This window comes from Ipomoea triloba, chromosome 3 (assembly GCF_003576645.1).
Source record: "Ipomoea triloba cultivar NCNSP0323 chromosome 3, ASM357664v1".
Classification (NCBI taxonomy): domain Eukaryota; kingdom Viridiplantae; phylum Streptophyta; class Magnoliopsida; order Solanales; family Convolvulaceae; genus Ipomoea; species Ipomoea triloba.
This window is the reverse complement of record NC_044918.1, coordinates 5371134-5478470: the sequence shown is the minus strand read 5'-3', so window position 1 is coordinate 5478470 and position 107337 is coordinate 5371134. Positions and strand designations below refer to the sequence as shown.

The 107337-nt window shown below is 35.8% G+C and overlaps 15 protein-coding genes across 21 annotated transcripts; 10 read left to right on the top strand and 5 right to left on the bottom strand.

The window, feature by feature from the left end:
- The first annotated feature begins 13495 nt into the window (after positions 1-13495).
- Positions 13496-14239, top strand: LOC116012414. The gene has a single exon (XM_031251946.1). The coding sequence runs from the start codon at positions 13496-13498 to the stop codon at positions 14237-14239; it is 744 nt and encodes a 247-aa protein (XP_031107806.1).
- A 10314-nt stretch (positions 14240-24553) lies between these two features.
- LOC116014486 (jasmonate O-methyltransferase) lies at positions 24554-26802 on the bottom strand. Its single transcript, XM_031254550.1, has 4 exons — positions 26568-26802; positions 26042-26446; positions 25422-25694; positions 24554-25086 (listed from the first exon to the last, which is right to left on the bottom strand). The coding sequence occupies exons 1-4, from the start codon at positions 26703-26705 to the stop codon at positions 24736-24738; spliced, it is 1167 nt and encodes a 388-aa protein (XP_031110410.1). The 5' UTR covers positions 26706-26802; the 3' UTR covers positions 24554-24735.
- A 10083-nt stretch (positions 26803-36885) lies between these two features.
- On the top strand, positions 36886-38918 carry LOC116013971 (proteasome subunit beta type-1-like). The gene is given in 5 exon segments (XM_031253942.1): positions 36886-36932; positions 37013-37120; positions 37252-37333; positions 38433-38744; positions 38844-38918. Coding segments are annotated over 5 exon segments (624 nt in total).
- On the bottom strand, positions 38397-41548 carry LOC116013969 (transcription factor bHLH110-like). Its single transcript, XM_031253941.1, has 7 exons — positions 41243-41548; positions 40348-40828; positions 39976-40077; positions 39777-39842; positions 39554-39619; positions 39314-39379; positions 38397-39186 (listed from the first exon to the last, which is right to left on the bottom strand). Exons 1-7 carry the CDS (start codon positions 41344-41346, stop codon positions 39049-39051), a joined length of 1023 nt encoding a protein of 340 aa, XP_031109801.1. The 5' UTR covers positions 41347-41548; the 3' UTR covers positions 38397-39048.
- Positions 41549-48730: 7182 nt separating this feature from the next.
- LOC116014474 (mitogen-activated protein kinase 7-like) lies at positions 48731-51236 on the top strand. Of its 2 annotated transcripts, none has more exons than XM_031254535.1 (3): positions 48731-49368; positions 49589-50015; positions 50233-50922. In XM_031254535.1, the coding sequence occupies exons 2-3, from the start codon at positions 49593-49595 to the stop codon at positions 50920-50922; spliced, it is 1113 nt and encodes a 370-aa protein (XP_031110395.1). In that variant the 5' UTR covers positions 48731-49368; positions 49589-49592. The 2 variants fall into 2 exon arrangements, with proteins under 2 accessions (XP_031110395.1, XP_031110394.1); XM_031254534.1 differs by having other exon boundaries at positions 48734-49368; positions 49586-50015; positions 50233-51236.
- Positions 51237-53427: 2191 nt separating this feature from the next.
- Positions 53428-57796, top strand: LOC116011922. 2 transcript variants are annotated; one of them, XM_031251355.1, is made up of 6 exons: positions 53428-53864; positions 54596-54674; positions 55481-56143; positions 56241-56492; positions 57223-57385; positions 57491-57796. In XM_031251355.1, the coding sequence occupies exons 1-5, from the start codon at positions 53429-53431 to the stop codon at positions 57380-57382; spliced, it is 1590 nt and encodes a 529-aa protein (XP_031107215.1). In that variant the 5' UTR covers position 53428; the 3' UTR covers positions 57383-57385; positions 57491-57796. The 2 variants fall into 2 exon arrangements, with proteins under 2 accessions (XP_031107215.1, XP_031107214.1); XM_031251354.1 differs by having other exon boundaries at positions 57223-57787.
- A 3548-nt stretch (positions 57797-61344) lies between these two features.
- On the top strand, positions 61345-62628 carry LOC116011952 (late embryogenesis abundant protein-like). Its single transcript, XM_031251393.1, has 2 exons — positions 61345-61859; positions 62136-62628. Exons 1-2 carry the CDS (start codon positions 61479-61481, stop codon positions 62355-62357), a joined length of 603 nt encoding a protein of 200 aa, XP_031107253.1. The 5' UTR covers positions 61345-61478; the 3' UTR covers positions 62358-62628.
- A 1204-nt stretch (positions 62629-63832) lies between these two features.
- Positions 63833-66117, bottom strand: LOC116011995 (pentatricopeptide repeat-containing protein At5g44230). Its single transcript, XM_031251448.1, has one exon. It carries the CDS (start codon positions 66056-66058, stop codon positions 64091-64093), a length of 1968 nt encoding a protein of 655 aa, XP_031107308.1. The 5' UTR covers positions 66059-66117; the 3' UTR covers positions 63833-64090.
- A 2058-nt stretch (positions 66118-68175) lies between these two features.
- LOC116013823 lies at positions 68176-79447 on the top strand. 4 transcript variants are annotated; one of them, XM_031253758.1, is made up of 18 exons: positions 68176-68246; positions 68371-68465; positions 68571-68662; positions 69236-69274; positions 69406-69459; positions 69667-69741; positions 76762-76827; positions 76911-76953; positions 77052-77097; positions 77226-77319; positions 77404-77456; positions 77714-77798; positions 77888-77990; positions 78127-78219; positions 78487-78553; positions 78745-78811; positions 78926-78979; positions 79192-79447. In XM_031253758.1, the coding sequence occupies exons 2-18, from the start codon at positions 68444-68446 to the stop codon at positions 79327-79329; spliced, it is 1191 nt and encodes a 396-aa protein (XP_031109618.1). In that variant the 5' UTR covers positions 68176-68246; positions 68371-68443; the 3' UTR covers positions 79330-79447. The 4 variants fall into 4 exon arrangements, with proteins under 4 accessions (XP_031109618.1, XP_031109619.1, XP_031109617.1 ...); XM_031253759.1 differs by lacking the exon at positions 68176-68246 and having other exon boundaries at positions 68261-68465; positions 77720-77798; XM_031253757.1 differs by lacking the exon at positions 68176-68246 and having other exon boundaries at positions 68261-68465.
- A 2219-nt stretch (positions 79448-81666) lies between these two features.
- On the top strand, positions 81667-83389 carry LOC116014103 (peroxidase 72). Its single transcript, XM_031254100.1, has 4 exons — positions 81667-81915; positions 82108-82299; positions 82391-82556; positions 82830-83389. The coding sequence occupies exons 1-4, from the start codon at positions 81688-81690 to the stop codon at positions 83243-83245; spliced, it is 1002 nt and encodes a 333-aa protein (XP_031109960.1). The 5' UTR covers positions 81667-81687; the 3' UTR covers positions 83246-83389.
- A 1084-nt stretch (positions 83390-84473) lies between these two features.
- Positions 84474-88993, top strand: LOC116011823 (folate transporter 1, chloroplastic). Of its 2 annotated transcripts, none has more exons than XM_031251238.1 (11): positions 84474-84694; positions 84829-84905; positions 85397-85473; positions 85963-86053; positions 86391-86484; positions 87227-87300; positions 87519-87632; positions 87914-87985; positions 88144-88164; positions 88281-88348; positions 88687-88993. In XM_031251238.1, exons 1-11 carry the CDS (start codon positions 84577-84579, stop codon positions 88817-88819), a joined length of 939 nt encoding a protein of 312 aa, XP_031107098.1. In that variant the 5' UTR covers positions 84474-84576; the 3' UTR covers positions 88820-88993. The 2 variants fall into 2 exon arrangements, with proteins under 2 accessions (XP_031107098.1, XP_031107100.1); XM_031251240.1 differs by having other exon boundaries at positions 84475-84694; positions 87522-87632.
- A 449-nt stretch (positions 88994-89442) lies between these two features.
- Positions 89443-93182, top strand: LOC116014177 (CDK5RAP1-like protein). The gene is made up of 3 exons (XM_031254179.1): positions 89443-89856; positions 90689-91746; positions 92437-93182. The coding sequence occupies exons 1-3, from the start codon at positions 89534-89536 to the stop codon at positions 92943-92945; spliced, it is 1890 nt and encodes a 629-aa protein (XP_031110039.1). The 5' UTR covers positions 89443-89533; the 3' UTR covers positions 92946-93182.
- A 155-nt stretch (positions 93183-93337) lies between these two features.
- On the top strand, positions 93338-94087 carry LOC116014178. Its single transcript, XM_031254180.1, has one exon. The coding sequence runs from the start codon at positions 93370-93372 to the stop codon at positions 93802-93804; it is 435 nt and encodes a 144-aa protein (XP_031110040.1). The 5' UTR covers positions 93338-93369; the 3' UTR covers positions 93805-94087.
- A 290-nt stretch (positions 94088-94377) lies between these two features.
- LOC116012413 (probable methyltransferase PMT27) lies at positions 94378-96490 on the bottom strand. Its single transcript, XM_031251944.1, has 7 exons — positions 96317-96490; positions 95842-96112; positions 95647-95757; positions 95368-95587; positions 94965-95237; positions 94662-94856; positions 94378-94594 (listed from the first exon to the last, which is right to left on the bottom strand). Exons 1-7 carry the CDS (start codon positions 96488-96490, stop codon positions 94378-94380), a joined length of 1461 nt encoding a protein of 486 aa, XP_031107804.1.
- Positions 96472-97660, bottom strand: LOC116012411 (probable methyltransferase PMT27). Its single transcript, XM_031251942.1, has one exon. It carries the CDS (start codon positions 97642-97644, stop codon positions 96538-96540), a length of 1107 nt encoding a protein of 368 aa, XP_031107802.1. The 5' UTR covers positions 97645-97660; the 3' UTR covers positions 96472-96537.
- Positions 97661-107337: the final 9677 nt, after the last annotated feature.

Genomic DNA, 107337 nt, shown 5'->3' with positions numbered 1-107337 from the left:
GTTAAGTACAACAGTTTTCCAACCAACCTTCGATATCTTCCTGGATCTGAAAAGAGTTTCCCTTGTTCTGGTACAAGCTTAATATTAGGATCCATGGAGTATCAATTAGTCTACAATCAAGAATACCTGTTTCCTCTAATATGTCTAAAGCATATTTTCGTTGAGATATACAAATCCCTTGCTTTGACTGGGCAACTTCTATCCCTAAGAAGTATTTTAATTTTCCAAGATCTTTTGTTTCAAAGTGTTTGAAAAGATGTTGCTTTAACTGGACCATTCCTTCCGCATCATTTCCTGTGATAACAATATCATCAACATAAACAACAAGATAAATACTTTTACCTTGTTGATGCCGATAAAACACAGAATGATCCACTTTGCTCTGAATTAACCCAAAATCTTGTAGAACTGTGCTAAAGCGTCCAAACCAGGCACGTGGAGACTGTTTCAATCCATAAAGAGAGCGTTTTAGTTTGCAAATCAGGTTAGTCTCCCCCCCTTGAGCAACAAATCCAGGAGGTTGCTCCATATACACTTCCTCTTTGAGATCCCCATGTAAGAATGCATTCTTGATGTCTAACTGGTATAGAGGCCAATGATGTATAGCAGCAATAGAGAGAAAGATCCTGATGGAAGAGATCTTGGCCACAGGTGAGAATGTATCGGTGTAATCAACGCCAAATACTTGAGTGTACCCCTTTGCTACGAGTCGAGCCTTGAGTCTGTCTACCTGTCCATCTGGTCCAACTTTGACGTTATAGACCCATCGACAACCAACAACTGTTTTGACAGGAGGTAATGGAACCAAGTTCCAAGTTCCCGAGGAATGTAAAGCAGCCATTTCATCTACCATAGCTTGTTGCCAACCAGGATGAGAAAGAGCATCTTTAACCGATTTAGGAACATAAACAGATGATAAACTAGAGATGAAGGCATTATAAACAGGGGAAAAACGGTGATAAGAGACAAAATTATATATAGGATAGGGATTGCGAGTAGACCTGTTACCTACCCGACTAGCAATGGGAGTACTGGAAACTGGAGCAGGAACCGCATCCAAGGGAAGAGACAGCTCAGGAGATGAATCAGCAGCATCCAAGGGAAGAGACAGCTCAGGAGATGAATCAGCAGGTTCAATGTTTGCAGTAGTAGTGGTTGGTGGCAATGTTGACCGACGATGATAGGTGAACTGGAATGGAGAAACAGTGTGTGTTTGTGATGGATTGGGAGGTAGGACACTAGGAGGTAGTGGCATTTCTATCCCGCCTTCAAACGAGGGAATTGTTGAGAATTATTATATTATGCCTTGAAAGATGAAATGGCTTCAATAGTGTAGCATAGAAAGATGAAATGGCATCAGTAGTATAGAAAGATGAAATGTCTTCAATAGTGTAGCATAGAAAGATGAAATGACATCAATAGTGTAGAGGTTTCCAACATGTATATATATGACAGCATGCCATTGTAGAAAATGCAAATAAGAAACACAGATTTTTCTGATTTCACATGGTATCAGAGCCTCTTTTCTAGGTTGTTTTTCTTCTGGTTTTTCTTTTTCCAAATATTTTCCGGCAGTGGCGTAAAAACAGCGACTGTTTTCCGGTCATATCTTTCTCCTCCGATCTCCGATCAAGGTGCCGTTTTCTCCATTGGGTTCGTTTCGAGGAGACGTATCTCTCTTGAGGAAACAGTAGGTTGTAAGGTATTTTGCCGTGTAAAACAGATGATGGCATACGGTTAATAAGATAACATGAATGAAGGATAGCATCTCCCCAGAAACAAGAAGGGACCTTATAGTGAAGAAGCATAGTCCTAGCAGTTTCCACTAGATGTCTATTCTTCCATTCAGACACACCATTTTGTTGTGGGGTGTTCGGACAAGAAGACTCATGGAGAATACCCTCCGATTCAAGAAGGGTAGTCAAAGGAGTATTGAAATATTCCTTGGCATTATCACTCCGAAGAATTTTAATAGACACTCCAAACTGATTTTTAATTTCATTATGAAACTTTTGAAAGATGTGAAACAGTTCAGAACGTCGTTGCATTAGGAAAACCCAAGTACAACGAGAAAAGTCATCAATAAAAGTAACAAAATACCTAAAACCTAACACAGATGCGACACGACTAGGACCCCAAATATCACTGTGAACTAAAGAGAAAGGAGATGAAGATACTTTATTGACCCGTTCAGGAAATGAGGTTCTGGAATGTTTTCCATACTGATAAGATTCACACTCTAGTGAAGACAACTTTGAGAGATTTGGTTCAAGTTGTTGCAGTTTCTTCAAACTCGGATGACCTAGACGACAATGAGTAAGGGAAGGAGAAATAGTAGCACTACAGACAGCGGAAGCAGGAGTAGATAAGCGGTATAGTCCTTTTGATTCATACCCCGAGCCAATCGTCTTCCCCGAACGACGATCCTGTATAATAACAGAATCAGAAGAAAATGTAACTAGGCAATCCAGAGAGTGAGTAAGTTGACGAATGGAAATCAAGTTAAAAGGACATGTAGGTATGTACAGAACTGATGATAAAGGTAAATTAGGAAGAGGCCTTGCTTTACCAACACCATGAGCAGTACATATGGATCCATTACCAAATACAATTGATGGAAGAGACTTAGAATTTGTGAAGTGAGTCAATAAAGAAGAATTACCACAGATATGTTCAGAAGCACCTGAATCAAGGACCCATGATCCAAGAGAGCCAGATTGAGAAACCAGGGCAGTGTGAGTCTCTTTGGTGTGAGCTACAGGAGTGACAACAGCAGCTTGGGCACTAGCTTTAAATCGGGCAAACTCTTCATATTCTGTAAGAGAGATAGTTTTAGAACCTGAATCCTGTTTGAGCTCAGCCACATTTGTAGGGGCAAGCACCGGTCTCCCATGCAGCTTCCAGCATCGATCCCGTGTGTGTCCAGATCGATTGCAGTAATCGCAATATCTAGTGTTTTTCTGCCCACTACGGTCTTTATTTCGGTTGCCCAAATGGTTACCTCGACCTCCTTGGATCACAAGAGCAGATTGGTCTGTGGTGTGTGCAGAAGTCTCACCAGGAAAGGAAGTCACTTGAAGAAGGCGTTTGAACAATTCTTGGATCCCTGGTACAACATTATCTCCAAGAATCTGGTTTCGAGTATTCTCAAACTCAGGGCCTAATTTAGATAAAACAAAGACAACAAAAAAATTTTCACGTTGGGCAATCTGTTCCGCAGGTGTCCCTCCAGTTGGTAATAGCTTATTAAACTCAGTTAATAAACTTTGAGTTTTCCCAAGAAAGGCTTCCATACTCATACAATCCTTCTTTAAGTTAACCAAATTATTAACAACTGTGTAACATTGAGAAACATCATTAGTGTATAAGGACTTGGCTTGATTCCATACCTCAACACATGATTTAAAAACTCTGAACAGTTGAATTAACTCAGGTGAAAGGGATTGCCACAAGAGACTACAAAGTTGGGCATCCACTCTTTTCCAAATTGCCTTCTCATTTTCTGGAACCTTTTCTTCCCCCTTTTCCAAATGGTCACTAACACCTTGGCCCATAAACCACATTTCAACAGCATCGGACCACGAATGGTAGTTTTGTGACCCACATAATTTTTCAGAGGTAATAACTGGATTTCCAGATAAATTTGGCACAAACACTGAGCTAGAAATAACATTCTCAACACTGTCAGAAGTTTCCTTAATACCAGTTGAAGACATGGTTGACAAAAAGGAATATTAGCAGGTGAGTGAGAGAGTACCGTTGACCAGAATATTTTACCGGAACAGTGCCTTTGACCGGAACAGTACCGTTGACCAGTGTTGACCGGCGTTGACCAGCGTTGACCGGCGACGGCGAAGGATCTGGAAAAAACACTGCTAGATACGTCTCCTCGAAATGAACCCAATGGAGAAAACGGCACCTTGATCGGAGATCGGAGGAGAAAGATATGACCGGAAAACAGTCGCTGTTTTTACGCCACTGCCGGAAAATATTTGGAAAAAGAAAAACCAGAAGAAAAACAGCCTAGGAAAGAGGCTCTGATACCATGTGAAATCAGAAAAATCTGTGTTTCTTACTTGCATTTTCTACAATGGCATGCTGCCATATATATACATGTTGGAAACCTCTACACTATTGATGTCATTTCATCTTTCTATGCTACACTATTGAAGACATTTCATCTTTCTATACTACTGATGCCATTTCATCTTTCTATGCTACACTATTGAAGCCATTTCATCTTTCAATGCATAATATAATAATTCTCAACAAACAATATTACCATATTACCATATTATTATATTTCCATAATAATATTATAGGTGAATGAAATTAGTATGTTTTAATTTTAGCAATTGAACTATTTTATGAATAAATATATATGGATAATTAATAAATGAATAAATGAATAAAATAAATGATTTTACTAAAATGCCACTAAGTTTGGACGGGAAAATTTAGAAGGAAGATATTGTTTTTATATATAGTATAGATTTTGTTACATTGATTTTATTTATAGAAAAGTAGAGAATAATATGATTCCCTCATCTCTAATATGGTATTCCCAAGAATCATGCTAGACTACTGAAAAATAGTATTTTCTTTAGTATTAATGCTTTCCACAAATAAATTTTTTTTGACTATTCAATTTTTTTTAAAAAAATTAGTGGGCCTTTTATTTTAACTTAGTAACATCAATGATGGATGCTAGTGAAATAGTGAGTGAAAAATGCAGAAAAAAACAATTAAATAAATAAAAAATAAATACCATTTTCCTATCCTTAGTTTGCAGTCTAACCATATTCCGTTATATGTTTCTTTCACTCTATATATACAAAACCAAATTGGGTTTTGGATTTAAAAAATATTATTATTATTAGTAAAAAAATATTATTTATTTACTTCTTATTATTTAGAATTAATTACCATTTGGTGCCTCAATTGTTTCTCAACTGTTAATGTAGTTTTTAGTTTTCAATTTCAACTAATTTGATCATCGAATTGTTTAAAATTTCATCAATTAAACTATTTCAGGAACTAAAACATGATTTTCACTTTTTTAAAATTTTATCAATTTAGCCCCTGAAAGGGTTTAATTGACAAAATTTTAAATAATTCGACGATCAAGTTGGTTAAAATTGAAAACTATGGATTACATTGACAATTGATAAACAATTGAGGGACCAAAATGTTGAATCTCCCTATTATTTATAATTGTAATTGTGTTATAAAATGTGAGTAAGAAATGTAATCAAATATTCTCCCTAAAGCAATTTATTAGACATCTTTAATGCATAACATGTCAATAAAATAAAGGAATAAGGTTCAAATTGACCACTGAACGTAACCTAAAAGTGCAATTAGACCATTGAACCAAAAAAATGTGCAATTAGACCACTGAACACTCCAAATGTATGCAATTTTACCTTATAGCAGGTTACCATCCATTTCATCAGGTTACTTGCTTACGTGGACGGTGAATTGATATTTTAAAATAATTTTTAATAATAAACTATTAAAATAAAAAATTAAAATAATTTAAAAATTTAAAAAAAAAACACACGCACACACCATAATAAAGCAAAAGTTGTTTTGTGAACGAAGTTGACTTTCCGTAAATAATAATAATAATAATAATAATAAATACATAAATAAATAAATAAATAATTAATTAATTAATTAAATTTGATTCATCCACAGATTTCCTATCAAGGTGGCAATGGTATTATTAAAGGGGTGGCCAGATGTGTGTTTTTTTAAATTAATTTTTTAAGTTTTTAAATTATTTTAATTTTTTATTTTAATAGTTTATCATTAAAAATTATTTTACAATGCCAACTCACTGTCCACGTAAGCAAATAACCTTATGAAATGCATGGTAACCTGCTATCACGTGAAATTGAATACATTTGGAGTGTTCAGTGACCTAATTGCACTTTTTTTAGTTCGATGGCCTAATTGCACTCCCAGGTTACGTTCAGTGGCCAAATTGAACCTTATTCCTAAAATATGAATCATCAAAACGAAAATTCTTATAAATTGTAAGTATAATGTTCACTAAATAGCAAAATATCGATTGAAGTAGAAGTATGCCAATGAACAATAGTTTAATAAATTTTTATAAAAATTAATCACAAATCTTCTTATAGATAATCTCGCATTTATACCACTGAATTATATATAAGGTTCTTACGCGTGTGAGTAGAGAGAGTAAGGGATCATCATGCTAGTTGTTTTCTAACAAAGCCATATAGAAGCATATATACAAGTGGCAAGGTGTAAAAGTTTGTTCCACGCTTCAAATCACAAACATCTAATCTAATATATAGTGCGACTCTCTCTCTCTCTCTCTCTATATATATATATATACACATACATACACGAGATCTGGTGCGGGAATTTGTTCAGGTGCGAATATGTGGTTTAATCTAAGCAGATGATCAAATCTAGATCAATGGTTCAAAACAATAAAAATTGAAAAAAAAAACATGCGTTTAAAAGGAAACCACACACTTTAACCTTAAGCATTAAAATCACGCACATTAAGTACTCAAACTACGCACTTTAAGAATACAAAATACGCATCTAAAGTTTTAAAATGGCGCACTTTAAGTATTATAACTAACGCATCTCAAGTACAGAAATAAAACACTTTAAGAAGGAAAACCATGCACCTTAAGAAGGAAAATCACGCACCTAAAGTTTTAGACCGACCCACATTAAGTTTCAACAATTGACGCACCTTAAGCACACAAATCACGCTCCTTAAGAACGAAAACCATGCACCTTAAGAGATAAAATCATGCACCTAAAGCTTTAGACCGACATCTTAAGTTCCAACAAAAACGCACCTTAAGTTCACGCACTGAATAACTGACGCACCTTAAGCACAAAAATCACGCACTTAAAAAGGAACACCGTGCCATACGATCGAGTATGGTACCAACGCTTGCGCAGAAATCACCAATAGGTGTTTCATATTAACCACATTGATCGCTTTTAACCGCACTATTTACACAATTAATTTGATTTTTCTATCTTAGTCTTATAAAGAATAAATATGTGCCAATGACGGTAAGTATTGTTACCGGGTATATTTGATAAGTGTGTAACAGTAGTTTAGTGATGAGTTGAAGTTTTCGCGGGAGGTGGAAAGAGTGTAGGTGGTAAAACGGGAAGAAGTTCCCGAGTATCGTCTCAAGGAACGGTAAGAAAGGATTTGGTAGACAAGGAATTAGACACAAGAGCTCCTATTTTTCAAAAGCTAGTCCTAACAAGAGGGTTGTGTATATCATTCTAAGAATATCTCAAACACTAAAACGAAATGTGTTGTAAAACAAGTATTGGAAGGGAGGATTCGGACTAATCTAGCACACATGCAACTCTTGATTTCCTAAGGTACTAGGGGCTTGAAACCGCTCAAAGAACTCACATGAGACAAGGTCACTCACACCACCGCCACTCTCGTGGTCAATGGACTCACTTCTTAGACCGTAACATCATCCTTGTGAACATTAGGCTAGAAGAGGCATTATGACAAACACGTTATGTGCCTCTTGCCTTCCTTCTCCCTTTTCTCAAAGGTGAGAAGGAAAAGAGGTTGGTGAGGTCTTCAAGCATTCCCTATTCTCATAGGTGAAAGCTTTCTACACTAACTCTCAAGTCCGATTGGCCTAATCGGAGTAGAGGTCACACAAACACCCCAAACCGCAATCAAGATATCCAAAAAGCATCATTCTACCCTAGATATATGATATGAGAGCTCAAGAACAACATGTATGTTCAACTAGTCCAAATCCACTAGGTAACTAGCCACACATCTCGAAACTAAGCATCATCGAAGCAATTGAACAAATCTAAGCTATAAGGATTAAAAACAAATCACAATTCAAAGCACAAATCAAATCCACAACTCAATTCACAAACTAAAAATTGAAGAACAAGAGAGGAAATTGGAAGATTACTTGAATGTAAATGGAATTCTTCTACAAATCTTGATCATTTGCAAGTTGATGTCCACAATCTTCTCCAAATCTAGCTACTTGAAATGAAATGTGAGTGGAATTGAAGTGGAATTGGGAGGGAATTTCAACCTAATTTTAGAGAGAGAAATTTTAGACTAGACTAATCTGGAAAAATGAGTGGGATCTCCTGGAAAAATGCCCCAATCTCTATTTAAATCTCGCCAAAACCGCCAAAAAGTTACGCTGTGGACTCCCGACTGGACGCGCGTCCGATGCGCGTCTAGCGGGATTCTGTGGTGCTGCTTCAAATCTTCAGAGAGGTCGAAATCGGACGCGGGCGTCCGGCCCGCGTCCTCAGCAGAGCTCGTGAACTTCAGAGAGCTGAAATTTGGACATGCGCGTCCAGCCTCCGTCCGCCGTGCGTCCGCAGCAGACCGCTTCAACTTCAGAGGGGTGAAAATTGGACGCGGGCGTCCAAGCCGCGTCCACCAGGCGTCCAAAGCAGACTGTTGTTCGATTGTGCGAACTTCAGAGGGGTAGAAATCGGACGCATGGGCGGACGCGCGTCCGTGCCCTGTGTCCTTCTTTTCCCAATTTTGGCCCATGAATCGTTCTTTGCAATCCATGCCTTTTCCACCTTTTTGCACAAAGTTTTACCTACAAAATGATTAACCAAGTGTGGACTAAGGTCCAATGGCAATAACAATCATTTTAACGCAATTCAAGCTCAAATCAATCATAAAAGCTAGCGATTACGTGCAATGTGACCCGAGAATGACCTTATAAATGTAGCATCTTTTGCACTTATCATTTAGTACAATAGATAATCAGTTTCAGATAGTGTTGTGTGTAATAAACCAAAGTGTCCCCCCTCTCCTCCTACAACAGGCTTCTACTTATACTTCAAGTGCAACGATTCTTCTTCTACGAGTTTTAACGGTCTTCATGATGACAGTCTTGAATGTGAAGTGGAGCCGTTGGCAATGACTTCTCTCCTCAGCATAATGGGTGGCTGTTTAATTCCGTACCCGCTTGTCTGTCTGTGGTTCGGTTCAGGTGTTTACCAATTACCCTGTCAAGAAATTAACACATCTCGTAGGTGCAAACAAATTAGCACTTACAAATCCATTTGAAATTGACCGAAAGGCCAAAGCACGACTCAATGCATCATCAGCATTTAGCTCCATTCAGTGCTTTAGTCAGGTAACACCATTATGTGCTATTAATTAAATAACCAACATTCTTGTAAAGGTAGTCTAAGTGGTAAGAGAGTTGCACTTGCAACTGAGAGGTCGTGGGTTCAAACCTCAAACCCCCCTTAGGTTATACATGAACATCCTTATTGTTATACATGAACTAGAACCGAAGTCCTTACGGGATTTCAACATGCAACACACTTGTTACATTTCATTTCGGCCAAAGCATTCATATTCAATCTTTTCATACATTTAACATTATTTTGCCAAATAATTCGTATGTACCAAGATTCAATTAACACAATGTATCAATTATATTTTTATTCAATAATAAAAATATATTACAAAGATATTACAACAAATTTATTTAAAAATAAATAAATAGGAAAATACATTGGAAAAAAATCCCTTATTTCTATCTCGTAGTAATCGTTCAAACCCGTGTGCCATGTTCCATTGTTCAGTCGTCCACTTCCAGAGGATGGTACCTATCCGCACATCGAGTATACTCGTTAAAGAAGTCAGGTTGTGACCTCACTCGTCTAACCATTCACATTCTTTAACAATAGCGAAATTATCTTAAACCTTTTCACGTGGATGACGGTTCGCTTCAAATTAAAGTGGTTGCTCACCTTCTCATAATCTTGAATAGTAATAGTTGCAATGTGGGAGTTTCATCTAATATATGGTGAGCTCTTTGTGGATGCATGGATAGTACTGATTGATGCTCCCACTTAATGAATCCTTGAGTTGTTGTGATTTACCATCCACTATCCTGTCGCCTGTCGGGTCTGAGTGTGGAGGTTCGGGAAGGACAGAATTTAGCGTTTGGGGCTAGCATAGGAAGAGTAATGCTGCTACTCCATTTAAGGCATGCATTAAATTCCCAGAGAATTGAATGTTGGAACATTATCATATATTCTTAAAGTGCTTGTCATACTTTCAAAGTAAACCAAGAGAAAGACATGTATAAGAGGTTGTCTGTATCACAACTTTATGGGGAGCTCACTAAAACCACAGAATATGTCTGATAAAAGAAGCAAAGAATAATATCATGGATATTTTTGGTGGGTCGTATAGTTTTTATATCAAAGATGATGACTAAGCCAATTCCTCAAATGCCCTTTAATTTGCAAATAATATTCTTTGCTGTTCTTTACACGTATGATGTTCATCTATTTGGTTTATATTATTCAAAGCCAGTCCTTACTGGAATATATGAATCGATCTGTGTTCTCTTTCGCTGTTCATGTGTTGACAAACAATTGGCTTCGATCTTGCCTTTTATCCATCCAATTCATCATTACCACATGCATTGTATCACTTCCCAGCACTTAGGGCATCCCCAGAAACTCCTCCATATGAGTGTGTTGGTGTTATTCAATCTATAGGTGTGTCAACACAAATTTATGGAATTCGATACAATATAATTAATTAGCCTGGTGATTAATTAGACGAAATAGACAGTATAAGAAGAGCTAGCGATAGAACAATAAATTCTTTTAGTCACTTGAGATTTGAGAATAAGATATATTCAATGTAGTAAATATCTACTCCTTTTATAATGCATGTTTAATTTGTTATATTTTTCGGCAATCTAAGCAATTATACTTCACAAGGGACCTAATCGTATGCTAACATGTGTATTAGGAAGGTTTTGCAACTTTTCTTCATATATTTGCGTGGATGTCAGAGCTACGTTCCAATGGTAAGATGCTGGTCTCGACTCTTCGAACTGAGTCACTGCCCAACAATCTCATCCATATCCCATTACTAGCTCAAGTTATAGCTAGTAGCAAGACGCAATTTTATTTAATTATACTTGAATAACAATTATTGTCACATTTCAATAATAATATGCTTAATTTGCCTCTCTAAAATGTCATCCAGCAACACGTTTTTTTTAAATGACATGAAGATCGAGGAGAGAGATCAGAGACAAGGTGTGGGTGGAGCTAACAAACCCTTACCTGGCTCAAAAAAATTGTGGAGGAAAGTGCAACGTGGCACCCCAGTTGGCTACATATGGTGCATGTGCCCGCTGGGGGGACCACTTTCTTAAATCTTGGCTAATCTATTTTTTGTTGTTGATAATATTGAATGAAAAACATCCTTTACCGTTGCGGTTTGCTATTTCGTTCATAGAGTTTGAAACTATTTAGAACTGCAATTTGAATCTTATGGATAAATGACGGAATCAAACTGAAAACACTAGCTAGCACGCACCTAGGATTGTACAGATGAGAAGAGTAGATTGTGTCATGACTTCAATAATGTATGGTATAAATCATAATTAAGGGTGTGTTTGGTTGGGGGTTTAGGCATAAGGTATGGGTATCAAAGTGATTGTTAGTGTTTAGTTGATAGGTTTTGTGAATGCTACTATGGGTTTGGAATATCCCATTAATGGCAAAACCCATACCCTTATTAAATAAGGGTTTCATCTTCCTTCATCATTTCTTCCCCAACTATTAATAATCATTCCCATTCCACCCAACTACCAAACATGCAAAATACTTTCACCAAAACCCATTACTCTTACCAAGTATTTGATATCCATTCCAATTTCGATTCCCATGTGTGAACCAAACGCACCCTAAATGTTTTGAGTAGTCCGTCCAAACGTGAAATGAAAGTTTGGAGCGAAACTATGGGAATTCTGAGTGTTTTTGAAAGCTGGGGAGGACTGTGTCCTTTGACTACAGGGCAATGCTCTTCAAACACACTTTTGACTACTATTTAGCAAGGGTCATATATCAATATCCCACAGTATAACCCATCTATCAAACCTTCTTCCTGCAGATTCTTAGCTTGGATGGGTAGGGGCCGGGTCCCATGCAGCAGCTCCGACACACTCCACTGTAAATTTTAATAATAGTACATGTATATTAGGTACAGATCGAAAGTTTACTGTCATCATCTACAAACCTGGTCAATATCTAATATTCGTGAAAAAATGCACATAACAAGCTAAGCAAAATTTTATATATATATATATATAGAGTTTTCTTGTTGAATTGTGAATGTCTGATCGTCACAATTTTAAGGTATTCATATAGGCTATGCAACTAATATAATAATAATTTTTTGCCCTTATAGCGCGGCAAAACCAACAACTAGTAACTAGCGCGAACTACTCCAACTCAAGTTTAATATAACATTTCAATTATCTCGTCACATATAAGTGTTGACGGGTTGAGAGACTGATCATTGTCGGCCCGTCGAAGAAGTCATACTTGGCATCGACTGGGCATGCTTGGTCGGCTTGAGGTAATCGAACAGGTTAGGGAAATGGCGTGCAATTAGCTCTTGGGTTTTCCTATTAATAATAAAGGCTTAAATGATGACAGTTATTTCAATAAATTCTTGTGTAATACATTTATGAGCAGAGTAGGTGTATAAATTCCCCGAGCAAGGGATTTGGGGTTGACTTTTTGACAATTCTAAAGTAATAAAAGTACTTTTTGTGTTCTTGAAATATTGCAATTGTTTTTTTTTTTTAAACAAAATATTGCAATTGTTACGTTTTTATGTTTTGTAAAATTTTTGAGTAATTGTGTTGGCTCGCGGCACGCCCTAAATGGACTCTAGTCTTAAAATCAACAGGCGTTATAACATTTGTATTGATCAATTGTTATATCGTAAACCCCAATTTAATACACAATAATTTAATTTCATAATTAATATACATACACATAAACACGATATAATGAACATGAATTTTGTATATTATTAACATAAATTTTGTGTATTATGTTAAGTGTTTAATTCATGTTCATTATATCGTGTTAATGTGTATATATATTACGAACATGAATTTTGTACATTATGAACATGAATTCTGTAGTTTATAAAGTTAAATTCTATATATATGTTCATTATATCGTGTTTATATGTATGTATATTATGAACATGAATTATATACATCATGAATATGAATTATTTATATTATGAAATTAAATTCTGTATATTAGATTAGGGTATCCAGTGCACTATAGATGTTAGTCCACGATATAAATTGCTTGTACTGATGGGGTAATACGGGCGCATAATTGTAAAAAATTTAGAATTAAAAAAGAGTAGGTGGGCGCAACGCATCGACGTTCCAAAGTCCAAACGGCAGGGACTCTCCTCTATATAAAGCGAGGAACTTTTCATGGAAATGAAGGTCTTCTATTGCCCAAAACTTTTGTGGTAAAAGCAAGAGCAGTGAATGGTCACGGACAACACATTGCTGCTTGCTAGCTAGCTTGCTTTTTCTCCATCTACGCTTCTTTGTAAGTCCCATCTTCTCTCTGATTTCTTCAAATTTCTAGCTTCACGCACTACATTTACATGGAGGACGCTATGAATTTCAACAACTCTGAAAAATCGATCATGAAATTTGACCATTTCAAAAGCTTCACCATGCTTTTTCGGCTGATCGAGCTCTGTTTCGGCCTGGTTTGGCTCTCCTGGACCTCCACTCGCTTGCCTCTTCTCATTCAAATCTCCTGCGACTATTTGCGTTTAGCCTTTTCCTTTATCATCAGTCCGCTCTTCATTTTCCTTCTCGGAAACTTCATCGTCCTCACTCTGCTCCTCAAATCCGGCCGCCTCTCCGGCCAATCTCCTATCACCTGCCACGCCGAGGAGACTAAAATCTACAACTCGCTCATCCAAAAGAGTCACAACGACTATTCCATGAAAGTCGCCTCTGGAAACTCCGAAACGGTTACGGAACCGGCGGAGATCGTGTACCAGGACAAGCAAACGGTTTCCGAAACCACCGCTCTCGTCGCTCCTAATCTCGAAGCTTCCCGAACGACCGGTTTTAACCCGAGAGTTCCGTTGAAGCGGACTCGATCTGACGAGTTAACCGTAGAGAAATCGGGAGAGGAGAGTTGCGGAAAGCTGCAGCGAACGGTGACGGAGAAATGCCGGAAAGTGACAGATCCGAGTAACGCTCCGACGGAGACGTCACTGGATGTTGAAAATCTGAGCAATGAGGAGTTCCAGAGAGCCATAGAGGCCTTCATTGCTAAGCAAATTAAGTTTCATCAGGAAGAGAAGTTGGATATTGTTCTTCAATCTTCGTAGGCTCATAGCCAATCTCAGTACCATGTACAGTAATTAAAAACAATTCCACCCTGCAAGTTTTGGTGTGCAGAATATGTAAATCCGTAAATCGATGCCGTTAATTTCATCTTGTATATGGCATTCCATGAAATGATTTTGGAATTTTATTTCGAAAATTTAGAAAAACAAAAGTTCTGTAATGATTTATTGATAAATATTTAAGTTACTCTTTAAAAGAAAAAACAATTTCACTAAACAAGAAAATGCGACATGCCTACATTGCACTCGTATAAAGTTCTTTTAATAGAATATTATTATATATAAGTTGGATTGGTCAAATTTTAAAAATTAATTGATTATATTATGAGTAAATCACACAAAAATAAGTTGATGGGAAAAAAAATCTAATATTAAAATTAGTAAAATGATTAAATATACCCTTCAACTATAGGTCAAAAGCCAATTAAGTCTTTAAGCTAGACAAAACTCAAATTAGATACCGTGCGGGACCACTAAAAAAATTAAAACAGAATATAGTTGGAAAATAGCTTTATTATTGCTTTTTGTGTATAGTGAATGCTCAACCCTTCTTTAGGCTTTCTTTCTCCTATTTATACTAGGAACCCGAGGCCTAGCTAAATTTGGTAAGCTCAATCCATAACAAATACCAATTAATTCTCTTTGCTTATTGCTTCTTGATTTTCCTCCATCTTTCGCAAGATCTTGCCCCGAAGCTTTTCCAGATGTGGCTATCAGCCTTGTAGTCAGCTGGATCAATCTTCAAGTCAACCGGTCCGACCGACCTCTCGAATCTTTGTCCGACTTTCCCTCTCTCAGGTACTCGCATTTTACCTCAATCTGACCATGCATTTGACTATTTTGCCCATTTGTTCCCTTCGAGTGACTCCTCCATTCACTCTCTTTGTGGATTGTCTAGCTCCTTCTCTCATTCATCCGTCCAACCGTCTCCTCTGTCCATTCGTCTATCTTACAAGTTTTTATGCCCATTCGCATGTTTGATTGGCTCTTCTAACCATTCTCCGACTGGATATTCTACACATTCACCTATTCCACCCTACTCTCCCCTCGACCACCCAATTCCTTCAGCTATCTGTCTGTCCTCTCGATTACTCTTATCTTATTATATGATTTTCTTATTCAATTAGGTGCATAGCCTCACCCATCATTATGCAATTGGGTTGATTAACCAATTACTTTCATGTAACTAATAAAAATGTATTTTTAATTCAATTTTTTTAAAGAAAGAGAAAACGACCTAAAAATATTTTTTAAATTCAAATAAATTAATTAAAAAATTTTCTAAACAAAAAAAAAAATTGCGGAAAAGCTTGATGTCTAGCTACTACGTCTAATAAAACGAAGAAATTTGTCAACTTTTCTAGTGAAGAAAGTCGACAATGTGTAAATTTTTAAATTACTTTTTTGAAAAAAAAATCAAGTTTACTTGCTATCAATTTGAGCTTACCTGTCAATTGATTTCATTGTACTAATTTAAGAAATTATTGTCTAAATTGCATCAAATTAAAATGTCAAGTCGAGGTGTCTAATTAGAGTTTTTGTTTTTTGTTTTTTTGTTTTTTTGTTTTTTTTTTTTTATAGTTTAGGAACTTAATTGCTTTTTGGTCTGCAGTTGAAATGTCTAATTGAGGCATGGGATTTAGGTCAAATGACAATTGGGCAAAAGAGTAGATATTCATCAGGAGTGAATTGAGTCTACGGAATAGTAAAAGCCCATGTACAAGGTATTTGAAGCTTAAATTATAAGAGAAGAAAGTTGTACGGTTAGAATTGGATTGAGAAGTAGAGTTATTGGGTTGAGGTGTAAATATCATAGGGATTGGGGTTTGAAGTGCACCCAAGTGAAAAAGTTTGGGAGCTAAAGTTTTGTAAGGTGTAACATGGAAAGAAGAGTGTTCAAAGACTATGTTAGCAAATGAGAGGTAAAATATAGTCAATTTTCGTGGACAAGATGGTGGATGAGGTTTTACAGTTTGCCCTCACGGTAGAGGTGCTCATAGGCTTCCCCACGACTGAACATGGACGTGAATTCGAACAATAATCTTTATTTATCATTGCCAACCGTTGCGGTGGGTGCATTTGGCAAACAAGAAAATCGAATAAGGGGGTGTTTGATAGCATGATATGTAATACAGGTTGAGAAAATACCAAGGAGTTGAGGAGTGGTACACTCAACTAGTGGGGGCACCGAGCACGACGCCTCTAGTCTACCCAAGGGTGGTGGAAATTGGAAAGTGGCTTGCCGCTGCAGATGTTGACAAACCAATGTTGGTTAGTCGCCGACCAATTTTTGGACGAGGTGTCTGTAGGGGCTGCTCACCTCTCTCCTCGCCAAACCAACTCGTCCATTGTCATCCGTCAGGGTGGTGCTTGGTCCTACCGAACTTGACCAATGATCTAGTGGGTTCGTTCGGCAGGGAGCACGTACAGATGAGGGTGGTAGACTATCAAGGCGGTGGTAGGGTCGTTTGGTGTGTCTTACGATGTGTCGTGTGGATGATGGTTTAGCGGAAAATTTTGGCACTTGGCAAGACACACATGAGGCCCCTAGTTTTTCCATGACTTGCAATAGTATTTTGNATTGCTCAAGTACTTTTCCAAGGGTTTTGAACCCTATTAACTTAAAATTACTTTTCTTGCATATTTCGTTTCGATGGTAGAACCACGTCCCTAAAATATCAACTAATGTTGCCTATGCGGGCCGGGCTAAAAAGCTCGCCAATAACAGAGCTTTACAAATTAGAGCCCATCCTGCCTTTTGGCAGAGTGGGGCGGGTTATCTGTTGTGTAAACCCGTTTTGACGTCTCTACTTATCAGTGATAATGAAGCATGAACGAAATATATATATATATATATATATATATATATATATATATATATATATATATATATATAGTGATCTTTTTTTGGGAGAAGCACTCAAAATAATGTTTCAAAATGATTACTCAAGTTATTTTTATGCCAATTTTCTTAACAGAAAATCAATATATATAAATAATAAAGTGAGTTTGGGTGAGATATATAGTGCTTGGATAACGATATATTCATATATTATCCTAAAATCCGTGGTATTCGGAAATGGTATGCATGCATGGCGTGCACGCTGTAATGTGTAATATGAGGAAGCTGGGCCGCTAGCTAGCTGCAAAATGTTAGAATAATTCTTGTCATATGATGGAACTTGATGTATTGAATTGAATGGGAATATATTCATTCTTAATATAATATATTATGTAATGCCACTAATGTTATGCATTATTATTATTATTATTATTATTATTATTATTATTATTATTATTATTATTTGCATATATGATAGCTGCGGGCCTTTTAAAACATGGAAACCTGCTATCAAATCCTGCCTTTCATAGCCGAATACGATTCTCTATTAATTGCGTATTCCTAAAGAAATACCGACTAAAACGCATGGCATATTTATGATAAACAATTATACAGTATCGAATATATACACGTGTATTAAGATCAAGACCCACATTATAGTGCGATTTCTATCAATGGAAAATGACGGATTTTCACAATGTACTAGTTTTAGCATGTCTTGTAGATCAGATATTAACAGCCACGATGTGAAAGTTTCACCTTCTTGTGAGGTGACTCATTGCAGGCTTGCAGACACCAAACACTGATCCTCACATCTAATTTGTCGCTTAAGTGTCGTGATTTACTCCTATACAATATTACTGGATTAGGGTGTGCGGACCTTTAAAATGAAAAATTTTGCTTTTTAAGGACAAACAAAAATCTCTATTTACAATATTAGGCATGAGCAGGTCAACTCGGCAAAGGTCTAACTTTGTGTTTAGTTGCGTTATCATAATTTATATTATCACAGATGTTTTGTCAGGTTGATGATTTAACCTTTTTGAGAAAAAGAAAAAAATATTGTTCATGTAGAATACGAAGAGTCATAAAAACATGTAATTATAAGTCGCTACCCCGAGGCTAACGAAAATGGGATGGGGAGAAGTGAAGACAATAATGCTAGGAGTTGTTGCTAAAAACTGTGATCATGTTTGTGGACCCAACAATTGCCTTTGAGTGGGCCGAATGGTACATAGGCCCAACTGTCTCATTGTCTCTTCATCTGTCCAGTAGGCCCACTGGGCCATGCATTTTATCCCAATAAACACGCATATATAATGAGATTGGGAGTATACATTTTGTTAATATAATTAATTAACTCACAAAAAATGATAAAAACTCTTTGTAGGACGAATTTAATTTGAAAATGTTACCATTCCAAATGGGCGGTCACAGTATCAAATCTGAATAATGAGGACATTAATTTTTTGAGCTGAAAAAGTATAGAACATATACTATCTTGTAAAAGAATCATGAGTGTTTAAAAAAAAAAAAAGAATCAGCCATTTGTCACTTTTTAAATTGGGTCGGGTCTGATCACAAGCTTTAAGAGTTATGGTACATTAGGAACTCGGAGCAATCTCAATCAAATTGATTAGATAGTAGATTTGGTAACCGCAATGTTAGTTTCAAGTTCGACTCCCTATGAGAACTATTTAATAATATTATTAGTTCAAGTCAGAAAGCTATGAGTAACTCAGATTAGTAAACAGACTTTATTTAGTATGCACCTTTGGATAACAACTACGAGTTGAGTGCTCCCACGACACCTCATCTACATTTCTGAACGATTCATGTGAAATTTATCATAATATTTTAAAAATTTATATGATATCTTATAACATTTTATAATATGTTAGTGACGTCCAAAAAAGTAGCAATTACAATACAATATTGTAATTTACAGTAAAAAAAATTTTGTGTATAATTTTCTATAATAATTATTATAAAGCTGAAATCTTTTATGTTTCCTCTTCCAATTATTTGGGAAGAATATTGTGGCATATTATTCTCTATATTTGAATTCGTAATCACAATCATTAAATATTTATCATGCACATCAAACACAATTAATGGTTGTAAATATGTTTTTCTAACCACTTTAAAGTTTGTCCTTATCCAAAGCCCCAACTACTCTCTTTTTGAGTCTCCCCCTTCGGTTAAAAATATCTTATTAATGAAATAATTTATAATTTTTAATAATATAAAGTATGAGATTCTACATAAAAAAGTTTCAAATTCAATTTTTATTTTGTGTATAAAAAAATAGGTTTAATTTTATTATTAATTTGGTTCTTCTCTACTAATAATATCAATTATATAAAAGGTCAGAATTTCATCTTTCGAAGCTAAGGTATTAATGTAGGTTAATACTATGAAAAATTAATAAAATGCGAGTATGATGAAATGATTGGAAAAAAAAAATTACATGGAGATAAATATTGCACGTGGTGTTCAAGTTCGGTATAATTAAGGTAGGCAAATGTCTTGTCATTACAATTATAAGATATTTATGCAAGCAGAGTATATGTGCAATAGACACAACAGTCTTTCATGCGTATTGTTTAATAACTCACCTCTACTCTTCCACTAGATGCAATGACCCGATTGACCCCTAGTAGGTGCATCGGATTTGACACTCTAAGCACGAGTGCTTGGACTAATCACCATGTAAAGGTATAATGCGATGGGTCAGTTTCAAGCTTAATATTCCAGTTAGCCTGTCACTTCTATAAATAAAATCAAATGATATTATCAAAAAGTGGGTTGTGTATTCAAATTTCATAATGTAACAAGAGACTAAGTAGTGTGATGATATCCAAACTTTAATTTAGAATCCGTCCAAACACATAACATGGTGGTGATGATCCAAGCTAAAAGTCCCACAGTGCATATGGAAGGAAATTAATTGGCCTTTCATATTAACATGTCATATTAAAGCGTCACAAATCACAATCAATTAATACATTGAGATTTGGCTAATTAAGCATATATCCAAAACGTACAAGTCAAGAAATGCCTACCCATTTCTGTGGATAAATTAACATGTTTCGATATAACTGATATGATTACTTTACTGATTGACAAGACGCTGTGATTTATGATATTTTGTTTTGTTTTTATAAAGAGAGAATGACGAATCAAACTTGATTAGAATTTTATAAAGATGGAATAATATATCCATTGAAAGATGTTTTGTATCTTTTTATTGAATTAAATTGAAACAGTACTCCTTATAGACAGCCACTTACAAATCTAGCTTCCATCTTCTTCATTGTGATGGTTCTTTATCATAGATTATATAAAGATAAATTAAATCAAAGCTCAACCTCCCACTATATAAAGTAATGGAAAGGTGAAAAAATTATTAATATTTTCTACCAATTCAAGTAAAGATAAATGTTTTCTTTGACGGGACGTGTGGATGGTGTAAATTAAGACATTTTACATACCATATTGCTATAATACTAAATTGAATGATATGCTTCATTTCAACTAATAATAAGACTATACTTTTATTAATTAATTTATATATATTTATTATATGCTTAACAAGTCATAAATTCGAATAACTTCTCAATTAAGCATATCTTATTATGATCTATGTAATTTTTTTTACATAAAAATATATCAAAATTTGAAACTTTTAGAGTTACAATCACATACGAATCTTCAAATTATTACAAGATATATATTAGTGTGTAACATACTGGACATTATGATAAGATGGTGTGATTAAAATATATAGAGAACATAATCATGTGAGTTACGAAATATAATTAAGGATAATGCATGTATATGGACAGAAAGGGAAAGTAACATCATGTCTAAGTCTAAAAAGAAGAAGATGAACACCCAAAAAAAACAAAAAATGAAAGAAAGAAGATAATATTTTGAATACATCATAAAACGATTCAAACAAAGTTATATAAAGCTTGAATTTATTTGATAAGAGGCTAGATCACACACTTATCATTACACAAAAAGTTACCATAAATTGATTAGGTTGCTCAAAGAGTCAAAGCTAACCGATTCAGACCAACAAAGCCAATATGAGAGTTGAACTTGAAATTTTGTGGTTATTAAGCAAACAACCTGACTAATTTGGTTATGGTTGTCCCCAAGGTGTAATTATTTATTTCCTTATATACTTGCGTATCAACTAGCATCACATCTCGATGATAGGATACCATACGCTCCATGTTAGACCTCGCACCTAACAACTATCTAATCCACACATTTTGGGTCTGTTTGAAAATATAAAAAATGTTTTTAAAAATTTTACTTTCAGAAAATGATTAATTTTATCAAAAAAATTTATTTTTTAATATTTGGTTGAAAGTTATAAAATAATTGTTTTTATTAAGTCATTTTAGAAAACATGAAAATAAATTTATTACAAAATTTTTTTTCATAAAATATTAATTATTCTAATGATAATAATAATAATAATAATAATAATAATAATAATAATAATTATTATTATTATTATTATTATTATTATTATTATTATTTATATTTAAATAAAATTATAAATTAAAATATATAATATTTATAATATTTATCAAGATTAATTATTACTACGTATAACAAAATGAAGTATATAAATAATTTTTTAAACTTGTAACTTCTAAAAATATTTAATAAAAGTCAATGACATTAGTCCTTTACGGAATAAAATTTGTGTTGGTTGTATAAATTGAATTAAGTGTTTGTTTTATGTGTTATTTGTGTTATACCTATACTTTTTTTTAGCTTTACATTTCATATTTTTCATTTTGACATTTTTTGTATATTAGTCTTTAACTGAAATAAAAAAATTTGTTAATGATTAAATAGAGAAAATATATTGAATAGATACTACCTTGTAATAGAGTGATAGTATAAAAAAATGATATTATGTGCATTTCTTTAATTTAGTGTTTTTTGTAATGTACATTTATACCTTTTTATCAATTCTACTCTTAATATTTTACCTTTTGTCAATTTTACCCCTACTATGTAAAGTATAAATACATCACTTTTAATTATTTTAACTTCCTCTTAATTAAAAATTCACTACCAATGACCTTGTGGTCTAGTGGCACCCGGTTGCACCCCCATGTAGAAGGGGCCGGGGTGGGTTTGAGCCTCAGTGGAGGCGATGTTGTCTCTTTGTACTACAACATAACATTGTAACAGAGTCAGTAATACTAAAAAAAAAAAAAAACACACAATATCAACTAAATTCAATGTAGTTTTTAAAAATTTATGAGACATAATTATCTTTCTTATCATTAAAAATTAAAATTTCATCTTCTAATAGTTATAAGATTTATGTTTTTGTTTATTTACTCCAATCATATAATTTGATTGTCTTTATTCATTGGACATTTTTAGTCGCACGCCATGTGTATTTATAACTAGTATTATAATAAAATGAATATATACGTAATAAATATAACAATTCTGAACTAAAGAAATTGGAGAAAAAAAATTTGGGATGTGGACTGGTTCAAGTCAATATTTTTATTTTTTGACTTGGTTCAGCCCAACTTATATTTAATTAGATATTGATAAATGTAATAACTCTGGACTAAAGAATTTGAGAAACAATAGTCTTTATTTTATTTTTTGGCTTGTGGGCCAGGTTAAGATTTTTTTCTTTTTGTTGTTGAGTTCTACTATGCATATTCCCAAATTATACTACTTTATTTTCTGGTGTAGCAAACAATGATAGGATCAAGAACTTGTGCAATCGTTATATCGTGGACTACGGTGCACATAGCAATGTGCACCCTGGTCCAAAACGACGTCGTTTCAATGTTAGTGGACGCGGGCGCGAATAACTCCAAAAAATTCATTATCTATAATACACATAATCATTATCTAGAATACACAGAACGTTTGCCTAGAATACACAGAATGTTTGCCCGGAATACACTTAATATTAACACAAAATACACAGAACTCATCTTCCTAACATTCGAATGCACAAACACATCACAACCTGTGTTAATAACATGAATACACAGAATATTGACACAAAATACACAGAACTCATCATCCTAAACATTCGAATGCACAAACACATCACAACATGTGTTACTAGCATGAATACACAGAACGGTGGCCTAGAATACACAGAATGATTGTCTGGAATACACAGAATGATTACCTAGAATACACAGAATATTAACATAAATACACAGACCGGCTGAAACGGGAAACGTGATTTCTAAAAAAAGGGTCAGTTAGTTTACAATGCTCAAAACGACGTCGTTTACGTACGTGGTGCACGGTATAATTTGCCGAACTTGTGAGAGTGAGTAAAATTTGAAAGTATAAAATGAGAGTCCACCAAATATATATATATATATATATATATATATATATATATATTTGTTTGGTTCAACCTAAATCAATCCATATTTTAATTGGTCATTGATAAATGAAATAAGTCTAAATTAAAAAAGCTGAATATAAAAATTAAATGTATTTTAATCATTTGGATTATTGATTTAGCCGGAACAAGATTTTTATTGAATAATAACCAGATAGATGGTGGAGAAAATTGAGAGTTAATGTATCGTCTTCTTTTTTTAGACTAGAATGAATATTTTCTATTAAGGGTGTGTTTGGTAATCCGTAAAATGACTTCCGAAAAATATTTTTCGAGTTTTATGTGTTTGGCAACGTCCGGAAAATGTGGTCAACGGAAAATGTTTTCCGCTGACCAAGGAAAATCAGTTAATTTTTTCGAAAAATGACTTACGAAAATTTTTTCCGTAAGTCATTTTACAGAATCCCGCCAGAATAAGCTGTTTCGCATGTTTTCGACCAAAACCAAGCCATATATCACCCATGACCATGGACCAAGAAGGTGGGGAAATTTGCTACATTTATCTTTATTTTTTTAATTTTTTTTTATTTTTTTAAATTCTATTTTTTATTAAATACCATTATTTTAATAACTATTATAATTTTTTATATTTTAAATAAAACAATTACAATGTTTAATTATACAATTCTATCCATTTTCTAAAAAATGAACCAAACACACAAAGACATGTTTCCATAATACATCCAAATAAATGAAACTGTTTTCCGGAAAATGACTCATTTTCCAGAAGTCATTTTCCTGCTTTTCAAACGGACCCTAACTTAATATTTCATTAATACTTTAATAGCTCATGTCTACAAAAATCAATTATTTAAATTTCCAAAGAACTTGCGGATATACTTAACAGTTAACAGTAAAAAGTAAAACCCAAGTCTTCTAACTCAATGGAGTAGTTCAACTGGCAAGTGAGCTCTTGTTGTGGGAATGAATTCCGGAAGAACCTAACTTCGATTCTCTCAAGTGACAATTCCCTCTGGGCCAGTTCCCAAACACCCCGTGACTTTACCCAAAAAAAAAAAAAAACCAAGTCTTCACCACTAAGAAAAGATATGCATTCATAATAAGATAACCAACGACTTCACGAGAGACAAATTTTTTACATAAGTTGTACGTTCCTAGTCACGCACCACATTGCCATTCGACCTACCTAGCTAGCTACGTAGTACCATCAAGCATGACTAAAGTTTGAGCACGCCAATGTAGTCCTAATCATCAAATTTTTCTAAGTACAACCCCAAACGTGATGGGTTGAATCTCTTGTTTAGCCATTTCTTGGTCCACCAATCTTCCATACTCCTCAAACAAGCTCTCTACTATTGCCCCTCCAAAATGGTGTGTCATCATTGATTCTTGAATTGCCCTCACTGCCATGGCAACTCTCCTCCCATAGCTCATCTTCATCCCACCACCATTGATATCCCCTACTTCCTTCTCTATCTCGAACATCTCTAGCCTCTCCAACACAAACGACCCCTCCCTCTTCACTGCCTCTTCTACATCCTCCTTCGATGGTGCATAGAAATGAACATCGTACGAGTCGAGCTTCTTCTCTTCCACATCGCCCTAAACAGAAAACAGATAGTGTAAAACTAGAGAACTAAAGTAAACAATAGCCGCGTTATGAACTTCATTTTATTAAGGCTATGCCAACAAAAAGATGAACCAAGAATTATCAAGATCTAGGTAACTTCAAACAAGTTGGTCCAATTATTGACTTTGTAACTATAAAGTTATAATTAAGTTTCATAACCAGTCCCTGCTGGAGTAGGAGCTAGTCAGCTAGTTTGCATCACTTGTGGTATTTTACTTACTAGGGTTACAAGGCAGAATTTTCCCAGTGCATGAATAGTGACCATGGGTTTCCTGGTTACTCAAGAATTATCAGGATGTGGAATTACCTGGGATATTAAAGTAGAGAATGATTGGGTGAGAAGTTCCCAGAAGAAAGAGTTCCCTCTATCAATATGAAGAGGGGTTTCCCTTCCCAGAAAAATCAACACCATTTTCCCTCCAACTATTAGTTCCTCAGACCTCAAACGAAGGAACAATGAGAAATCCACATTGAATTGGTCAACATATGCTTTGGACACCTCTGGGGGGCTCCTCTCAGTTATGTATATGCTTCCTTTGTTTATTGGCTCACCCTGTGCATCATACAGTCCTGGTGGAACCTATACATGTGCGGTTGTATATACACCACCAAAATTTAAAACACTAAAATTTTAAATGATAAAGCATATATATATATAAACTTTGGGACATGATATAATTTCTATACCTACATGATGATTACCATTGTAACAAAATCTGACACTGTAATTCAAGTATAATTTTAACGAACAGAACAGAGGTACTTGTAACAGAATCTGACCCTGTAATTAAAGTATGATTCTAACGAAATAGATCGACACGTGTAATCATATCAATGGAAGCATATAGATATGTTTATGTTAATTGGGATGTGGAAGAAATAAAATAAAATAAATAATTTATAAAATAAATGAATTGAAGTAATTACCTTGGAGAGCCAGTGCAAGCTGTAGGAGGAATAAATAAAGTGCAAGGAATTGTCTGGGAAAATTCTTCCATAGAAGGTGCCAGGGTAAGCGGCGACGTAAATTGAGGGGCCGGCGTGATTGCGTTCCTTTTTGAGATCACAGTAGAAGTCCGGCAACGCCTGAAAGATGGCGTTGAAGTCGTTGGTGGGGAGATCGTTGAGGTACACCCGAAACTCCGGCTCCGGCAAGAGAAGGTGGCGGCTGGTTTTCCCCACGGTTTCGACTATTTCTTTAATGTTGGACAAGGTGTTGGGCCCCGAGGAACATCCCAGGTCGGCTATGCCCAAGCTTCTGGGATTCGTCGATACATACACTTGTTCTATGGTCTCTAGAGTCACGTGCTTCACCTTGTCGGATCCCTTCTTCTGCGGCGCTCAAAAAACACACAAGAATTAAGCAGAATTATACATGATCGTAATGTAAAACTCCTCAGATAGATAATCAAGAGATGAGAGAGGAATAATATAATGATGAAGAGTTATTTACTTGCAGGGAAGAGTTGTTGTAATAGCTGGTTTGGCCCACTCCTCCATTCATGTGGAATATTTTCTCGACGTCCATGGTGGAGGCGGCGGTGGCGGTAGTGGTAGTGGTAGTGGAGTTTTTATGGGATTTTGAGGCCATTGGCTGGAGCTAACTAGAAAGGAATCACTTTTGGGTTCTGATCGATCATATATATCGGTGTTTGTTCCAACTTCCAATCAAACGTTTGGTTTTATATATAGACTATAGAGGTTTACTTTCCATTCAAATTTAGACTGCAGAGTATTTGTAATCAATACTTATACCATGGACTCGGATGGTCCTTACAGGTTGGAACCTTTACAATTTACATACTAAAAGTTACATTCAGTATGTAAATTGTGTATTTTGAATCAAAATTTCATCTAGGTTCATCTTGCAATGTGAACCCGCAAGATTGACCCATCACAATTTAATTACCTGAATGTTCACAATTTAAATTGTTTTAAAATTTATTCATGTAGTATTTAATTTTTCTAGTTTTAATTTGTTTATTTAATAAAAATAAATCATTTGGTAAAAATTTATGTGAGACGAGATGAGTTGACCCTTTTATTAATGAGGTTAAAGATTCAATCTGTCTCACAGATTGAGACTTGTGAGACAGTCTCACACAAATGTTACCCAAATTATTTTTGTAAATACAAATGCAAAAATATGCCTTAACAACTACGTACTACTAATAACTAGTAAACATGTGTAATAATAATAAACACAATAATTAAGCCCACAAAAACAACTTGATAACATCTACAAATATACGAAAATCACATACCTAACCAAATCACTATTACATATGAACACTTATTACTCCCAGTAATCACTACCATTCGTATAAATTGATCATAACTATTTATCTTGTCCACTTACTACTGCAGCTATTATCATGTACTAATTTAGCACCCAATATCACCTTTTTTATTGTCATCAATAGTCATTCATCTATCTCAAGTACGTACTTCTCACCAATCACTACCAAAAACAACCATTGTTACCTACCGCACCCCCATCCACTACAAGTAGTCAAATTCGTTTTTATTGCATAGTAGATTATCGTATCTTTAAAAAAAATTCAACCACAACCTCTCCTTTAGAGATCGAATAGAAGATGTGTTAGTTTATACAGAACTGTAGGTATATATGGTACAATATAATAGTGTTAGTATATAGGCGTGGTGGATTAATTATATTGTGGGAGAGTTGAGTGATGCTTTAAAATTGTGTTGTGGTGATTTTGTCAACTTTGAGCACTATTGGTAGAGGGGAGCATGATTGTTGAGAACGACAGAGTTTCTCTTTCTTTGGGTGAAGTGACCAACTAAAGATACCACTACTTCTTCTAACCCATCATTTCCCTCTTCTTCTCCCTCCCAAAGATTCTACTTTCCCTCTCTCCTGCCCTGCTTTCAATCCGCCGTTGTATGTACAATTATACATACAACTGTCTTTTGTTTTTCCGGCTAATATCATGTCAAATAATACATCATATCGTACTAATAAGTTTCACTATTTTGTCATGTGAATATTGGGTTGATCTACATACATAGATATTACAAAGCATATTCTAAAAACAAAAATATTACAAAGCATAGTATGTATGTACTTGTTGGTTTTACTGGAGTTAATCCAATATAAAACAAAAGCACGGGCTATAAAGTTTTTCTTGTGAGAATAAAGAGCCATGTTTTTCCAAATCATTTTCCGTTGACTGGGTTTTCTTATGGTTGCCAAACACCCAAAGTCTGGAAAATGATTTCCGGAAATCATTTTCCGGGCTTCCTAAGTTAATTTGCCAAACACTAATTTTAGCTGTTTGACTCGGTCAAACAGCTATAATTAGTCAAATCAGCTAAATAATGGCTGATAAGATGAGAACGTGATCATTTAGTACTAATAATCATCAACATCTAACTGAAAATAAACCAGGTGATTATAAGTGTGTTAAATTTAAATAGTGCTAAAAGTTTAAATAATTTGGCTGAGGATGTTTGTTGAGGATAGCCTCCACGAACCATTTGTAACGTTTTTTGATATTATCTTTTATGTCTTGACATCAATAACTTGGTCTAGGACATATAGTAGGGGGTGTTTGGCAAACGGCTGATAGCTGGTTGGTTTAGCTAGTAGTTAATGGTTGGTTGCGTTAACTGATTTGACCAGCTAGTTATATTAGCTGGTTATAAAAAACTGTTTGATAAATTAGCTGTTTACTAGTAGCTGATTGAATGTAAAATGTCATTTAAGGATGTGAGTGTATTGTATTATTTCAACCTTTAAATATAACAAGAAGATAAAACTCTTATTAATAAATAATTATAAAATTTGGATATCATCTATACTTTTTTTAAAGGCATAAGTTAATTATTTTTGTTTATTTAACTCTTATTAAATTATACGAGTATTCTAAAACAATTCTTATTACATATTTATTTTCTATTATTATTATTATTATTATTAAAAATAACAAATCCATCACCCGTTTTATTATTATTATAAAATAACAAACACACCACTCATTTAAAAGTAAATCACATTGATTTCAAAGGATAAAATAGTCAATATACCCATTGTTCCCAACAAGCTAATACAAAAAGCTACATTCATTAGCTTTTCACTTTCAGTTTATTGGCCCAATAAATCATTTACCAAACACTTCAAAATAACTTATTGATTTGTCAAACAGCTAAACTTGATCAAATAAAGGCCCTGTTTAGTAAATAATTAGCCTATCAGCCAATTTTGACTTATTTAACCACTATTATTAGTTGTTTGGTTAATAAACTTTTTGTAACTCCAAAATACTAAAATTCAAAAGGCTACTCAAAGCAGCCTTTTCAATTGAATTAGCTTTTTAAGAAAAGAAATTATACCAAACAGCTATTAGCTAATAGCTAATTTATCAAACAACTTTCTACAATCAGCCAATGTTATCAACTAGTCATACCTTCTAACCCAAACAGCCAACCTACTCAGCCAACAGTCATTTACCAAACAGGGCCAAACTAAAATTTGACTTATAAGCTAATAACCAAACACCCCCAAGAGCATACACACAATTCTCCTCCTTCACCTAATAATGGTAAGTATACAAATTTGGTTATTAAAGAAATAATAATAAAAAAAATGATTTGTACACGTAAGGCAAGTTAGGACAGACACCGAATGTGGTACGACATTATCATCTACAGCAGGACTTTGTTGTACCCATGTATCGTTGGGGACTACCGGAAGTCTATCTTGGTACACACTACACAGTGTGTGGACCAAATTAGGATAAGAGAAAAGACATGATATTGCAGCTGGATGTAATTGGCTTAGATAGTGCATATATGTTGTGGCTGGGTGGGGTGGGGGTAGGGGTCATTTATATATATATGTGGGCAGCCTATTATCGTCTACTCCAATGCTATGTTTTGGAAGATCAGTCAAATCACTCTAGCCTACTTGCCTTTCTTATTGGGGCCTAATCAAATACCCAAACCTTTTGGAAAAAGAAAATAAAGATTTTTTTTTTCTTTAATGATTATAGCCCATGGATAAGTGGCTATAAACTAGGGATCAAAGTGTGGTGGACCTGCTGCCATCACATAATTATGTATATGGTGACACAATTCATTCAATTAATTAATTAATCTAACTTAACTTTTTTTTTTTTTTTTCAGTTTCAGTATCCGTATCAATGTAAAGATATTGCAGAGATAATCTATATGTAAATCATTGAGACCTACCTTGTGATTATTTATAGATTCCACTACACCGAGACTTCAAGACAGAGATGTTGCATGAAAATCTCATCAATTAGTACTCTAGTTATAGATTGAGAGTAATAACCCATGTCGAGCCCAATGAATAGATTGTGAGGTTGTTATGCCGTGGACCTGTGTTTACATTCACATACACTATACTTTGCATTCACAATTTGTAAACTCCACATTCACACATTACAGGATTATATGTTTAGTAACTATATTACCACTGTTATGCATTCTCACATACACTATACTCTACATTCACATACACTATACTCTGCATTCACAATTTGTAAACTCCACATTCACACATTACAGGATTATATGTTTAGTAACTATATTACCACTGTTATGCATTCTCACATTCAAAACTCTATATTCACAGGTCCTATACTCCACATTCACAACTTGAGAACTCCACATTCACACATTACAAGGCTACAAGTTGCTAGAACTTCTTAACTCTATTACAGATTCACACATGCATAACTCTACATTCACGATTTCTATACTCCATATTCACAATTTGAAACATCCACATTTACACTTTCTAGGCAACTCTACATTCACACAATCATAAATCTACATTCACGATTTCTATACTCTACATTCACACTTTGAAACTTCTACGTTCACACATTTTTGGACAACTCTATATTCAGCAATATGTTTACTAATTAAAAAATAATAAATTAAAAAAAAAAAAAAAAAGACAAAAACGACGTAGTTTTGGACCCAGGTCCACAGCATAATTTGCCATAGATTGTGAGAGCTTCAATAAATATGATAAGCTGTTTGTGAACACTAACAGGGCGTTTGGTTGGGAGGTAGGAATTAGGGAGGAAAAGAATTGTACGTAATTCGGTGGAATTGCAATTCAATGAATAAAGTAGGCATGGATCCTTTCATTTAAGAGGCAACTGAATCATTCTAATTTAATTAGTTCTTCACAATCTTATTAAGATAGAACGTAGGGTTCTTAGATGTGAGGAACTTTGCCTTTTTAAGGGTAAAGACAGAAATGGTGAGAAATGGTGGGACAGTGGAGGTTAGATTAATCAATCTTTTTTTTTTTTTTTAGAAAAAGCATATTCAAGCAGCAGCATCCAATTAAGTGTCCAACCATGGACGAACTGCGTTAGTGTCGACCATATATTATAATTAAATATAATTTGATGGAGCTTAATTATGTAAACCGCACAAAGAGGGATGATGGCATATATCTGCAATTGAAACCACAAATTAAGAAAGCAAAATTGACGGCACCAGAGACATGGAACTCAGCAACAACCTGCTGCAACATCATCCTTGATCTGTCCAACATCATCATCATCACCTACGACTACATCTTTTGATTAAGCTTCTCTTTGCAGCTTCTTTCTCCTCCATATCTGTATGTCTGCAACAGTAATTCATTGAGGTTATAGATTTGCACATTAATGGTGTTTTTTCAATGTTTCTTGAATTCCCATACACTGGTGACCGGTGTGTTTTTGCTGGTCTTATTACCCTTGGCTTGGTCTACTTGTTGAGTTGAAACATCATGATTTGTCATGAGTTGAAATCATAGTAAAAGCAGCAGTTTAATTTGATGTGGATTGTTTTAGTTTAATCCATTACCCTTACTCTACCTGCTCAGTTGAATTTCTTAATTTTTCATGAGTTGGAATAACATTAGAAGCAATTTGATTAATTATGTTTTGTGTGATTAACGTTTCGGCGGTTCTGAAATTTTAATCCAATTCTCTTTCAACGCACACCTTGAATTAATGTGGTATCCATTTAATCACCATGTGTTAGCGAAGAGGCGAATTGAGAACAACAGCTAAGGGATCTTTTTCTGAGTATTGAACAGCCGACTCAAAACTAATATTGATTGAAATAAATACTAATTTTAACTTAATTCTCTTTTGGCGAATGCCTTGAACATGCTCTTTATCCGGTCACCATGTGTCGATTGAGGAACAAAATGAAAACAACTCCTTAAGAGCCTTTCTCATGTATCAAACAACGGACTCATAACTTGTATGGTTATAAATAAAAAGTAAGTCTCGTGTGAAACCATCTAATGTAAAAGATGTAATGTTTGTTTAGTTTAAATGTAATACTCTTCTATGCACGTATACAAAATATTACGTTTTAATTTTAAAAAAAAAATTACCCATCTCACAAAAAGACAATCTCACACTAGACTTATTCATAAATAAATAATAAGTTGGTTTGGTTGATATTTTGGAATTTATTGTTTCAAAGTAAGTAGTATTATTGTTAGAGGTGATATTAGCAGCTGGACAGTCAATTAAGGATCCTCGACTGTGATAGAATGTTAAGGATCGTTGGAGGACATGGGAGCTATAAATGGAGCTCATATTTGTGGGATTTGACTAAAGTTGAATTTGGGGACTTACTTTCCTATTTTGTATTTTTGGGAAGTATTTTATAGCTTGATTTAAAATGCTTATTTTTACTTTTCTTTTCAATACTGTATTCAGTACTGAGACTTGAACCCACAATCTTTCAAATGAGAATGTAATTTAGTGTCACTAGATAACAAGATCTTGGCCACGTTTTTTGTTACTTAACCTTTTTACATTTAATTTAAATTTATTCAATTGTGTTTAACAACAAATTAATCGTAAAATCAACAATTATTATTACTTCAAAGATGACCCACAGATTAATGTATACTACGTAATACACACCTAGGCCCTATGTGGTTTATCGGTCAATGTAGGCATGTAGCAAACGGACGAGTGGGGTTGCATCTGAACTGTGAAGACTGAAGAGATAAGGTTGCCATCCATGTGGGCTGAAACATAAGTGACCACAAGGCGTTTTTGTCAACACATGATAGGGATGATATGATGATCAACATACTCGAAATAATTAATCGCCAAAAGAAAAAAAAAAAAAAAAGAAAAAAAAAGAGCAAAACAGAACCACGTCGTTCATCATGTTACCAATCAAACGCCATTGCTAAACTTGGTTTTCTGCAAACTGCTACTGCAGTAACGATGTGGGAGTGGACACAATTGTGACTGTCTAAAGCCGAATTTGGTTAGGCCCAGTGGGGCACTATAAGTAGCTGGCCGGAAATTATGGCATAGTCCACTTGATTATATCTCGACGAACACAAACGGACAAGGCGATATTCATTCGTGGAGAAAACTTTTGGATCAGACATAAGTACTCCTATATATCTTTTTTTTTTTAATGGTCCGCATCAGCGAAATTCTCTCGCCGTCAGGACCCACATCTCATTCCAACAAAATAGCATAGTGATGTCTCAAATCACCTATTAAGTAAAAATAAATACATTACAGACTCACATTGACTCAATAAAATTGTGAATTGATAAATTTCAATCATTTATTAGGTGAGAAAATTAATGTTTGGTATTTAAAATTTACCTAAAAACCAATCAAACTGAGCATGCGGGTTTTATTTCTTTTTTCTTGGAACACTACTAGTCACCTTATTGACCATCTAACAGCTTATGTTGTCTTTTCATCGTCATCAGATGGTCCACTTCTGGCTTCTCAAAACTTGTGAATCTCAGATATACATGCGAGCTTAGTTATGGTTCTAATATTGGCCCCTACAAGTTTATTAGTATAGTTTTTGGTTATTGATCAAACATGTCACGAGTGAGATTAGATTATGCAACGAATTCGATAAAATGGTGTCTTCTGGTATGTTATGTCTGGTTTTTCTCTCAGAACTCTATATGCGAGGTATGTGTATAGTGTAACTTCTAGAGGGTGATGTACATGATTTGATATGTTTGCTTTAGTGATGAGTTTGATTGCAAATTATATCATGGCTGGACCAAGGTACATTTTGCAAGCAATTTATATTATAGACCATGGTATACATAACATTAGGATTCTGGGTATAGAATTTGATTTTTTTTTATTTTTTTTTTTGAGAATTTGATAATATAAGTCACAAAAAATCATAAAACAAGACATACTCATGTTATATATTTATTTATTTATTAAATTTGATTTAGATACATAATTTGTGTACATAAGCACAACATTTCACAACACGACCCAGAAATTCATAACATAAAAGACAATTACTAACTTGTTTCAGGTACATGATTTAATAACATAATACACAAAAATTCATGGTATAAGGATTTCATTTTACATGAGACTTTGATTCAAAACAATATTCAAATTATGTAACTGCAATTAACATATTATATTTTTTATTTAACAGATTATATGTGTGTAAGAAAAAGTATAGACACATAGTTCACCCTGAGCCAATCATTATACTATGGACCATGGTTCACCTAGTAAGGTGTACATGATAAGTGCTAATTTTTACTACTTTTGTGTGCACATTTGACTTCAAAGTCATATGATTTTATGTTAAGTAGAGCTAATTATGTGCTTATTTGATTCATTTGTGCCATTTAGGTTATTTGGACGGATCGATTGTAAGATTTGAAATCATATTGCCACAAAGGTGTGTTTTAGGAGTCTTGGGATGATAAAAAAGTGAAAAAGAGTGCATGTGTCAAAAGTATCATGGGTAAACCAAATGAACAAAGAAAATGAAGAAATATGCATTTTGAAGTCAAAATCAAGGTAGTGTTGATAGTCATGACCGTGACCAGGCCATCAGCATGACAAAATTATGTCTTGGTAGTTGAATGTCCAAATCAAGTTATTCAAACGGCATTCGAAAGATAATTCAAAGAGCTACAACTTCTATGAAGACCACAAAGTCTAATTCGAGCGTCTACAAAGTGAAAATTACTTAGAAATCATAATTATTTCGCAGAGTAAATGGTCCCAATCAACCTCCCGTCCAGGATGTTTGGAATCTGCAACCTGCTTCTTGTGATCACGTTCAACCTCCTGGCCATGACTGTAACGCATCCAACATTTGCAGATTTGGTTGTTTTGGCACAATTTGGGGGTATAAATATGCCTAGGCGGTTATTTTCAAATAGCTTTTCATTTTTTGCTTCTCTCTGGGTTTCTCTTGTGAGAAAACCTGTCAAAACACTTTTCATTTGTAATCAATCTAAAATTGTTGATGATTTGAAGATCAATTCAATCATCTACAATTGTAATTTCCAGATTTCATCTTTCCTATTTCTTCATCAAAGCTAAGTCTTTCTTGTTTCCTTTTGCATTTTCTTTCTTTCCATTGTTCTTGTTATGTCTTCCATTCCAATTAATGCTTTTATTTAAATTCTAAACATGAGTAGTTAATTAGGTTCATTTAGGGATGTGGATTATGCTCTTTTGCTATAGATGCTGTGGGACTTGAATAGTTGAATTGCAATCTCAGATATTGCAATGACTCCACGATGATTTTAGTTGTGAGTTACGTTTGGTAATTTATATTGGCTTTTGTATGATTGTGGCTAGGTTATACAAGAGGTAATTGGATAAAGTTTTGCTCCGATAAGAATAGAGCAACACCTTACTCCATAGCCACGCCTCTCACTATTGTAACTCCGATCCGTTTGAGAAAAATGGATTTAGAAGGTGACATAAACACTAAATGTTTGATGAATTGTTTCGATTTGTTTAAATTGTCATGAAAATGAGGCTACAAACTAATTGAGAGTCCAATGTCTATGAGAGTGACATTGACTTTTAGTAGCGTCTCCTTAATCCCATTGTTAAAGTATTACACGATCTTTATCCTAGGAACACTATAACATATATACAAAAGTTGTTTGGTACATTGTATTAAATGGTTGAGATGACCCGGCCCAAAAATTAGTTATTAGTCCAAACTAATGCGTAATGGGCTTTTAAAATGGGCCTTGTGTTATGGCTATTTAAGTTGGTCTGAAGGCCCACGTTCCTTACATCCAATTGTTATATCGTGCACCACGGTGCACATAGCAGTGTGCACCCTGGTCCAAAACGACGTCGTTTCGATATTAATGGGCACGGGCGCGGATGACTCCAGGGAATTCATTATCTATAATACACATAATCATTATCTAGAATACACAGAACGTTTGCCCAGAATACACAGAATATTGACACAAAATACACAGAATTCATCCTCCTAACATTCAAATGCACAACACATCACAACCTGTGTTAATAACATCAATACATAGAATATTGACACAAAATACACAGAACTCATCATTCTAAACATTTGAATGCACAAACACATCACAACATGTGTTACTAACATGAATACACAGAACGGTTGCCTAGAATACAGAAAACGGTTGCCTAGAATACGCAGAATGATTGCCTAGAATATAATATTAACATAAATACACAAACTGGTCGAAACGAAAAACGTGATTTCTAAAAAAAAAAAGGACGGTTAGTTTACAATGCGCAAAACGACGTCGTTTACGTACGTGGTGAACATTGCACCGTCGTGCATGATATAATTTGCCGCTTACATCCAGGAGACCCGACTTGGGGAAGACGAAACTCTGTTCTATTCTTTCTTGAGTTTCTTCTTTCCTTCGGTTTTCAGTATTGTACTGCAAGTCTGCAAATCTCTATCTCTCTCTCTGTGATCATATCACCATGACGAAACAGCAAGCACAGTGGGATCCTTATGAAAACAATGGCGGGTAAGCATTGGCTTTTTTTCATCTGTTCTAGCTGCGTTAGCTTTTTGCTTCTTTTTCCATTTTTTTTTTTTTGTTGGCAGGACCTGCGTTGCCGTAGCTGGTGCAGATTACTGCGTGGTCGCAGCCGACACTCGGATGTCCACTGGCTACAACATTCTTACTCGCGATTACTCCAAAATTGTCAGGCTGTAAGCTTCCCTCTCTCTTTGTTCTTCTCTTGTTCTGTTTTGGCACATTGAAAAATATGAAGGAATTTGTGTTTTAGTTAGTCATAGTTTTCATTCATTCTCCATCTATATATATATACAAACTTGTGCAGAGCGGATACATGTGTGATGGCATCCTCAGGGTTTCAGGCTGATGTGAGAGCTTTGCAAAAGCTTTTAGCATCCAGGCATTTGGTAACTTGCTCTGACATTTTCATTTCTCAAAATCACAATTTCAGCTCTCCAATTCCATGAGTTACACTTTGTCCAGGGTTTTATATTTGCCTCTTTTTGGGTTGTTTGTCACTATATATTTTTTGTTTGTCTCTATATATTTTGAAAAGCGAAAATTGCATTTTTAGTCCATCAATTCTTACTTGCAAGCGATTTTAGTTCCTAAGGGTTTTGTGTTGTAATATATACCCCTAATTTATTTTTATTAAAAATTGCATTTTTAACACGGAAGACAAAATTATTGAACACTATTACAATTTTACTTAATACAGGGGTATTTTAGTACTTTTTAATGTTTTTTTTAATTATACTATTACAATTTTACTTAATACAGGGATATTTCATTTGTAAAATAAAAAACTTGATTTTAATAGGTTTGGAAGATATGGACGATGTATCACAATTGAAGAGTAAAAATTTAGAGAATAAGGTTGTCAATTCTCTATTTTGCACATGATGAACTATCAAAACTAAAAAAGTTATAAAGAATATGATAATAAGATTTAAAAATAATCATATACTAAGTAAAATTTTAATAGAGTTTAATAGTTTTGTAGCTCCATGTGTTAATACTGTAACTTTTTTGAAGAGTTAGGGGTAGGTGTATATTGCAACCATAAACAATTAGGGGTTAAATCGACTAGCAAAGAACAATTATAGGACTAAAAATTCATTTTCCCTTTTGAAAGAGTAAATACCATTTTTTGTCCCACTACTATTAGTGCAGTGACAGTTTTGATCCACAAGTTTAATGACAGAAAAATGTTATTCGATGACACTATTGATAAGATAACCAAAGGGCCTAGCGTACTTGATGGACGAAAACAACTTTAAAATTTTGAGATTCCAGAATGTTTGAGTCGAACTGGTAATTGGTATGATCAAAATTGGAATCAAAATGATAGCCATCGAATGACATTTGTGAGTCATTTAACTTGTGGATTAAATTGGTCATAGGCATAGGGCCAGAATTGGTATTTAGTTTACTCTAATTTGAGAGTTGACTCATTTAATTGCTAGAGGATTGAAATAATATGATCCATTTGTTCTTGAAAACTAGATTTATCAACATCAGCACAATAAACAGATGAGCTGCCCTGCAATGGCTCAGTTCCTTGCAAACACCTTATACTACACGCGATTTTTCCCCTACTACTCTTTCAATGTTGTCAGTGGCCTTGATGATGAAGGTAAGACATTACATTCTTCAAAGGACCACAAGGAGATAAAACCTGCTAACTTGTAACATTGTGGTTGCTAAGTCTACTAACTTGATTGGGATTGCCTCTTCTTCAGTTGTACTTTAAGTGAAGAAGCTATTGATTTGGTGAAAACATGCTTTGCATCAGCCACAGAAAGAGATATTTACACTGTAAGTTCCTTTCATATTTGAGTTTTGTCGCGTGCTTTCTCCATTAATGCAGTGTTTGTTTCTGTTTTTCTTGACCTGTATTGTGTCTGTGAACTGCAGGGCGATATGGTGGAGATAGTCATATTGAATCATGACGGTGTTCGACTCGAAGAAATGGAGCTTAGGAAAGACTGATCATCATGCAGGAGATGTTTTCTCTGCACATGAAGTTCCTCCATCTTCAAACTAGTAAATTTTTTATTTTCAACAGAGTAATGCATATTTATAAATACAATTAAATTAAGTTGTCCAGATCCATGGCTAATTAGTTGTGTGTGGCCATATATATTCCTTGGCAAGAAGTGATGTACGATGTAAGAGATAATGGTACAAGACATAATCCTCTACTTTTCAGATCCAATGTTGTCTTGCCTTCTTCATTCTTCATGTTCGGTGCCTGTACCTAAACATTTTAAGTAACGTTTTAACAAACTCTGTATATATTAATTTAACTTTAATGTTCTAATTACATATATATATATATATATATATATATATATATATATATATATTCTGCTTATAATACTCACTCGGCTTGTCCGGTGAGGGTGGTGGCTGCCAGCTCCAGATGATTTCATGTACGGCAAGCTCAATGCCTGCAACAAATATATATTATGCATATGATCGAACAATTAATTGAAGCATGCTCTGATACCAAATTGAAATATGTGTTTCATTTGAACAAAAAGTCTAAGCTGATATATAATTGGATGGATGGTATATTTCTGGTAGGATACGAAGCACGTGAGAAAAACAGATAGAGAGTGTACCTGGATCTGGTCATGAAGGAACTGGATGTAGCCAATGGCTTCTGTCAGCACGGAGGCTGTATCTGTCTGCATGTTCCCCATTAAAATATAAAATTAAAAAAAAAAAAAAAAAAAAAAAAAAAAAAAAAAAAAAAAAGAAGTTTGAATAATAATCAGTGATGGGTATGGCGTGCTCTGTTTGTGTCTGTAGTGGAAAGTGATATTAGCATTAAAAATAGTATACCTTGCCAAAAGGTGCCACTAATCTGTGTAGAGCTGCTATCCTGTCTCCAAGTTTTTCTTTCCTCACCTGCTTATTAATCATTTAATTACAACCACATATATATTGTAATATTATTCTATGCAAAATGTTGCATTTCGGAGCTGAGGTTTGGTTTTCTTTAATTTAATGTTGGAAAATATATGCATGTGATGAAGATTACCTTGAGCACTGGACATGAAGATCGTTGTGATCCGGTTCGTGGCTTCTTAGGTTGTTGATGAGATTCCATTGCCGCCCCCGATACCCTCTTTGCGTTTGAAACCTGCAAATTGAAGTGTAATTACAGTTTAATTAATACTGAGTTCGGTTGGTTTTTTATTGATAAATTGTCATAAAAATACAGAATTGAGTCTGACAGTTGTTGGGAATTACACTTAATATGGTGTTAATTTATTATGATTTATTTCTCTATTATTCTATCAGATTAAGTTATAGAAATTTGGGGTTAGAGAATTTCTCTTTTTGTGAACAAGTATAATATGACTATCATTCAAGAAAAATCAAAGTAGTAGTTTGATTGATGAGAACATACTTTGTTGGAACTGCTGGATGGGCTATGAATTGGTTCATGAATGTTAGCGAAGCCGAAATACGAGGTAGTGTTGTCGCCGGGAAACTCTGTGTAGGCGGCGGAGATTGAAGAAAGCAGTGAAGGCGGCGGAGAATTATTAGAAGAATTCATATTTGCAAACCTAGGCGCAGGAATTGGAATTTGGCGGCCGGCCCCCGGTGCTCCGAGAAAAATATTGTGGTTTAGGTCAAAGGAGTTATGTTGCTCGCGTTTGACGACATAGTCCGAGTTGACCGGGATGATATTGCAGTGCGACGAGGACGACATGCTTATTCCTGTCTGCTCGGAGTAGTAGTTTTCATGTTGCGGTACTACATTGGTGGTCGGTTGATGATAGTACTGCTGCTGTATTGCTGCCGGAATTGCATCCGCCGACGACGGCGACAACACAGGAAACATTAATCCATCCAAATGTCGCTTATAGTACTCATCATCTTCATCGCTGCATACATATCAACCATCACAATCAAAATGCATCACATATTAGTAGCTCTGATCTCCAAACCCTAAATTAAAACTAAACGATATGATTACGTTGATGATGAGCTAGCTAACTTATTCATCATCTTGAACTCAACACCTGCTCAAGGTTGTATTACTATATACTACAACATCCAGTTAAACCCACTAATCCAATCTGCAGTTATGCCTTATCTACAGCTAACACAATTCGCTAACCCGTTATATATGCCTTATCTGCAACTAACACAATTCGCTAACCTGTTACGTTATATATGCCTTATTTGCAGCTAACACAATTTGCTAACGACTAACCACTAATTGTCAAATAAGGCCATAATCGAGAAGACATCTTCCTATACTAAGCTATATGAATGCTAGAGAGAGAGGTTCTTACATGGATACGCTTGGATTCCAGTCAAGTAGGGACGACAGTCCATAGCCAAAACACTGTTCTTGAAGCTGATGATGATGATGATGATAAAGATTTGAAGACTCCATATATACGGACTGACGATGATAGATAGATATATATATATATATATATATATATATATTTGGGAAATTGTGATCACTGCAACTGGTGGCTCTTGTTGGAGAAAGCTACCTTTTATGTGTATATATATACTGGAAATTAAATGAGGCCAAAATATACTTGCTGAGGTCTGAAATATAGCAGCAGTACATGGCCTCAGCTAGCTCCTTACATCTATATTAAGTAGCTTTCTAAGCTAGCTAGCTTTGCTTGTTCTTTTATGCCAATTTTAAACTATATGGTACTGAAAGATAAAGAGAGAAGGTGTGGAACCGGCCACACTTACCTCTCACACGTCCTTGTACTTCCATTCATTCATCACTATAACTTTGTCGGTCTACTTAAACCCACCCCACACCCGAGGATGCTAAACCGGTTATGCCTTATAAAGAATGTTTATACTTGCATATATAGCAGTAAATATTATACCTATACTTGTGTAGTACTAGCCAGCACTCTTATTAAATACGAGTTACCTGGGACCCGCTGGAACGGCAGAATGCTAAACTTAATTAGTTATACATAATAGTGAATGCATAATTATATTTTCTTATACTTGTATAATAGTTAACATTATGTTTTAAATCTACCTTAAATGACATAATGCTAAGCTAACTTGGTTATACCTAATAGCGAATATTGTAAGTGTTACATTTTAAATATAATCTATTTTAAATAATAAAATATTAGACTTGATTTTTTAAACCTATGTGAACCCATATATATACAACTTGGCTCCCATATATGTAGTAATAATTACTAGCAAGCCGTTTCAATGATGGATGTATAGAAAGTGAAGATGGAATTGAAGCAAAGACAAAAGGGGAGTATATATCTTATTGTGTAATGATGTGAAACTGATGTCATTAAAATTTCCATTTGGAGAAGATCATCACAATTTATATATTATTATATCCTTGTAGTGCTTTTTTTTTTGTTCATGTAATACGGAGTAATTCTTAGCCACAAGGATTTCTCCGACTTCTACTATATACTTTATTGATATTATAAACCTAGGGCTAATATATAGGATATGTATATAATGTATGTGAATCCGACATTAAAAAAAGGAAAAGAAACCCTAGCTAGCTATCTAGATACAATATATCAAAATATATATAATCTAGCTTGTGGTCTATTCCTATATATACATAATAATCCTATCGGACACATATACATATATAGCATTATAGCCCAACCATGAATATTGCATTGTAATATCATGGATCAGGGTCAAGGTGAATTTTGGTCCTAAACAATATTAAATTGTGTATTTTTAGTATTGGAATTGTGAACTTTTAGAATGTAAGTTGTGTTTCTAAGTCAAAACACATAACAGTTAAGGGAATTTGTGAATATAAGATTGTACTAAATTTTAAAAAGATTAAATTGTGTATTTTTAATATTGAAATTGACTTTAGTATTTGAAATGAATTTGTGAATACAAAACAAGGTAATCAATTACATATATGTTAACATTGTGTGTTTGTAGTATACAAATTGTGAATTTTTGAATGGCAAATTGTGAATATTTAGTATGTAAATTGTGTATCTATTTTGTTTTGAACCCGAGTCCACCGAATAATTTGCCTGAACATTGAATAATACGAGATATGTAGATCCAATTGAAATTTAATTGAATTAATCTCGTTTTACAAAATGTGCATAGTGTTACATGATTTGTTTTTTTTAAAAAAATATGTTATTTTTCTAACTATATATGCGATAAAATACAATTTCAAATTAAATATGTGTCTAGCTAATCTAAGATTTAAAATGAGGAAAAGATTGGAATTATAATTTGAATTAATCAATTTCTTTAAAAACTAATATTTAATGTGTTGTTTATGTAGAATTCTAAACATTGTTAATGAACTACTTGTTATTATTGTATTAGAAAATTGAGTCAAAATTATAAAACCCTTATAACACTCTTGATATTAAAAAGCTAGTCACTGAATCAACTGTTAATAAATGTTTATTTGATCATGATGAAACACAAGCACAAGCGCTTACTACTATGTCAAAAATTATAACTAGTAATAAATATGTTATTTTATTTTCTTATACTTGTGTAGTAGTGAACGTCACATTTTAATGACAAGATGTTAGACTCAATATTTCAAGCCCACGCCTTAACAATTAGAACATTAAATACTAATTCCATCTAAGGTTCTATTATGCCATTCTATTCTATCTATTAATAAAAGAAGTCGATTGAATAGGTAGAATATAATTTTCGTACCTAAAAGTTATGAGTTTGATCCTTACCACCACTCTCTCAGTCAAACCCATTATATAGAGTCTCTAGCGAATTTTTCCATCTCTCAATAAAAATAATAAAAATAAAAGAGGACAATTATTTTTATTTTTATTTTATTAATGAATGGTGGGAAAAGGCGTCAGCCCTAATTAGCACCATTAAAGCACTCGTGAGATGAAAAAGGGGAGGGAATATTAATGTTAGACGAAGGTTATGGGCAAGTTTGTCCCTATCTTTTGGCCTTATTCCAATTATTATCTTCTTTTTTTTTCCTTTTTAAAGCCATTCGGTTTTTTTTGTACTAATAATTGAACGAAACACAATAATATAACTCTGCATTCTGTCTCTCTGATACCAATATGCTTTCCAATAATACATAGGGAATATTATTTTAACCCTTCTATGGATGTACTATATATAGTCCTATGAATAATGTCAAAAAATGCATACAAAATTTTCACTCGACTAATAATTCATGACAAGTTTCATTGTTTCAGACCAAACATAGTATATCTAAATCCCAATTAAATTCAATTCCCACTTCCAAAAAAAAATCTCAAATTCTTAATTAACTCATTCCAAATTAATTATTAAAACGAAGAAGAAGAAGAAGAAGTGATTGGAGCATGGGATCATAGAGGTAATGAATTATTGATTTCACCGCTAAGATTAGGCTCTGATAAGGAATATTGTACTCCCCGAGTATCTCCCCCCGTACCGTATAAATGTTTGGTACCCGTGCGAGCTGCCGAGAAGGACCATTCCCAACCTTCGCCGACCAGCAACTTGACCTCCCTAATCTAAAATCGGTAGCCGAGCTAAATGGAAGATGTCGCAGCGCCTTGCCGCAGGAATAACCCTTCCGACCTTCTCAGGTCGGGATGACCTTCCCGAGCTGATCTTCTTTGATTCACGGACCTAGATATCTCAGTGGACAGACAGGTATCTTGTAACACGTGGCAGGGGAGGCGCCGTTCTTGAGCTTCCCTAGTGCATGTTCAACACGTGTCGGTCATGTTGGGCCTTCGGCATGCGTCCCATCCCCACCCCTATAAATATCGCATTTATGGCGACAAGGAGGGACTTTGGCTTTTCCACCTATCCATGGTCGATTTTTTGATTTGCGTGGCCCTGTGCTGGTAAATAAGTGAGACCCTATCAAAGTATAAATAAACTGTGAATTGAAGAAAAATTGCAAAGAGAAAAATGCAAAAAAAAAACCTAATTTTGGACCAATATAATCACACATACATATACCAACTATTAGGCCAGGGCTGGACTAGGGGCCTGTGCTGTTGCACATCTTGCACGCCCTAAAATCCGACCCTGCACCTACCCATTATCAGCTTGGGATCGTTTGACCAGCTGTTAAGACGCCGAGCTCACACACTTCTACGTATCCGTAGGAATCACCGTATTTACTACATCATGCTGGACAAATAATTTTACAGCGAAATTTTGAAGTCTAATTAATAAAAGGGAGTCAGGTTAATCAAGAACTAAATCTTTATTAGGACCATTGAAGTTAAGTTATATTTCGAAGTTGTGAATATCATCCAGAGAAATATCACGTCTGATCTAGACAAGAAGCCGCAACTCTATTACTCGTCAAATTGCAAGGAATGAAATTCTATCACAAACTTAGATTTCGAAGATCACTCATATTTTGAGGGAAGATGACAAAAATGTTGATTTTATGACAAATTTGGAGCTGACAACAGATGATTGAGAGACTATAGAGTTGTATCAACCTCCACTATTAATCTTCTCTTATTAGATGCAATTGAGACTTCAACTTAAAAGTTGAGGATGTAATACAGATTCACTCTGATCTGAGTAGTCATCTCGTTGCACCAAAAATAAAAAAATTTAAAAAAAAAAAAAAAAAAAAAAAACTTCAATTATTGGGATCTCCTGGAAATGTCCGAGATGTTAACTTTTTGTTTTTAAGGTTTATTTATTTTTGTCTTTAATTTGTCAATAAATAAACGTTTTTGTTTTTCTAAAAAGTGAAATATATTGATCAATCCCAGTCTGTCTAATCCACTTGGTGTTGTAGGCCGGAGGAAATGGAATCCAAGTTGGGCGCATTACGTTTATGGGGTTCGATCGACTTTTATAATACACATAAATGAAAACCTTTTTATATAATATAACAATATATATACATACACACATACGACATATATATGCAACAATAATGATTCGATCCCTTGAATAATGCAATTATCAAACTCATTAATTTGGGGATTGCTTTCTAGGCAGTATAGGTCAACCCATGCCGGCCAGCAGCCTGATATGGATACAGTACAGTGCCATGTTATGTACTAAGACACTACCCATGAATAACACATTATGAATACTAATCCATACGTTAATTACACCTGTATGTGTCTGAGTTGAATACCCAAGTTATATTGTTTGAGATTTTAATTGAGTTTTAGTTTTAATATTGATGGGTTTGGATATATTGAGGTATTGAATTTGACGAATAAATTGATACAAGAAGATTTGATGAGTTTGAAAATAATAATTGATATTGGAGTAATATACCATCTATAAGTATTTAAGTTGTAAATATTTAATCTGTTATTAGTTTTCTAGGTATTTTGTTATTTTCTTGTAACATAATTTTATCTTTTTGAATGAATATTTGGCTTAGAGTTAGTCGGTGGTGGAGTGTCAGCTTACCAACCACACCCAACCCATGGAATCTCATATCCTTGCTAGTTATGTACATGAATGATTTTAAAGGAATAAAGGATGGTATTAGTGTGATGTTGATTGTTTATCACTCCACAAAACGATAATTCTCACCGGTCCATCATGGCACATTTTTAGAGAAGGTTACAAACTTACCATATTACTTAATTGACTTTTTGAAACATTATACTATAATAATCCAACTTAAATCATACAAAGTTTGCTTAATTAACTCAAACAAGATTCATTTAAAACAAGCTAAGTTGTTTAATTAAATCAAAATTTATACGTTTCATTATCTATATTGGACTATTATATTATTGATAATGGCAAAAAGTATTAAGATAATTCCAACTAATATTCAAATTAAAATTTTAGATTTTTATTAATTTAATTGATTATTAGTTTTTTTTATTTGGAATAAGGTTCAAGTTGGCCATTGAACATAGCCGAAAAATGTAATTAGGTCACTGAACGGAAAAAAAAAAAAGTATAATTAAGCCACTGAACACACTAAATGTATGCAATTTCGCCTGATAGCAAGTCACCATTAATTCATTTCTTCCGATTAATTAAATTAATTTATTTTAAAATCATCTTAATAATTTTTTTTAAATACTGTCGGGGGTGGCCGCCGGCCAGGCCACCCCCTCCTTCGTCGACCTGTCTTCGTCGGAGATGGCATCTCCGGTTGGAGACGATGAGAAGCTCTTCGTACCAAGAGATCTATCTTCGTCTCCGGTCGGAGACGAAGACCCCCTGTCTTCATCTCCACCGGAGAAGAAGAAGGGAGAAGGGGGAAGGGGCTGGGGTGGCCTGTGGCGCCATCTCCGATGAAGACCCCCTGTCTTCGTCTCCCGTTGACGAAGGAGGGGGTGGCTTGCTCAGCGGCCACCCCTGCGTTTTTTTTTTTAAAGTTTTTTATTAAAAAAATTTATTAAAATAATTTTTAAATAAAAGTTAATATAATTATATTCATAAAAAATAGGTGACCACTTGCTATCAGGTGAAATTGCATACATTTGAGGTGTTTAGTGACCTAATTGTATTTTTTTTTCGGTTTAGTGGCCTAATTGCTTTCAGGTTATGTTTAGTGGTCAATTTAGACCTTATTCCAATTTTTTTATTGGGATATATATATATATATATATATATATATATATATGTTAACCTTAAATTGTAATTTGTAAATATAATTAGAAATTATATATTCAATATCGAAGCAATAATTAATAAATATATTCTTTCAATACTAAAACTTTCTTGGAGGTATTGAACAGTATTCACTCATGCTTTATAGTAATTTTAATTTATTTATATATAAAGAAAAAAAAGGATAAATATGAAACAAAAATTTTATAAATCTCAACTATCTGACACTTGCTCAACCAGCAAGAACAAGAGTATCAAATAATTTGTAAATTGAGTTGTTGGCCTTGGAGTTTTTCACTAATTCACAATCTAATTAGCATGCATTATATTCTAGCTTCTCGACATGGAGATGATAACAAGTAGGATATTTTTGAGTACTTGATCCCTTCAAGCTCTAATAAGCCATGTTTAGGTAGTAGTTAATTGATTCAGAACAACAAAAAATAATAGCCACCCTGAGATGGTTTACTGGAGAAGATGACCGTCGTGTAAATTAGAAGCACAATTTATTTGTATTAGAGTCGTTGATTTAATTTGACCAGTTCAAAGGCTTAGATTTTTCCTTACTTTCGCACTTGAGGCCTTCTTGCACCAGAGCCTAAGCATATATATATATATATATATATATATATGTATAATAATTTAAAAAGAAAGTGCCTAGAAAATGTCGGTGAGCTCCACAAATATTTTTTCAACTTATTCTCTATATATAATAATTTATGAAGATTTTTTTTAGAAAAAAAAATAAAGCATTTTTCCATTTGAAAAACAAGATTCACATGAATACATTTGCTTAGCTCAATAAACACGCCAATATATAATTCATGAAATTGTGATGGTATGTTTTTTGCTTTGAGAAAAAAATAATAATAATAATAATAATAATCGGGAAAACCGGACAAGTAAAGGAAAACGAAATAGAGGGAAAAAGTGGGGGTCCCACCTCCCCACCCACGCAGCCGCTTTGTGAATAGATCGCCGCCGGCCTATGCGCGCCTCTCCACGTGGCCTCGCCATTCCGTTAAGGCGCCGTCAGCCGTCGGCAACAGTATCCCATTACGGAATGTCTCATCTCTCTCCCCCCGCGAGGTTGATTATACACAACGCCAACCAATTAAACATCACGAATCTTCCCAAACCCAACAGCATATTCCTCAACTAATCAACAACAACAGATTAATTAACAAGCATCCTTAACAACGTAATTAAGCCGAGCCGTGATCTCTCTAATCTCGCCCACGGCTCCCACGTTACACCACTGTGCCCCAGCCCCACTCGGCTGCGCTGTCGGCTTCAAGATTCAAAGCTCATCCGAAAATCCCCTCCGCATTAAATTAAAACTAATTTTTTTTTTTGAAAACAAATTTTAGTAACAACCGAATTATAATCATAGCTTTAAGCTACTGTTCCATGCATGAATCAGCATACGACAGCAGATGAATAATTTGACGCAAATCGAACTGATTTTCCGGAGTGGTGAGAAAAACAGCCACTAGGTTGTCGTGTTCTTGGAGATCGATAATCTTTATCTTTCCAAAACCCAATTTCTTTCCTTTTTTTTTTTTTTTGGGTTGTCTCTTTCTGTTTCTATATCCACCCCCCCTTATGGCTGATGCATATGCATGTATAATGTATCTATGTATCACCGGAGAAATTTCCAATAAAATAGAAGAATTCCTGTGAGGGTTAAAGAATAAATCTGGGGTTTACTTGTTCAGAGACGAGAATCCTTTTGAGTGGATAAAGTCGCAGTCTTGGAGAAGTTGTGGAAGATTGAAGATAAAGGAAAGTGCACATTCGGGAATTAAAAAAATCTCGAGACTGAAAAAGGGAAAGAACAGAAGATCGCCCGAGATCGAATTGCCGGAAAGTAAGCATCGATTCCCCGCCCCTTTACTCTGTTATTTATCATTGTGAGCGAATAATTTTACTTCAATTTCGCAATCCCATCTTAATTAGGAGTAGGATTAGTTGATTATATATGGAGGCCAGGGAATTAGCTTAGGGTTATCTTACCTGTGAATTACGATTAGTTAATTAGTTGAATTGTTTCGTGATTGATTGGGGGAATTTGTGATGGAAAATAGCAGCGGAATGGCGACGGCGGCGGAGCCACCGAACGGAATTTGGGCGCCGGGGAAGCATTATTACAGAATGTGGCAAACAGTGTTTGAAGTGGATACAAAGTACATTCCGATCAAGCCCATAGGTAGAGGGGCATATGGGGTTGTGTGTTCGTCGGTGAACAGGGAGAGTAATGAGAAAGTGGCAATCAAGAAGATCAATGATGTGTTCTCCAATAGAATTGATGCCCTGAGGACTCTAAGGGAGTTGCAGCTTCTGCGCCACATTAGGCACGAGAATGTGATCGCTTTGAAGGACGTTATGATGCCGGTTCATAGGAGAAGTTTCAAGGATGTTTATTTGGTTTACGAGTTGATGGATACTGATCTGCATCATATCATCAAGTCGTCTCAGACGCTCTCCAATGATCACTGCAAATATTTTCTTTTCCAGGTACTATCTTCTACTTCGTTAACCTTTAATTTGTTGCCAATGTTGTTCCCATTACTTTTAGCGTTATACCTATGTTTATAGTGTTTAGTGTTCTTGATATATGAAGATTTTGTTTAGGGATAGTTGGCTGTAACTCGAGAATCTGTTCTATGAATCTTCTAATGCCTAAAATTAGTTGCTGATGTTTTCTTGTGTTTTTTATGTATTGTGAAATCAGCTGCTTCAAGGTTTGAACTATCTCCACTCGGCTAACATTCTGCACCGGGACTTGAAGCCAGGGAATCTCCTCGTGAATGCCAACTGCGAGCTGAAGATATGTGATTTTGGATTAGCTAGAACGACCCGGGACAATGGGCAGTTCATGACTGAATATGTAGTCACTCGATGGTATCGAGCACCAGAGCTACTTCTTTCGTCTGATAATTATGGAACCTCCATTGATGTGTGGTCTGTTGGATGCATATTTGGCGAGATTCTTGGCCGGAAACCCCTCTTTCAAGGCTCCGAGTGCCTCAACCAGCTTAAACTCATCATCAATGTTCTCGGTACCCAACCCGAAGCTGATCTCCGGTTTATAGACAACTCGAAGGCCAAGAAATTCATTCGATCCCTCCCATTCTCCCGAGGAATCCACTTCTCTTCTCTGTTCCCCCAGGCCGATCCTTTGGCATTAGACTTGTTGCAGCAGATGCTTGTTTTTGATCCATCAAAACGAATCACGGTTGCAGAAGCTCTCCATCACCCTTACCTGTCGGACCTTTACGATCCCCTTAATAGCCCGCCTGCTTGCTTTCCTCTAAATCTTGACATTGATGAGAGCATTGGAGAACCAGTGATTAGAGAGTTGATGCTGAGAGAGATGCTTTATTACCATCCCGAAGCTGCTTACGCAAACGCATTTTACTAATTTTTTTTAATTCAAGAAGATGAATAAGAAGAAGCCTGGATATATGAGGAGCAGAAGAGGATTCTCTTATCAATCTCAGCAATTTTAGGACTTTGAATGCATCATTGGATGATTCTGTTTGTCTTAGTGCTTGTTCTTGTGATTTTTTTTTAATCTATGCCTTGTGTTAACGGCACAATCGTAATGAGTTTCATTCTTAGTCAGTGAATGTCTGAGAACATATGCCATGTTCTGTTGTAATTCATAGTTTTTGTAATGACAGATCAATCTCTAACATGTTATTAATGAGTAATTTTTACTTCAGATTATGACCACATTGAAATGTACATGATTCAAGTTATTTGGTCTCGGTTCAGTAGCAGTTAGATTATAAATGGTTATTGGACCTTTGGACATTAAAACCGGAAAGTATTCACAATAAGGAATAATTTTGTCTCTCTTTTAAAGTGGCAAAACTCTCTTATGAGTTTAAGCAAGGATAACAATGGTGCGGGAGGGGGAGTGTACTCCTCATTTCAGTACCCGCAACCCCATCTCAGTCTCCATCTCATCCCTATCCCCATGAAGAATTTTCAAGGAATGAGGATCAATGTCCCCAGTCAAATTAGTAGTTTCTATATTTAAGTAAAAAATTTAAATATTAAAATTTTAATTTAAACACCAAATTCAAATATTAGTCTAGTACTAAGTCTTTAATTAAATACCAGTGATGGAATGGGGCGGAGAGGCATATCTAGGGGTGAGAAAAATACCGGACCGATTGAAAAACCAACAACAGAAAATCGAACCATCCTATATTTTGATTTCAATTATAAAGGTAAAAAATGGTTATTTCAGTTTTTCGATCAGTTATAATTGAAGATTAATCTAAAGAAAAAAAAAATCAACCTCATCACATTTACATTTTGCAAGTCCATGGTCTATCATATTAATTTTAACCACTTATTGGATTGCAAGGCATTTAATAACTATATAATGTATAAATATAGTTCATTTATATCTCACTAAACTATTATTGTACTTTGAAGACATTAATTTTAATTGATTATGAATACTAAGATATTATTTTTTTCTTTATTAATTTAGTCTTTTAGCATTAATCAAATAAATAAAATGAACTTATATATTTTACGAAAGAGTTAATTCCATTTTTGATCCTAGATTTATAGGTGTCATTCCACTTTTAATCCTCTTTTATCAAAACATCCACATTTGATCCTAGTATTATTGTGGCATGACCATTTTTGGTCATCCGTCAACAAAATTGTTGAAATGTCGTTAAATACAAAGGCATTTCGGTCTTTAATTACAGATTTTTTTCAAAAAAAACTAAAACATAAAAATATAGCGGGGTCAACTTACTTTGTATAAAAATGATTGAAAAACCATTGTATTTGACGACATTTCAACAATTTTGTTGACGGAGGACAAAAAATGGTCATGCCACAATAATACTAGGACCAAATGTGGATGTTTTGATAAAAGAGGACTAAAAGTGGAATGCCACCTATAAATCTAGGACCAAAATGGAATTAACTCTTTACGAAAAAATTCGATTATATTTAATCGAACAAAAACCATCGATTGACAGATACTCACCCTTAAGTGTATCTCTGTCCCGATGAAAAATTGATACAACTCCCCTTTCCTTGAATTTTGCCCCTGCCCCCATTGCGTGAGTAATAGGGATCTCATAAAGTTGGAGAGAAATTGTTATTCTTAGACTTTTAAGACAATTGCATTCTTCAAGTTTGAACTCAACACGTCTGGTTAAATTAAAAGAAATTCACAACTCTTAGTTATACACTTATACCCCACTATATTTGATGATTTATTTACTAATGGAGGAATTTTTATTTTTCCAAATAAATAGAAAATTGTAGAATAGAAAAGAAAAAATGATCTTAGGAGACAAACCTAGGGATGATCACGGTTCGATTCGAACCGGAACCATGCACTGTTAGAACCAGACCGGAACCGTTCCGATTCCCGTTGCGGTTTCAAACCAGAAAAACTAAAAAAAATTAATTATTAATTATTATTTGGTTAAAGTTTAATTATTATTCAATTAAAATTTAAACTTTAAATAAAATTTTAAAATTCAACTTTTTAATATAATTTAACTTTGAAATTTAAATATTTAATATAACTATTTTAAAACATTTTAGAATGAAGACTTTTCAAAAAAAATATTAATTGTTGAATTTAGACAATTTTAAAAATTAAAACAAAAATTATAAATAAAAATTTAAAAAATTCGCTTCCGAACCGATGATTCGAACTGAAACCGCTGGTTCCGAACCGTACCTGAAAAATTTGATTCCGATTTGCCGATTTCAGAACCGCGAACCGCCGGTTCCGAAACCAAAACCGAACAGTGGCCATGACTAAACCACATTAACAAAGACAGGCCCAATTAAACTTTACACCAGACCGGGTCATGTGGCCCATTAACACTGTTAAAATTACCGCCAAATCAGAAAACGATCAAAACTATCAGGAAACGATGTGTTCATCTGAACCTCGTCTTCGCGCCACCGAAAACCCTAGCGAATGGAGATTCACATGGGAAGCTCAGTCTCACGTCCCAATTCTCCGATTATACCTCTTCAACGCGAACATCAAACCCGCAGTTCATTGCGCCCACCTTCGCGTCGACGCCGTCTTCGAGCAGTCTCTGCTCACTGTAAGCTTCTTTGAAACCGAGTGTCAAATCGAGACCTCACTTCGAGTACCTATTCCTAGGGTCGTGGTCGATTTCGAATCTCCCGTTCACTCGAGAACTCTCGACGATCATATTGAAGTTAAGCTCGCTCTTCTTCTTCCCGTTGATCATCCACTCGGCTCCAATTTTGATTCTATCCTAAATTCACTTGAAATAGAAGAATGCAATAACGAAAGTTTGGCGTTGGATGGGGTAAATGAACTCTCTGCTGCCTCTGGTGAGTATATTATGAATGCATTTTATTTTATTTTTATCGTCACCATTGTTTTGAAAATGTGATTTTTTTGGGATGATCAAAGTGAACATTTTTTTTTTTTTTTTACATTAACTGCTATGAATGCCTATACAATTTTGTTTCCTGTCTTTTGTGTTTTTGCTATCATCCTTGTACACAACTGTAAACATTCCTATATTTAATGTTATCCAATAATTTGTATGAAGTGGATGTTTAGTGCATTGATAAGCCTTTGGCGGGTTGTTTTCTCATGTTGTGCTCAGAGGCATGCCTTAATAAAGGATTTCAAAACTCAAATCTTTGGCATGCTTTTTGTCAGTCCCACCCAACCCCACCACCAAAAGAAAGTGGTAAAAAATGGAAGAAAGAACTATCTTATCTGAAGATACTGAGTTTATCAAGTAAATATTCTCAGTTTTTTGGGTTTACTTGTATGAACTTTAAGTAGCATGCTTATTTAAGAAAGACTTCTGCTTTGCATTTCCTAACCATTGAATGTCTTCTTGCAAAATGTAACATGAGGGGCTAAAAGTGTAGTGCGTTTTGGCTAAATCTCATAAGTGATAGTTCTATCATATTAAGATGTTATTCAGTTTAATTAAAGCACTTGCTGGTTTCCTCAATGCAATTAGAAATTTAGATTTCCTAACACAAAAAAGTTTATTGTGCTTCATTTTTGTGTTATCCTGACTATATATCATTTTGAACCTTAGATTTACAACGATTGTCTGCTGCTGGGGAAGTGAACTTTTACTGCAGAAGTTGCACAACAAAGTTGACCAGGGGTATCAGGCAGGACCTCTCTCTCTCTCTCTCTCTGTTCACACATAGACATGCTCAGGCAATGACAAATAGACATTCTTTATATTCCCATATTAAATGGTCACATACTCACATGTGGTATGTAATCTAAGTCACACTTACCCATAAATCTTCTGCTCCATCAAAATGAAAAGATTTGTGGTATATATTTTGAGAAGGTTGATTATTTTGAGATTTTGAGTCCAAAAAATTGGGGTTTAGTGGTGATCATGTACTTATCCTGCTGACCCTTTGGTCATGGATTGAATCCTAGAAAGGTTGTGAATGCCTTCTATTCCAAGACCATACCTGATGAGGTAGTCTTTGCATCCAGTACTTTTCTTGAGATGCAGAATCCTACTTTGTCAATTCCTCTTAATAAATTTCGTTATAAAGAGCCAAAATGTTTCTTTTTCAAACACATTTATTATTCATATTTTAGATTTTTTATGGCACATTCTTTTCAAGAAAATGAATTATTCAGAAAGACATTATATTATAATAAACTAAACAATGTGACTTGTTGCATAATTTTACCATGTCTATATTGGTGTACTAGGTGCATAAGGGTTAGAGAGTTCAAATTGTTTCCAATCAGTGGTGATGAATAGAATATGGTTCAACAGACTTTGCATGAGCAAATAATTAAATTTAGGGCTTTTGGAACTTTAAACTGAGCCGTTAGACTTACGGATTTGGTTCTTAGATGGTCTCTACTCTTTATTGTATACTTGTTTAGGTACATAACTGCAAATGACTTCATATTGTATTATTGTTGCTCTATAACTTTTATGCAGAGTTTTCAAAGAGATGCCATCAGTTGACTGGAGAGATGTTGCAGACAATTGGTTTGGGACATGTTGTTGCTCATTTGGGGGTGTAAGTGAAAAGCTGGTAATGAATTATGCAAAATCTTATTATTGTACAGCAGGCTTGTGTCTATTGAGTAAAACATCTGTTATTATAAGCACAGATGACCTTCTGGAGTGTGAACTCCCTGAAAGGAACAAACTCAAGAAATATGATTCTGACCTGAAATCAGACGACATCAGTTATTTGAATAACTCCATGCTTGGTAATGAGAATGATCAACAGAAAAATGTCTGCTGTGAAAATATTTGCAAAGAAGTGCAGGGAACTAACAAGAGCCACTTTGTAAATTGTTGCACTCTTGATCCATGTGAAAATCTTTTGGGGCAGCATGAATCTGTTGTGGATTTGGAACTCCCTGTGAATCAAAAAATATTTCTGAATGGTTTTCTTGGAGATGCTTTCATGGCAAGACCCTCCTATCTTTCAAAAGATATTGAATGGATTGAATTTTTTTGTCCCAAATGTTCATGTCTTCTTGGTGCATATCCTAGCCATAATGATCGTGTACCTCTGGATGGTGGAGTTCGACTCTATAAATTCTACATTTCAACTTCTTTACCTGCCAATGGAGCTTATGATTTATTTAGGTTAGCTACTTACTTTAGCTTTGTGCTTTATCTTCATTCATCTTTCTTTCCTTATTCATTTGAGTAGAATGCACTAACTAGTAAGTTCCAAATACAGGAATTATAGCTTTGAGAGGATGTTCACAAGTCAGTTGCTTGAAAGTGCAAAGGATGAACTATCATTTAGGACTGTGGTTAGAGATCTGCATAACAAATGTCATTCCCTACAAATTGTTCTCTTGAATCCAAATGCATGGAGCTATGCTGGATTTTGTTTGCATGCCTTAGAACCAGCTCCCAAGATTAATGTGTATCCTGTGATCAAGGTCTTATTTTCTGCTAACAACAATGATGTGCAGCTTGAAACTAGGTCTGCCTTTCAACTATCATATCTTACAAAACCAGATGTTTAATTTATACATGTGTGTATTTGTGTGCATATTTACCTTATACCATCCCTATCCCCTTTTTCTTTTACATCTGGATCGGGGAGAGTTTCAGGTGTGGTTATGGAAAGTTGAATGTTGGCACCTGACAAGGCCTTTTGCATTCCAATTCCTAATAGAAGGACAAAAAAGCAGTTTCATAAGATAGTTTCAGCAGGTAGTATCTAAGAAAGATTCAAAATATAATGGTTTATTCAAATCTTGTGTTATATGGGAGAGACAAGCAGTTCATAAAAAAATGATGTGGAAAGTTTATCTATCCAAGAGACTCTTATCTTTTAAAAAATGGAACAATTGGTTGCTTGTTAACTATGTATCGTAATGGAATATATTTGATTATCAAAAATTTTGGCCATTGAGAAGAACTGCTGCTTGAATGCTAACTGATCTGATCAAGAAAATACAAACACTGAATTTAAGGTCAAGTATATTTTTGTACATGTGATGGGCTTTGGCAGGCATTGTATGCGTCCATATCCTTCTTTACAGCATTTAATCACAAAATATATGTGCCACATGTTTTAATATAGTTCTGAACACCTTTTCCCTTTTTATCCTGACTGGAGACTTATTGACCAGTCCAAGATTTTGGGGTGTGATCATGTATAACTTGTTCTCTCAAATGTATTTTCTTAAGGTGTGAATTTTATGCAGGAGCATAGAAGAATGGGTAACAAAGAAGCAAGCTCAAGAGGTTTACCTGTTGCCATCTCAAATAAAAGAACTGATTGCAAATTTGAAGACTGCACATATAACATATCCACAGTCACATAATTTCTCACAGGGGTTTTCTGTGTCATCCCTGAAAACATGAGTGGTAACTTACACTTTTATCTTTCATTTATGGATCCCATGTGATTCTCTATCCAAAATACTGTGAAGTGTAAACAATCTGATCCATATGATATGATTGAACCAACAGGCCAAGTGGTCTCAAAGATTATAAACCAACTGTGTGGTGCCCTTGTGAGTTTGCTAGCCAAATGCTTAGCTCATATAAAGTTTGATGAATTTTGATCAAGCAGCAGTAATGATCAGCTGAATTTTGGAGGCAGTAGCTGTTAAATATGTGAATGAGAAATTCTGACATCCAATGTGTACGGACTTTGTTACATATGCCAAGAACTAATCTTACTGTGTATGTCAAGAGTATGTTTGACTTGCTAGATGTTTCTCTAGTTTTTTTCTCATAGTAATTAATGCAGTGTTATGGGGTAAATTTGCAGTATCTTTTCATGAATTCAATCTAGTAGCTAGTGCCCAATCAGCAGACTCAGTCATAAAGGGTTGTGGATTCCATCTTTAGTTCATGGTTGAAGCATAACTTCACACTATAGGGGGCTGAGAATAAGTTCTCAATTAGGAACAGGAACAGGGAAACATGTATATATTTTTCGTGATTGTATTGGTGGCTTTGATGTTTATTTTTGCAGTTTCTAACCGATTTTAGACACGTGAATGTATACTGTAAAACTTTTGCTGTAAAAAGTGAGTAGCACCATTGCTTGTTTTAGTGGTGAAGGAAGATTAGGTGAAAGGGCATTGGCAATGTAGTTGAAGACATGATATAAAGTGGCCACGTGTTAATATTCTGAGTTGAATTATAATTGCGTACTGAAAGAGTAGATAATGGTGATGAGGCTGAACGTTGAAAGTCATTATTCCTGCAAGACAGTGGAAGTGTAATGGTACTATCCCTTTTTCGGTAAGTCAATGATGCCTGTGCTAGATTATAGATATGATATCATTCTTCCTTTCTTTTCTCAGAGATCACACACACTCAGATCAGGCAAAGGATTGGAATCCGAATATCAATCCACCAAATTAAAGATGCATTTGCCCACAGATAGATATTATTCATGCCTTTCAGGGTTTGTAGCCTTCCTTCCATAGCCACAGGTATGCACTCTAATTTTAAAAAAAAAAAATTTTAATAAGGGTTGGTTTTTAATTAATAATTGAAATAACTAAAAATTTTAAACTCAGTGAATAATTTGAGTGTTGAATCGACAAGAAGAAATAAAACAGGAGGGAGCATTTATCTGCATCGTTGAAATCCTGTCTCCCTGAAAGGACATAAATAAATAAAAGCAATTAAGCATGCGCTAGCTAGCTGTGTTCTCCACGTCCTTAACAATCATGGGTGCTAACAGGCTACGTACGATCATATTCATTCTTGCTTTTATTATGTATTGGCTGCCGTAAAGCTAGTGTGGAATACATATATCCACCATGAATCCATACTTTGCATTGCACATCAGGTACTGTTACATTACATGTGAATGTATTTTTATGGGAGATAGATTCACAAAAAACGATGCCATCCTAAAGCAACACGTATTTGCCATCCTGACCATGTATGTGTGCATGTATATTAATAATAATGGTGTACGGAATTATATTAGATATGCTTTTTGAAATGGAAGATTAAAGTGAAAGCTAGGAAATTAATCTGTCCGAGTGTGAGAGAATATGATAAAGAGCAATGCGCAGAAAGTTATTCTTGGAAACCTAGTATAAATAGAGGGCGGGTTAGGTTGGAAAATTATCTCGAAAGTGAAAGATTGAGAACATATATAGATTGATAAGAAAGAAGAGAGGCATTACATGGGGATGAAGTGTCGTTTTGGTAGCCAAGGATGACTTGCCTGCACCTTGCATTGCTAGCTTCATTATATTCTATTCAATGCATGAATGCATGAATTGGGCATGCCATGCCGCAGGCAATCTCCTTGGCTATCCTCATCGCCTCTTCCTTTCGTGCTATGCCCTTTCATCTCTTCTCTACCTTTTCTTCTTCTCACCACAATATACATACATACATATATTATATATATATATATATACATACATATATATATATATATATACATACATACGTATATATATATATATATACACACACACACACACATACGGTCAAGTTCATGTGCGAACAAGGCTTCCCTTGCGGTCACGCACCATTAAGTATGCATAAATGCATCATAAAGTGTTCGGAAATGCACCATTAGATGTGGTGCATTTTTTTTTTGTATGTTTTGTGGTACATTGATGCATTTATGCATACTTAATGGTGCAATCCGCACGGAAAGCCCTGACCTCATATATATATATATATATATATATATATATTACAGTAAATATGTACACTTTGCATATTTATAGCTAGCCATTCTCCCTAGTCAACTTTACCAAGCTCCATCAAACATAGTGTTGTCATTTTTAGGGTTGCAGACTTGCAGTCCCATCTGGTCTCACGACCAGACTCCAGAAGAGAATCAGAGCAATATGGATAATATATGCATGGTTTGCAACACAGATGGCATATCCAAATTGTTGTTGGGCCAACCTTGTGTAACCAACTAACCATAGGGATAATAGGGCCGGTCCTAAAAATTATATCATTGTCCAGGATCTTCTTTAATTTGTATTGTGAACCCGGTCCAAAAATAATGTTTTAATTATGTATCAATAATTAAATTAATATTTAGATTATGTATCAACAATTGAATTAACATATTATGCATTTTAAATTTATTTACCTATAAATAATCCGGTACATATATTAATTGTAAGTATTAACCCTGGTCTATCATACATATGTAAGACTTTTCCCATACAATATATATTATATATCGTGGGTCTTAATAGTGCGGTGCAAGTAGACTAGGTCCATTAATGGTGTGTTTGAAAAGCAGGAAAATGACTTCTGAAAATGTTTTCTGGAAAAATGAGTCATTTTTCGAAAAATGGTTTGATTTTCAGTGTTTGGTTGCATTCTGAAAAACTATCTTGGTGTATTTGGTTCATTTTTTGAAAAATGAGTAGAAATGTATATTTATATATTTTTATTATTTTATTTAAAAGATAAAAATATATAAACTAATAATATTTATTATAAATAAAATAAAATAAAAACAAGCATGTGTTATCGCTGTTCTGGTTTTGCCGGAAACTTGAGCCGGCGGCGGACTAAGAGTTCCGTGTGCTATGTTGTTAACGGATAATGACTTCCGCTCAAATTTGGCGGAAGTCATTTTTCACCAAAATGAGCTTATTTTTCCCAGTCAACGAAAATCATTTTCCGGGCTTCCAAACACACCCTAAGTTATAGGTTGGATTGGACATCTAATTTTAGTCCATATTTCACCATTACGCCTATATAAAGCCTGCATTGATGAGATGCAGTACAAACAATTATATAGCACCTAAAGTATGGTACTCATACTGCTATCTTGGGTTCTGAGTTAAGTGTGAGACAAAACGACTAACATCAATCTACCGTTTAAGAGGCAACATAATAAGGCATCAACTATGACTAGAGATCAACATGACTTATGTTTCCGTTATTATGAGATTAAATTTTGTGTAGATTCATTCTGTATGATTAGAGTATTAATTGTGATCTACCAGCGTATGGTAAATTTTTGTCCATATACATCATAGGATCCCCACTCTCATGCATGCCATTAATTTTAGCAGCATGTTTGGATTTTTTGTTATTAAATTTAAGATTTAAGATATTGTTTATCTTTTGACCATAATCTTATCTGAAAGCCGACAGACACATACACTCGTCGACTGGATAGTGCACCCACGTTAATGTATAAGCTTGGAAGTGAGATTAAATTGCACGAACGTACGTTCCACGTGTAAGCCATATACTTCTTCCAGTAGTTTCACATGCATTTGCAAGGTTCATCAACTTAATCTTGTGCCCATCCTAGCTTTCATCATTATCACTTCTCTCCTGCGGCCTATATATATAATCACAATCTGCAACCCTGCACAAATCCAATTCAAGTAATCACAGTTGCATTGAAGAGATATCAGCTTCTTTGAATATCAGAATATCAATATCAGCTTTTTCGAATTGAAGATTATCAGAGATATATATTGAGAGATCAGAAATGGCTCAGTATGGAGATCAACATCACTACGGCCGGCGGACGGACGAGTACGGCAACCCCGTGCGCCAGACTGACGAGTGGGGGAATCCCGTCGGTGACAAAGACGTGTGGGGAAACCCCGTCCGCCACCAAACTGACGACTACGGCAACCCTGTCCACCACGGCACCGGTGGCACCATGGGACAGTATGAAAACACCACCGCAGCCACCGGGCCGACAGGCGGCACTTACGGTGGTACAACTGGCACGGCCGCTTACGGTACCACCGGCATAGGCGGTGTGGTTGGGGAGCACTACAGGCCACATGAAACAGCCGGGAGGGAGCACCATGGTACTGTCGGAGGCATCCTCCGCCGCTCTGGGAGCTCCAGCTCTAGCTCTGTAAGTAACTTTTCCGGCCTCTCTTTATACACTACACTATAATATACTCAACAACCCCCCGGGCCGATTACTCTCCATGGGTTACGAGCAACACATGGATCATAGTCTTTTTTTTTTTTAATTCAAACCCATGAATTTTGACATGGGATCAGAAAAAATCTGATACCAAATTATTAAATATGCTTTTCATCTCATCAATTAAAAGCAAGCTGATAAGGATTATATATTTATGTTTATATATTATATATATGTGTGTGTGTGTGAATGTGAATGCAGTCGGAGGATGACGGGCATGGTGGAAGGAGGAAGAAGGGGATGAAGGAGAAGATAAAGGAGAAACTCCCAGGCGGTGGTCATAAGGATCAAGATTATTATCAGTCGCAATCCACCACCACCACTACTGGCGGCTATGGCGGTACCGGTTATGGAGGAGAAGAGCATCACGAGAAGAAGGGTATTATGGAAAAGATTAAGGAGAAGCTCCCCGGCCATCATTAAACCAACACCCTTAGCTTAATTTCCGATCACATATTCCATCCTCATACAATATTATAATAAATAAGGCTGTCCCGGCCCATCTTTAATGGTATAGGAAATATATATAATAATAATAATGTTAATCTTGTATTTTGTATGTTTTGTGGGGGGTGTCCCGTGGTTGTAAGCACGGTGGTATGGCCATATTTACTTTGCTACTCCACCATATCACTTCTGAGGATGTATTATATTGAAGGAGAATAATATATATGATGTTTTTATGTTTACTGTATTTTGCTTTGTGTTTACTGTATTTTGCTTTAATGTTTCTTTTTAATACACATTATATTTTTTAATTTATGTCAAATTAATTTTAAACTTTCAAAACTCATTTTCAAAATTTAGAAAGGTAAATCTTAAATAGTCTCACTTAATTAAGTTTAAAAAAATTTTGATTAGAGTTGGAATGTGATAGGTAAATTACATAAAAATTGATTAGAGAATTTAATTAGAGTTGTGGTAGGAAGTACTTAATATGGAGAAAAGTAAATTACATAAAAAATTGATTAGAGAATTTGATTAGAGCCGTGGGGAGGGAGTACTTTGTATAAGTCCTTTGGGAAAAGGTAAATCGCAAATGGTATGGTCTAAGCAGTCTAAATGTCTAATTAAGTTTCAAAAGACTTGGTATCGGTGGAAGTATTTTTTTTTTTTTTAATGTGAAAAAGGTAAATCACAAATGATTTCCATTTATGTGAAAAAGGTAAATCATAAATGATCCCAGTTTAATTTGTTAGAGAAAGATAAATCACAAATCGTCTAACCATAACTAAACTTTGTGAATTTCAATATAAATCACAAATCATCTAATGACTAAGCTTCTAGAATTAAAATATAAATCACAAATTATTTAAGACTTATAAATCACAAATTATTTAAGACTAAGCTTCTAGAATTTCAACCTAAAAGTAGTTTTTTTTTTTTAATACTGAAGCACAAGAGTCAGTGTTACCCCACTAAGGCTCAAACCCATCACCTCCTGTATAAATGGAAGGGTTTGATACCACTGGACTACAAGGTCTTTGACACCTAAAAATAGTTTTAGAATTTTAACTTAGATTTTAGAATTTTAACTTAGAAGAGGTAGAGTTTTAGGATTTTAACTTAAAAGCTATTAGAAGAGGTATAGCTTTAACTGAGGTCAATTTGATTAAAAGCTTCTAGAATTTCAACCTAAAAGTAGTTTTAGAATTTTAACTTAGAAGAGGTAGAGTTTTAGGATTTTAACTTAAAAGCTATTAGAAGAGGTAGAGCTTTAGGATTTTAACTTAAAAGCTATTAGAAGAGGTAGAGCTTTAACTGAGGTAAATTGTAGTCAAGGATTTGTGGTCTAGTGGAAGTATGTGAGTTCAAAAAAATAGAGTCAGTAATATTTTTTAAAAAAATTAAATTACTTTCTATTAGACAAGGGTTTTTTTGTACTTATGAACAGATACTAAATTATAATAGAGTCAGTAGTATTAAAAAAAATAAAAAATAAAAAGGCAAAACTGAGGTAAATTGTGAATTGCTTAAACAACATGGTTGTTTTGGCGTGTAAAATAGGTTACTTTCTATCAGACAAGAAAGGATTGCTCCTACGTACAGTCAGTCGGACTTATAATAATTTAATTGAATTGATCAAACCTAATCCAAAAATGAGTTTCCGTAGGATCTTTGAAACCCTTTAGACAATCTCACGCAAGTGTCATATATCACCAAAAGTTGGCACAAGAGCACACCCCATTACGAAAATGGTGGAACCTGTTATTATCCCTGATAATAATCTCCCTGCCACTCACACCAGAGGCACCACACATGAACGAATGACAGTCTTCACATATTCTGAGATTCTTCATGATTTTAATGGCACAATCCGCATCAGTAGCCAGCAGCCCATACGCCAAGGCAAGCTTCTCACTATGCATCATCAGAATCCTCTTCTTATCCTCATCCTTCAAATCATACGGCACGCAGCTCAGGTTCGGTTCATATCCACGCAGCCTGAGTTGCTCAATAAGATCCATCAGTGCTTCTTTAATCGAACCAGACATCGGGTGGATCGAATCCCCTGCATAGAACTCATGAATCGCGCCATCTTTCCCTTCAATCCAGCTTCTTGAAGGGTTCTTCCGTAGTGATCTTGATCTTATCATCTTCCTCACCCTCAACACATCCTCCCACCTCCCTGCTGAAGCATATATGTTGGAGAGCAAGACATAGTTCCCAATACCATCTGGCTCAAGCTCAAACAGATGGTTTGCTGCAATTTCTGCAACATCTGGGTTGCCATGGATGCGGCAAGCACCTAACAGGGCTCCCCAGACACCACCATTAGGGTTTATCGGCATGTTCTTGATGAGTTCAAGGGCTTGCTCTAGTTTCCCAGCCCTGCCAAGAACATCCACCATGCAAGAATAGTGATTTATAGCTGGTTCAATGCCATACTTTTTCTCCATCAAATCAAAGTACCATTTTGCTTGTTCTACCAACCCTGAATAGCTGCAAGCTAACAAGACCCCAAGAAAAGTTACATCATTTGGCTTTACGTTTGTTCTCAGCATTTGTTCGAACAGGTTTAGTGCAGAATTTGCATGGCCGTGCATAGCAAACCCAAGAATCATGGAGCTATATGAGAACACATTTCTCTCACGCATTTTCTCGAACACATCGTAGGCGTCCTCCACGCTTCCACATTTGGAGTACATGTCAATCAATGCTGAGCCGACTACGACATGATCAGCAGGCCCGAATCCTGATCTCTCAGCAACACCTCTCACCCAATCTGCGTGCTTACTGGAACCCAATTGCGCACAAGCTGATATAACTCCAGACAATATCACTTCATCTGTCTGCACACCAGCATTCTGCATCCTCCGAAAGAACTCTATGGCTTCCATGGGTTTCCCATTTTGAGCTAAACCAGTGACCACTGTGGTCCACGCCACCATATCCTTAAAAGGCAATTCCTCAAACAGCTCCACTGCGTCTTCCATATCCCCACTCTTGGCATAAGCAAAGATCAACGACGTCCACGAGATAACATCTCTCAGAGGCATTTCATCGAACACCTTCCTCCCACATTCTAACCGCCCACACTTAACATACATATCAATCAAAGTATTCCCCAGATACAAATCACAACAGAGTCCACCAATCCTCACACACTGTCCATGAATTTGCCGCCCTAATTCCACCTCAAACCTATCACTACAAGCCTTCAACAACGCCGTAAACGTAAACGAAACGGGCGAAAACCCTTCCCTCCTCATCAACCCGTACAGCCTCACCGACTCTCCAAACGGCCCTTCCATGGCGTAGCCGCGAATGATGGCGGTCCACAAAAAGGGGTTCCGGTCTTCTACCCTGTCAAACACCATGCGCGGGTAGGGCTCCACGGGGACATTGATTTTGGCGAGTGTGCGAATGAGCTTAGTAAGAACATAGCAGCACTGCTCTACACCTCGCCGGATCACGTGCGCGTGGACTTGCTTGATCTGGAACAAACTGTTGCACACATCCAGAAGCGAAACTAAATGGGTTTCCAAGAGCTTCCGCTCTTGAAGCTTTGAAAACGGGATGAATGGCCTCTCCGGCTCGGGTTCTGGAGTTCTTAGGTCGTAGCGTTTGGGTATGGGTATCGTCGTCCTTGGTATAAGCAGTTTTCGGATTATTGAAGCCATTACATAGTGATGAATAACTCAAATCACCTTCCAAATCTTGCTATGGAGCGGGAAATGGAGGGGAATTTCAGAAATTTGAGCAAATTCAAGTGCAACTTAATATAAACTCTAATACTAACGGGTGTTTGGTTGGATGGAAAATCTTTTCCATGGAAAAGATTTTCCATGAAGTGGAGGAAAATGTGATTTTTCATTGTTTGGTTGGATGGAAAATGTTTTCCATTGGAACTTGAGTTTCCAAAAGTTAAGGAAAACAAATTCTTAGTTGGAAGGTGGTATTTTGTTTTCCATGGAGTTTGGGAAGAAAGTTTGAGCAAATAGACTATTTTACCCTCATTGATAATAATATAATATATTATCACTATTAATTGTTAAGGGTATAGGTCTTTATATTCATAATTTCTTACCACTCCAAATCCAACCAAACAATAAAATTCATATTCTCAGTAATTTCTTTTTCACCAACCAAACAATGGAATCTATTTTCATAATAATTTGTTTTTCATGAAATTTGAATTCTATTTCCTTCAAATATTTTTCAGCGAACCAAACGGGCTGTAATAGACAATAGTAATTGCCACACACTCCCAAAATAATCCAAGTAGATGGTTTAAAATCGGACTAGGATGTTCATTCGGTTAATTTAGGTAAAACTCAAACTAAATTAATCGTTATAAATGTTTTTTTAATTATTAATTGAACTAAAATTTATATTTTCGAATAAACAGAATTGAATTCCTTTTTTTCTTTCTCTGTTAACTCATCAACTGAAATATTTTAGTCCAATTTAGAAAAAAACATTAAAATTTATAAAATAGTCATTACAGTAATATACTCCGTATAAATGATCAATTTTGAAAAAAAAAAAAAAACTAATCTAATAGTATTATTTATGAATTATAAAAACATTTAAAACATATATGCACATGTAATATGGTTAACCGACACTTTAAATAATAAGTGACTTTTCACTGAATTATGCACAAATGCAAATCAACCTACAGAAGCATAAATAGTCAACAAAAGCCTCATCCACTGAGGCTCGAACCCACTTTCATCCATGTGAGAGTGTAAACTGAGTGATATTAGACGACAAGATCTTTAGTGCAACGGCTAATATATAAATGTACACTCAAAACTAAAATTTTACAAATGTATCATGTACCACTATAAGTGCAATGGCTAATACGTAACAGTGTATTGCACGATTACATATCAACTATTGCATTATTAGTTACTACATGCTATCATTTAAATTTAAAATATTTATCAAAATATAAACACATTTTTTCTTTATTTTATCGCCCGATCAACACAGATTAACAATAAGATATGGACCACATGGGAAGGGGTGGGTTCGAGCCTCTGTGGAGGCAATATTGGCTCTTTGTGCTTCATTTAGTTGAGAAAGTAGTTATGAACATATACTACATTGTAACAGAGTCAATAGTATATATATATATATATATATATAACAGTTTGTGAATAACTCACGAGCAAGTGAATACGTTTGTGCCCTAATTTACACATGTAATTGCAATAGTTGTACCATGGACTCGGGTCCACTTTCTAAGGTGAACCCATCATATTTTACTTACTGAATATTTACAATTTACATACTGAACGTTCACAATTTAAATTATGAATATTCAATATATAAATTGTGAACATTTAGTTGTGAACGTTCAGTATATAAATTATGAACATCCAGTATGTAAATTGTGTATTTTGAATCGGGATCCATCTTGCAAGTTGGATCCGAGCACACAGAATAATTTGCCGTGTAATTGTCATACAACAATGTTGGGCTATTGGAGTTGACTCGCTACCTTAATGGGCTGAGCCCAATAATTTAATTTGGGTCAATCTACTTGGACCACAGCAGATTTGGTTTATATCCATTATCCACCACGTCTTTTTCACTCAGAGCTGGTTGTTACCGTACCGTTGATTTCCTGGAATCTTGAGTCACCTATGTAAGAAAAATCCACATTTAGAGTCGCGGTCTGCTCCACTGGAAGTGCACGATAAGGCAAGAGAGAAAAGTATTTACATATATATATTTATGTAAGTAAATATGTACGGTTCAATTATGGTTACGCCGTTACGGTTCAATTCAGCTGAGAGCTCAGTCCTCCATAGACCGTAGACCATAGTGCATGACCAGCTGACCGTTGAACCAATTCTGGTACATTTTTCCTTTTCTTGTTCTTGTTCTTGTCGTGCAGTTCACCATTTCTCATTGATGTTTCCGCTTCCAAAGAAAGGCATTTCCTTTTCCTCATGCGTATGTAGTTCTGCACTTGTACTAGGAAACAGAGGCAGTTTGTAGTGGGAGATTATTGTTTTTGTTCGTACCAGATTATTTCATTTTCTATCTACCATATGATAATTTTGATAGTTGCAGGTACCTCCTGATTCCTGTAGAGTAGAGCAGCATTTGGTCTGTAGTTTGCTCTCCTGCCTCCGATTTTGATCGTATTCCTTATTCATCTAATTTATGAGTTTGCAGCTGTTCTATTGCGAGCGCTCGGAGCTGCTTCTGTTGTTGTGCCAAGTACAGGCTGCTATGTTCTTGACAATTCCAGTTATATTTATGATTTTGTATCCTATATCATGTCTATTAGATATAAATATAATCTAACATGTTGGGTGAGGCCGGTAAGCGCCAATTCAGGCTAGGAGGATTGTTGGGCGGAGGCCAGGGCCAAGTCTAGCACTGTCTCTCGAAAATGTGTGGCGGTAAAAGGAAATAAAGTTGTGTCTGCTACTAGCTAAGCAAAAGCAATTAAGACTAGCTAGTGCTGGGAGAGAGATTGTAAGTCAGAGGGCGGTAAGGGCCAAGTTCAGCATCATGTGGCTGGTATTGGGAAGGGAGATTATCATGTGGCTAGGGAGATTGCTGAGCGGAGGCCAGTAAAGGGCCAAGTCCAGCACCATGTAACTAGGGAGATAGTTGGGCGGATGCCAGTAAAGGGCAAAGGGGCTATAGCTATTAGCTAACATAACATTACCAAAAAGCTAATCTCATACAACAGAAGCAATATTAGAGATCAAAATACCTAGTTATAGTTGATATTTTCTTAATTGTGTTGCCTCTTGAATGGTAGATCGTAATCTAGTACTTGTATTTGCAATACACATTGAGCATTATTGTTTTCCTTAGATGCTTCACAGAGTGGATGGATTGGACGCCCTTTTGAATACGATGGAGGGGTAATTAATTACTTTGTCCAGTATATGAGAACTACTTTTCCTGGTCATCAAAGCTATATTAGAATGCAAAACTCTATGATCAAAGGCTATAAATTAATGAAGTGTATATACTGGTGGTGGTCTTAATGTAGAATACTGACACTGTGGTACGGTTTTGTAAAGATGTGCAATCTAGATCTCAAAAGGTACTATATATTCTCTAATCTCAGTTACTTTAATTACTAATTTGATATTTGTATTTCTTTTCTTGAATTGTTTTTGGAGAATGTGTCGAAAAAGTTTAAATCTTCTTTTGACTTACTATGTGCTTCTTATGGTCCAGAGATTCTTTCTAGCTATGTAGGTCTCAACGTACAGTATTGTAGTTTAATTTCGAATTTACAAAACCGCAGGGGTATGTGGATTTTGGTAGATATGATAAGTTCAACTATTTCGTTGCTGGATCAGGAAATGTCAGCTTTGTGCAAGTAAGCCACAATGCTTCTTTGGTGACTACTATTGTATTTTATTTTCTCGTCATATTGTTTGGTTTGCCAAAGCTTTATGGAAAGTAACCTGTTTCATAGTCATGTAGAATCAGTGTAGTTCATGGCTTGTGGTCTGTTTTGGCTCACATACATTTCTTATTAAATACAGAAAACATCAATAATTGTTATAAGGTATATTATCACATATGGTATCCTATATATTAGGAAAGTTGGAAACTAGGGTTTTAAGGTTACCATACAGAATGTCCTCCAAAGTCATATATATAGGATGGTGTACTCTCCTCAAAACCTTGTGAGACATAGAGCTGCCAGTCAAGGTATTCTCCTAAAACCTTTGAACATGGTATCACAGCCTAGGTTATAAACACGAATTTTTATTTTTTTTTCGCTCCGCTGTCATCACCGCCCACCCACGAAGGATCGCCGACGTCCGGCGACCCTCCCTGCGAAATCCGGCGCCGATCTGCCCTGCGCGTGAGGCTCACGCACCACCGCACCGCCGCCCACCTCCGCCACGCGCCGGCGCGTGAGCTGCCTCCGGCCACCGGAATTTTTCCCGGCCGACGTCTCCGAGCTCGCCCAGGTCTAGGGGTCTCGGATCTGGTCTTGGTTTGGACTAGTGTTGCTTCGGTTATTGCGGGTCTTCAATCAGGTTGTCTCGTACGCCCTCCGGTTATTGTTTTTTGTCTGTGTCTGATCTGTTTGGGCTCCATTTTTTGTGGGTATGGCTGAAAATAAGTCGATTGTTGTTACTGATATTGTTCATGTGAATTCCAAAATCACGGACTGTAAGCTTAATGACTCTAATTACTTAGAGTGGTCTCTGGTCATTAAGCTTTATCTCACTAGTTTGGATAGAACAGACCACCTCACTGAGACCAAAGAGGATGCTAATTGGGTGAAGGATGATGCCCGTTTGCTCTTACAAATTCGTAATTCTATAGATGAGGGTATTCTTGGGTTTGTTAGTCATTGTTCTTCTGTTAAAGAATTGATGGATTATTTGGAATACTTTTACTCTGGGAAGGGGAATATCACTCGTCTGTATGATGTTTGCAAGTCTTTTTACCGTGCCGAGAAGCAAAATTTGTCTCTTACTGCTTACTTTATGCGTGCCGAGAAGCAAAATTTGTCTCTTACTGCTTACTTTATGGAATTTAAGAAAACATATGAGGCTCTTAATAATTACTTTATGGAATTTAAGAAAACATATGAGGCTCTTAATAAACTCATGCCATTCACTGCTGACGTTAAAGAGCAACAAAAGCAACGTGAACAATTGACTGTTATGAGTTTTTTGGCAGGTCTTCCTTCTGAGTTTGACACAGCTAGGTCCACAATTCTTAGTATATCTGAAATCCCTACCCTAGCTGATGTCTTCCCTCGCTTGATTCGATCCGAGCAGTCCAAGATACCCGATGTTCCCATCCCACCTAATAGTGCTCTTGTTAGTCGTACTCCTCACAATGGGAATGGTGGCAATTCCCAAGGGCACACTTCCGGTCATCCTCACAGTGGGAACAATGGATATTCCCAGGGGCGTACTTCCACCATTGTGTGTCACTATTGTCAAAAGCCAGGGCATATAAGGAGGGACTGTCGGAAGTTGCAAAAGGATCGTAGGAATTCTTCTGCCAATGTTGCATCTACACCTGAGGCACCTTCCAAGACTATCATGGTCTCTGCTGATGAGTTTGCCAAGTTTTCTCAATACCAAGACTCTTTGAAGCATTCATCCTCTTCAGTCACTGCAATTGCTGACTCAGGTAACCCGACCTCGTCTTCTATCATCATCATCCAAATGGGTTATAGACTCGGGTGCCACAGACCATATGACAGGTAATTCGAGTTTATTTTCCTCCATTTCTTCTTCTCCACATAGTTCCCCTGTCACCTTAGCGGATGGGTCCACCTCCCATGTACTTGGGTCTGGCTCCATTACGCCAATCCCCACACTCCCCTTACAGTTTGTCTTGCACCTCCCTAATTTCTCGTTCAATTTGATTTCGGTCAGCCAGCTTACCCGTGCTTTAAACTGTTCTGTTACGTTCTTCCCTGATCATTGTCTGTTTCAGGATCTTATGACGAAGAGGGTTATTGGTGAGGGGCGTGAGTCTGGGGGTCTCTACATTCTTGACACCAAGAGGTCAAAGTTGGTTGCTTGTTCGGGTGCTGTCACTCTGGTGGTTGCTCATTGTCGTTTGGGGCATCCTTCCCTCCCGTTGTTGAAGAAATTGTGTCCACAGTTTCGTAGTTTACCGTTTTTACATTGTGAGTCGTGTGAGTTTTCTAAGCACCGTCGTGTGCATTTGAGTCCTAGAGTTATCAAACGTGTGTCTACTTTGTTTGAGTTAGTACATTCAGATGTTTGGGGTCCGTGTTTTGTGACTTCTAAACTTGGTTATAAGTATTTTGTTACCTTTGTTGATGATTTCTCTCGAATGACATGGTTATATTTAATGAAGTCTCGTTCTGAATTGTTTGATGTGTTTCGTGGATTCTGTGCTGAAATTAAAACTTAATTTGGTGTCCATGTCAAAATATTACGCAGTGACAATGCTAAAGAGTATTTCTCGTACCCCTTTTCCTCTTATATGCATAGCATGGGTATGTTGCATCAATCTTCTTGTGTTGACACACCTTCCCAGAATGGGGTAGCTGAGCGCAAGAATCGACATTTGCTTGAAACTGCAAGGGCCTTATTGTTTCAAAGGGGGGTTCCTAAGCAGTTTTGGGCTGATGCTGTTTCCACTGCCTGTTTCTTAATCAATCGCATGCCCTCNTACTGCTTACTTTATGGAATTTAAGAAAACATATGAGGCTCTTAATAAACTCATGCCATTCACTGCTGACGTTAAAGAGCAACAAAAGCAACGTGAACAATTGACTGTTATGAGTTTTTTGGCAGGTCTTCCTTCTGAGTTTGACACAGCTAGGTCCACAATTCTTAGTATATCTGAAATCCCTACCCTAGCTGATGTCTTCCCTCGCTTGATTCGATCCGAGCAGTCCAAGATACCCGATGTTCCCATCCCACCTAATAGTGCTCTTGTTAGTCGTACTCCTCACAATGGGAATGGTGGCAATTCCCAAGGGCACACTTCCGGTCATCCTCACAGTGGGAACAATGGATATTCCCAGGGGCGTACTTCCACCATTGTGTGTCACTATTGTCAAAAGCCAGGGCATATAAGGAGGGACTGTCGGAAGTTGCAAAAGGATCGTAGGAATTCTTCTGCCAATGTTGCATCTACACCTGAGGCACCTTCCAAGACTATCATGGTCTCTGCTGATGAGTTTGCCAAGTTTTCTCAATACCAAGACTCTTTGAAGCATTCATCCTCTTCAGTCACTGCAATTGCTGACTCAGGTAACCCGACCTCGTCTTCTATCATCATCATCCAAATGGGTTATAGACTCGGGTGCCACAGACCATATGACAGGTAATTCGAGTTTATTTTCCTCCATTTCTTCTTCTCCACATAGTTCCCCTGTCACCTTAGCGGATGGGTCCACCTCCCATGTACTTGGGTCTGGCTCCATTACGCCAATCCCCACACTCCCCTTACAGTTTGTCTTGCACCTCCCTAATTTCTCGTTCAATTTGATTTCGGTCAGCCAGCTTACCCGTGCTTTAAACTGTTCTGTTACGTTCTTCCCTGATCATTGTCTGTTTCAGGATCTTATGACGAAGAGGGTTATTGGTGAGGGGCGTGAGTCTGGGGGTCTCTACATTCTTGACACCAAGAGGTCAAAGTTGGTTGCTTGTTCGGGTGCTGTCACTCTGGTGGTTGCTCATTGTCGTTTGGGGCATCCTTCCCTCCCGTTGTTGAAGAAATTGTGTCCACAGTTTCGTAGTTTACCGTTTTTACATTGTGAGTCGTGTGAGTTTTCTAAGCACCGTCGTGTGCATTTGAGTCCTAGAGTTATCAAACGTGTGTCTACTTTGTTTGAGTTAGTACATTCAGATGTTTGGGGTCCGTGTTTTGTGACTTCTAAACTTGGTTATAAGTATTTTGTTACCTTTGTTGATGATTTCTCTCGAATGACATGGTTATATTTAATGAAGTCTCGTTCTGAATTGTTTGATGTGTTTCGTGGATTCTGTGCTGAAATTAAAACTTAATTTGGTGTCCATGTCAAAATATTACGCAGTGACAATGCTAAAGAGTATTTCTCGTACCCCTTTTCCTCTTATATGCATAGCATGGGTATGTTGCATCAATCTTCTTGTGTTGACACACCTTCCCAGAATGGGGTAGCTGAGCGCAAGAATCGACATTTGCTTGAAACTGCAAGGGCCTTATTGTTTCAAAGGGGGGTTCCTAAGCAGTTTTGGGCTGATGCTGTTTCCACTGCCTGTTTCTTAATCAATCGCATGCCCTCTGTGGTTTTGGATGGGAAAACTCCGTACCATACTCTGTGTCCATCACAACCTTTGTTTCATATTGACCCCCGTATATTTGGTTGTGTATGTTTTGTTCGAGATGTCCGTCCTAACCTCACCAAGCTTGATCCAAAGGCTCTGAAGTGTGTGTTTCTTGGTTATTCTCGTATGCAAAAGGGGTACAGGTGTTACTCTCCAAAGCTTGGTAGGTACCTTATTTCTATTGATGTCACTTTTCACGAGGATGTTCCTTTCTTTCCTTCTTCTCCGGATGCCATTGGTCAGGGGGAGGATGAGGGGGATGACATCTTGATGTATACAGTCACGACATCTGTCCCTATGCCTGCTCCTACTCCTCCAGTTTTACAAGTCTATTCTCGTCGCCCTCGGCCTGCTGCCCCCGTTCCTGCTTTGCCTCAAGCTCCTCTTCCTGCCTCGGTACCTACTCCAATCCCTGAAACCACCTCTAAGTCAGTTGATCCAGTGTTAAATGATACCCTTCCTATTGATGTTCGAAAAGGTAAACGCAGTTGCACTTATCCTATATCCTCTTTTGCAGCATATGCTCAGCTGTCCTCTGTCTCCTGTTCTTTTGTGGCTTCCCTTGATTCCGTGTCCATTCCTAAAACTGTTAAGGAAGCCTTGTCTCATCCTGGGTGGCGAACTGCTATGATTGAGGAGATGAATGCTTTGGATCACAATGATACTTGGGAGTTGGTTGCCTTGCCTGCAGGTAAGAGGCCTATTGGTTGTAAGTGGGTGTTTGCTGTCAAGGTAAATTCTGATGGGTCTGTTGCTAGATTGAAAGCCCGTCTTGTGGCTAAAGGATATGCCCAAACCTATGGGGTTGATTATTCTGACACTTTTTCTCCTGTGGCTAAGCTTACTTCTGTCAGGTTACTCATTTCAATGGCAGCCATTAAAGATTGGTCATTGCATCAGCTTGATATCAAGAATGCCTTTTTGCATGGGGATCTTCATGAAGAGGTGTACATGGAGCAACCTCCTGGGTTTGTTGCTCAGGGGGAGTCTGGGAAAGTATGCCGACTTCGAAGATCATTGTATGGACTGAAACAAAGCCCGCGAGCATGGTTTGGAAAGTTTAGTCAAGCAGTGGAGAGCTTTGGGATGGTGAAAAGTCAATCGGATCACTCAATGTTCTACAAGTGGTCCAAAACAGGCATAATCTAGTTAGTGGTCTATGTGGATGACATTGCCATTACAGGGAGTGACACCGAAGGAATTTCATCTCTTAAGTCATTCCTTCATAGTCAATTTCAAACAAAGGATTTGGGACCACTAAAGTACTTCCTGGGTATTGAAGTCATGAGGAATAAAACAGGTATATTACTGTCTCAACGAAAATATATACTTGACTTACTGTCTGAAACAAGGAAACTAGGGTCTAAACCATGCAATACTCCTATGATACCAAACATGCAATTGTCAAAGGAGGGGGAGTTGTTTGAAGATCCTGAGAGGTATAGGAGATTAGTTGGGAAGTTGAACTACTTGACAGTAACTCGTCCAGACATTGCATATCCAGTGAGTGTTTTGAGCCAATGTATGGCATCTCCAACTGTTGAGCATTGGGCAGCTGTAGAACACATCTTGAGTTATTTGAAGGGAGCTCCAGGACATGGAATTTTGTATAAAAATCATGGGCACACTAAGATCGAGTGTTTTACTGATGCTGATTGGGCAGGATCCAAAGAGGATCGTAGATCAACAACTGGATATTGTGTTTTCTTTGGAGGTAATTTGGTTTCGTGGAAAAGTAAGAAACAGAATGTGGTTTCTCGTTCGAGTGCAGAGTCTGAATATAGGGCAATGGCACAATCAACATGTGAAGTGATGTGGATAAACAACCTTCTGAGTGAGGCTGGTTTTAAAGCTCCAATCCCTACAAAAGTATGGTGTGATAACCAAGCTGCTCTGCATATTGCATCAAACCCAGTGTTTCATGAACGAACGAAGCATATAGAGATTGACTGTCATTTTGTTCGTGAGAAGATACAACAAGGGTTAATTTCCACTGGATTTGTAAAGACTGGAGAACAACTCGGGGATTTATTCACGAAGGCCCTAACTGGGACACGAGTTAGTTATCTGTGTAACAAGTTGGGCATGATTAATATCTTTGCTCCAACTTGAGGGGAGTGTTATAAGGTATATTATCACATATGGTATCCTATATATTAGGAAAGTTGGAAACTAGGGTTTTAAGGTTACCATACAGAATGTCCTCCAAAGTCATATATATAGGATGGTGTACTCTCCTCAAAACCTTGTGAGACATAGAGCTGCCAGTCAAGGTATTCTCCTAAAACCTTTGAACAATAATGAATGCAGATTATCACTTCTTAGTTCAAGTCTCGTTATTGGCAACTGAAAGGGTAAAGAAAAATAGTTTTGCTTAATGAAGTAATGAATAAGGAAAGATGGTAGCATTTCAAGCACTCTTTTGTGTATTTTAGATGTCCAGCAAAACGGTAATATCTGTTGTTAGTTTTAGGAATTAAGAAAGTTCACCACGTCTACTGTTATGGTGCTATAGCAGTTTTAACTGATGTAGCACTTATCATCCCGGATTTTTGTATGGTTGTACCTAGGAATATTTCAATGGCGACCTGTTGAATTGTGAGATGACTTTTGATAAGATGGGCCGCACAGCTCAGGTATTCTCTGTCTCTCTTGCTTTCTCTCTCGTTTTCTTATGGATTCCTGCTTACTCTTTGTAATCATACAATGTTTTCTTGAGGTGAACATCATATGTGGAAACTGCGCAAATACACAATGCAAAGGTGAGTTTTGCAATATGAGTATTCCTTCTTGCCGTCCTCTTTTATCTTTGCCAGAATGCTATTCTTGTCACGTCTTTAATTTGCTTTGTGAAATACAGGTGGAGTTGGATGTGTATGCAGCGTCTCTTATGAGTCTACCTGCAGGTATTCTAAACATCAAAGTGCTAGCCATTTTCTTTCGTATCTTATTATAAATGAGTTTTAGCCAAAGTTTTTAAACTTGAATCTTTCATATTCTCGAGTTATGTTGCTATTCTTTCCTTTTGGACTAGAGTTGTGGTAGAACTTGCCATTCCATGTGGGGAACCACGTGAGCGAGTATTTGAAGGTTTCACAGTTGGTTTTTTACCAAGAACATCGGAAATTGTAAGGATTTTTTTTTTCTCGTGATGATACTTCAAAGTTGTTCGTTCCCTGCTTATATTATTGAACCCTTGGTTGAACTCATAGGTTCACAATGGCATGACTCAATTCGGGTTTGAAAAAGCTTACAAGGAATTCAGGTGTCAATGTAACCTCTTATCTAAATAACCTGTCTATGTTCCGTAATTTGCCACTGTAATAACATTACATGGAATTAGTAAACCTGAATTCATGTTTTTGTCGTATAAATGATGCCATGTACCTTTTAACGTGTTTGGTACTCTCTCTTATGGACTTTCCTATTTTACAAATATCCTAAATGTTTTATGCCAAATTCTAACTTACCACTATCTTAACATATATATTAGTCCCAATTGATTATTTACTAACTTTTCAGCTTCAGCACTGAACAAACTCATGTAGACCTTTATGCGACTGCAGTTGCCTCGCTTTCCAGTTTAGTGCAAAAAGCATCGGTTAAGGTAATTGAGTTTGCCTTCTACATATATATTTCCTTTGTTTTAATGGTATTTGTTTACAAAGTTATGATTCGTCCCACCCCATCTTCCAGGTCTATCCAGAGCAAGGTTTAAAGGTTACATTGTCAGAATCCACAGCAAATGGAGTATCACCAACGACTTTGTCGCCAACAATCTTAGCCATCGACTGGAGATGTATAGTGACCTATAAATAATTGCTATTTTTTCTCTCTCTCTTTTTTGTGTATGTGTGGTTGCATGGCATTTTTCTTTGCTGGTTTCCATAAAGTGTCCAAGGAAAATTACCTAAATTTCTGATTTTCGTCTTCAGGTGAAACTGCTCGTGATACCCCATATGAAGTAGAGGTTACCATTCCAATAACAAACTACGACCCTGTTCAATTTACCCTTTCAAAAATGTGTGGTAAGCTTCACACTATTCATCCTATCCATTTCGTGGAGAAAAGATGTCTGTAATCCCTTGGTATGCCCGCAGTAGTAGTAAGTAGTCGTCTTGCCCAAATTTCCTTGTACTGGATAGCTGTTGGCCTCTAAGATTTTATCAATTCCCTCATAGGTTGATGCTTCAGACTGTATCTCGAGGCATCCTCAAACGTAATACAGAAGACGATGACTAAGAGTTAAGTGGATTTTTTCCATCTAACTTGCTCTCGATCTGGTGTTTATGCAGAAAGTAGTGAGAGTGAAAGCGGAGATGCTTCGAGGGGATGGGCAATATTTGGAGTGATATCTTGCGTGTATGTGAAGATCTCTAGTCTACTTAAACTCTTCTATAACGCAGTATATCTGAATACATGAACATTTGAGTGAATGATTTATTGTCTATATTGCTTAATATAATGATCCCATGGGAACGTGGAATATGGGTTTTGTCTCTACGAGCTTGTGATTTGTGAAATGTTGATGTGTGAGCATAATCATGGAGCAGGTTCATTGTTTCCTCGACGCTATGCTGCTGTGGAGCGTTTATTTACAAGACACGAGTTCAAAATCAGGTTGGTTACACATTTCTGCCATAAAACACTCCTTCCTAAAGCTTATAACTTTTGCATTTGGAATTTGGATATCCTTTTTGTGCACTTTTTTAGTTATTTATACATTGTGTGCAGTATGGGCGCAATGCCTTGCCTGGAATGACGATTTTATCTACATGTTTGGAAACCGTAAGTAAACACTCTTTCTAGCATAAATAATATATAAACATAAATGTGCAGTCCAACTACCAGTTTAGGCTTTTAGTTGAGATGGAGCACATGCTTCAATTACTCATTTCCTGGGCCTTGCTAGCCTCGAGCTGGTTTGGTCCTGAATTGCTTAGTGACCACCTCTAGCATGCACATTGCAGTACTCAATTCTTGAATTCAAAACTGTGCAGTTGAGTGGAGGATACCACAGATACAGAGGACCAGAGGATTCCAACGGCCCTCTTGTGAACCAAGATTCATGGGAGCGCCAACCTCCTGCTGCTCAAGGAACCTGGACAACTACTGAAACAACATACGGGTCATTTTGATTTTTGAATCGAGCCTAATCTTTTTGTGACTTTTAAGATTGCAGTGTTTCAAACCATTCATGTGTGGAAAGGGTTTTAAACTTTTGGTCAATGCACTTTTACTCTTCCCAGTTTCAAAGAATCTTGTCACATACATTAGATTTCACACCCAAGGGTCAAATTACAGCAAGGCAAAAGCTAAAATTATACCTAACAACCCCAACCAAATTTGTCGGATTGTTGGCTTGATAACCGCAAAGTTCCAAATTCGATTCCCAATAGGAATAGCCTATTAATTCTATTGGTTTGAGTCTGGTTTTCCCCTTGTGGTCGTCCTTTCCTGGCTAGGGTCACAATGTAATATTTACCTAGTACATACGGTTGCAGGTTTTTTGTCATCATTAAAAAAAAGCTAAAACTATACAGTAAGAATCGTTCAACCTTTGTGCATGGCTATAGTCAACTTAGCATATCCAGAAATCTGCACAGTTGACGCACGCAAACACGGAAATGCCCAGAAGCCATTTGTGTAAACATTAAGCAATCAAAATTCAGAAGTGACAGAACTTCAAATTCAACAGCATAGTTAAAGGAAAGCCGCGTGAATCGCGTAACGACGTGCATGGTTGTTGTCCTAAAAAACATTCTGGGAATTTTAATTTGAAGCATCAGATGAAGCGTGAAGACAAAGGTTGTGCTTTTCTTGTGTAATTAGAGGAGCAGTTCTCCTACCCCTATCAGTATTTGATCTATTCATTGGACGACCAATCATATTCACCTAATATTCTGTTATCCAATCCACTGTAATCTAATGTGCTTTCTGTACATTCCACGGCTAAATAACAGGCATGCACCCAATTTAATTATTATTATTATTTACTCACAAACTGTGGTTTAGGTGTATTATATCTGGTATGACTGCTATATGGGGATACTTTTTTTTTTTTCTTTTTTGCGTCTAGAAAAACCAGCAACTACTAATATCCCATACAACTAGCTTGATCAAGAAGGTGTTGACAAGAACAGAACTAGTAACCTTCAAGTATTAAAATCATGTTCCACCCACTTGGATCGCCCTTTCCGAAGCAATTATAAATAAACTTTAACATACCAATAATTAAGCTTGGCAAAATAAGCTTTTAACTTTTGGAGCCACTTTAAAGTTTATTTATTTATTTTGGTAACTTTGTCACTCTTTGAGGTCTTCTTCGATAATATTTGTGTAGTTTTAGTTAATCAGTTGAAAAAATAAGTGGTTCTATCCGGTAAGATTAGTTTCCGTGTGTAATCCTAGTTGACTGGTTGAGAAAACTTGAAATATTATTTGACAGAATTGATCTTTGTGTGTAGTACTAGCTAATTGGTCTAGTAATTTGTGTGTATATATATATATATATATAAATCCTGCCTTTCCACGTTGGCATCTTAAAGTTAGCAGTAAAGTAAACATACTTATATTTACTTTTTTTTTTAAGCATTGTTGACTCTGTTACAATGCAGTATCTATTCATAGCTACTTTCTCAACCTACTGAAGCACAAAGAGTAAACAGTCGCCTCTACTGAGGCGCGAACTCACTCCTATCCATGTGGGAGTGTAAACATACTTATATTTACTAAAATATGAATCTTTGTCAACAAAGCATGTGATTTCCACCCCTAGAATACTATTTTTGTTTCTACTTCTTCTTATCTGTAAACCTGCATGTTTGTCCATTTCCAGCAGTAGCTTAAACACAAAGCAATAACAAAATGTGGTTGATCCAACCAAACTCCACTTCCACTAATTTGATTATAATAATACACTTCAGGTTATGTGCGAACAGTGCTTCCCGTGTGATCACTCACCATTAGGTAGACATAAATGCATCACAAAGTGTTTGGAAATGCATCATTAGGTGTGATGCGGTGCATATTTTTTGTGTGTGATGCATTTTTTGGTGCATTGGCGCATTTTCAGACATTGGGTGCTGCATTTATACATACCTAATGATAAATCCGCACGGACTGCAAGGAAACACTGTCCGCATTTGAACTAGTATCATGATAATACATTATCCCATGTTTAATTAATATAATGATAGTGAGGATAATCCGAGCCAAGCTAGTCAACAAGATTATAAATTTGACTTCCTGTCGTAATAACATAATTGCTATACGGTGAATGGAGAATCCAGCAATCAGCATGGAAACTGAAACAATATGTTAACTAACATTATGATTGGAATTTGGAAACGTACTTTACCATAACTAAAAAGGCTACCAACTCCATTATTCTGTGTAGGCCCTCTTCCAATTCAACTCTATATATACTGTCTCAACCCATCTCTCATTTTCATCAAACAAACTAATCCTCAGCAGTCAGCACAACAGCTTTAACAATGGCTAAGTTTTTCAGCTGTTTCTTCATGGCCATTGCCTTGCTTTCCTCTGCACAATTGTGTCTGTGCAGTAAGAGCTATGGTGGTTATCTGTATCCTCAATTTTACGACCGGTCGTGCCCAAGGGCACAAGAAATTGTTGAGTCTGTTGTTGCCAAGGCTGTCGCTAAAGAGCCCCGAATGGCTGCTTCTTTGTTGAGACTCCATTTTCACGATTGCTTTGTCAAGGTACTAAAATTACTAGTTGTTGTGTTGGTTTACCTGTCACATGCAGACTTCTCATCAGCTTTCACCGTCTGCCAAATTGAAGCATGTATGCGAGCCAGTTATTCTTGACGGGTTTTGAGCAATACGTACTCCATTTCAACTAAAAGTCTAAGCTAGTTAGACTGCACATTTATGTTTATATACTATATGCAGGGGTGTGATGCATCTATACTGCTGGATAGCAGTGGGAGCATAAGCAGTGAGAAGAGATCTAACCCGAACAGAAACTCTGCTCGTGGATTTGAAGTCATTGATGAGATTAAAGCAGCACTGGAGGTGGAATGCCCTCACACTGTTTCTTGTGCTGACATCCTGGCACTTGCTGCCAGGGATTCCACAGTTCTGGTAACAATATAATCGCAAGACCTTTCTAAAGAGCCTCGTACTTATGTCACTAGGTTACAAGCTAATTGTGCATTTTTTGTTGTTTAAATAGGCTGGTGGACCAAACTGGGAGGTTCCATTAGGCAGGAGAGACTCCATAGGAAACAGCTTGAGTGGCTCTAACAACAACATTCCAGCTCCAAACAACACATTCCAAACCATTCTCACAAAATTCAAACTTCAAGGCCTTGATCTTGTTGACCTTGTTGCATTATCTGGTAAAATATTAACTAAATTTTCATCAATTGTCACTCTTGTATACTAGAAATGGAAGTTAAAGGGTAACCCAACCCAGTTAATCAGGCTGTTGACTTAGTAACAGTAAGGTTACAAGTGAGAATAGTCTATCCGTCTTTTTTGGTTTGAGCCGGTCAATGTCACAATACACGGTTTATCCAGGACATACCCTTAGCCAGTGATTGCGGTTTGCCGGTTTCCCATCACTCAAAAAAGATAGAAATTGAAGCTAAGTTATGCAAATTGTTGTGCAGGGAGTCACACAATTGGGAATGCAAGGTGTGTAAGCTTCAGGCAGAGGCTATACAACCAAACAGGAAACAGCTTGCCAGACTACACCCTGGACCAGTCATATGCTGCTGAGTTGCGCACAAAGTGCCCAAAATCTGGGGGAGACCAAACCTTGTTCCACCTGGATTTTGTGAGCCCCACAAGATTTGACAACTCCTACTTCAAGAACTTGTTGGCATACAAAGGGCTGCTGAGCTCTGACCAGGTTTTGGTGACAAAGAGTGCAGCCTCACTGCAGCTGGTGAAAGCATATGCTGAGAACAATGAGCTTTTCTTCCAGCACTTTGCCAAGTCCATGGTTAAGATGGGAAACATCTCTCCTCTTACTAGCTTCAGTGGAGAAATCCGGAAGAATTGCAGGAAGATCAACCATTACTGATGACCAAATCTAGCTTCTTTGTGAACAACACAAAAAGTTGTGTATCTATCAATTTTCATCTTCTTTTTAAGCATTCCTGTCTCTCTGTATCCCTCATCTTGCACCAGGAACTATAGGCTACAACTATTTTGTGCATGATGGAAAGGAAAGGTGTTGGAATTTAATTTCAAAGAATATTTGTTACGTTGCAGCAAAATACACTATCAAAATACGGTATTAAGGGCAACCCCATCACAAATTTCCCAGTGAAAACGGCCTATTGGCCTTCATGCTTTGAACCGATCATATAATTTTAGTTTACCTCTTTATGTTCTTTTGTTCGTTTATAATTATAAAACGAGTTTACCCCGTGCATATCCTCGTGTAGTCCCTCGTCACTAGATATGACCACAATTTGGATTCAATTCCAATTCACAGATTCACAGCTTTGGAAAATGATAAACTGGAACCGGAACTTTTTAGTAAATTTTTTTAAAAAGTAAATTCTATTTTTTATTTTTAAAATAGTTTAAATTCAATAATAATTTTATTTATTTATTTTTCTAGTTCGAAATTGGAACTGACTGCTTTCGAACCACATCGGAACCGAAACCTTTTGGTTCTCGGTTCTGAATCATAATTAGAATTGTCTCTACGATTCCAATTTCGGTTCAGTTGTTATAGTGTCCGATTCGATTCAAATCGAACTGTGGTCATCCTTACTCATCACCCCAACAAAAAAATTGTGCGTTAAATAATTATTTTACATGAAGGTACACGATATTCTGTATATAAAATTAATCTGAGACTTACAAGTTAAACAAGTTGTTGCGTCTTATCTGAAAAATAAGATTTGGTTTCAATTTATATATTCAAAAATAAAAAATGCATAAACATAAATTAACATGTCACCAATTAGTTTATATGTTTTCAAATGATGAATCTCACCGTCTCTATCCTTCATTAAAATTACAAAAAGGAGAATGTTAAGATGAAATTGTTGTTTTGATGATGACAAAGTGATCAATTTAGCTGGTTTAAAAAAGTGATTAATTTAGCTTATTTTGTTTCTTCTTGTTTCTTTTTGCATATATAAACCAGGTACTTTGCAGTTTGCAGTATTATAATCCTCATTAATGAAAAATAATTAAGTAATAATTTTTTCCTTGAAAATTAGTGAAATAAATTAATAATAATAATCTCTGATAACGATGAAATTATAGAGTAAATCCATTATTCGTTGCGTGTAGCTTGATACGATGTCGTAAACGTCTTCTTCTCGTCAATTTTGATTAGGAACTTGAGAGAGGTAATGGGGAAAGCTGGTGACGGAGCATACGACTAATTCAAAAATGCCTGCTGTGCGGTCGGTTGACTGGCAGTGGGAGAACGCCACCGCCGGCGCCGTCGCGGGGCTCGCCACCGCCACATTTACTCATCCCCTTGATGTCGTCCGCACGAGGTTCCAAGGTACGATTCATTCTCTGCATCTCTTTCCTTGTATACATATTCATAATTTTTTTTATGACAATTTATATCTTGCATAATTATATGAACTCGTATTGTACATTTTTGAGTTTGATCTGAATAAAATTGAATCACAGTACACGACGGGCGAACATCGATGCTTCCCGCATACAGGAACACTCCTCATGCTCTATATACCATCACTCGCTTGGAGGTTGGCTGCTTTCTGCTAAAAAGATGAATTAAATTTAATATAACGTGTTCGCCATTTTAGTTTAATTTTTCTCGTTTTGAAAAGTTGTTTGCAATTAGTATGCAAGGTCAGTATTAATTATGCAACAAATGTGCAAAATACATGAGAAAATTGTGAAAGATGTCAAGTTTAGGAATGAGAATAGTTGATACAGAGAGTTTGATGAGTTGAATCTTTGTTTTTCCTTTTCAATGCCTTAGACTTGTACAGAGGTGTTTGAGGTCCTTTGTTTGCAACAGTGAGCAAGTGGTTAATCAGTCATTGATTATTGAGTTCAGGCGTAGAAGTAGACTTGCTTCAGGAACACATTATATGATTTGGTGAATTCCTTTCTAATATTTTATTGCTATCAATATTAACTTTGTGCTAAAGGAATAATTTCCTCTATGTCCTGCGCATACTTCTTTGCATTTTGATGTTACACCTTTGTTACTTATTTGATTTTGCTACAGGGCATAAGAGGGCTTTATGCAGGTTTTTACCCCGCTGTTCTTGGGTCAACTATTTCATGGAGCTTATATTTCTACTTGTAAGTTCTGTCTTAGGCAGTCTGCTCATAAATTTAAAATGTTTGAAGATTCTAAATGCCACAACTCCTTGGACAAAACAATGTACATTTGGAACACCCTTTTTATGAACTTTGTCATTGTATATGCATGTGTGTAAATAAAAGTATTTGGCACCATTTTAAGATTATGCAGTTCATATTTTTGAACTTCTACTAGCCAGCTTGTGCAATTCAGTTTACCTTAAATGGTTTTTATTAGTCTGGGCAGTTATTCTGTCTAATCATGTACTCCCAGCATATACTCTAACATGGAAACCAGTTGTAGATTTTCTCTTTACTGTAAAATCCTTACAATCACTAAATTATCTTCAAGTTATTAGCATGCTCTTGTACTTTAAATAGCTAGTATTCCACATGCTTGCCTCAAGTGTTGTTTTAGGAAAGACAGCTAGTTAGGCTGCTTATCATGGACAGTTAACATAACTGATCAATGGATCATCTCTCTTATAGCTATAGCAAAGCAAAGCAAAGATATTTGAAAGACAGGAAGGAGTTGACCCCAGGCCTTCATCTTGCTTCAGCTGCAGAAGCAGGAGCTTTGGTTAGTAATGAACTTGATACTTTGATTTGGGGAAATTTTGTGGAAGTCATTTTTTTCTATGTTAATAATGTGCTTATCAAAAGAAAGAAAGAGGGAGGAGGAAGAGGAGATTAGGCAAGCATCATATATCATAAATTGGTGTCATACTACAGTTTTGCAGCTTTTATGTCTGCCTGGGGTAGTAAAAGGGTTACCTACTTGCCCTGCAGAGATTTAGTTCTGTAATTGATACTGCTGGTTAATTGATTGTTATCTCAATGTATTGGGCAGTCTTTGGTTGACGTCCTCAATATGCAATTTCAATCATTTTTAGAGTATTACTCTGTTGACTTTACAGGTATGCTTTTGCACCAACCCTATCTGGCTTGTGAAGACAAGATTGCAACTGCAGTCTCCTCTGCATCAGATTCGTCCTTACTCTGGGTTTCATGGTTTGTTTTATGTTTACCATGATTTAGCCTTTTCTACTGTGTGAAGGTGCTCCTATTACCATGTATATCTGATTTCTAATTGCTAATCTCTGAGTCCCCACCCTATTTTGTTACATTTTTTTCTTGGATGTCCCAAATTGTCCTACACACTCACCTGTATGGCTGAATGATAGGCGTTAAATTAAACTTTGCTGTAATATTAATGAATAATAATATGATTTTTTTCTCTATATGACTTATACATGAACTTTTAATGCAAACATTTGGATAATGAAATTAATACTCCATAATAGTTTTGGTAAAATTAAAAGAATACATAAGAACAAGTAGCATCACCTTGGTGCCCATTAACACAAGCCTTGCTTGTAAAATAAAAAGTACATAAGAGAGACTGTAAAATACAATGGATTACAAGGCTTATAATTTGGTATTCTTGCATCTTATTCACACTTGGTTGATGTTTTAGTGGATGGTAATGAGGTAATCTATAACATAAGATGGTGGGGCTACAGGGTATGATTTAGTATTCTTGCACTATATTTTCACTCAGCAGATGTTATTAATGGAAGGTTTTAAACTCTTAGTTAACAAATTAATAGGATTTCCGATTTCATAAAACCTTTAGGCTTTATTTAAATGAACTCTCTCTCATATGCCCTGAGGTACAGACATATGTATAAATATTAAATATATGTTGGTATCTCCCTTCTATTAGTTCATTGTTCTCCATTGGTAATTTCAGATGCTTTAATAACCATAATGAAAGAAGAAGGGTGGAGGGCATTTTACAAGGGCCTTCTGCCGGGTCTCTTTCTGGTTAGAAATTTCTTTCTTTTGCTATTTTTTGTTTATTCATTGCCATAGATATGCTCCTATGTTCTTCACATTTGCTTTAAGTTTTGACCTACTTTTACATTAGTGTTTATGAGAAAGCTAAAGTTATGTTTGAGATTATTACAGATTTTGTTTGAACAGTCTAGAACATAAATGTAGATATATCCTCTTCATTCACAAACCTTTCTGGTTTGCTTCAGCAGGTAACCCATGGTGCTATTCAGTTCACTGCATATGAGGAACTTCGTAAGGTTGTGGTAAACTGGAGGTTTGATAAAAATGAAAGAACATCTGGCACTGCTGACAACTTGTTGGTGTGTCTGAAAAGTTATCCCTGTTTGTTTCTTTGGATGTAGAATTGCTACTATATGCATATCTTTTATTCCTATTAATATGCATTAGTAAGGGAAAATCTTTGATTGGCTAAATATCATTTCTATGACTAGCTTATGAAATTGGATGTATTGTCATGGAAAACAACATCGGTGTTTAGTTTTGCCCTTTCTTTCTGAGATTTAGAATAGGTTGTCTGCCTATAAATGTCTATGAGAAACATAAGCTCTAATCTATCGTTCTGTTGTATTTTTCTGTATAGGATTCCATTGATTATGCAACATTAGGAGCTTCTTCTAAAATAGCTGCCATTCTTTTGACATACCCATTTCAGGTATGTATTGGTAAAAACCTGGTTTTGTAATTATAACCTTGGCCTTTTAGTCCCTTCTGTTTTAAATGTAATATATTACTTTTTAAATATTGTCTATTGATTGGCCACTTTCTATTTCCATATTTTGCAATAAATGTGGTTTGATGGCACATTTTAAGGTCATACGAGCTCGTCTGCAGGTACACTACTTGTTTTGGTTGAGACTTATTAGCAATATTACATAGTTATGCTACCCTTTCTCTAGGTCTTCTAGTCCATCTTTTTCTTTAGTAGCTAAACCTCTGCACCTCTGCAGCAACGACCAAGTACTGCCGGAATACCAAGATATGTAGATAGCTGGCATGTTGTTAAGGAAACGGCAAGGTGAGGAAGATTTACAGACTTAAATTTTATGTGCTATCACCATTGAATTATATCTTGCAAATTTTCGCAATAATCATCAGCTCCGGTATGTGCAAATTGAACTAGCGCAGTGTTAACAATGGCCTTGAAGGTCTTCGTAGTAGCAGCGAATCACTATTTACAATTTTGCAGATCCATAGTGCAAAATGCAAACTTTTATCAAATGAGTAACAGAGTACTGCTAGCTTGTCATTTTGTACTAGGATGTTTCATCAGGCTATGTTTTAGCTTGTCATACCATATTATCTGAAAGTTTCTTCTTGTGACAAAATAGTGAATATCTGTTGTTTGGATGACAGGTTTGAGGGGGTACGAGGTTTCTACCGGGGTATCACAGCAAACCTGCTGAAAAATGTACCTGCTGCTTCAGTGACCTTCATAGTTTATGAAAATGTTCTGAATATGCTGAAATTAGCAAGGAGAGATTATTAACCTTATTCTCCTGGTATTCTTCTGACCATTTTTTTTAGTGTTAGGATTGCATACTTTGCACGGCTGGAACTCTACGGCAAAATTATAGTTATAGATGCCTTGAGGAAATAATTATGTAAACCTGTAACTTTGGAATTTTGTTATCTGAAATGTTTTTTCTCCGCTTGTATTCCATTCCTTCGGCGTCCATGAATTAACTGATGTCACAACTAACTTTAAAAAATTAATTAATAATCAAATACTAAATAATCTATGAGATAATGTCACTTTAAGATGGGAAGATTGGAGGGGAGGTATACTCTTTTGTAAACGTATTTGGTGAAGAGAAATTTACAAATATGTAAAGAATATTTCAAAAATGAGTGTTATTTTTTGAATTTCAACATCCCCAACAATACAACGAGAACTTTGAACAATTGAAATTGTATACCCCTCTGCTTGAATTACTGATTTCGGATTAAATATAGATAAAATTTTAATACTGCGTATTTCATATATAAATATAAATTAAATTTACCATAATTTAAAATATTGAATCCAAAATGTAACATTTGCCCGACCCGCCAATTGTCCAAATAACGCCCCGTGACAAATAACTACAGAAGCCCAAATAAGTAACTTCGGGCCCTTGAACAAAGCCACATCCATAAGCTGCGATATCTCCACACATACTCCGGCGGTGCCGGGAAGCCCGAAACCTCCTCTCTATCTCTAATGGCGTCTTCTCTCTCGCTAATACTGAGCCAGCCTCACTGCAGCCTGCGCATCAGGCTGCCGAAACGATGCTCATCCTCCTTCAAGTTCAGGCTCCTTTTCTCCAAGCCCCTCCGTGCTCAATCCTCCGCCGTCTACTGGCTTTACCCGCCGCCGCCCGCAAGGAGCTCGGCGTTCTCTCTAGAATTCTCCAGAAGCTTCTCTCAATGTCACTCTCGGTCTTCTCTTCCTAACAGGGAGCAAATCCCGAGCCTCCACCACTTCATTCCCAAAGCCGCCTCCACCGTCACTGATACTATCCATGCTTCCGATATTCATGGGGAGTAAGTTGTCTCCTTTCTCGCCTTCTTTTGTTATTTCAGAATACGAATTTTACTGTTACTTAGCTTCTATTTATAATGCATAATAATTTGGAAGCCATTGGAAAATCACGTTACTTCAGAAACTTAAGCTATTTCATTCTTTCATTCTCATAGTATGTGTTCAGTATTAGCAGCATAATTCATTTCTTCTGCCAAATTTACTAACCTGTTATCCTAGTATTTGATCTTTGTCTTGAGAAATTAGCTCCTTGCAATTGAGATTGTGAGAATAGATGTTAAAAGTAAATTAGTATACAACACTATTCAAAGTTAGCAATAGATAGTTTGAGATGAAAACTTGAAGAGAGAACGACCCAAAACTATCATCAATATTTCTAAGTATAGGCCCTGTTTGGTAAATGACTGTTAGCTTATTGGGTTAGAAGGTATGATTAGTTGATAACATTAGCTGATTGTAGAAAGGTGTTTGGTAAATTAGCTGTTAGTTAATAGCTGTTTGGTATAATTTCTTTTCTCAAAAAGCTAATTGAAAAGGTTGCTTTGAGTAGCTTTTTGAATTTTAGTATTTTGGAGTTACTAAAAGCTTATTAACCAAACACTTATATTGATTTTTTTAACCAAGTCAAACAACTAATAGTGATCAAATAAGCCAAAATTGGCTGATAGGTTAATTATTTACCAAACAGGGCCATAATGTTGTGAAAAATTATGTTTTTGTTTGGCTTCCAAATTGGTGTGAATAATTAACATTTAACAACTCTGTCTTTATTATTCTAAATGAGATTCCAATGCAAATACAACTCAAACTACCAATTTTTGTTTCCTTTCTCAGTCCTGAGACAGCATCAGAAGCTCTTCCAAGAGGCCGGATATACCATGAAACTTATGGCTGCCAAATGAATGTAAACGATATGGAGATAGTTTTATCTATAATGAATAAAGCTGGATATGGTGAAGTTGTGGATGTTCCAGAGAATGCGGAGATTATATTTATAAATACTTGTGCTATAAGGGACAATGCAGAGCAAAAGGTTTGGCAGAGGCTTAACTATTTTTGGTTTCTGAAGAGGCAGTGGAAGAGCAATGTTGCCGTTGGAAGGTCACAGTCCTTGCATCCTCCAAAAATAGTTGTTCTGGGTTGTATGGCTGAGAGATTGAAGGAGAAAATATTAGATGCAGAAAAGATGGTTGATGTAGTTTGTGGACCTGATGCTTATAGGGATCTGCCTCGACTGTTAGAAGAGGTTGATTATGGTCAGAAGGGGATCAACACTCTCCTTTCACTTGAAGAAACTTATGCTGATATTACTCCTGTGCGCATTTCTAAAAATTCCATCAGTGCTTTTGTCTCTGTCATGAGAGGTTGCAATAATATGTGCTCATTTTGTATTGTACCTTTCACTAGAGGTAGAGAGCGATCTCGTCCTGTGGAATCAATTGTGAAAGAAGTTGGAGAGCTTTGGAAAGAAGGTGTAAAAGAGGTAACACTTCTTGGTCAAAATGTAAATAGCTATAATGACACATCTGGGATTGAAAACGAGGTTGAACTGGGACCCAACTGGAAGCTTAGTGAAGGATTTTCCAGCAAATGTAAAGTAAAGTATGTTGGTTTACGTTTTGCTGATCTTCTGGATAGACTTGCAATAGAGTTCCCTGAGATGCGGTTTAGATACACATCTCCACACCCAAAAGATTTTCCAGATGAGTTACTGTATGTTATGCGAGATAGATACAATATCTGCAAGAGCATTCATTTGCCGGCACAATCAGGGAACAGCATAGTACTTGAAAGGATGCGACGGGGATATACTCGTGAAGCATACCTAGATCTTGTGCAAAAGATAAGGGATATTATTCCTGACATGGGCATAAGCAGTGATTTCATATGTGGTAAGATTTTTGCATAACATTGCTTTTCATATGTGGTATGATTTTCACTTAAAACAAAAGATATGTATGGTCTTCTTGGTGGAGGTGTTACATTGTCATAATTGCCCAAAGCTCTTCATGCATAGGATGTACCATTCATTAATCTCCTTGTGTGTCTTCATTCACCTCCATTTCCTTTTGACTCACTTATGGTGTTGCAGGGCTTGATTGTATTCATTTATTTTGGGGAGGGGGCGGGGCAGGGCAGGGCAGTAAGATGTAAGAGAGAGCTGTAGTGTATAAGATAGGGTACAAGAAGAAATATCTCCAAAACTCTTGAGGACCAGGCCCTTCGAGTTCTGTGCCACTGGGTTGCTCTTGTTCACTGATGCCCTTCATGTCATATTGTTCACATGTTGGAGAGTGCCTCGACTTCTTTGCCCTGCAATTTAGTTGATAGACTGTATTCTTCTGCAAATATACTTTCTATCTATAGTGAGAGTTAAATGGTTGTAGCTTTTCATTTAGGAGGATATCTCGGCATAAGCTGAGATTTCCAGGATCACAACATGTAATCACTAATCTCTGATTTTTCTTTTACATTCATCAGTTTATTTACAGCCAGGAAGAACATAAATAGTTTAGCTATAAACCCAGTGTAAGGCTCTGACAATTTCTAATTTTGCTTTTACATTTACTTTCTTTTCACAGGGTTTTGTGGAGAGACAGAGGAGGAACACAGAGACACAGTTAGCCTCATAAAGGCGGTTGGCTATGACATGGCATATATGTTTGCCTACAGCATGAGGGAGAAAACACATGCCCATAGAAATTACGAGGACGATGTTCCTGATGATGTAAAGCAGAGAAGGCTCACAGAACTCATTGAAGCTTTCCGGGAGAGTACAGGTCAGTTCTACGACGCCAAAGTTGGCACTGTCCAACTTGTGTTAGTTGAAGGCCCCAATAGAAGAGCTCCCGACACAGAGCTCATTGGCAAGAGCGATAGAGGCCACCGGGTTTCCTTCACTAACCTACCTATCCCAGACAACGTTGACAATAATGGGAAGCGGAACCCCAAAGTAGGCGATTATGTTGAAGTGCACATTACAAAATCCACGAGAGCGACGCTCTTTGGAAATGCACTTGCTATAACTAAGTTGAGCTCATTTTATAGCAGTTTGCATGAAGAAGCTGTTGCTTGTGCAAACAGAAGTTAGTTATCCTTTATCTCCTTGTCATTGTGCATTTGTGCTACAATAATGCATCACATATTACTACTAGTTGCATTGTTTGAGACATTATGAAAATTTTGAGCTTGCAAAGCTGATATAACGAAATTTTATCTTGTTAGCAGAACAATATTGATTGTATTAGTTTCTAAAGAGTTGATATGTATCAAAATATGTTCTGTATAGTAATGGCATTATTATGTATAAGATTGTAAAATTTTTGTATTATTTATTTTTAAGTATGTATGAATATACGTATTTGATTATATGAAAAAAGTAAAGTTTTTTCACGTCGACACGTGGAAGTGTTTAAGTGGAGGATTTTTTTATTGGATTTCCTCTGAAAGTTGGTCCACAGGCGACTGGTCAGAAAGCCCGCGTAGACGCCATTGTAGATGGGCGGATTGGTTATATGGAATTGGGCGTGCATAATCTGCATCTCCAATTTCTTCATCCCGTAACGCCGCCCCTGACGACCAATCGCCGCCGACAAGTGCCACATCATGTCCGAGGCGCAGCTGTTCCGGCCATGCCTATAAGAGATCTGACTCTTCGACGCATCAGATTCCATCATCCAAAGCTATTCTGCAACAAAAGCGTTGTAGCCTTGAAGAACGCGATGGCCGACGAAGCGAAAAGCACAATTACCGCAGATTCGGCAACGAATCATAAGAAAGAGGAGGCTGAGAAGAAACCGGAAAAGCCAAGGGAATCCATTCCTCCGCCGCCAGAGAAGCCGTTGCCGGACGATTGCTGCGGCAGCGGATGCGTTAGGTGCGTGTGGGACATATACTACGACGAGCTGGAGGAGTACAACAAGCTTTACAAGACCAGTCCCGATTCTTAAACCTTCTTCAAGTATTTGCTCTTTTAGACAACTGATTTATTATTCTTGAACAAAAAATAGATAATTCACATCTGTTTCCCAGCGTCTGGGCATTTCTTTTAGGTTTCATTAGATTGTTGCAGAGTTTGATTTCTCTTCCTGAAAGAATATTATAATCTCTTGTTCAAGCTCCTGGGATTTAGTTGCAATTTATATTCTATGTATTTCAATTAACAACATGAATTTAATAAAAAATTACCTGCTCTAAGAAAGAGCGAATAATTACATTAATGTTTAATGGTAATTTTTGTCTCTATCCGATCAACTTAGCTGAGTTAATGGTCATTAAAGATAATGCATTTTTCTAATTTGCATTTAATATAAAGTTTTGAGAATATTACAATCAAGGAAGCTGTCAAAGCTATCCAGCACTTCCGATTGAAGCAATTTTGATTTGGTAAATATGTCCGATGAGATGATGTAAGCTATGAAGAAAGGCTGTACAACAGGCTGTCTCCTTGCAATCAGGTGGCGGCTTCGTAAGTTTCCGGCAAGCTATGGAGAAAGGCTGTACAACATGCTGTCTCCTTGCAATCAGGTGGCGGCTTCGTAAGTTTCCGGTCGCCAGAACGTCTTCTGGGCACTGAGCATCCCATCTTGGTTCTGGGTGAAGGTCATCCGAACCTCCCAATGCAGTGATTTCAGTAAGTCTTCTATTTCCCTAACAGTGCTCGACTCATCTTGAACTATCAGTTTACCTCCAGGTCGAACTATTCTGTCAACCTCCACCATCACCCCTTTAATGTCACACCTGCAGATAATAAACTTCATTACAATCCGATACAATGATGATGTGCTTTTCAATTGTTTGTACCTACCTCTTTTTTAGCCTGGAGAAGAGGTGATCAGCGTGCAGGAGGTCATATGTTCTTGGATATGTACTGAAGGATTCACACCAGTCATGGTACATGCCGAAAAGGCCACGCTCATAAATGATGGGAAGTGTATCTGGGGAATCTACGTTCACCACATTCATCACCCACACTTTAAGGTCCTTCAGTGCTGCTGCAAACCTGTAAGTAGCCATTAATCTTCTTTCAGTACATTCATTGATTACCTGTTTGGCATCATCATTGTTACTGTTAACCTGAGTGGAAATGTATCTCTAATGTAGTGTTTACCCTCCATAAACTGCTCTCATGTCCATGATGTTTCTCACATCATACCATCTGATGCCCAAACCACTCAAATATGTCTTTCTCACCACGTTTTTCCAGTGCTTATAATCAGATTCAAAGTCATCTGGTGCTGGCCGTCCATATATTCCCTTCTTATCTCTGTTAAGCCAATATGGTGGGGTGTGAAGTCGGGCTGGCCATTCTTCAGGCCATTTTGATCCTCTCTCCTTTTCGTCACTTGGGACTCTATGCATGCATGGTTCCAAGGGCACATACCTGAAAAATAAAGTCAAGTATTAGAATTTTCTGCAGCAAAACAATGACTTTTGTTGCAGTGTCCTAACTTGTTCATGGTGCAGTTTCAGATGCAATTAATACTTTTTTTTTCTTTTCATTGGGAGCTTACCAGGCTGCATTAGGATCATCTTCCTTCTTACACATGGGAGGTTTGCTGCGTTTTCTTTGTTTATAGCAGTCGTTTGTGTCTGGTTTACGATAGATAGCAGCTCCAATGGAGTTCAATTTGTCTTTCTTGATGGCTATTAGCTCCCAACACATGGACACTGTTAGAGCAGTCATTTCTGGGAAGAAAGATGTGACAGACCTGCATATATCAATCAATTTTGCTGGACAGAGAGTCAAGGAAAGGAAAGGAAAGATTGAAGTCCTCCTCGGCTCCTCCTACCTCTCCATATCTGCACATCTTCTTCAAGCTTCTGGTACACGGGAGTTGCAGACCAGATAAAGTGGCCTCCTGGACGAAGCACTCGATTCAGTTCCAGAAGAAGTTTCCCACCTTAATTTCAGATTCAACTAGTTAGCAAGCTGTCTTGTGTGGAGGGAGGCTAAGACAAAGTCTAAAAGCACACAACAGAGAAACCTTCTATGTGCCAAGGGACTCTGCAGCGTGCGCAGTGTACAGCATCAAAGACTCCGTTAGGAAATGGGAGGCGCTGAGTTCCCATAACAGCAGATATTGCAGGTATTCCCCTTTCAAGTGCAAATTGAACTTGAGCCTCGTGCTCGTCTTTAGGTGCAAAGGACATTGTGATAACATCTCTCTCGAATATATAGCCTCCGAAGCTAGCAACTCCACATCCTACATCCAACACTACTCTAGTATGCTTTCCCCATGCAATATCAGGAACTGCCTACAACCAGCCATATGACAAAAGCAGAAGTAACATGTGGATGTTACTATCTGGTAATCTTTTTCTTAACTTTTGTTACTTTTTTCATTGTAGCAAAAGAAGTTTTGGATAAAAAACTGAAAGCATCCAAATTTTCCCTGTTAATATAGCAACCTTATCAATTGTTTTAGACTTCTAGTCGGGTTAAGAGATGGGTAAGCTTACTTGTTGGATAAAATCAATGTAATGCAATGCTCCATGGATAAACTGAGTTCCACCACCTGGAAAAGTAATGAATTCTCCGGAAACTTTAACCCAATTTTGGTGTCCCTTGAACTCTGCCAATAATGTGTGAGGCACATTGGGATACCATATCTGCACAAAGAAAAGATTGAACATCAATCCTATGTATATATCTATAATTGACAGTCACAGAATGTGGTGCGTCATGCCTTATCCCTGCTTTGAGGCCATTGAATTGATTTCTTGTACCCTATTGGCAGGGGCACAAGGCAGACAGGAGGATCTGTGGGGCAATGCCTTTCGCGATGCTCATAATGCTGCCTGCCTCTTATCTTTGCTAATGCTTTCTCATTGTCCAAACAAGGTATGTAATCTGCACCTGCTGTTACATTGCACAGCTGCCATTGCTGCCCCTTGATAGTGATTTGTTGATCATCTGCTCCTTCCTTCCTCTCTTTATGGTTCACAGATTGATCAGCTTGTGTTGTCAACCAGGCCTTATTCGGATCCGTGGTTGTCTCAATTATCTCGTTTTGAGGTTGCTTTTGTTGTATCTGATCGTCTTCCTGTTGCTGATGATGCTCCAGCCGTTTCTGTTGATCTTCATCTGATATCAAATTCTTGTTCTCCTCTGAAGTTTGTTGGCTCTTGATTTGTGAATCTTGAACCTTCGTCTCTTCATTGCCACCCTTGTGAATATCTTCATTGCCACCTTTCTGATTATCACTGCTTTCTTCCCTTTTCTCTGCTGCTGCAGAAACATCATCTTTGCTGCCTGCTAATTCTACATTTTGTTTAATTGTTTCAATCTCTTTTTGTTGAGTTATTGTACTTTCCTCAGACACTTGAGTCTCGGGTTCTTTCTGCTTCTCTTGCTCCTCCTTCCCAGGCAGCTGCCCTTCCCCTTCTGACGATGATTCTTGATTCTTAACACTACCACTTTCTTGATCCACTGCTTCTTTTGCAGAATCCTCAGTTGTTGTAGCCTGAGCCTCCCCACTCTGGGAATCATTTGAAATCTCTGATGATCCTCCACCGGAGCCGCCATTGCCATTTCTGGCCTCTTCTGGGAGGTCCCCATGCAGGTCCTCAAAAGGCGTAGTGCTTTTTGTTGCACCATCAGAAGTGGCCCTAGGGAGGTTGATGACAGTAGAGGAGGCGGCGGTTTTAGTGATGGATTTAGGAGGAGCAACCGGAGTGGAGGCAAGCAGCCAAACTCCCAGAACACACAAAGCTACAAAGGCTACTGTTGTGACCACAGGGGTTGAGGTCCCTGCTCTTCTGCTGCTACGTCCCTTTCCCAGGGGCATGGTTTCTTATGGTTATTCTGCAGATCTGTTATCCCCTTTTTTCTCCTTATTCTTTTTTTTTTTTTCTTCCTTTTTTTTTGTTTGTATATCAACACTTAACACTTGAGATTTATATTGTTAGCTTTAGAATAGCAAAGAAAGTTTCTAACTTGGACTTTATCAAGATCCACAACCCCAGGGCTAGGCAAGTAAGAGAATTATAATAATAATAATAATAATAATAATAATAATAATAATAATAATAATAATTATTATTATTATTATTTTGGGTTTAAATATTATTGTTGCTGCTGGCATCAAAAAGATCAGAAGTCCAAACCAACAGTAGTAGAAGAGCACAACTCTCTAATGGGTTCTTACAGCATGTTTAGTGGGACTAGACTTTGTTCATCCTTCAGTTTAATATTCTATACTGAGTTATTCTTGATAGCGTAACTTCGATGGAGGGTAAGGGTATGTTTTTATCCTACCTAACATTATGGAGAATAAGAGTCTCATATTATTGGTTAAGTATAAAGCGATCAGGAAGATGGTCGGACATCTCCCATCAATTTACCATGATAAGTTAGTAAAAGATGCAATATTATTTGGGAGACATGTGGGTAGCTTTATTTTATATTAATGATCAATCGCTAGTGCAATACAATTACACCGGTCTAGTCTTGCAATGTGACAAGCATCGATTGTTATACCACGGACAAAGATTAATATTACATTGTGAACCCTGATACAAAAATTATGAGTTAATACCCAATATAGTCTTCGACTATAGTGGTTTTACTCAATTTAGTCCTAAGTGACTTTTTGTACTCTATTTAGTCCTCGACTTTAATGATTTTACCCATTTTAGTCCTCTGTTAAGAATTCTGTTTGTTGGGTGTTAATAACAAGGTTAACATGGTAATTTCATTTCTATTTTATTTTTTTTTATCAAATTAATTATTAATTATATGTTCTATATATATTTACACAATTGCATACTAAAGACAAAGTAAATTATAATACTTTAGGAAAAAAAAGAAAAAACAGTTAGCAAATAATGAGCAATTAGTTAACTTTGGCATATTGAAATTCTGATCACTTTTCAAATGAATTCAAATAGAAGCATTTTTAGTTATTTTCAAATGAATCCAAACACAAAGCAATTAGCAAATAATTAGCAAATAGCATTAACAGTAATGAATTCAAACTACATCAATTAGCATTATGTTCCTGTAGTATCAATACATTAGAGATACTAAGATAGAGATAAATTAGGACATATAATTAATAATTAATTTGATAAAAAACAAAATAGAAATGAAATTACCATGTTAACCTTGTTATTAACACCCAACAAACAGAATTCTTAACAGAGGACTAAAGTGAGTAAAACCATTAAAGTCGAGGACTAAATAGAATACAAAAAGTCACTTAGGACTAAACTGAGTAAAACCACTATAGTTGAGGACTATATTGGGTATTAACTCCAAAAATTATGTATCTTCATTCTTCAGTTAACACATTCTGTATCTACAGTTAACCATTTATGTACATGTAAACAAATAACTTATAATTGCTGATACATAATATGATAGCTACATGTACAAAAACTGTCAACTACAGATACAAAATGTGTCAATTACAGATATAGAGGTACAGAAACTATATAGAATCTGAACGTTATTTTTGGACCAAAATCTTTAATGCAAGGTAGATGGTGGTCTATGGTATAATTTGCCGACAAGCATAGATTGGTCTAATCTGATCCATGTAACACAATGTGAACCTAATTGAAGAATCTCATAAATATATCTTGTCGAGATATTTCTTTAGAATAATCTCGTGGGTTCAATCCACCAAACCTACTATTTGAATCATTGGACTAATTTAACAGCTCCATAAATTTATCAATTCTTTTACGACATGAATAATTTGTTATTAGTGTAAAATTCGTTTTATATACATCATTCCTTTTGAATTCGAGTTTACTTCACTTGATGAGGTCTCTGGATCTGTTAGTGCAAATTAGAGTCGATTAAACTGCAAATATGGGGCACTAATTTGCCACCTGGTTCGATCAAGTCCGAGGATGATTCCATGAAATTAGGCAGCCTAATCCTCCTCTAATCATGCTGGCATTAGTGTATATATGTGTATGTGAGTGGTATGGTCAGTAGTGTATGTTTGCTGGCTCATAAACGTTAAACGCACAAATGTTTTGACCAAACCAAAAACATTGGTCACTCCACAAATGTTCGAATAACATCGTACGTACAATCAACCTGCGACTTTCTCTCATCTGAAACTCAATTTCCAGATCTGCCAAATCCAGTTAGATAGTTCTACTTCTACTTCTAGTATATATGCACTGTCTACTGCACCAGTCAAGTTTGCATTTTTTAAGGTAAACCCAAAAAGAAAAAAGAACAAAAAAAAGTCAGTGCATGATAATATTAATTACTGTCCAATATCTCTTAATGCATACATACCATCATGTTACCTAAATTTTTAATCAATATAAGTTTGAACAAGATAAGAATATGATGTCTTAAATAATCGTACTTTATAACATTGTATCTTTAAAAACAATGGTAGGATCGAGTGCTTACCACTACATAATTAACTAAAGCTAGTTGCAAAGGTAGGACCAAATGGTTATTACTATGCCAAAAGTTATACCTAGTAAAAAATTTACAATTGTATTTCCTTATATTTGCGTAACAGTTAACACAACATTTCGATGACAGAATGTTTGGACTTGGCCCTACAAGTCTGGCCTCTATCTAACAAAGTATAATAAATTTAATTAGATGTTACATGTGGAGGTGTAGATGAGATAGCGCGGGTCTCTTCCCTCTTAACCACTACCTTAAAACCTGCATGAATAAGATTAGTCTCAATGTGTAATTGCTAGCAGATTGACAGTAAAAATAGTAACCATTGGACTAGTAGAGTATATTTATATAGTTTAGAAAACTATTTTCTCCACTAATTTACACTATTAATTTTTATTTATTTAATAATTATAATTAAATTATTATAAAATGTATATCTTTGTTATAAAAAGTTCTAAGAATAAATAAATAAAACAAAATATTTGTACTTTTCTAAGTCGTTTTACACGGTTTAAGTTAAAACAAAACAATTAATTTATCATCTAACACAATTCATTATGTTAATTGTCAAACATTTATATAACTCGAGACAGAAATTTTTCAAAATTTTCAGAATAATAATTTCTTTCAAAATTATCCTTTTATTTTCTTTTTGAGAATGGTGGCATTTAAAACATACCAAGTGGTTGAAAAAAAAAAAAACCATCATGAAGAAATAGTTTCATTTAAAAATCATCCCTTAGAGAGTATGAGTAGAAGTTATTATCCAAAAATTTTCATATATAAAAAGATATGGAGGCCCCTCAATATGGAAGCTAGGTGACAAAAGACATACTGTCCAGCGGGTCAGTAAAGAAGGATTTACTTGCGATATGGACGGCTACGCGGCATGGGCCACTTTGAATTTTGTTTTTCAAGATAAAGAAAGAAATTTTTAATCACTATTAAAATGACGAGTATTATATAATATTTTGAATAACTTTTTAAAAATTGTTTAGATTTTTTAGCTTCGTCGAGTTATATCTTAAATTTCATAATTCACCTTTATGTTAATGATGACTGATGAGATAAATTGAATTTTCCTAGTGTTAGAGTCTATATTCAACTGTATTTTTTTGCTCGTAAAGAGTTCAGTCCCAACGTAATCTCAATCCAACTTCAGATACTTTGTGATTGAATTCTAATCTTCATCTTATTACTGAAAGCAAGTCTAAAGTGTAACACTTCCAACCACTAGACCATTGTCCTTGTACACGAATTATATAATATAATTATATAATTTTGGTCCATGTGGCTATAGACCAGAGCTAGGCCAGTTCATTTGTCTGGGCCTATGTTGCTTACACTGCTCTCCAAAGTTCCAACAAACCTGCCTCTAATCATTTCCCATGTTGTGCATTCCTCAGTAAAAGAAAGAAAATCAAATGCCTTCAAATCAATTAAATATTGCTTCTTTATGGGCAATTAAGTAATGGGTTTGTGAAGATTATATATATAAAACGGTTTGGAAAATCCCAGGTTGCATATATAATGGCAAACATCACTTTCGTGTCATGAATGGAAATGTATGGAGGTTACGTACCGCAAAACATTGGGACCAAATAAACAATTCAACAAATTAAAGTATTATATTCTTACTTGGGATGATTAGATTGCTCCTTGGATCGGATATGATATATGTAGATTACGTTTCTGTTGCAGCGCACGCAAACTTGGGTTTGGTGTTTTTGGTACGGTTAATATTAATTATATATACATGCATCTAGGTTGTGTTACGTTGTGGACCGAGCAATGGGGAGAAAAGTGAAAAAGATCTGGAAATCTGATGTTTGTAAGATGGTTGGGGTTTTGGTGGTATTGGGTGCTAAGTATGATATGATGGGGAGCAAGATTTGCACAATAATATTAATAGTGATTTGTTTCATTCCAGTTGTGTGATGTTGATTGGGATGAACAAGAGCCCATCCTCTTCAAACATAAAGTGTTGTCATAACCAAAACGTTTTTTATTTAGGTGGCCGGGAAGGGTTTGATTCGTTTAAATATGAGATTGAAAAAGTTGTTCCGAACGAAATTTAATCGAGACTTAATTATTCAATGGAAGGATTTTGACTTGTTTAAACGAAATTCATTCAAGACGCACTAAGAACTGCAAGGAGTTAGATAAATCAACTTAAAGAGACCCGTCGGATTTGAAAACTTAAGGTTATCAAGTCAATTCTAATCTTTGAATTTAATTTGTTTAAACGAAATTCATTCAAGACACGTAAAGGGCAGCAAGGAGCTAGGTAAATCAGCTTAAGGCGACCTGTGAAATTTGAAACTTAAGATTATCAAGTCAATTATCCGAGTAATTTGATTAAATTCAAAGATTAGACAAAGACATTTAAATCTTTACCTAAATTAATTTTGCTAACTACTTTCAACATGCAATGGGTCAAAGACATCAATCAAAACAGTGTTGAAAAACCACTTTTGTCTTAAGTAGCATGATTCTGAGTTTGCTTTTTTCAAGAATAGAGCTTCACTCCCCTTAGCTTCCCTTATTCATCATCATCTAGCTTCATGTATTCATCTACTTCCCCCCTGCCCTTAATTTACAATTTCCCAAACACCATATCACAGTACAGTTTCATACAAAAACATCGATCAGTCATGTCATGTCGTAGGGTGAGTTGGACATCCAATTACTTCAATTTCAATTATTCACACAATGCATGCCTCTCCTCTATGTATATATATAATAAACACACAATCATTTCCTGATTCACTCAAAGATATGAATAAATATTTCAAAAAAGTTGTGTACCAAATAGATTGGTTTTAATTTGTTTATAAAGTAAAGATCCATGTCCAAATATAAGTATTAGATATCTTCAAATGACTGATTTGTATACATTTACATAAACTCCGAATTATATAAATCAAACTTATAATTAATCACCAAAATCAAGCTATTCGTTACAACCAACTCGCAATAAGGATATTATATTTGTCTTTACCACTCACAATCTTACTGTAAATAATTCTTTCAATCACATTCCAATAATTTAGATGACTTTTGCCAAGACCTTGTGGTCTAGTGACACCCGATTACACTCTCATATAGAACAGATACTGCGTTGTAATAGAGTCATATAGAACTCAAAAAAAAAATTTAGATGATTCTTAATAGTTTTTTTTTAATCATCATATTCAAACATCCATTTTCCTACAAGAATTTCCGTCACTTTATACTTAGTGGTTAAGAACTCATACTTAAATTGATAAATACAATTATATTATCGTTATATATATATATATATATATATATATATATATATATATATATATATATATATATATATATATGGGTTCCCGTGCAGTTGGGTGTATGAGATGCGGTTGTGTGGTGAGATAAGAGCCATTAATCTTGCATAAATCAACGTCCAAGATTAACAATGTTTAAAAACAAATGCGATGGCAATTTGGTCTTTTTACATCTAGCTAGGTCAAATTTAAGATGCGTGGTTTTCCTTCTTAATGTGTAAGGTTTTTGTATTGTGTGTTTAAGGTGCGTTAGTTGTTAAAACATAAGCGCATCGATCTAAAGCTTTAGGTGCGTGGCTTTCCTTCTTAAGGTGCGTCAGCCTAAGGCTTTAAATGCGTGGATTTTTTCTTCTTAAGGTGCGTTGTTTCTCTTCTTACGGTGTATTGTTTTCCTTCTTGAGGTAGTGCACCATTTTTTACAATTTGCTTCTTTAATTGACGACACACTTTTTTTTTTTTTTTTTTTTTTTTGCAGTTTCAAAACACAACCAATAATATTCTTTACACAATTTTCTCTACAAAGCCATATTTATGCTAATCCAGCTTAAGGTGCGTTCGTTTAGAAATTTTTTTAAAGAGCATTGATCATCGCACAGGGAGCTATCCTCGCACCTGAATATATATATATATATATATATATATAGAGAGAGAGAGAGAGGGGTTCATATGAGAACCATCAGTCTCATCTATTAAAAAATAGATCAATGTATAAGATTAATTGGTAGATTGCGCATGTGCATATGAAACATTATGATGTGTGCATATTAAGCATGTGTTGTGTGCAACATAGGGACATGGTTAATATGCACACATCATAATGCCTAATATCAACATTTATAATTCCAATTAACTTCATCCATATATCTATTATTTTGTTGGATGAGATGGATTGATTCTCACGGACTCATAGGAGGTTGGTTTTCAAGACCAAATCAAATAAAAATAAAATTTATTGTGAGAAGTGTGAACTAATTTGAACCATCTATGTTATAAAGTTATAAAATTAAAATTAATTTTATAAATAATACAAACTTGTACAATTTGTAATGTTTATAAAATTGATCTAATATAATCGGTTGAGAGAAACCAATTTGCTAGAGGCTCATCCAACAATTTTAATCCCGTTCATACAACATAAAGATTCTTGCAAAAATGATTGACTGCTTTATTATGTTCCTGATCAGTATAATGCACCCAAACATTCCAATGAAAATTAATTAACCCATTCAATTCTACTCAATAGATAATTTAATTTGACGTTTTACCAGTTGTTTTAGCCTATCCAACTTGCCACTACGTTTGTACTTTACCTAACAATAGTAATTATGTCACCAAAACAATTTCAACATATTCATGATGATCGCAACAGTAAAAAACTGGGAAAAGTTGCATGGGATTCAAGTATGTATGTTAATTAAATTAAAGTTGAGAGATAGGTGGTAAAAGGGGAGGTGATTAAGAAGCAGCATTAAGCAGTAAAAGATGCTTTATGTGGCATATTAATCATACTAAAATAATCAAAAGAGGTAAGTTAAAAAGTGTGGCCGGTGAATCACTTTCCCCCAAACACTACTTTTATTGGACCCTAATTATGCTTTTTCTGTCTAATCGCTGCGAACTTGAAAGTGAAAGCCAGCCATCCATTCCCCCCATTTCTCCAATCCCAATATTTATTTTCAACTTTCTTTTGATCATTTCACCCTCTTCTATCATTTTTTACTTGCATTCTTTTCAATTAACATATTCAACCCTAGCAAAAAACCGATCACATATTAGCTAAGATGGCTTCAATTTAATTATATAGATCACATGAATGTGAGTGTTACATTCCACAGTATTATAAATTGGGATAAATATACTATTGATGGTGTAGGGATCCCAGAACATGGCTTCAATATAATTATATTCTTATTTTTTAAATATTCAAACCATGTAATGTATGTTGAGTGACTTGAGTCTATAAATGAGAGGAAAAAAAAATAGATGTGATGATTGGATTGAGTTTGACGGTCCTCCAAAGAAGTTGCAGGATGATCCGCGATGAATGTCTTGTAACTTTGATTCTGGAAATGTTTAAACAAACGATAGATCTATTGGGTACCCCTCCACTTGATCCAAAAAAAAAAAATAAAATTTAACTTGATCATTATATTTTCACTCAATTAACAAAGATTCCATTGTGACTATATTGTACTGATTAATAAAGTTTAAAAGCCATTATATAAATTCAATGCACGTTAACTAACTAATCGAATTACAATACTTCATCACGAATTAATCACTTAAAATATATAAAAATCAACGTCACGTACTAATGGAGATAACTGATTGAGACTACAAACTAGCCATTGTTACAAAAATGTTAAAATATGTGATTTCAAGAAACTCGTGTAACCAAATTGTTAGTACAAAAGCATACATACAACGACGACGACGTCACTAATAACGAAGATAGCATAAGTTTGACGCTTTGGTCTGCTATATGCACAGTACGTGGTCCTTGTCAAGCTTTTTGAGTGCACACTTCTGCCACTTATTTAATTAAGTAGTTGATAATTTGCAATAATTCCAGTTATGTTGGTCGTATATTCATCACTTCATTTGGTAATCTAAAGGTTTTAAATTTGACTTTATGTGAAAGCTGTCTATTGACATTCTTGATTTGAGTTAGTACCTTCTTGTAATCCTTTTGTCAACTAGGAATATATATAACTTACTTATGTTCGTTAACGTAACGGCTAAGGTCACAAACTGAATTTTACTCATAGTGCACCTTAAAAAAATAGTTACGGACTTAACCTTAAATTAAAGAAGTTGTTAATTACTCCGCAACCGTCAATCTATTACGTACAAGAATTAAATTGAGGTCCTATTTAGTTATTTATTTATTGAAATGATGAGATTTACGGTCAGTGTATGTTTATAATTACTCCATATAATATAAAGTTTGGACATATCATATATATGTTGCTTTGAATAATTCTTTTATTATTATTATTATTATTATTATTTAGAACGAATAATTCTTAATGTTCAGTTTAACAAGTTTGGCAGGAAACAGTAAATGAGTAAATAATGCATGTCAATATCATCAAGAACTAGCTAAAAATTTAAAATAATAATAAATAAAAGCAGGCAGAAATAAACTACTTTGTACTATATGCACAATAACTAACTAACTAAATAAATAAAGACAAAATGATACTAATTGGCTATACATGACAATGGTGAAAATGGTGGGTGTATCTTCAATCATCATTACCTTTCTATACAAACAAACATTCCTTCCTCTCCCTAGATAGATAGGGAGATAGATGAAGGCCAGGCAATAATCTGATGCTACTTTGCTACATAGCCAGGGCAGAAACAAGACATTTATTAGCCTCTTTGGTTGAAATATCGGAATCAGACTGAATTAGAATCAAATATTTGTTAAATGGGACGAATATTAGTATTTAAAAGATAACTTTTTGTTTGGTGAATGAGATCCAAAATCAAAATTTATATAAGATGCATGATTGAAAGCAGTTATATATGATTATTTGTTGTATGAACTTAAGGTCCATATGGATATGATGCATGATTATTACAATGGTGTTATGTTACAATATTTTACACCATGCTTACTTTTTAGGTTAATTAATAAATAATTATGTGTGTGTCTGTTTTTTTTTTTTTTAATTTGTACAATGATTACACATGATCACATCAAATATATATATATATATATATATATATATATATATATATATATATATATATATATATATATATATATATATATATAT

Coding starts and splice junctions, on each gene's coding strand:
- LOC116012414 (XM_031251946.1), top strand. CDS start 13,496: ATGGAGGACGCTATGAATTTCAACAACTCTGAAAAATCGATCATGAAA.
- LOC116014486 (XM_031254550.1), bottom strand. CDS start 26,705: ATGGCCTCAAAATCCCATAAAAACTCCACTACCACTACCACTACCGCC. Junction 25,695..26,041: donor GCTTGCACTGGCTCTCCAAG/GTAATTACTTCA, acceptor GCACATGTATAG/GTTCCACCAGGACTGTATGA. Junction 25,087..25,421: donor TCTCTACTTTAATATCCCAG/GTAATTCCACAT, acceptor TTTTCTGTTTAG/GGCGATGTGGAAGAGAAGAA.
- LOC116013969 (XM_031253941.1), bottom strand. CDS start 41,346: ATGGAGTCTTCAAATCTTTATCATCATCATCATCATCAGCTTCAAGAA. Junction 40,078..40,347: donor CATCCAGCAGTTCCAACAAA/GTATGTTCTCAT, acceptor TTCAATTTGCAG/GTTTCAAACGCAAAGAGGGT. Junction 39,187..39,313: donor ACCCTCACCGGACAAGCCGA/GTGAGTATTATA, acceptor TAAAATGTTTAG/GTACAGGCACCGAACATGAA.
- LOC116014474 (XM_031254534.1), top strand. CDS start 49,593: ATGGCGACGGCGGCGGAGCCACCGAACGGAATTTGGGCGCCGGGGAAG. Junction 50,016..50,232: donor GCAAATATTTTCTTTTCCAG/GTACTATCTTCT, acceptor TTGTGAAATCAG/CTGCTTCAAGGTTTGAACTA.
- LOC116011922 (XM_031251355.1), top strand. CDS start 53,429: ATGTGTTCATCTGAACCTCGTCTTCGCGCCACCGAAAACCCTAGCGAA. Junction 56,144..56,240: donor GGAGCTTATGATTTATTTAG/GTTAGCTACTTA, acceptor TTCCAAATACAG/GAATTATAGCTTTGAGAGGA. Junction 56,493..57,222: donor GATGTGCAGCTTGAAACTAG/GTCTGCCTTTCA, acceptor AATTTTATGCAG/GAGCATAGAAGAATGGGTAA.
- LOC116011952 (XM_031251393.1), top strand. CDS start 61,479: ATGGCTCAGTATGGAGATCAACATCACTACGGCCGGCGGACGGACGAG. Junction 61,860..62,135: donor GGAGCTCCAGCTCTAGCTCT/GTAAGTAACTTT, acceptor ATGTGAATGCAG/TCGGAGGATGACGGGCATGG.
- LOC116011995 (XM_031251448.1), bottom strand. CDS start 66,058: ATGGCTTCAATAATCCGAAAACTGCTTATACCAAGGACGACGATACCC.
- LOC116013823 (XM_031253758.1), top strand. CDS start 68,444: ATGATAATTTTGATAGTTGCAG. Junction 77,799..77,887: donor TGCAAAAAGCATCGGTTAAG/GTAATTGAGTTT, acceptor CCCATCTTCCAG/GTCTATCCAGAGCAAGGTTT. Junction 78,220..78,486: donor TACCCTTTCAAAAATGTGTG/GTAAGCTTCACA, acceptor GTGTTTATGCAG/AAAGTAGTGAGAGTGAAAGC.
- LOC116014103 (XM_031254100.1), top strand. CDS start 81,688: ATGGCTAAGTTTTTCAGCTGTTTCTTCATGGCCATTGCCTTGCTTTCC. Junction 82,300..82,390: donor CCAGGGATTCCACAGTTCTG/GTAACAATATAA, acceptor TTGTTTAAATAG/GCTGGTGGACCAAACTGGGA. Junction 82,557..82,829: donor TGACCTTGTTGCATTATCTG/GTAAAATATTAA, acceptor ATTGTTGTGCAG/GGAGTCACACAATTGGGAAT.
- LOC116011823 (XM_031251238.1), top strand. CDS start 84,577: ATGCCTGCTGTGCGGTCGGTTGACTGGCAGTGGGAGAACGCCACCGCC. Junction 85,474..85,962: donor TGGAGCTTATATTTCTACTT/GTAAGTTCTGTC, acceptor TCTCTCTTATAG/CTATAGCAAAGCAAAGCAAA. Junction 87,301..87,518: donor TTCTGCCGGGTCTCTTTCTG/GTTAGAAATTTC, acceptor GGTTTGCTTCAG/CAGGTAACCCATGGTGCTAT.
- LOC116014177 (XM_031254179.1), top strand. CDS start 89,534: ATGGCGTCTTCTCTCTCGCTAATACTGAGCCAGCCTCACTGCAGCCTG. Junction 89,857..90,688: donor GCTTCCGATATTCATGGGGA/GTAAGTTGTCTC, acceptor TTCCTTTCTCAG/TCCTGAGACAGCATCAGAAG. Junction 91,747..92,436: donor AAGCAGTGATTTCATATGTG/GTAAGATTTTTG, acceptor TTCTTTTCACAG/GGTTTTGTGGAGAGACAGAG.
- LOC116014178 (XM_031254180.1), top strand. CDS start 93,370: ATGGAATTGGGCGTGCATAATCTGCATCTCCAATTTCTTCATCCCGTA.
- LOC116012413 (XM_031251944.1), bottom strand. CDS start 96,490: ATGTTCAATCTTTTCTTTGTGCAGATATGGTATCCCAATGTGCCTCAC. Junction 95,758..95,841: donor AGTCCCTTGGCACATAGAAG/GTTTCTCTGTTG, acceptor TCTGAAATTAAG/GTGGGAAACTTCTTCTGGAA. Junction 95,588..95,646: donor AGATGTGCAGATATGGAGAG/GTAGGAGGAGCC, acceptor CTCTCTGTCCAG/CAAAATTGATTGATATATGC.
- LOC116012411 (XM_031251942.1), bottom strand. CDS start 97,644: ATGCCCCTGGGAAAGGGACGTAGCAGCAGAAGAGCAGGGACCTCAACC.